We start from the raw sequence: 144,179 nt of genomic DNA on the forward strand, positions 1-144,179 counted from the left end.
GAACGGCGGCACGGCGTGTTTTTGCCGCTTCGAGTCGCTCGACGGGGTAGAAACGAGACTTCGTTTCCAAATGAGTAAGTTCCCTTAACGCTGATCGGCGTCGACTTTTTAATACGAGACTAAGAGGCTACAGATGCGTCGGCCGCTCTTGCGAGGTAGTACTCGGCCGGCAAAAAGCCTCCCGAGCTAAAATGCTAACACGCGCACGAAGACGATGTTGACGGGTTGATGTCTGAGGCTGGATGAACATGAAAAACATCCCGGCTGGAGTTCAAACGGGGGGCTGCTGGGACCGTCGGCTTTGCAGGCTTTTTGGTCAGAAACCAAACGGATTGGACGCGTTTTTTTTTTTTTTTTTTTTAAGTGTACAAACGACGCGTATTACAACATTTTTAAGATGAATCTTTTAGGGAGAGAAAACAAAAACGCTGTGATCTATCGTTGAAAATGTTGTCGACAACAGGAATACTGTATGTTAAATTAGTTTTTATAATTTTTCAAATTTCTATAAATTTACTGCAAAAAAAACAACCTTTTAAAAGCATTTTTTTTTTTAATTGCAAAAAATTTGAAAAATACTCCGCTATATCGTTGAGTCCGCTAGTTTGCATTTAATATTAGTAAACGTTTTCAAAAAAAAAAAATCCTTGTGCATTTGTACCAAAAAGCCTCAGATCTTGAAACGTGACTTTCATTTATCTTTCATGTTTACGTCCTCTGTAAATTACATCTTCATTCTCCTCAAATTCTAATGTGCTTCTTTTTCTTTTTCATTTTTTTGTTTTTCATCCAATGGTTTAGATGTTTTAAAATAAAGATTCCAGAGCGTGCCACCAACACGTATACGAAACATGAATTTGGGAATGTTTAAAGCACAGTCGCGACTAAACCTTTTTTTTATGATTCATAAAAATCATCGAGTCGGCAGCTTCCGGCCGAGCCGGCTCGGAAAGGAGCCGGAAGAGGAAGCGGGGGAGCTTCCTGCCCCGGTAATCGAGGAGACTCCCTCCGATCCGCCCCGCCGACGGATACCGCGACCGAAATGCATCGTTGAGCGGGGGCAGAAAAACGGATGCGACATCTCGCGTTATTGTCGCTGCGCCCACACGTGTCGCCGTCGGTTCGTGTCGCGGCTGCAAACCGACGGCGGACATTCGATATGAGCGGCGGCTCTGAATTGAGCACGAAGGGCGGCGACGGAAGGAAACGAATGAGGCCGTACGTCTCTTCATCCCGAGAATATTTTAACTGTCTGGTTGTCTTTATCTATTTACCCCCCCCTCTTTCTTTTTTTTTTTTTTTTTATCCGCCTGATATATTCCTGTGTCTCCGTTTCACTGTGTGATCTCCACTTGTTGCCACCATCTCTTTCTGTCATTACTTCTTTCTTTAAGTCTTTGAACTTGACTTTTTTTTTTTTTTTTTCATATCTCATCTTCTGGTTCTTCTTTTAAGTTTCTGTCATTTGCCCAATCTTTTTTTTTTTGTCATTTCTTAACCCTTTTCATTAGTCTTCTTCTTCTTGGTCCATTGAACCATCAGCTCTGATAAATCAAGCCTGTTAATGACACTTAAACACGTCAATGCCGATCCTCATTTCTCTTTCATTCCTTTCTCCCATCTGTCTTTTTTCCTTTCTGCATGTTGCGGTGTTTACATTTCCGCCTTAACAACTCCTGACTTTGTCTCCTTTGTGGAGAATCTCATAAAGTAGAATAACCTTTGTGTACCGACGTGACTTTTATTGCGATGCAGATATTTGTACCGAGAATATCAACAGGCTTTTCCCGCTGGACCACAATATGCTATTTTACAACAATGGCTTCTCGGTATTCAGTGCACATTTGAGGAAACCATTTGTTCGCACTATTTATCAACCGCGGTGCAATAAGCTGCAGCAAAGTAGTGATCCTGCAACCTGACTGAAATCTCTTTTTGTCATTCAGACAGACACGATTCACCAGGAGATGAGAATTACCATTACCGCTAAATGGATTGCATTTATGTGGTACTTTCACCCAAAGCACTTTCAAATATTCACACACACTGCGAGCTACAAGCAAAGGCAGCGGCCTATAAAGACATCTCGACATGATGACGGGATGAATCAGACCGCCGACTTTGTAATAAGTGGGCAGCCTGTTTTTCTAACTGAGCAACAGCTTACGCAACCGCATGCCAAACTCCGACCCCTGACCCTTGACCTTCTACCCTCCGCCTAACAGAAGTCGTCCTAACCCTGAAGTTTGACATTATTTGGGGAACTTCACCAAGAGACAAATTTGCCAACGAAAGTCCACGTTTCTGATCAATTCTAGTTATTCGGTTAAACTCGCTGAACCCGAAGCCGTCCGAGAGTTAATCTGCGTCCTCCCGCTTCCCAGCCACTATTTTAAACGTCAAACTACTTCCTACCTGTTCCCAGTCGTGTAATTCTTTCACGCTGGGGGGAAAGGATTGCTCACTTCTCAAGTCATTTAACATATCTAGACGTCGTGCTCATTTCCCGACACTTCACCAGACGGTAAACCGTAACCGTGGGAACGTGTTTCCAGTGAAGGGTGTGGTTGGGGATTGCCGCTGTGTGTGTGAACTGCGACAACACCCGTATGAGAAAGGTCGGTGTACACGATATATATGCTATAAAACACACTATATTTGTCTATTAAAAGGGAGAAAAAAAAATAATGATGCAAGAAAACATGCACAACATGTATAGGCTGGGCACTGGCTCGTCGGAAAAGCCAGATTTACACAATAAACAATGATACAACAGCTACCGCCTACACTGCTGTTTAGTCACAAAGCAGGCATACGCGAGTACACACGCATTATACAACAGCAGTTATGCACGGACTGTTATGAAAGCCAGGTTTTATCAAAATATCATGATGATGACGATGATGATGAACGCAGCGACCACCGACATACTTGGGTATTCGCCGGCAAACCGAGAGCATTGAAGCATCAAACTAACAGTTAGTAATGGGTGACCGTCTGCATATATCATACTCTGTTTATTGGGTTTGTTTTTTTCAGCCCTTAACACGTAAAAGAACCACCGCAGAGCAATATTTTGTCTTTTTTTTTTTTTTAGGGGTGCGGGGGGTTGATAGCAGCTCAACACTTTATACCACATATAAAAGTGTTGCGCAACATCTGGAAAGCTGGAACCTGAAGATTCATTTGAGATGCAGATGTGCGTCAGGTTATTTAGCCCCCCCTTCCGTCCCTTTGCTGCATTTTCAGAAAAAAAAAAAAAAATTGAGTGGGTTCTAGATCTAGCTAAGGCTTTTTTTTTCTTTTTTTTTTTTTTAAAAAGCATTTATATGGTGCAAAAAAAACAGATTTAACTGTAAAACAGTAACTTTCCCAATTTAAGTGACGAACGGGAAGCCAACTTCAGCTGCTTGTTTGTTTGCTACAAGAAAAAAAAACAAGTTGCTACAACTGCGCTGAACCGCGTATTTAACAAACAGTAAAACTTAACACACCAGTAACGTTATACAGAGGCAGTACAGTGTAAATAAAGATAAGTTAACCCTGAACCAGCTCCAATGCTCGCTTTGAATCCCAGACACACGGAGAGGACCGTCCTGCAAGATGCGGCTGTCAAACGCTGCTTACTCACCGGGAACACGAGGAGTTCAGGGCATTAAACGTCATCCCTTTTACTCTCCAACCAACTCCACACTCTTCGTCTGTCATGGTCACGACTTCCATTCGTCATAACCAGATGTTGGCATCTGCAGAAACGCACCTCCTCTTCTTCCCCACGTGTTGAGCTGACGGCGACTCACCGCACCATCTCGTGGTAGAAAGTGGTATTACGCGAACAAACGTTGGGCAAAACAACAACAAAAAAAAAAGTCCAAAAACGCCATTTTTCCACTTACTGCGGATAAGTTTAGCCAACTTGTGAATGTTTTAAAGTAGATATATTACAGATGGCCCATTAAAGAATTATAGTTAAAAAAAAAGAAAAGGTTTTATTTAATTTTCTAGTCGTGGACAGGCGGGTCCTACGCCATCCGCAGCATCCTTCCCACTTCTACTTCCGCACTCGGTCACTACAGCGCTTCCACCTCGAACTTTGTCCCGACTCTGTTGTTTTAAACAGCTCAGACGATGATGAATGTCGCTGTCAATTCTGCACATAGCTGCAGTTTCTAGCAGCAGAAAGAATCAATGTGAAATCAGTGGAGACTCCTCCCGCTCTTACTGCCACAGCACGGCCTCAATGACCACGGCATGAGAATCACAATGGGCCCCATTCATCAATCAGAACCAGCTGGAAAAAATAAAAAAAAATAAAAAAATCAATTGAGCATCAGTATTTCAGAGTGTCATGGTTCTATAAATAAATGTTTGACCTTTTTATTTAATCAATGCAAGGAGATTACAAACTCGCTTTTCTTGTTTTTATTACCTTGGAGCTCCTTCAAGCCCAGCGTCGGATCATTGGAGGAAACTTTGAGGGAACAAATGTTCACACGAAGAAGTCCAGGTGTTCATTATGTTCAGTTCATACTGAAGTGTTTGTTTACTTTATCTTAATGGATCCAATTAAAAGGATCCAAAGCCGTTTATCTCGCACCTGTTGAGGAACGCGCCTGAACCCACTTCTTTGATTTTTGTCAGAGGTTCATCTGACTTCCGGTGGAAATATTCTAGATTTATAAAACGCATCATGACACAACGTTTCATGGACACGGATTCAATTCAGTTTGGTTTCTGTAGGGGCCAAAATCACAACACGGGTTTATTTCACGGCGCTTAACATATTAAAGTCCTTACAGCCGAACTTTACAGCATTATACAGAGGAACCCGACAATTCCCACGTAAGGTAGGAGGGGAAAAAAACTCCCCTTTTTAAGGGAGAAAAGACGTCCAACAGAGGGAAGGAAAAACTCTTCTTTAACAGGGAGAAAACCTCGAACAGAACCGGGCTCGGATGTCAGTGGTTTTGAGGAAATAAGATAAACCTCGGCGTGGACTCATTCAGCATCATAATTCTGCTTTTGGTTTTAATTGGAGTGTGTGTGTGTGTGTGTGTGTGTGTGTGTGTGTGTGTACGGCAGAGAACTGGATCACAGACGGAGCGCCCATATTTGGCTGAAGTTCAAAAGAAAAAGGTTTTCCTTCTCGTCTCAAACAATGAAGTGGCGCCTCTACTTTCTCACGTCGGCTGCTCTCGCTAACAAGGAATCGACGGACGGACGGACGGACGGGTTTCTGCTTCGGCTCAGAAGCTCGGCGTCGTTTTGAATTTCATGGTCCGGACCAGTCGGCGTGTCGGTCTCGGAGCTTGTTAGTTTGTTTTGAAGCGAGGTTTGGTTGGAGACGTTTCATCGCTCCAGTCTGGGGTTGTATTATCTTTCGCCGATTCCCCCCCAAAAAACCAACAACATAACACTGCGGAACAAAGAGCCGACAAGCCGAGAGAGACGAACACAAATAATTGCAATAAAAAAACATGATTTAATCCAGAGTACACTTTTCATTTCTGTACTTCTCTTGTCTACTGCATTGTTTAAAAGGAGACCAAAAATAATGAATGCGTTGATGGAAAAGTTATGAAGACGGCTCAACAGTCGGGTTGACTGGAAGTCTACTTAATGCGGTAGAAAATAGCTCCACAGACTTTCTCGGAGGCCGTCTCCCTTTCAAGCGTGTTGCTGCAGGGAGAAGCCGTTACGATAGTCGGACACGACCAAAGCCGAGGCCAGTGAGACCAAACCTGACTGTCGAGCTGTCTTCAGAACTTTTTCCATCAACACATTCATTATTTCGGTCTCCTTTTTTAAACCGATTGTGTACTGTCAAGATACTGGAAGTCTGAATCTGGAGTTGGGTAGCTCCGTCGGCCGTAGCGGCAACCGACGGTGACGTCACCTGTTGGTTTCACAAGCCACGAGTTCGGATTTCTGGCCGTTGCCGTTTTGCTAGGTCGGAGCAGGAAGTGACCATATTTGGACGAGCCGGGGGGCGGGGGGGGCAAGCAGTGACTGGATCCGATTGGAAACCCGACGACGCTACGTCCCGCCCACAGATAACCGCAACCTGACTGCACCACAGGCCTGTCAATCAAACGGATACATCTTCCGATGGACCTCCAGAAAACTAATAAGGAGTGACTTTAGCTAAAAAAAAAACAACCCTGAAATAACAGGTGGTGAACTTTTCCTGACGTAGAGTTTTACGAGATTAGTCGAATGAGAGTCTCCGGAGCCGGAGGCTTTCTTAGAACCAACCTCTAGTGGCACCCTGTGGTACTGCAGCTGAAGACTCTTCCGCATCGGCCAGTAAGACTATCATTTTTGTTCTTCTGGTTTGCTTTACATGCAACTGACATTTAAGACTCGTGACCTTTCCTGCACATCACTCCTCCTCCTCCTCCTCCTCCCTAAACTTTCTTGTCTCTCATAATTTTGTTGTCTCCCACAAAGGCACTGAAGTCAAAAATAATCTGGAAAAAAAAAGCCTCGTGCAACCCCGCCGTTTTAAAAAGCCGCCAACCCTCGGAAGATGTGTGCAGCGAAAAAAACAGTGACACGCTGTCATTGAAACATCTTCCCATTTTTTTTTTTTGCTGCGTAATGGTGAGGGAGCTCTTGGCCGAGAGAGAGAGAGAGCGAGAGAGAGAGAGAGAGAGAAGGAGGGTATTAGTGAATTACTGAAGACAATTGGATTGGCTTTTTCCTTTTTTTTTTATAATGGTGCTGAGCCCAATAAAGAAACGTAATGGATATCTTTAGTGGGACACCGTGCTAATGTAATAACCTGATCTCTGTCCCGCTTAAACCTCTCGAGTCTGAGGGAACGCCGATTATTTGCTAATCGACTGGAAATAAATACAAATAGTAAAAAAAAAACAACACAAGCTATGAAGCTGATCGCATCAGTCTGGTTAGCACACACCGAGAAATGTTAAAACCAGGGTTCCAATAATAAAACAATACTTTTTATTTTTCAAATGCGACTCAATTAGCATTTTACTGCAAAACTGTTCGGTTTACTGTGATTTTTTTTTGTTGTTGTAATTACCTGATGGCACCAATAACATTGGACGCCATAAAGCGTTCTCACCACAGCGTACCGAACCCGAAGGTTCTCTCTCTCTCTCTCTCTTTTTCAGAACTGCCGTGACGAGTTGAGCGTTACGCGACGTCCCGGGAGACTCCCAGAAATGGGCCGACTCGCAAAAGCAATATCACTCCAGCCACCGACGAATCACCGAAACCTGAAAAAGCCGTAAGACGCCGGAGGAAATGATTATGGGATTAATGCTTGTGGGAAAAGTGTGTTTTTGCGCCATCGGTCACGGAGGCGATTAAAGTAACACAAAACCTACAACAAGAAGCGACAAAGGGGGGGGAGGAAATTAGAAAGCTCTGGGCCGCAGACGTCCCGCGCCGAAGCTATTTAGGGGAAACGATTGAGGCCGGAATGAGCCGCCTCTCTCCGTCCGCCTGGTGCTCCGTTATCGCCGCCGCCGCCTCCAAGGAGGAAAAAAAAAAAGGAAGAAACGCTGCGGAAAACCATTTTTGGTCAAATTTAATGAGATGCGAGAAGTTCGCCGAGACGGAAATGCGCTTTTCACGTGTTGATTTCCGTGCACCGTATTTGAGGCTGGCGAAATACAGCGCGGCCTCGACCGCAGTCCAATTTAAAACCGTTTAATATTCAATCAAATTATATTTTCCATGGGGGGGGGGGGGGTCAAATCACAACATTTTATTTCAAGGCACATAACGGAATACAAATTCAATAATTCCCACGTAAGCTAGGGAGAAAAAACAAACAAAATAACTCCCCCTTTTTAACTGGAAGAAGCCTCCAACAGAACCGGGCTCAGAGGGTGGGTATCAAGGAAGTCTTCAAAAAACAAAAAAACAAAAAAAACACGAGTGGGGTTGTTTGAACAATTTTCCAATTTCAAGTTTTACTTACCAGAAAAGTTGATCTGTCCGTCCGCCATCAGTTCTAAAACATTTTATTTGCTATTATCAAAGAACGTAAAGGGGGGGGGGGGGGGGATTTGGCCACGCCCACTCACGACTCCACTAAAATAAAAATAAGAAAATGTTGCCGGGGAGCGACGCATGTACCAACTTTTCGCGAGTTTTTGATAAAGCCGCCAAAAATACAGTTGTTTAAGGAGAATAATAATAATAATAATAATAATAACGGCTTGAATAACGGGAGGGCTTTTGCACCATCGGTGCTCGGGACCCTAAAAATGGTAAGATTTCTGGCAACAATTTTTTTTTTTTTGGAGGGGATCGATCACGCTGACCATTTTCTGAATAAATAAATACATGAAGCCAGAGTCGGGTGACATGAAGTCTGCGGGGGCGAGTGCTCAGAAAGAACGACCGACGAGGGTCTAACGTCAGAGGGTGTTACGCTACGCAGATGGAAAAGCCCCTTCAGGGCAAATTTGTGTCATTTGGCTATATAATGAATCAAATCAAAGCCCACATTTGTTAAGTCAATTTGCCATTTTTAGAGGACAAAAACCAGGAAATGCACACAAGCTTGTTTTTTTTTTTTTAAGGTATGGAATAGTATCGAGGTTACTTTTGTCCAACATGGCGGCTTGTGTTCATCAAGTTTAGTTTTTCATTTCTCACTGCAGACGCACAAGACAGATTTTCATCCAAATATAGAAACCTTTTTATTTTACAATTCAGCAAAAATATCATACAATTCCAGTTTTAATTGTACAGCTTGTTAAATACCTAAATACACTTTTACAGTTGCAATGTCAGTAGAAAAAAATATTGGATATTTTTTTTTTTTTGAGATACAAAATGTACACTTCCCTACACATCAAAACGCACACACGTACACAACATCGTGTGACGGGCCGACGCTGGCCGTTGACATTAAAAACCTTTGCTCTTATAAAATAAGATTGTGTTACATTGCTCTGCAAACTTTAGTTTGAACATGACAACACGGGGAGGAAAAAAATAAATCACCACTTATTTTGACATTACAATAAAACCAATTTAAATAATAATAAAAAAAAGTGGCAGCATATTTACAATGGCCCTATCCCACTAACTGTGGAAAAGTATTGTGTGTTTGTGAAAAGATGTTTGTGTACTTAAACTGTAATTTTTTTTTTTAATGCTGTGAGTATGAGTATTGAGGAGTGTTTCATGTCGTACTTGTAATATCTTTTAAATACTTGACCACAGTGGATTAAAACTGGAATAAAGCAAATGTAAACTGTCACCCAAAAGACTCGAAACTCCACCAAAGTTACACTTTCATGTAATAAAAACATACTTCACATGTGCAAAGGAAAGGTACAAAGTACTCTAAGGAAAAAAAAAACAACAACTTTCAAAAGCTTCATTTTAATAAACATTACTCCAAGGGATCGAGTTAGCGCTATTTTGGGCAATTACTCCCGAGAGATCAGTTCAGTATCTTCAGTGAAACCGGATTTTTTTGTTTTGTTTTTCTTTTATGAAGTTGAACTTCTGTCAGTGGCTACATGGGTTTTGTGTAGAACAGCAACGGGTACAGAGGTTCATAAACATACTGATGTCTAGTATTCTCAAAATCCCCTGGATCCTGTCCCACAGAACAGCTTGTGTACCATTATCATCATTATTCGCTCTTATTATGCTCCGTGGTCAGGAGAGCAAAAGTGAGAGTTTGGAAACAGACCGAGGGGGCGATGTTTAAAACAAAACGAGGCGCGAGACTGTTGTTTGTAGGCCAAATCACATTCATAGGGCTGATTATCATTCTGAATTTTTAATACCAGTTCCTGAATAGTAATTTTATGAAAATATTTTTTAAGAAAGAAAATCACGTTTTAATGGTAGAAATCTTTCATTTTTTTTAATGCAGTTTGGGGAGAGTGTAAACCGGATTATTTTCTGATGTCGGGGAAAAAAAAACGCTTCACACGCAAGACGACGCATTTTACCGACGTTTCCCCCAAAAAAGGCCCGTTGGTGCGTGTTCGGGCCGAGCGAATTATTCGCTGTGGAGCGACGACGGCGCGCAAAGTCAACGCCAAGACGATAACGTCCGCTGTCACTTCAGCCGTCACGCGACCCGTACGTCCGTGTTGCCAAAGTGAGCGAAATCAGACGCAGATCCACCTCGGCTGAAACGGGAGCGTTTTGATCCACGTGGGCGAGCCGAGCCGGCCGAGGACGGCCGGGGAGGCTGCGTACGGGGGAAGCTGTGACTCACTACCTCTGAGATTTGCTTCTGTGTAAAGGTAGAAAACGTTGTGCCTTTTTTTTTAATTTTTTTTTTTTTTATAACAAAACCATAAAAGTTTGAACCTAATGATGAGGCATTTAAAAATTTTTTTTTTTTTTTTTTTTTTTTATACTAGATAGTATTAAAGTTTGGGACCCAGCCCTATAGACACATACTGTATGATGAATTATTTAGAAAGCAGGAGAAACGTTGCATATAAATTGCCGATGGCCTAATGTGCGATTAAAAAATATACTTTTGCAGTAAGGTCTGTGAGAGGATATGACTTTTTTTTTCTTTTCTTTTGGTCTCCTGCCGACTGTTAGAATGGACGCGGAGCACAACACCGGGATGTGACGATTTAAAATGGCGAACGCTGTACATTTGTTCTGCCTCGCCAAATCGGATCAGAGGCCGGGTGCAGGCGACGGACCAGGACATCCCAGGACATCCCAGAACATCATGTCAAACGGGGGGGGGGGGGGGGGTTCCAACAAAAATCAATCAAAAAGTCAGCCTCCGAACAAAAGAAGAAACGACATTTCATTAAAACGCGGGAAGAAACAAACGAGAAGTCAGAGGGCTTTATAAAGGTGGGTGGCAACATTGGTAAACGGCAACGGTTAATTCCCTTTCCCCCATTAAAGTACTTTGGATTGAACAGGGTGGGGGGAGTGGGGGGGGGGGGGCAACACCGCAACATCGATGTCATGATTTAAAATACGACGCGGGTCCTCTGAGGGTTGGAGGTTAACCTTCGCAGGCGGGGAGCAACTGTGGTGGACAAAGACGTCTTCAGCTTTATTCACAGCGAGCGGTTTTTCACTGACTTTCGAACAAAACGGTGACTTCCTGAATTGAGTGAATTGTTCCCTCATGTTGCTCTGGACCTGTTGGACCCCCCCCTCCCTCCCCCCCCCCCACACACACAAAACAAACACACACCACACAACATCTAGTCCTCTTCCAACAAGGCACTAAGATTTCATTCAAGTTTATCATCCTGTAAGTGCTTTATGCTTTTTTTTCCCCCCCCGCCCCCCTCCCGCACCACCCCCCACGTTCGTCTCAATCCCAGATCTACCTTTGGCGAGCCCATCAGGAATAGTCCCCCCCCCCCCCCTCTGCCCGTCTCTCCTCCTGCTCACACTCTACGCTAAAGTCATGTGTCAGCGCTCGGCTGCCGGCCAATCGGGCGGCGGCACCCCACTGTGAATCAGCTGGCCTGCCAGTCACGCACAGCGAGTCGTCCGGGGCCGGGCGTCTGTTTTGTGGAGTGACTGGACTCCCCCCCCCCCTCCCACCCCCCACCCCTCGGCTCGGCCGCCTGTGACCAGGTCGTTCCGGTGACTGATTGGGAGGCGGCAAAAAAATGCGCACAGCAAGCAGAGAGGTGGGGGGTGGGGGTGGTGGAGGGGTGGGGAGTCAAAGAGGTGTAATGGCAGCTCCTGCCTGCACTATCACAACCATAACGGCAAACGGGTCCTCATGGTGCGGGGCGGGGGGGGGGGGGGGGGGGGGGGGCACGTGAGTCGACTCATCGGTAAATACGGCGAGGAGAGCACGAGAAGAAAAGGAAAAAAAGTAAGAAGCGGGGCGCGTGGTGGCAAAAGGTGGCGATAGCTTTTCCTTTCCGCTCTCTTCGTCATCTTCTACCAGCTACATTTCGAGGCAGCTCCGCCCGCAGACCGGTGGGGGTGGGTGGGTGGTAGGGGTGGGGGGGGGGGGTACAAGCCGAGGGAGGGGACAGACGGGTGGATAAGGGTTGCAAAGGAGAATCAATTCACCAGGTGATTTTCAGAGTGGTTCTGCCTGGCTTCACCCAGGTGTCAGGATGACTTTGGCTCAGCGGGAGCCCCCCCCCCCCCCCTCCCCCGTACCTCCCAACCCCCTCCCTCCCCTCCAGGGAGGTTGTCAGAGCTGGAGGAGACATAAGGGGATTTGAGAGGGAGAATGGAGGTGGGCAAAGGTGCAGTCATGCAGGCGAGATAGAGACGGACACGAAGGCAGAGGCAGAGCAGAAGAGACGAGAGAGACGGAGGATAAAAAAAAAAGACAAATAAAAGGTAGGTGGACGGAGGGAGGAACAAAACTACTGGAAAGAAAGACAACGGGTAAAGGCGGAGGAAATAAAAAAATAATAAAAATAATATAAAAAAAAAAAGGAACGAGGAGGAATGTCAGATAATCGCTGCCACGGCACCACTGTGACAGAACGACTCACACAAAGTCACTTTTCGACACGAACCCGTCCGTCAGAGCTCAACTCTTCAAGTCTTTTCCGCAAAGTGGTGCGTTTAACCACCACCTCACCCTCCACCCTCCACCCACCACCACGGTGTCCCGGCACCCACAAAGAGAAAAAGCTGTCACCTCAGCGTGAGGTAAAGGGGAGGAGGAGGAGGAGGGGAGGGGGGGGGGGGGGGGACACCCCAGCAGCTGCACGTCTGCGCGAGTCCTTTCCTCTCGGATGCGACGGGGGTCTCTCAGTTGGCGGCCCGGTTGAAGCGCTCCAGCACGGTGCCGTTGGTTCTCTCGAACAGCCACTGCTGGCCGGGGGAGGACGGGTCGCACGTGTTCATGAAGACCCGCCGCTCGCTCGGGTTGCTGTCGACGCAGCTGTTACTGACGTGGTGGTACAGACTCTTATCCTGGAGGGCGAAGAAAAGGGGAGAGGAGGAAGGAAATCGTAAACGCCGTGACGCCGAGCCGCAGACGTCACAGGCGGGATACCGCGTACCGAGTTTGATTCCAGTTTTGGCCCGTACTGGAACCAAGTACCGGTAATACAAGTTAGAAATTTGATCCTTATTTTGTAGATTGTGATCTCTTTTGAAAGAATTTACAAACCGCTCTTGGTTTAAAAAAAACAAACAAAACAACCACTATTATATTTCTGTTTTTTAAAGGGCCGAGGCTTTACGCCGATCGAGCGTTGTATTTGCAGCTTTGATTTCCAGAGGAAAGATATTTTTGTGGATTTGAGTCTCGGTGCAGTTTTACATCTGCGTTTTTAAGCTCATCTCTGGAGCTCTTCCAAGAAAATTTGGTTTTGTGTCTTTTGTCTTCAAGGCACGATTAATATCACCGGCCCTCTCTTCTGATTGGCTGACTCTTTTCTGAATAACCAATCACGGATTGAGAGCATTTACACTCTGACACCGTATGTATTACAGCACCAAGATCCGCTTTGTAATAAAAAAAAATGGAAATCTGAATTGATACAACATTGGGTCCATTAGATGAGCTTAAAGTGCAGGTTTTTTAGCTAACTCTGTTAACTTTGAAGCATTACGGCCCGGATCGAGGACAATCAAGCACTTACACCATTCAAGAGGAAACGCTTTGTTATGCTGAGGGACTTCGACATGCATTAAAAATCATTTTTTACAGAAATGAAGCTTTTCCATTTGGTTGTTTACTGCTGCGAACACGCTCGTTGGTGACCGCATTAAGTCCCACCAACGTGGCCTCCCGTATGACACGTAGTGTTACGACGGGAGCTTACAGCTGCATAACGAGGTCCTATTAATATTCAATCGGCTTCGGGGTAGATTCCGATTCCCTTCCAAAACGTGCAAAAACTTCGGCGGATGATAAATTGGCCTCGGAGTCATTCGTTTTGAAGCGATTTGCATTTTGACGTTTTGTAATGAAAGCGCAGGGAGAGAACAATATGTTCTGAAATGCGAAGGCGTAAAGACGACGCGTCTCTGACGCACCTTTCTGTAGCGCCACAGCTGGTTGCCCTTCATGCCGTGACAGTCGTACAGGGTGACGGGGCTGTTGTGGGAGATGGCGTCGAAGCAGACTTTTTTAGTGTGCATGGGGTCGCCCACCCGGATGTCCTCCCTCCAGCCGAAGGTGAACACCTGCGGGGGGAACACAGTCGTGTCGGGTTGTCACATTTGTTCTCGCGTGTGAAGCGAAAGGGGAAAAAAAAAAAAAAAAAGGGGACCGCTCAACGGCGACGTGAAGGAAACGGACCGGAGGGAGACATGAAAGTCTTTCAAAGTTAGAAACACAATGCGTGTAGTTCGAAGTTTTGTACCTGCAGTGAACCAATTGGACTTTAAAAAAAAAAAAATTATTCCTATTTTAATTATTTTTTAAGTAAGACATTTCAACTATGAAAAAGCAGCAACGAAAAAAAGGTCCCGAGGCTTTTTTTTTCTCCCCGTTTCAGGTCCGTGTTATAATTGCAAGTGCTCCATGCACCTGACTGCGGTGTACTCGGTCTGTGCCCAACAGAAACCTTCAACTTTTTTGATCCCGCCTTTTAGAGTAAAAATGTCAAAAATATTTTTTGCCACTATACATTAATATAATACTTTCTTCCTCCCCTGGCTTTAGCCCTCACACTTATTGGCTGAACCAAATTAAAGCTCCTTCGTACCGTGATGCTTTTCTAAATTTGTGGAGGAAATCTAAAAAAAAAAAAAAAAAAAAGGTGTCGAGGAGGTTCCCCCCGACTTGGCAAACTATTTGAGTATTATTGTGGCCTTCGCATTCATTATTCATCGGCATTTTGTTGATCATGTGTGGCATTATTTCTTTCATTAAACCTGTCGCCAGAAACTTGGGAGTAATGTTTGACTCCCGGTTAAGCTTTGAAACACGGATCCAAAAAAAATGGTCCAGTCCTGCTTCCTTCAATTAAGAACCATCTCCAGAATCAAACCCATGCCGTCACACTCTGACCTGGAAAAAGGAATTCATGCACTCATTTTCTCTCGACTCGACCGCTGCAACTCCCTCCTTTCTGGCATGAACCAAAAATCTCTCTCCCGCCTCCAACTAGTCCTTAGTTAGCTTCGGCTTCTTACTGGTCTTAACAGACGACATCACATCACTCCAGTTCTGGCCTCTCTCCACTGGCTCCCGGTTGGTTTTAGAATTGATTTTAAGATTTTGTTGATCACTTTTAAGGCCCGCCTGGGTCTGGCCCCGAGCTACATTACTGAAATGTTAGCCCCGTATGAGCCAACTCGCAGCCTTGGATCCTCCGGTGGGGCCCTTCTGGCCGTTCCAAAGTCGAGGTTTAAATCAAAGGGTGGCCGTGCTTTTGCCATTAGAGCCCCTCGACTTTGGAACGACCTACCTGAGGAGATAAGGCTCGCAGAATCACTGACTTATTTTAAATCACTTCTTAAAAACCATTTTTATAGAATTGCTATTAAGTGATGTCGTCCTTGTTTGGTTATGCAGTTTTTTTGTTCTCCTGTTTTTGTTTGTTTGTTTTATTCTTTTATTTATTTGTTTGTTTTCTATTCCATTTGCTCGTCTTGGTTATTTGTTTGGTTTCCTTGCATTCATTACCTTTATGGTTTGTTTTTTTTTGCCTCCTGTTTTCTTAAATGTTTACCGGTATTGACGTTATGTTACGACTATGCTTCGCTTCTCTGTAGAGCACTTTGTAAACTCTGTTTTTAAAGGTGCTATATAAATAAAGTTATTATTATTATTTCATTTTCCGTGATAGTGACGGACTGAAGCAGCTCCACAAACTTTCGTCATCATCATCTCCTCTTGTACGGAACCAAAAAGCCCTGACAAGGACAGCTGCCAGAGGCCTCCAGTGATTTGCAGCGAATCCATTTCTCGCTGGCTCCGAATGCAGATCGCAACTGTGACACAAATTAAACTACAATGCATCTTCAGATTAAAGCAATTAAACTGTCAGAGCTCTGAGGCGCAGTATTTCAGCTGTGGAAACAAAAGGGGACATTCAATCCATTAAGGTTGTATTATGAGCCCGGCTTAAAGGTCTTCAGTCTGACGTGCGAGTACAAACAGAGTCCTTCGGAACAATGCGAAGATAATAAAGCCTCTGTTGCGAGCGCTCTTTGTGCGTGACATTTATGTGTGTTTAGCCAAAGAAACACAATTACTAAAGAGACAATATGTAAACAACAGTCAAATCTCAGGAGAGAAACCGAAAGTCTTGGGATTCCTCTTCGGAAAGACACAGAAAATCTGTCTCACGACCCAAACGTTTCGACTGAGATTTAAAAAAAAAAAAAGTTTCCTTCGGACCCTTTTTATGTCCCGTGATCTCAGTATTGGACTGAAGGATGACTGCTGCAACAAATCAAATCAAAGAGAGTCTGGGCAGATCAACCCGTTTCCATTCTTAGGAGATTCTGAACTCCTGCCTCGCCTTCAGCAACGTGTGGGCCGCCCCAAACGATTCCCTCTCTCGGTGCGAGTGTCCGTGCGTCTCGCTATAAACGAAGGTAGACCGACAAAAAAAAAAAAAAAAAATGGGACAGTTCTGGCTCGTCGCTCCGGCCATCAAGCCAGAACCACTGCAGGTCGGCCCGCAAGAGCGGCGGAGGCCCGGACGCCGCCGCGCCGAATCTGCTCAAATACACTCGCAAATCAGCTCATGCATCCTAAAGGAAACGCCGGGGTTTAATTCGTGCGCTTTTATTCCAGTGAAGACGGGCGTTTTCTCATCGATACCCACAGTAGCAGTTTGTTAATTCTGCGGATTAGAGATTTTCTTTCGCGCCGCCCACGGAGGATCGGCGGGAAGCACGTCAAGCGTACTTCGCTGCCCACGAGGTTGTGCTCGTTTCCCCCTGCGCTGTTCTCCCTTTCGACAAATGAATTAATGATCAACGAGAAATACTTTAGATTGTTTAACGTGTGGTGATTACACAAGCCTCAGTCAGCCGCCTACAGAAAAGAGACGGATCGCGGTGAAGCTGCCCGTCCGGCCCACGGCTCTTCAAACACGGTGTCACATTAGCCAGCAGGAAATTAACGGGGCAGAGACCGAAGAATGCGTCATCTATACAAAAGCAGATTTAAAAATAAACCCAGTTTTACTTTATTCTCATTAGACCTCCATGTGAGCTTTTCAAAAAAAGATGCTCACAGCGACGTGTGCATCGACTTGATCCAGTGATTTCATAGTTATAATAAACTAGTCAAAATATTGAACATGCATTTACTTCTTTTGCAAACATTATAAATGAACACGTTTGCGTGTGTTTAGGAACTTCTCGGGCGTATTTTTGTGTTATTTTGCATGCTTTCTTTGATACCGCCCTGTCCGCGCGAACATGTTCCGTCAACTTCTGCCTGCCCGCCTTCTGCATTACTTTATGGTACCCGTTCAAGCTCCAAATGAAAACTGAGCTCTGAGGAGTTGGAACGAGGTTAACAAGTCATACTTTCAAATCAAAACACAAAGTTTTGGCTGCTCACCTGTCCGTGGCTCCAGCTCACGTCGCCCCGACCCTTCACGCAGCTCTCCATGCGGATGGGACTCCCGGACACAAAGTGTTTGCTCTCCATACACATGCCGCTGCCCACGTTACGGATCTACGAACACAAACACGCACAGAGAGTCACGTCAACACAAAAGGACACGGGTGTCGAGGGGTCAGTCAGCAGGAGCCATCCGTCATTCATCCAGGAACAGTTTGAAGTCCTTCAAGAATATGAAGAAAAAAAAATGCGTCAAACCGCCGAGGCAGATTTAAAGCAGTGTTACACCCCAAATTTGATGTATTTTGAGAAGCATGACGATCCCAATTAAGCTCCTGTTCTTGTTGAATAGGGTGCGATCCGAGTGCATTTCCCGGCAGCAGTCTGGTACGACAGACCAGTCGGGACTGTTGGAGTCAAATGGCATTCATTTTTTTTTTTTGACTGCTTCTCGAGTCATTTTTGAAGAAGCTGCTACTAATGATCGGAATCTTCCCGCCCGCCATGACACACCACTGGAGAAAAAAACAATGAGACGCTAATAACGAGAAAAAGGAAAAAAAATGATCTTCAGACTGAAGCGCTGGCTCACAAGCCAACATATCTAAAATACATTTAGAGAGAAAAAGCAGCTTAATGTGGGACCAAACAAATGAGCTCAAGCTGTTTTTATCTGATGTTCACGATGCTGTGTCTCGTTGATCTTGATCTACTTTTTCCATTGGCTTGTTATAAAGCATTTGTTAACAGGCTGTACCTCTCCCCATGCAGCAGCAGGAGGCTCCACCGGTGGGTAGTGTTTGGGCAGATCCCAGGCCACCTCGCTCATGAACCACTTGAAGCTCTTGCAGTTGAGTCGGTTCCTGAGCTCCTTCTGCAGCGTCATGTCTCCCGCCGACAGGTGGCGGTACTCGGGCCGCCGCTGGTAGATGTACTCGGCGTACTCGTCCATCCACACCTCGGCCACGCGCTTCAGGTTCTGGAATGACAATAAGTGCATATTTTACTCCAAATCTTAGGTGCTCTTTTTGCTCTGATGAGGCTCAGCGGTAACTCGGTTTGGTTCGGGAGCTTCATCCACGGACGCAGACCGGAATAACTTTGCTGTGATGGAGTTGATTCTTTAAATAAGAAGCAGATGATCGCAGTTTCTCCCAAAGGGGGAACTTTGCTAATTCAGTGTGAACGTGATGAACACGGCATCACTTTGGTTTTTGGAGCAGCGCGACAAACTGTCGACGCAACATTGACGTTGAGTATTATCACCTCATGATGGAGTTATGGCATTTTTATTTGACCTTTTTATTTGACCAAGGAAGTCCCATTGAGATCAAAATCTCTTTTACGAGGGAGATCTGGCCGAGATAGCAGCCGTACAATTTCACTAACATTAAACTGAAACATACACAACATAATATACAAAATCCACAATGAGCAGCGATTCAAACACAGCGACCTCTTCAGAAAAACACACACGACTCAGTCACCATATTCTTTTTTTTTTTTTTTTTTTTTACCAGAAAACAGCCTATTTACACACATGACACATACGTGTGTATGTAGTGGCCCGATGGGCAACATTTACTCTTTCAGTAATCAGCTTTCAGCTCTAATTTTGGTCCCGTTGAGGTAAAATCAGGGCTCTTTAGCGTTGGATGTTGCACGACGAGCAGGTGACGTACAGTGAATTAAAGCAGTGAAACGGCAGGTCGTGAAGTGAAAGCAACGAATTGAGATTGGGGACTCGGAGCTGCGGGACCGTGTGTGATGTGACGGGGCGTGCGTGCAACAGTAAACCCGCAGAGAATTTTCATTCGACTCTGCAAATTCGTGAAATCCACTGGTAATACCAACGCGTATTAAGTCCTCTTTCCTTGAGGATAAGGTGACAAGTTGGGGCTCAGTTTCACTTCAACATCGTTAATCCATTCAAACCCTCAGAGTCAAGTGATTCCCAGTAGATTTGTTCCTAACAACTTGTCGGACGATCCAGCTTTCGTTTCGTGGTGCTACAGTTTATATTTAACACACTTGATTTTTCAAGAACCCACGTTTGAGAGGAAGAGGAAAAGCAGGATGCAGAATAATACAAGTAAAGTGTTGGTGGACTTTATAATAGAGCACAGCCAAGGCTATCCGTTGTGTTTGTACCGGCTAACATTTACATCACGTGCAAAAAATATCAACAGCGATTGTCGATGCGAACGGAAATCTTCTGGGAGGGAATGAAATCCACTTCAACGGCTGAAACTCGAGTGGTCCGTTAGCGGATGTTTCTGGGCGTCGTGTCGCCACTGAAACGCAGACTGAGCCGCCATTTGTACTTCGTGCCATCCTTGATGTTTTGATTGATTTGACATGACAAAATGATCAAAGCCGCTCAGTGGAAAGGAGGCCAGTCATCATACAGGACCTGTCGCCGAGCGTCGGGAGGCGAGTGATGAGGGAAAAAAAAACAGAAGCGACTTGTCTCTAGTCATGAAAGCGGGATACAACACTGAACTGAATTATGTGCTAATTTACAAGGTGCCTTAATAAAAGACTGAAATGTTTCAGCGTTACCTCTTTTTATATATCTGGTCTGAGGAAGCTGTGATGTCTGATTATGTCTCGTCATTCTACGCGGTTCTGAAACATTATGTAGATCTGTGAAGCAACTGACTGAGAAATTTGCAATATTTAAAGTGGAGGGGAGACCATGTGACCACTTAGACATCTGGGAAAATGTATATAACTTAAGTCCCTTAATACAAGTGATATCAACAAGTTTGGAGACAACTTTTGTTGCTGATGAACTGAGTGCAGCACAACTCCAGATAATGTCGCCCCTCGGAAGAAGAGAGTCATGAACCAGAGGAGGCTGTCTCCATGGTACAACTCACCATTACGCTCTAAGCAGGCAACTCAAAAGCTGGAAAGGAAGTGGCGTTCCACTAATTAAGAAGAATTTCACCTGGCCTGGAAGGATCATTTCATATCATATAAACAAGCTCTTCGTGAGGCCAGAACTGCATATTATTCATCATTAATGGAGGAAAACAAAAACAACCCCAGGTTTCTTTTCAGCACTGTAGCCAGGCTGACGAAGAGTCACAGCTCTGCTGAGCCGTCTATCCCTTCAGCTCTCAGCAGTATCAACTTCTTCACCAATAAAATTGTTACCATGACGGAGAGAATCGGGCCGACCCTTCCTGCCACTGATGTGTTGCTAAAAGCACAGCAGCCCTGGAAGCGACCGTGGGACCAGATTTACACCTTGAACATTTCTCTCCTGTTGAGCTGTCTGAGCTAACTGCCAAGTATTTCCTCATCTGGATCCCATCCCAACGAAACTCCTCAAGGAAGTCTTCCCACCGGTACGTGAATATTCGTGATTTCTCCGTGGACCTGAAACTTGGAGCAGATGTTTTGGGGAACTAAAAAAAAAGAAAAGAAAAGTAGTAGGGAGCCAAATTCAGCGGCTATGTTGGCGGCGTAGGGGGAAGGTAACGATGATTGCGGTGTTGTGGGTGAGAAACTTGGAGAACCCAATTGTCACCGCGCCACAATTCAGGTCGTTCGCGGTGAATGTTTTTCCTTCAGACGCCTTTAGAACGTCACAGTAGAACTCAGTGTTGACAGTCTGACCCTGCGCAGATGAATTCTTGGTGCACAACCTCGTGAATGTCCAAGAAAAACCAACCTGGTTGAGCTCCTGACCTGATGCACCCTCTTCGGTTTTGGACAGTCTTAAAACGCAAATACCACTCGGAACAAATTCCACAGCACATTGCTCCATTGCTCCGTTGCTGAAGCATTTTGAGGATTTCCGCTGCCCGGAGTTGGACACAACATGTGATGTGCGCTCTCTGCTCAAGTCCATGCTGAAATTGCGAATGTGCACAAACCAGTGGTCACAAAAACACGTAGGTGCTGATGTTGATCAATTGACATAACTTGGAACACATAAAAAAAGTAATTGCTTCCCTTTGCTCTGTGCACATCCCTGTTCTGCGCTTGTCGGTTGGATGTAGCAGCGCAGTCATTAAGCATAGCGAATGGGAAACTGTGAGATTGGCAAGACTCATAGAAACCTGGAGCATAAAGAGAAGGAATTAAGAAGCAGAAAGCCTCATTGTTTCACTTCCCTTTAAACCTGCACCACCTGCAGATCTGGTGTAAATACTCTGACATCTTGAACATAAAGTGCCAAGAAACTGTTTCAGTGTTTAGGGTGGAAAAAGGAAAACTCCATCACTGCCCTTTTTTACATTGTATAATCTGCGTGTTGGTGTGGCCTACATATAAATGATACAAGCAAATGAAGAGCGCTGGGATTTGAGCTGATTTTGTGAAAAGAATTCCTAGAATTCCTTCTAGGTTTTGGATCTCGAGTGCTCTTTTTTTGCGTTCCTCTTTAATCTTTAAATGTATTTATATCGGAAGTGTTTTCACTTGACGACAACAAAGCTGTTGAGCGGACTCAAAATGTGCTGGTATGTGTCCTTGATTTGGCAAAAGATGTTTATGCAGAGACTTAATGGTGGAAGCTTGCAAAAAAAAAGCTTAAATATCGACATCCACTGGTTGAAGTGGATTATTCTGTGTACATGAAGCGGCAGCCAACAATGGTCACCCATTGGTTTACGAAAGGCTGTAATGAAGCCTCGAGTTTGGATTTTGGCCGGCGCATCTTGCTAGTTCGGAGCAGGAAGTGACCATATTTGGACGAGCTGGGGGAGGAGCAAGCGGTGTAACTAACTCGATCTGATTACCTACCCGACGATAACCACGTCCCGCCCAGCGATAGCCGTAACCTGACTGCAACAAAAGGCCTGTCAATCAAACAAACACGCCCCCAAATACACGGCTTTTTTAAGCTTATTTTCTAATTAAAAAAAGGACGATTTTCAGATGGACCAACAGTAAACTAATTAGATGGAGTGACTTTAGCTGACAAAACTGAAATAAATTGTGCAAAAAATGGGTTAGGGTTAGAATTGACTTAATTTTATAGGACTAGTTGAATGAGAGTCCATGGAGCTGGAGGCTTTTTGGAGCCAACCTCTAGTGGCACTTGGTGGTATTGCAGCTTAAGGCACTTCCGCATTGGCCTCATTTTTCAGATTCGGAAGCTTGGTCCACTTTTATATGCAGTCAATGGTTTACAATTAGGCAACTAAACTACCCATTTTTTTGATTTTATCACATACAGAAAGTACTACCCATTTGTTTCGGTCAACCTCCGTCTCAAGAAAACATCTATCTATAAAAGATACGCAGTTATACATTTTAATTTGATACACGGATAACTTCAACATGTTCTTTAAGTTTCCCTTCAATTGCAAACATGAAAGATTTGCACCCGAGCGTTGGGAAATCCATCTTTCTGAAGCCTTTGAGGTGTAAAAAGCACAAAGCCTCCCAGGTAGGTAGGTAGGCACGCATGTCTGGGAAAACAGATGGTAACGGTCTTGGAGGTACGGATGGGGAAATGAACGAGAATAGCGCTTTTAAGCAATCCTCCCTGGAAAGAATAAAAAGCAAAAATCCTGCAACCCTTGGAGGTGCAGGTGTAGTGGAACAAAGCCTCCAGCCAGATACTCACTCCCCGTGGAACAGCTTATTGCCTGCAGCGAAAACTCAGGCTCTGTGCTCTCAAGGTGAAGAGTAGTTCACTGGTTCTATTTCCCTGCATGTTGACTCGACTCAGAAGGGGGTTTGGAGGTGGGGGGGGGGTCCTCTGATGCACACACGGGATTGTCTGTGAATGTGTCTGCACAGACCTGCTGAGGGTTCTTTGGCCATTTGTACAACTACGGTAACTTTAAGAGTAGGTAATATCCTCTATGCACCTTCATTAAGAAAAATGTTTCGCTTACAATGATTGTATGGACGAGAAATGCACACACAACTAACACTAGTTTAGTATTGGAACAGCCTACAGAAAAGAAAGACTTTAATTCTCACCTGAGGCAAAGAACTTTGAGATCGTGACTGAAACGCCTTCTTGTGAACTGCGACTAAATCCTCTAAATAAACTCTTTATTGATTTCCCTTGTAGGAGTTCTCTGTGTCCATAACTGGCAAAAAAAAAAACTTCTGACTTTTAGGACGCTTGCAGATAAGGTACGACAGCTCTGTACAAGAGATGCGAATCCTCACTGGACTCGAGGTTCGATTTCGATTCACCTGTCAATGATTGTAATGCACGATACAGCTCGATGCAGTTTAGAGAGTGGGAGTGCAACTTCAACACACAGATGTCCCCTAAACGCCTCATTTGCAGCTTATCGGCAGCAGCCTCGCGTCGTCACTCAGTTATGGACGTCCAGCAATTCAGACAAATGTGTCGTTTAAAAAAAGTGAAATACGGTCATTCACTCTTTAATTTACAATTCTGATTAGGTAGATTGAAAAATGACAATTTCTTCTGGCCTTACTCTGGCCTGGTGATGGAGAAAAGGAGATTAATTGTATTTCAAAACTACCCCAAGTATCTTACAGAGGAGAGGTTTGTTCATTTTGGCCTCACAGTTTTGGAGCTGTTGCTGACTAAATTCCGGGATGGTTTTTCAGGTGGAAAAATTAAAAAAAAATTAACCGAGGGCTAAAGGGGTTAAAGCTCATTACATATTATGTAAACTCATTATTTAAATTACCATTACTAAAACCAGCCCTTCCTTGCATGCATTTCATCATCTAACTGGCGCAACACTCCCCCACCAACATCCCACACTATGCTTTTAAAAGAGCTGCTGCTTTTAGGTAGAATGAAGGGGTAATCTCAGTGTGATTTGCGGGAAAATGCCACATTTTGAAGTGGTTTTCATGACCTTTTTCATCCACACTTACACCGTGTCTGAAACTCTTTTACCTCCCTCTCCTCTTTCAGTCGGCCGACAACAAAAAGCTTTCCTGCGAAGAGCTCCCTCTCCGAACTCTTCATCTGCTCCCAAACTTTCAATAAAGCTTCTTTCTGATGCATCTCGAGTGTCCAGTCTGTGGCGATTCTCTTGTCCGACATTCTTTGAAAAACATTTTCAGAAGAAAATAGTTTCAATAGTTTTGTGTCTGAGTCTTTGTGAAAACCCATTTAAGTGAAGCATGCTCCCATTTAGGACAGCTCAGCTCGGTTCGGCTCTTTTTACTTTTTCGTAGTCCAAACTCTGGCTTCGCCAAGCTAAAACTCATATTTAACAACAGGTCAGTGAGTTCAGGCCACTTTGTGATAAATGAACAAGTTATAACATTACTATTTCCATTTTAAATCACTACATGTTCAGCTATTTAGACTACAGTCCCATCCAAGGCTCGTTTTTGGGTTTAAATCTTTTTAAATTGCTACACGGCGAAAGACACAAGGTATTAAACGGAGCTCATCACAGCCAGAGGTACAGTAAATATTTCAGTTTTGTTAAATCTGCTGCCTGTTTGATATCAGTATTCAATACAGCTCTCACGAAGGGCTAATGGTCAGATCAAGAAGGCAAAAACAGAGGCCAAGAGGTTTAATTACACATTCAGGTGCGCCAAACAGAGCCAGGTGTCAGACTGAAGCTGAGTCATGCATAATGAATAATGTTCAGCTACAGGCCAGATGACCTTTGTTTTTTGTTGTTTTTTTTAACACTCGTACTGTGTAAAAGCGTTACAGCTCCAGTGGAATACAGGAAGGTGAAATAATTTCTGGAAAACTGTGAAGGCTACAGATTTTGTCGACACATTTTACGACTGCGAAGCAACGAGCACAGAAGGTGTGAGAGGTGTGTTCTTGTCACTGTGGTGGCAAATTTAGTGGTCTCTCATTCAATGCTCCTCTTTGGTATTTTGTTTGCCGTTTTTGATGTTCTTAGCCAGCGTTTCTCAATTGGTGGGTTGCGACCCAAAAGTGGGTCGTGAATGTGTGCACGGGAGAAAGAAAGAAAGAGGGAAAAGAAAGTCAAACTTCAGTTGTTGCGCTTTTGTTTGCGTCTCTGATAATGCATCGTGCGCAGCAGCCATTTGCTGCCAGCGTTGTCTTGACGATAACGACTAAAACTAACATTGTCACATTAGTAGTTAGCCTTCGTAAGCAGGTGTAGGATTAGGTAAATCTGGCTTTTTATTTAGTCCAAGATAAGTCTGCTTTTTAAATTCATATTTAATGCAATTAAATTCAGATTTAAAAAAAAAACCTTGTTTGATTGTTAGTCTGCATTTAAATTTTAGTTTAGTTTTTTTTTGCCACATTTGCACTTCACATGCACTTTTTGCTGATATCTTGTTTCTAACAATGCATGAAGGAATTCTGTATTTCTGCACTATTTATATTTTTTTGTGAAATAAAATGAAAAAAAAACTATGGTCAAAATAATAAACATGAAATATGTAGGTCCTAAAACCAGTTGAGAACCATTGCTGTATGCAATAAGTATATTTTGGTTGGTGCTGAGGTTTGACAGTCAGGCGCTATCTTACACTAATGCTTCTGCCACCACCCGATTGCAATTAAAATATACAGAAATACTCCACGGCCGCATCTCCTTCCAAGAGAGAAAAAGGTTTGTTCTACCCTGCGTGATGCCCAAAACTCACTGTTGGCAGTTTGCATCCTTATCTACAGGCATTCTGCGCTACGGGCAGCAAGAGAGCTAAAAAACCTCTGCAAAAAACAACAACAACTGAACCTATCAGCAGGACAAGATACCACTCAGGTAATTTATACTCAAACCTCTATACATTCATTGTAAGACATTTAAGATCTAGATTTTGGCACAGAAACAGTGTTTTTTTTTCTTTTTTTCTCTCACAACACTGAAGACAGTTGTTCCATGTGTTCACGTTAACATGCTATAAAATGATGCGAGACTCACCCGGGCCAGGCTGACACCACCAGGGACTTTGTAGGGAACATACTTCCTGTAGATGTGTCCTACCCTGGAGCAAGGGATGTCCTCCATCCGACCACCACACATCCACACCTGCAGAGTCACAGAGGGAGCGATAAAGATTATATCACGGGGAGGAGGGGGGTTTGCGGCGTTTGTGTAACCGAACAGCGTGAATATCAGATGAACGGGGTCATCGGAATCCGAGAAGAAAAAACAAAGGCAATGTGAGAAAAAAGACAAAAGCGTGGGAAGACGCGATGAAGACAAAAGCGATGGAGAGCAGACGGGGTCAAAAATGTAAAGACAACGGAGGGAAGGATGGAGTGGGAGGATGAGTCCTAAACGCGCGGACATGTATGCACGGGGCTGCAGGGTCGCGACCCCGAGGACGGAGGAATAAAAAAGAAAAAAAAAGAGATTTCATGAAGCGGAGAGAATAGAGGAAAGAAATCATTCAGAGCAGACAGTCGGGAGTCATGTTGACGGCCTGAGAGATTAACATTATCTTAGATTAGGTTTAAGCCTCAGAAAATTGCAGATGATAATCCTATTCTATGAAGACCGCAGGGGTGATAGCATCGTTCAAAAAGTTCATGTGTTTCTAGATTGCGCCGAGACCAGACGGGCTAAATTACACCGAAGAGAACAAGTCGAGTCAATCACGCTTAGCTAAATGACAAAGACTGAAATTGGATTTGTTATGCTGCTTAATGAAAGCGCAGCCACCTTTCAAGTCTGCGGGGCGCGCGTGTTTGAGAATTTAAAGCCGCAGTTTGGTTGCTGTATTAATTTAAACTTAATGGGAAGAGTTTGAGGTCAAAAGGTCAGACAGTCAAAGTCAGCGCGAAAACTCTTATGGATGATTTTTTCTTTTCTTTTCTGCAAGTTTAGAATTTATTCTCCGCGTATCTAAAGCAGTGCTCCGTTGTTGACCCGGACTCATTTTCTCTCCAGCAAGAAGTCTTTAAAAGTGTGACAGAACTTCGGTGAGCAGGTGGACAGATGCTTTGAAGTTCCAACACTGAACCCTGTTTTTCCCCATCAAATACACACAAACAGTACATTACTGTTCACATCACGGTTCACCACTCTGCAAACACTGCCGCACAGTCTGAAAAAAAAAAAACGGACTCTTCCAGGAAGCCATTGGTTTCCGTTACTTCCCAAACAGTATAAACAAATGGACACGAATGAATTGGTTATTATCAACATTACGTTGTGATGAATTTACATCATCAGCCTGCATTGAATGTAGAATTAAACAACAATGATGTCACAAATTCAATGCACACTTAAGGAACAATTTTATTCAAACACATGTTAGTACTTTGTAAGTTGTATGGCTCCACCCACAAATTATTATTATCGATTACATCGCCTCCTCCAGTCAGAAGTATATTTTGTTTATTGTTTCTTCTCTCCTACCTTCAGAGTTTTACACTAAATGACTGTTGTCAGATTTATCTCCTGGAAGTCGAAAGTTTCAGAAAAGACTTCCAAGGTGATACTTGATGCTTGCATCACACATACAACATGAATGGAATTTCAATGAGGACAGTGAAGTAGAAGACATGTCCTGTGGTAAAAATGTTGAAATAAACAATCATTGTTAAATGATGGGAGGAGGCATAGATGCCATTTTAAGATTTTCTAACCGGGTACCTGAACAATTTCATGGAAACACGTGAAAACACACGTTCTTTTGGCTCCTTCACTCTGGCTCTTTTAGATGTACTCTCTTAGCTTTACTCTATTTACCGTATTCTTATTTTGTCCTCATTTAATGTCTAACTTTCTCTTATGTAAATAGTGTAGGTACTTGTGTGGTCTGTTTTATATGTTACATGTCAGATAGGCACGCACGCACCAAGACTCATTTACGGTACGTGTAACCTGCTTTGTCAAAATAAAAGAGATTCTAATTCTGGAGGGGATCTTTAATTCAATCTTCAATTTTCATCCCGTCAACTAATCCTTTCAAGACAAGCTAAATAATATTTACAGAAGCAGATAAGACTCCAATAGCAGCTTGACGTTTATAACAACAGACAGAAGAGGATACAGTTGGAAGTTATAGGCATGTAAATTATCGATCAGCCCGCTGGAATGCTCCTTTTTTTCATCTGAGTTGTTGGTGTATTTCCTGTCGTATAAATAAATCATATCCAAAACAATAATGTTCAACCTAACAGCAAAACATAAAACGGTGACTTCCAAACTTTCTTTGATTTCTCTTGGCAGCTCGCAGCACTGCGTCCTCCGCATCCTCCCAAATCCAGCGACCTACGCCTACTTCTGTCGTGACCACAACTTCTTTGACATAACCGACATTTTTCAAGTTACAGGTTACCGTTTTTCAAAACGAAACAAAAAGTTTTCCATTCAATTACCCTCGTCCAGAATAACCTGCACGTTTGGAGTTTTTCCGGGTCTTTCTCAAAGAAACCCGCCGGATGATGGACACAGACCGCCCACACAAAAAGCTCAGTCACTTAATACTGAGATGGAACATGGTAATTTTCCAGTCAGAATGTTGATATTCTGCATCACGCCCCCTTCCCTGATTCTCCAGAGTGGACATCAGCTGGCTGCTATTTCAATTCAATTACTCCTTGTCAAGTCTGTTGCCGCACTCCAGCTTGGACAAACAGAATCGGGGGAAATAACAGATTGAATCCACCCTCTCCACATCGCGCTGTGGGGAAGGTCTGACCTGCTGCTCCAATCCCCTTCCATCCCCTTCATCCCCACGCTGAAACACTTGAGCTTAATAACAGGGGGTGGAGGGAGAGAGTTCTAGCTGCAGGAGGGATCAACAGCTTGGAGTTCAGAGCGGGTCAAATTAAATTAAAAGTCTTATCACTCACCTCCAGCATGCAACCTCTACAATCTGCTCACCTCAGAACGAGAGCACGAAAAACCCCTCGGCACAGAACGGAGTTTCTATCTCCTTTTGAAAATGATAACTTTATTTATCGAATGCAGTTCCATCGATGCCATCAAAGCAACGCAATCCACCTAATCACACATGCATATTTAATCACACGCGAAGAATTAATCAGACTTTACCTGTCTTGTGCAATAATCTCATTTTTTTTGACACGTAGTTTCCTTTAGGAAGTTATGAGACTACTTAATGCGTGAATGTGCTGCCATGCATTCCCAGTGGAGCATTTCAACACTACCAGTGAGCTAGTAAACAAACATGGATGAAAGCTGCGCAGCACTTAAATCATTTTACCACCTCTGCATTGCAAATAAGCTTTGAAGTCTTTTCATTTAAAGGACAAAGACGGGGAAAGAAATCCGGCGGCGACAACACAGTAAGATTGGAGAAGGTTATGTTGGAGCAATAAAATGCCTCAATCTTTGTCACAAACGTAAACCTTTAGCTACTAAATAAGACCGTTTCCGATTAAGCAGAGTAGGTTTGCCCAATAATGCCAAACTGAATGAAGCATTTATACTAAAGATACTGAAGCCTGATACACAGAAGAGCAAACATCTCCCTGTATTTTTGAATTTAGAAGCGATTTTAACTCAAAACTCAAATCCCCCGAACTCAATCTTTTGAAAGTTCTTTCAATTAAGTTCATTCTGCTAAATGCACTTATAGGGCTATTAGTTTCTATTTAATCAGGCCGTCTCACTGAGATTGAGATCTGTTTTCCAAGAGAGACCTAAGAGCCAGAAACTTCCACAAAAAACACAAAAACACAACAAACAAGGAATTAAAACAAGAATTAGAAGAATCATAAAATAAAAAAAACAAAAAACAAACACCTGATAAAACTTTTAAATCCAAGTGGGGTACGTTTGCAGTTCCATTTAAAAGGCGCAACATATCTGAAACCAGTTGTGACGACTTTAGTGTGTCCATGACGGACATCTAAAAATGAGGAGTTACTGGATTGTGTACTGAAGTTACTGGATTTAAATGGGAGAAGAGATGTAGCAGCATGATTTTATACCATTTATACTTGACTGTGAGGGAAGTTCATCCAATCGTGTGATGCAGACAGTGATGAGTACAAAATCTGTCAACGGTGATAAAGCGTCTCGCACTATGATACACAGAGTTTAACTGCTGAAGGGTTGACGGGGCAGCATGACGGTACATAGTCGCTCCGTGTTCAAGGACACGCGTGAAGGTTGACTGTACAACAGTTTTACGGACAGAAGGAGAAAGGCATCCTTTGATTCTAAATAAGAGGACTAGTTTGATTTTTAGGTCTTGAATAGGAATTTCGAATCTCCAAGTATTTTGAACAACTCGGTAAGATTAACATGGGAGCGAGTCACTGGAGGAGGTTCGAGAATACCATGTAGTCTGGTCTGTGTTTAAGAAGTGTTAATTGAAAAACATTAAAGGCAAACTGAGGACCTTTTAGAGTGTGGGCTGGGGTGGAGCCTGCGGGATACAACATGGTATCATCTGCAAAATAATGGACACTGAGGAATTGACTTAGGGATTTTGTTATTTGCGTGTAAGGTAAACGACAACAGCCCGAGGATAGACCCCTGTGGAACACCTTTTCTGAAGGTAAGAACACTCCCTGTAACAAGTTATTAGATCAAGAAGTCGTTTGTCTAAACTTTGGATCGTCAACAACATAAAACATTTGGACTAAACTTGCTGAGTGTTTAAAGTGTTTTCTGTTGTCTTTTTAAATCATAGTTAAATTCAAAGGAGACTATTATTCATATAAAACCTATATCCTTCAAAAAAGAAAAAGAAAAAGGACTACAGCTCCTTTCTGTTCTGCTCTTTTATATTCCTACTGAGGCCTCAGCAAAGCGAGATGCTTCACAGTCAATTATTTCCTTTTGTTCAAAACATGTAAAAGAGCTCATGCGTTACATCTGTGTTGAATCACTGTTATTCAACTTGATTTAGCAGCAAGTAACAAACCGAGTATTAATACAAAGAAGCAGCTGAAAGTAAAATAACTGTGACGGTAAATTAGATTTATGTGTCCAATTTTAGTAAACAACAAAACCACCGTGCTGGAAATTTCACTCCGAGTAACAATCAGAGGAGTATTACATTGCGGCATATGTCCAGTCCAATCAAAGCACCCAGCAGCGGCCTCTGTGCTTAATTGAGTGAGACGACAAAAGTCCTTACTCATTCAAACCAGAATTCAATTACGGTGACGGGCTGTTTTGTCTGTCCGGAGCTCACTGACAGAGGGGGAGAGAAAAGATTACTCCTCAACCTACCGGCCAAGTCGCGAGCAGTTAAATCTACGCTGCGGAACAATTCATGCTGAAGCAGCAGACCAAAAAAAAAAAAAAAAAACATAATCCAATGTGGAGTCCTGAGCGTGATTAATGTGGCGAGTTGTCGATGCAAAAGATTACATTTAGCTAAACGGTTGAAACCATATCAAGGAATGTCTCCTGTTGTTAAACAAGACTTTTAGACAGATATTTTAAAAGCTGTGGATAAACAAAACATCGAAAGAAACATAGGGGACCAAATTCTTCAAAAGCGGTCGAATGCAAAAATATGATTGATGTCTATACTGTCAAGTCGGCAAATTCAAATTCTGCTCATGTCTTTGACCAGTTTTTGAAAAAAGTTTGGGGAAAATTACTCAAATCGCATCACAAGTCCACTGTGTGTATTTCACACTGGTTATTATGTAAAGAGTCCAATAACAGTGTAGTATACTCAGTAAAAAAATATACCAGAAGTTTGAACACCCTGATACACTAAATGGAAACTGTTGAAGGATACAACATTTTTTGGGGGGATTTGAGTCAACACTCTTCTCAGCGGTCTAACTGACACAGTTGATTATTGATTACAATAAAAAATTTGCTTCATTACCTTGAAGGAGATCTCGTACTGTTCTCCTCCCCAGATTTCTAGACCGGTGTCATATCCTCCCAGCTCCCAAAACCACTTCCTGTCCACGGCAAACAGTCCACCTGCCATCACCGGTGACCTGGAAGACACAGAAAATATACAGTCAGATAGAACTAACAAAAAAAAGAAAGAAAAAAGGAGCAAGAATGATTTGAAATGCGTCTTTTTCCTTTATCATCTCAGCGGTCATCACATTCTGTACCATGCACCTTTTTGAGGGACATCAGAGAATGTAATAACAGTGTGAGGTCTTTAAAACAAGGACAAGACAAGCGGGAGGCTGAAATCCTTCCACCATCCACCATCTACTTCTATCTCTATAACCGACACTTATTGGTTTATTTTATGGCGACAGGGTAGCTGAGAGCTCAGGCGCTTATGAATCATCCCTGACAGGTCTAGAGATTCCCCACTGTGATTTTCAGATATGTAAAATGCAACGTCTTGCAATGGAAATGGCGAAGAGTCGCTATGTGGGTCAAACAATGAAACGTACAGCTTGTCAGTCAAATCACGTTTGAACTTTCAGATTTTAATGCATATGGGTGGTTGTATGTATATACATATTGTATTTTTTGTTCACCAAATGTCAATAACTGTTGTTTATTATGTTAGGTAACAGTTATGTATATGTACTGCTTATTATAATGTACCATACAGGATGTACTTGGGCCTAAAGAGTCCTTCTGCTAGCAGAGCCATAGAAACATGAGTGCACAAAACCTTTTGTTCACACACACACACACACACACACACACACACACACACACACACACACACACACACACACACACACACACACACACACACGCGCTAAAAGGAAAAATGATTTAAGAAAATTGCTCGTACTTTTGCTTCACCTCCGCTGCTCCATGGCAAGGGGAACAATTTAATATGAATATTATTTTACATTTCTGTCAATAAAGCCTTCTAAATTCTACACTTCAGTCCTTCAACAGCCAGTTTTAAAGAACGCAAGTATTGAAAATATTTTTGATTAAGTGACACTTAACGGTACGCTCACCCAGTGGTCCCGTGATAATGGCGTTGATCTAACCAATATTAATGAAATTGAATAATGTTAGCATTTGGTTCCAGTCATTCTTTAAACCATGACAAGTCAAAGTTATGTATATAATGGGGAGGTTTGTGCTCAAGCATCTAAACCAGAGTTGTACATAACTCCGTTACATCCAATAGCCCAATAAATCAAAACAAGATTTTTTTTTTTTTTTTTTTTTATCACGCAGGATTAAGTCAAGATAAAAGCATACGAGATGCCTCGGGCTGTTTTGGTCAACAGAACTGTGTTGTTGTCTTTTTATGTTCCTCTGTGTGTTTAGGAACCCAGTGACACTCTGCACAGTGAAAAACCAATTAACCCATCTGAACCGCTGAGAATTCTGACTGGTATGACAAGCTCAGCGGTGCCAAACTACATAATGGTCCTCAGCTCGAGAGTGCAGTGGGAGCTCCTCCCTGCAGTGGAGGCGAATGGAAGTGTTATTGAACAGCTTCACATCAGGACACCAGTGTCAACACGGAGAAAAACCAAAGGAGCAGGCGTGGAGAGAAAGAAATTTTTTTTGTGTATTGAACTCTGAAGTCATACAAGACAGATGCGATCTTGGTGACCAACCATCCTTTCATGTGCCTACTGTGATCGACACAAAAGAAAGTAGTGTGAAAAAAAAAAAAGAAACTCCAACTTTAAAGAACATCTTATATCGGCGAGGCTCCAACCTCATTAAGCCGAGAAGGAAACAGACTCTCAATCACATAGAAAACAGGAGGTGAGAACATCAATTTCACATCCTTCCTTCCCCGCCTCCCTTTGTTCAGACAGTATGATGGACAGCATCGCTGAGACCAGAAGGCCACACTGCTTCTCTCTGCAGCTCTTTAAATATTTTTCGCACACAGACTTCCTTGACTCGCCTGACTGCCTAACAGTGTGTCTGAACGGTTCAGTGTCCATAACCGGTAACTGTTGTACGCTCGAGAAAGAAGCAAACAATACGCTGCCCCACACACACGCGCGCGCGCGCGCGCACACACACACACACACACACACACACACACACTCTGCCTTCCTGGAGTCGTGCTGAATGAAATGTCCTGGACAGACTTTCATCAGAAGGCAATGAATAAACACGAGTAGCTGCAGGGGGACGGAGGATCGGTGTGTGTGGTGATGGTGGGTATGGTCAGTGGAGTGTGTGAGAGCACAGACACTGTGTGGGCACTGATTTGTGGGGTGGAGATTGTTAGCTCTTGTTCACCGGAGGGAGAAAACACAAACACACTCCACCTCCCACGACTTCTGTGGAGCGAAACATACTGCGGCTCCAGGAGAGACGGCAGTGGTGCCTCACAAGCTGCTGAGCACGAGCAATCATTTAACCACAAGTTAAAGTTTAATTTAGACGGATAACAACCACAGGCATGTTCAGATACACTGATAAAAAAAAAAATAAAAAAAAAATCCCTGTTCAACAATTTTAGCTTTACCTCAAGAAACGATCGGGCTAATATCTCGGTTGCAACTCATTCCCTCTATCCTGGCATCCTGACACTGACGACCTGCTGAATGTGGGGTTATATAGGTAACTCCACTAACATCCTGACAAACACATTGCATTTCCTTCTACTCCTTCACAATAAAAGCTAGAGAGCTTTTTTTTTTTGTCTTTCCTTTTACACAACAGATCAAAACTATTTAATTACAGTAGCTATTACAATCTTAGTTACAATTGCTAACAGGGCTAGAAAACCACAGAATTTTTTTAATCATAATATTGATAAATAATTTGATATTTTTGTACCAGGAAGCTGATAACTGTTGATATTAAAAGATACCTGACCATGTGAATTTCTCCATTTCCTTAAATCACAAGTATATTTTATTTTAAATCATAAATAGTTTCAGGTTAATATTACAAATGTGTTCAAATGTGTAGTAGGCTTAAACCAAAGTAAAGTATTTATTATTTGGTCATCGTATACTACAAATAATTTAGGCAGCCGTTGTAAACATGGCAAATGTAAATACACATAAATAGTGGAATTGTTGAAATTTTACTAGTGGTGAGTTACAAGAACTTTACTTGTTAACATGAAATGCAGGCGCACTAAAACAACATTGAGGAAGGCATTATAGAGACTAGACTTTTTATTTTGAAAATACAATTCTATGTAATTCTGAATAAATTTGCCATATGATGAATTATGGATTTCCTGAAAAATCTTCTTATTAATATATTGGGAATGCTAGTTGTTGACAAACAGTAAAAACACTCATCCATGTCTGACTCCGGGACTCTGCAGTGATTTGCCAAAAAAAAGTAATTTCAACTTGTAACCATTAGTCAGACTTTTTAGGTGTTTCTTTCCCCCCCCCGCAAATACTCAAGCGTATGTATTAACATTCGAAATAACTCCATAAAGAAACGGCAGATTATCAAACAATGAGCCACGACTCAAAACCAGACAAAAACACCTGTAACACCGAATTTAAAATGATAATGAGTTAACCCCGAGTCACCACTCACACTGCTGGCTCTTGTGTTGCTTGGCAACTACTTTTGTTTTGCAGCAGTACAGAAACGACTTTTTGATGAAAGACCATTGTAAAGGAAAGGAAGGCATTTCTTAAAAAGAATATTTCTAAACAAAGAAATGAACGTGTACGAATTATCCAAAGAGAAGCGTGAACATGTGTAGTTTAGTGCTTAAATTAGTGGCAATTTAAACCGTTATTAGCAGTCAGTCACTCCAGCACTTCGGTCCAGACAAATTATTTCCACAACTAGATTTGTTGCCAGGAAATATAGTGCTGACATTCATTTTGCCAGACTTTAATGATCCCTTTCCTCCAGCAACAGCACTGCGTATCGGTGAAAAATCCCCAAATACACAGGATAGATTTGCATTCAATTTTGCGCATGCAATTGTGATTCCGAGTCAACGTATAATCACGATGGTAAAACCCCCGAGTTCTCTTTCAGTACCAACAAAAGGCTGACATACAGTTTTGAGTTAAGTGTCTAATCTATCGGTTATAAAAAAGTTACATGAATTCTTTCAAATATTTTGGTTTATAATTAAATACCACCTTCTTTCCTATCAAACGCAGATGTACGTGGTTATTCAATGCAAATATTAACATGACGCGATACGATGCTAAGGTGAGAACATGGTAAACATTACAATGGAAGCACTGCCATCATGAGCATGTCAGCATTGCTACCATTAGTATTTACCTCCACGCCTCACAGAGACTCTGACCTGGCTGTAGACTTGCTGTTGTTTTTAAGCTGCCATTACTTTTCTATTGGACAAACATCACACATGTACACAAGAGAGTCTGCAAAGGGAGACCATCTGTTAGTACCAGCACTTCTTTTGATTACCTGCTCACACACACACCGTGAGGTACAAGCTGAACATCGACCTGAACGACGGTTCACAAGTATGTCAGGCAAAGTTTCTGGAATATTTATTCCTGTGGTCTCTCAAGAAAAAGTGCAGCTCTGAATGGCTGTAATAACCTTCTTATGGCTTTTGGTGTCATATTTCTTTTCAAAAAAGGGAAATCACATTGCAAGTACAGTGGCCAAGTGGATTTCACATCACGACTACGGACTTTCAGTCAGTCTGCAGCTTCACTGAATTAATGTTGACCAGCATTGACTAAAGTGATCTCAACAACTAGAAGAACGCAATATTATAAGTAAAATACTGGGTCCAACATTTGTTTACGGCTGGATTATCAAAGCTTAATAGATTGATGTCAGAAATATGCAATGATTCAGAGTATTAATTATTCATTGATCGGCTTTTTATAAAATAGCCGATTTCAAAAAAATACTTTTGAAGGATTTGAAGTTTTTTATTTATTTATTCCAAACACTGTGCAGTTAAGATTCCTAATTTCCATCCCAAACTAAATCCGAAGCAAACACTAAAAACTGACATTTAAGCCCAATGTCAATTCTCCCCCTTGGTCCTACCCCTCTGTTTTCTGCGTGTCCACATACTTTTCTGGACTTTTTTTTTTTACTTTTCTTTAGTTATTCTGTTATTAATAATTCCTGTTGACAATGGTAATTTTACACTCTTTTCTGGGAGAAGGTATCGGTTCCTTCACCGACAAAATCTCTGCTGGTGTTCCCAAATCACTGACGAGAGGCAGTCTGCTGGAGGGGAAAAACGAAAAAAGATCTAACTCAATGGGCCATGAATATTCCAACCCAGAATTTAGATTTAATTAGAAATGCTCAAGTTGATATTTTCCATTTCAGTCCACTAACCTTGAGGAAAGAGAGTCAAAGCCGGTGAACCCCCGAAGGAGGAAGAGAGAGAGACGGAAAGACAGACAGGAACGGAGAGAGGTGGTGGCATTGACGTAAGAGACACTGACAGAGGCATGAAAACAGGGATAAACTCATACTCCACTGCACGCAAACACACAGACACGCACACCTCCAAGATGGATTTTGCCATCCCACCGTGCCTCATCCTCCGCTGCGGCAATGTCAATCAGAATGAAAATGAAAATCTTTGCGACTCAAATTGGATTTGCACTGATGAAGGTCATTTCATTGGGCAAGAAGAGCAGACTAATTCACCAAATGAGGATTGATTCGGATTGTTCTGCAGCTCATTTCTTCTTCTTTAGTTTCTTATCTGCCCGCACCGCCGCCCCGCCTGATAAAAACCTACTGTATTTTTCCCAGGACGGCCAAATAGTCTTCGGCATCCAAACATAGACAAATGTTGACTAACTAATCCCTCAAGACTCACAAATGGAGCGTCTGGCATCACATGCAGAGTTATTTTGGTGTTACAAATAGCAAAAGTGTATCTTATTTACTCTGGCTTCCATTACTGAAAGGTTACCTGCTGTATGCATCTTTGTGCTGACGAAGGGCACCGTAATGAAAAACCATCAGGTAATATCACCTTGGGATCAGATGTCATGTGGTAGCATATCCATTTATCTTTGATTTGCTTTTGCTCAAGATACATTTTAAGGTAATTCTCCAATGAATAAGTGTGTTATGCAATTGAAACAAGCATCAAAAGTTGCAACCTGTCATAATCTTCCTTATAACATTTTTGTGATTCATCGTTTAACCCATAAAAGTGTCAAACTGTAAAAAAAATGCAGACTCCTCAAACACCCAAGGTGAGGAAATCAAATAGCTCATTCTGTTGAAGTAACAGAACCCCCGAACTGTTCAATTTAAAATAGTATAAAACAGAAAAAGCAGCAAATTCTTACATCCGAGAAGCTGCGACCAGCTGCTTGTTAAATGACTCGTTTATCATTTTTCTGGAAATCTACAAATTGTTTTAATTCCGGGTGCAAATTTAATTATGTGCTGTTAATAATGTTAACCAGCTACGGCCCGCTGAGCAATATAAATATGTGAAAATCAACATCATATTATATTAAAAAGACTATATTTTCTTGGACTACCAAACTGTGGTGACTAATAATTTCATGATGTGATCTCTGCATATGAAGAAATATGGTGAGTAATTTGTGGGTGAATTTTTTACATAAGGGAGTTTCACAGGAACTGATTTATGGAGCTAATGTTGCAGAAAATGAATGACTGCTGACTGTTAAATTGAAGCCACACTATTTCGAAAAACTGCATTTCAATTGGTGTTTCTGGGTAACTTCTTCAAGATCTCCGTCCATAAATGCAGGTTAATGACTCGTTGTTTGTTGCCTGTAAAGGCGTTAAAAAGCATCAATCAAAGTCTGAGACAGACTTTCCTGCCACACAAGTTCACTGACGTGAAGAAGCTTCCTTGGGAGGCCAGAATTTTGGCATTTTATCCACTTAAAAAAAAAAAAAAAAAATTTAAGCTCAATTTTGAATGCTTAAAGTGCACAGAATACCATAGAGTAAATGTGAAGGATTCATTTTCAGATTTATCAGTTTAAAACGGGTGTAAATGTGTGTACAAGCAGAGCAGTTCTGACAAATACCTCCAGTGAATAATCAGTATTACAAAGTCTTGCGTAACTAGCGCGCCCAGATTAAAGGTTTCGGCTCCCGCTGGGACCACTCGTGCCACAGATGTACGCACTCACGGCACAATCAGATAATCAGGACAAAAATGTCCCTTGTGTCAAAAGTATCTCCCACTCACTCGAAGGGTTCACTCGGGTCGTCCTTCTGCAGCTCTGTGGGGATGGGGATCCGTTTGTAGTACATCTCCCAGTCGAAGGCCCCCCGCATGGCGTCGCCCGCCTGAGTTTCGTAGCCGAAGTTGTCGTGGTCGATGACGTCGATCATTGGACACACGATGGTCTTCCTGTTCTGGGCGATTCGGTCTGAGAGACGGAGGGCAGACAGGTTTGGTTTAGACAGTTAATGACAACAGATGGTGCGGAGAAATAGTTCCATAGCCAAGCGGTGCCTACTCGCACACTCCTCCTTCGCAGACTGCAGATGTCTGCGAGCTGTGAACTTATCAAACGAGCCCAGGAGGTATTTCAAATGAAGGGAAGAGGACGGAAATATTTTTTCCTCTGATAATCATCTCACAAACAAAATGGATCATCCTGACTGTGCTATAGAAAGTGATTATATTGTTTTAAGTTTTCCTTAAAGATATTTATCTGTTGACCCCGAGACCTGCACGCTAATAATCCAAATTTATCCAGTTGACAATTTTATTAACGATCAATTCTTTAGGTAAAAAAATGTGGGTTGAAAATGTGTGTTTTACTTGCTTGACTGGTTGCGTTCTCTGTCTTCGTCAGCTGCACCCAGCCTCCACCTTGATTTCTAAACGTTTTATTTATTGCTTTTAATGAGTCACTGACAGAGATGACTCAATTCCTTGATGATTGATGATGGAGATGTGCGCGGCATTGTGTTGTCACAACCCAATCCAAAATGTCTTACATGTTCAATGTGATGTTTATTGGCAATTGTCTGATGGACCAGATGGCAGGCACATATTTCCCAACGGTCTGAACCAAGTGGCAACCCACCGTGACGTCACCCACTGGTTTGTGAACCGTCATTTTTTAAAACCCTTCAGTCTGGCATTTTGACTTCCGCCATCTTGGTTTTTTGGAGCCAGAAGTGACCATATTTGGGCGAGCCGAAGAAGAGCCCCGCCTACCTATACTGGAATCCTGACTGCACCCGAGACGTGTCACTCAAACCAAGTACGCCTCAAAACAAACCTCTCTTCGATGTACTGACTTTGCATTTCATGAGAGAATTTGATGCTTTTTGAATGGAAGTATATTTGAAGCCAAAGTTTTTTTTGGAGCCAGCCCCTAGTGGCCCTCGGTGGCCTTGCACTTCCGCACTTCACTCAAAGATTATGTCCATTTTTATATACAGCATATGGTCGAAACACACTTTACCTCGACTATTTACATATGTGAGATTTGCTGGCGTCTAATTCTCCCTTAATGAGCTTCAAGACTGTTTTGGCAAAATAAAGTAAATCTGACATTTGCTGTCACGTGTAGAGACAGACTTGCCATCATTAAGCTTATAACCTGGGTCTGAGGGTGATGTTAGAACAATGATTGGGCGTAAAGATTCAGCGGAGGCATCTTATAGTGAAGAAGACTCTGTTCCTCACCCAGCAGTGGAGGCAGCCAGTTGACGTTGGCCTCACAGTGGGAGTCCAGGTAGGTGATGACTTCTCCCTTGGCGGCGGCGGCTCCGAGCAAGCGAGTCCTTATCAGACCCTCCCTCTTCTTGGTCCGGAGGATGCGAACCTTCGGCAGCCGCACCATGTACTCCTCCAGCGCCACCTTCAGGTGTTCTGGAAAGACATCGACGGAGAGACGGCAGAAAACATCAGAACAATAATGTGTACATGTCCGGTAAATCATCGCAGGAACTCGGCGCTGCTTCAAAACGTTGACCACAAATGGCAAATACTCTCTTGCAAAGAGAGAAGACCATCAAACAAGACATCTGCCGCTGCCACATGCTCCAGACTGAAATGTTCCCCTTTAGGCCTTCACATCATAACACACTCTCACCCATACTGTGGCAAAAAAAAAAATCAAATATTTTCACTTACTAGTCTGCAATCACTGATTTCTTTTTTTTTTTATGTCTTTACTGCAGTCATTAGACAGAATGCTACTACCCTCAAGAGGAGCAATCCAACTGTGGGAAATGAAAAGGAATTAAACCAGCTCCCCTCCCAACATGTGCAGCCATAAAGCCTTTTGGGACAAAAACAGTGCTTCCTCGGAAATTATGACGACGCTCATCATTTTACCAAAATGTCATAACTGCCTAGAAGGGATACCGTGTCCTCCAATTATTGGTTCAGTTTGTCTGCGAGCTTTTAAAAAGTTTATTGAAAAAGTGTGAGCTACATCTCAACCCAGGGGGGAGATTTCAGCCAAAACGGCCAGTTCCTACGGCTAAAACAGCAAAAATACTGGAATATGGTACAGACATGCATAAAAGGCAGGTCGACTTTGTAAGAAAGCATCAATCAATAAAAAAAAAAAAAAAAAAAGGGCAATACCTACATATATTTCTCTTCAATGTTTCATCACAGCTGCCTTTGAGAGAAATCAATCCTGCCTTAAATGGAGCCATTAAATCTTTTTCTACTCGCATGTCAAGTCGGATCTGACAGGTCAATGAAAAACAATAAAAAAATTGGAGTCATACTTCATGTCATGTTTCATTGGTCGTCTGTCTGCAGTTGCTTTGTTTTACAAAGCAGTCAACCATCAGAGAAACACCATGAAAGGCCAATATCTATAAGGCAAATATACAGTCAAATCTAATGCAATCTATTCATCCATCCATCCATCTATTGTGTGAAGACATCTGAGACCCTCCATCATCTGGTTTACGGTCCCTGATTCAATCCTCAACATCTCATTCAAATTCCTTTCCATTTAATGTCATCTGGAGTGGAGAATGTCTTCATAAAATACCCTAAAGTGCAAAAAGAACCACCCAAGAATGGTTGCAATGTGCGATGATGTACACCTTAAGTAGACACAAAAAAACCTTTAAAAAGCAAAACAAACAAAATGTTATGCCTAAACGCTCGTCTCCACCAGACAGACATGACTCAGCAGTGTCTTTTATAATCCATCTGTCTCCTGGAATGCAAAAAATGTTTAATTGCATCCAAAGCTGCCGTCTACAGTGACTCTGCCGAGGCTTCGCGTTCCAGCTCCATAACACATTAAAACTGCCTCGAGAAATGTCTCACGATGAGTGCAGTTATTATTGTCGGTTTAGCAAATCTACTTTCTGGACTGAGAGGGTGTTGTGTCATCTTTACATCATCGATAATGGCCCCTGTCACCAAAAAACAATGTCAAAAAGCCGCATTTATTGACGTGTTCCTGTTTTGTTATCGACACCACAAGTGGATTTTACTCCCTCCAGCTTATCAGCAGTACGGCATGTGCTATTTCACCCGACCACCTTTATGACCCGGTGTTGAACTTTAATCCTTTTTCAGTCTATATCACCACACACAGAAAGTGTTGGCGTTGGCGGATTTGGCACTTTTACAATGGACTTCAGCATTCCTTGCATTATTTTGTCAAACTCTGTAAATTGGTCACCGAGACTGTAGAAATGCTTCCGAAAGTCTGCAGCAGTTAAGCAATGAGCCGTTTTCAGTGTCACTTGCGTTTCAAGTAGAGACGGACATTTCAAACCAAATTACTATTTGATTAAAAATCGCTAACCGCCACCTTCTGACGTTCTTAAGGGGGTTTGACAGGAAACATTCGGTACAAACAACCTGAACTATCGTACGATGGCAAATGGGTTCTCCAACACAACAACATGTCCGCTCACGGTGCGTTGAAAATGTGCAAGTTTCTCGCCGTCTCTCGCCACTCCCACTCGCCGGTTTGGCAACAAGTCAAATTCCAACAATAAGACTACTGAACGGTTTTCACCTTTCCGTTAACAGTTTTGTTTCGTCATCTTCTCTGCACCACGAAGCTTAAACAAGAAAAGTTTGAAGGCCTGAAAACCGGGTCCATTATTTGCAGAATACAGGCAGACAGCACAAGCATTAATAAAATATTACCTATGTCCGTGTTCCTCATTGATAGCGGTTGTTACAAATGGCCCACTGTCACAAAGGAGCCCTCCTCAAACACCAGCGCTAATTGGATTCTGAATATCAGAGGAGAGGATGGAGGACAGGCAGCAGTCCTTTCACACCTTTACAGCACAAACTGAAGCGGCTACACTGACAGACAGGATGTCTTTATCCCCAGCACTCTGTTGTTTCCTTCCTGCTTTGGTCTTTCTTTTACTTATCTGTTTCCTCCCTTTGTCGCTTCGCTTCGTCTTTCCTCGCTCATTCATCTCGCCCTTCGGTCTTTGATGCCGCTTGGCAGCCGTTGCCTCTCGGGGAAGCTGCTCCTGATCCCGACGGACAGCTGACGCACCGAAGACGCCCCGGACCGGCCAAAAACCGACAAAAGCTGGAGCCGGCCAGGCCCTGCGATCTGCCTCTCCGCCTTCGCCCTCCCTCCTCCGCCCCTCTTTCCACGTCAATCCGCCTGTGATGTATTCTTTACGAGCCCCGAGTAAATGACAGTCGATCTCATCAAGTCAAACAGCAACAAAACCCACCATCACTCCTCCTTCCCCTGACAGCTCAGTCTGAACCAGACTGTTTGGACAAGACCAAATCCAATCAGACATTATTGAAGGCGAGCAAAGCAAATTAGAAAAAGAGCAGTAATCAACACCTGAGTGAGGAGCGCTGTCTATCAAACTGTCAGAGGTCTCTGCTGGTTAAGCCTGAAGGCCCCCGTTCGGGATGCAGCTCGCCTGAAGTGGTCTGCCTCAAATTAGCCCCCCGTTATGTGTGGTAGAGCTTTGAGCTGAGGGTGGCCGAAAACACCACAAATTTCTCGAGCAATAAAATTCGGTTGGATCAGCTGTGTCACATGAGATGACATATGAGCCGACTTTGTGATGCTCGAACTATAGCAATTTAAATTTCTTCAGTCTGATCGACACGAGGGAAACGCATCATCGGTAGGATCGGGGTCAGGTGACTGGCTTTTTTCATACTTTTTGAAAGCACTGTACATCACGCAATTTATAACACAATCCACTGCTACTCAAGCTATAGAGCAGTACTTTTACACGTACATGAATGTCTGTTCCGTTCAAAGCCTTGCCAACAAGTTCACACAATGCTGATTAAAGCCCATCACCGCCAGATAAATCGCTCCGTATTTCACAGTATACAGTATACATATGTTTCCCGGGGTGACACTCCTGCACTTGTTAAATTAATTCAATCTGGCCGTGCTGAAAAGTGAGAGCGTGAGAGACTTCTGCCGTCCGAGCTGGCGAACTTCTGGTTAAGGCCTACAATTAAATTATGGAGTTTTTCTAGACCTTTCTCAAGTTATCGGAGCGAATGGATCGAATTCCGATTCCTTTTTCAGGGGTTGGGACGCCTTTTATTTCATTTATCCACCATTTACAGCCACAACAGCAGCGATGGGAAAAAAAAGCTACGGTGGAGCCTATGATGTAATCACGTGCCGGAAGGGTTTTGGTAATTACTCTTCCTGGCAGAAGGGGGAGACAAAATCAACTGCTTGCTATATGTGATTGTGGCATGTATGGTTCTCTATCCTTCTATGGCTTTGTGTATCTTTTTATGTTATATTCTGATGTTCTTTGAATGATTAATCTAATTCATGATCATAAATAATGATCAAGAGCATTACTTCATGTCTGCTAAATTTGTGATTGTGTGAAATGATTGAGTGATAAAGCTGCACCATCGGTCACCTGACTGCTATGACTTCCTGTATTATTTTCAAATTAAAAGCCCTCATTTTAAATTAAAAGCCTGGCGTCTCATACACAGTTTAGCCTTGTTGGATTTGACCTAGCCTTCTTAATATCCATTTTTAATAGAGAGAAACCACCAGATTTCATGTTACACAGCTCGTTTTAGACTTCGTACCAATTTTGCACTCACAACCCACTCAGATAATCCCTCACAGCTGAGTCTAGCAAAATAAAGTTATATCACCTATAAATTACAATGACTTATGGCAGTATTAAAATATGCTGCAGGGTTTTGACATTTGGAATAATAGCTGAGGAGCTCAGTAGGGTCAAAGTCACCCTCTGAGAAAAAGGCGGGACTTCACCTTCGTTACATGGCAATAAATCAGCCCATTAGTTATTAACCGTCCGGAGATTGATTCAGGCTAAACTTTTGCCCTGCACGGGGTGATTCTTACATAACCTTCCTAATGGCAGGCAGAGAGATTAAACAATGAACATTTGCATCGCATGTACAGCGCACTCAGAGCAGGAGCAGGGAGCGGGGAAAGGTTACCGCGTCTAATTACGAATGGTTAATTTGACCCGAATAAATTGGAATGCGGCTTCTCTTGGTTTACTGAAAAAATTGGCGAGGCTATAAATCACCCTAATGAGAGTGGGCCGACGTCGGCAAACACATTAGTCATTATTAGGAGTGTGAAATCCGGGACATGATGAGGCGTCAAGACATCATCAACGCCCGGGTCGCTTTCCGAGGACCCCGCTTAGCAAACAAGCAAACGTTCGCTGCCCTCCCATCTGTTTCTGTTGCAGAAACACGCCGTTTGTGACAACTCAATCACAAACACGGACTCCTAGCTAAAGAAGAGGTCACGGTGAAGTATTCAACTAGGTCAGTGTCACGCATTTGTTGACAATTTCGCTATTTTGGTTCGCAAAGCGGCGCAAAACCTCCGAGGCGTGCTACGTTTTCATCCATAAATATGCACTTCCTCGTTCCCTCCTTTCGCTCGATGCAAGAGGGATTTTCAATTCAATTAACCTCAAATTACTGTGGATCCAATATGGCATCCAAATCTTGTCTTTCCAAGGTGCTGGATTACTTCCCAGAAGTTTTGGCGTGGCACCAAAGAGCCAAGCTGCTAATTTATTCCTCCAAAATATTCGACTCCTGCTCCTGTGAACTCCGTCACGCAGCCTCCCTCTTTAGCCGAGCGCCAGGCTGGGGAACATCTGAAGCTGCTTTTTTTTTTTTTTTTTTTTTTTTGCAACCGTCATTAAAAACAAGAAAAGGATGCTGAGGGAGCGTCTGTGATGATATAAGCCAGTTTTAGTTTGATATTTTGATTTTTTTTCTTTTTCCCTCCACCCCCGAGTCACACAAAATACACACAGCTTAAATAGCTACTGAGCCGGCAATAAGAGATGTATTACAGATGTGCACTTTGCCGTCACATCATAAAAATGATGAAGGCGGCATTTTGATAAGCAAGAAGAAAAGGACGGAGAATTTCATGTCTCTGCCTTCAAGCACTGTCACACATTTACAGCTTCGCAGCAAACACTCACATCTCTACTGGTTTCTCAATTCTAGGCCCTATTTTTTTATTTTACGCTTTTCTTCTATTTCCCTTAATAGGAAATTCGATGTTTTTCTATGTTTCTACGTTCTTTTCTGTATTTTTTTTTTTTATTGATGAACCTGCACATGAAAAATATTTATTGTTAAATGAGGTTTGTTGAATATCTGCTGCTTAATCTCAACCACTGAATAATCTAAAGAGGAGCACGTTTGGGTTTTCACAAGAAGTCCCACTGAGTAAACAAGACCCGATCCGCCGCCGTCGTACCGCCGCAAAAACATCCCCGCGGGGACCGTTCGTCCTGGAGAGCCAGCGTCAGGCGGCTCGGACCGGAGAGTTTACTCACAGACGCTGCCGTCCAGCTGACGAATACTGGAGGGAGATGAGGGAACAAGAGGAAGAGCTTTAAACAACCTTCGCGGCGCATCGTCACATCTTTAAGTCTTCAAAAAAAAAAAACACGGCAACAGAAAAATAAGAGCTGCCCAACAATCCAAACATATGAAGAAGAACAGGATGTTCTTCAGTACTCAACATTGCTCTAAATGGATCACAGAAATGACAAAACATTTTCTGTGCTCAAATGTTGAGGAATCACAGAGAGAGAAAATGACATTTTTTCACGATAAGCTATTAATGCTGCAGGTCTAAAAACCGTCCTTTAACTGTCCGTTGAGTGTTTGCAGCTGGTATCAAAACCACACACGCAGAACAACACTGGACGTTTGGATCAACAAGTATTTTTTTGAATTCGATTTTTGCTTGAATCCCTCGTGTTTTATGACCTTTAGGCCAACTCGTACACTTCTTACAGAGAATTCAAATTGCTGATAGCGCTTGACCGCTACTCGCCTCAGCGTCTCAGGACAAGATAGGACATTTTGAATAAGAGGAAGCACAGATTTCAACTTGTGTCCGGAGTTCTCATCAATTCTGCACCCCAAAAACCTGCTCAGACAACCAAACCCTTGATATCTTTTTTTTTTTTTTTCTACGTTCATATAAAAGATGCATGAGCCGTGAATAAAGGTAAGAAGATGGAACAAAGAAAGCAAGTGAAAAGGGAGAAGAGAACTGGCCACGGAGGGAGAGAGAGAGGGGGATAAGAAGGCTGGGTGTGCATTAAAGCTAATCTTCATTTATCATGGCGGCCTTCTTTGTGCAGATCACAGCACATGCAGCATATGTGACACCGGCATGTATCCCGATGAATAAAACACCGCTCTCCATGAGCTTAAAATCTGGACATCCTGCCAACATGAAGGCATTTTTCTAATCTCTCCTTGAGAGCTTTTTTTTTTTTTTTCAATTTGCTGAACAGCCCAAAAAAAAAAAAAAAAAAGTCCTCTCATGCTCTCCAGGGAGAACTATTAAAACACAATAAGAGAATAAGTCTCCGGCTCAAACAGCACCCTATCTATTATTGGCCCTTTCTCTTATCATTCCTCATATCCTTTCCCTTTGCTCTCTTCTTGCCTTGTGCTTAATGGTTAACTGGCATTTTATGACTGTTTTGGTATTAAGATTGCCCTCATTAAGCTGGCACAATGCCAGTTCAGTTACTTCCACTATTATGGACGCTAATGAAACTCATCGGGGAGCAGCTCCACTTCTCAATTTAAACTTCAATTAACAAGAAATAATACAAAATGATAAGCACTTTATGGAAACAAGACAAAACAACAACAAAACATGTCTGGTGTTCATCCTAAAACGGAAAAGAAACGGAATACATTAACAGAGGCAGACAAATTTCATCCGAGAGCAAGAGGTGGAACATTTTTGACCAGGTTTTGTAATATCACATCCAAATGCTGCCCCCCCCCCGCCCCCTCCCACCCCATCCCACCCCATCCCACCCCACCCCCCCCATCGCTCCCTTTCCCGCTAACTTGTCTGGACACTTACAGGTGCTAATGAAGTCAGCCTCCCCGGAGAGCAGCTCTCGTCTCCAAAGTACACTCCAATTAAAATGGAGGGGGGAAAAAAAATAAAAATAAACACTTGCTAAAACATGATAACATGCGCCACTGCTTCGAGCTGCCTCTCGTGTAAAAAAAAAAAAAAAAATGAAAATAAAAAAAACCGCCTTTTACCCCGCGGCCCTCAAAACACAGCTTTATTAGAGAAACAAAATTAGCTAACAAAATTAAGCTAGAGTGTGACTGCAGAGGAGAAGAAGGAAAACGAGGACCTTCCCAGTTGCATGTACGATATGCCACGTGGGCCACCGCTTTTGTATAGATAGGTCGGTAGCGGCTGTTCAGCGTGAAGCAAAAAAAAAAATCAATAAATAGCGAAGGTGAAAAAGCTACGAGGGTCCAGGTTGATTCTCTCGTGGGTGAATATTTTGAGTATTTACCCTTCAGATGGAGACTTCTGGTGAACTCAGGGGAAACAAATGGACAAATCGAGACTTAAAAATGTTGAGACGGACCTTCAGTCGCCTTCGCTGGTTAAGTCAGGTTGAGTTGGCCTCGCCCCGTATTTATGGGTCTCCTTTGAAGTTCGTTTCCGCTGCTTTCTCCTGTACAACTCTGGTTAAAGAGCTCCTCCGACAGTTTCAACACGAATCCGTTCGGATTGACCCCTTCAAGTGCAGGCACTCGACTTCAACGTCTATTTACCAAACCGCCTCCCCTGGCTGCTGGTCGGTCCCGTTTCGCCGCTCATTCCGCACTGAAAACAAGGCGAGCGGCGTAAAAGCCGGTCCGCCTCTGTGATACCCGACGGCGTGCGCCCGGAAAAGCTCGAACGGGCGACGAGAATGAAACGGCCTCGTCGGTCCGCGCGGTCACTGACGGCAACGGCTGCGGGCCCCTCGTCGACTCCCTGCCTCGGCCGTCGCCGGGTCCGGAGGCGGCCTCCCGAGCGGCGTCTCCCGAGCGCCCCGTTTCGGTTTCGGGCCCGCGGCGCGTGGCGGAGCGTGGGCCCGCAGCCGGCCTACGCGGTCGGACGTGCAGGCGACAGACGGCGAGCGGAGGAAGTGGCCCGTTAGCTGAGCTAACCTTGAAAGTATCGGGGAGGTTGGGGAGCCGCGGCGAGCCAACACTCCCCTGCAGGGAGAGCGAGAGCTGAACATCCTCCCTGCGCGGGCTGCGGAAATTCAATTACAGCCTAATGAAGAGTGAGCTGACCTCCCCCGCGCTGTCGCCTGCTCCCCCCCCTTCCCTCCTTCTCCTCCTCCTCCTCCCCCGTCCCTCCCTCCTCTCACCCAGCCGAAGCTCATCATTTACTGCGGCCGGGCAGGTCTAACTGGTTTCTCCGAGACTGGCGGCGCCTCGTTACTCGAACCTCTTTCGTTGTGACACGGCGTTCATCCCCCGTTGTTTTAATCCAGTCCCTCCTCGATGGCTCTTTCTGCTGTCCTTTAATGAGCCCCGCCACCGGTTTAACCCGGGAAGCCGAGCGCTAACAAACTAGTCAAGTCCGCCACGGTCACAGCGGCCCCTTCAGAAGTACAGCTCGCTAACGGTCAATTACCTCGTCAGCTCGGTTTAATAACTGGGACGATAAAAGATGGATCTGTGCCTCATTACGGTCTGGAAGCCACGTCCGTTGTTGTTGTTTTTTTGTTGTGGTTTTTTTTTTGTGGAGCGGTTGACATGACAGATCTCTCAAAGGTCAACAGCGCAAAATCTGCATGTCAGCGTTTAACGAAGCCGAACGTGATACTAAAATATGTTTGCACATTTACAACCGATAATTTGATTTCAGCACAAAATATCTTCTTTTTTTTTTTTTTTTTTAACAAATAAAGGCGGAGGAAGGGAATGATGCGGCATAATACTGCTGTATTTTACATGCAAGTATTGATCACAAATGCATTTGTCATGTGTGCAACGCGTAGCGGTTTTGTGCCCGTGTTTGTCATTTTGTTTAGATTAAAGTGAGACGAACAGACTTAAAACTGTTTATTTCACTAGATACAACAGATGTTGACGAAGTTTTACTTTGCAGTTAATAAAGGTATAAGTCACTACATATTGCAATATGTTCTATCAAATTTCTGCATCGCAAAAAGTGTTGTGATAATATTCCCAGCCTTATTTCTTTACGTATGTTGTTATGACCAAACTAAATAAAAAGATTTAAAAAAAAAAAATCATCTTATTAGGTTTTTTGTTTTGTTTGTTCCAGAATTGTTAACAATTAATTCATTAATTCTTCTAATAATACTAAATTATAAAACTCATCAGAAAAAGAAAGAGTTATTTAGCAATAAAAACAGATGTTTCGGTTCATCATAGCCTGAAGAAAGTCCAAGGATGGACAAACTAGCGGCATCGACCGGTGCTGGTTGTGCTTCAGGTGGAATCACGAGTGTTGGAGTCTACAACGGGCCACAATCAGCTCCGAAGGCTGCGTCGCAGTTGGGTTCAGCTGGAATTCAGCCTTAACCCTGGCGTACAAGCCGATCCCTTCAAAAGAAGGAGCAAGCAACACATCGTTCAGAGCCAACCTTCAAAACTACAAGTGGTCAGCGTTTAATACTTATCCTCCAACACAGAAACGGGTTTTTATGAGAACAAATCGCTCACAACGGCAGAATTAAAGTGGTTGGCTGCAACCGGATTTTCGTGATGAATTACTTCGATACTCGAGCTGGTGTCAAACGATTGTGTGGTTGTCGTGAGGAAAGAGGAATGTAAATCAGGACTATACCATCAAAAATGAGAGTGTTTGTTTTCATTTTGCCAATTTTTTTTAAATTTCATTTCTCGCCCCGTCTCGCTGCCAAAAGCTCCAGTCCGGCACTTAAACCTACCGAGGCCGCAGAGGGGGGAAACTAATCCGGTTTAAGTTCTGTTTGTTTGCCAGGGAGTCTCGTTCGATGGCACGCTTTCAGGTCTGTACGCTGCATCGACATTTTATGGTCCAGCATATGTGATCTCAACACTTTGATCTCAAGCTAAAACGCCAGAAACGACGATTCAGAGGCTTCCTCGTTACATATTTCTCCCGGACCTCAAATTAACTATTATATTCCTCCCATCGTGAAGGTGCCTTTTACATTGCGGTCAAATACAGGTCAGCATCAGACGTGCCGGGGATCTGTCGATGTCATCTTTGTTCACTAATAGGTTGATAAAAGTGCTGAATGTCTTCATTCCACTTGAAAGCATCCAGCTCACATCTCCGTCACTGTCATTAGAGTTATCTCTCATCCTCCTTCCCCCTCTCTGAATGTAGTTTCATGCCTCTTGAGTGCTCCATTTCGCCGCCCCCCCCCTCCCCCCTGAGTACATTTTATTTCTCATGCTAGTTTATCACCTGCCTGCACTTTCATTCTCCATGCCAAAACACGATAACCGCCATTAAAGGCGTGTCATACCGTCTCAAATTGCGAGCGACAAATTGGCAACTGAGTATAAAGAACTAATTACATGTTGGAAAAAAATAACAAAATAACCATTCAGTCACAAATATTTGAGAATCGAATCAGTGTGTTAAAAATTCGGTGTTCCCAAATGAAATATTCCTCCTTCTCTTGTTTCCCTGACAGTTGTGGAATTGATCCCGTCAGGGTCTGGAGGGAATAATCGAACAATCAATCTTAAGTAGGTGACAGGTTTCCATTGCATCTCGCAGCGTGGACCAGGCGGTCCTGCTGAGAAGGCCCGTCTCTGGCGCACAACACGGTTAACCATGATGGATTCATCCGGACTCGCACTGTCCCCCGTTTTAATGAAACTCCGCTATGAAGACGTCTGAGCGCAATAACAGGCCAGAGATGAGATATGGAAGGAAAATGTGAAGCTCCTGTTCGGCTGATGAAAATACCGCCCCACCCAAAAAAAAAAAAAAAAAAAAAAAATCCTTTTGCTGGCTTTTTATTTTTGGAAATCTTTAATAACGCAGAGAGCATTAATAATACACGTTTCTAATCGAGGGGATACTCTGCCGACTACGAGAAAAAGACGAGGAGCGTGATAACCGATGACAAAGCTGACGGTCGACGGCTCATTCTGAGCAGCTGTGTGACCCATGTAAATGCACGAACGTCATCCTCACGGCACGAGCTCAGCCATGACCGAAAGCCCTCGGAAAACAATTCTTTCAGGTCTTTGCATTGCCGAGGTCCTCTCGCCTAGCCCGCTTCCTGCAGAGTAAATCATCCAAACTTGCTGTCGTTTTTGTGTGTGTCAGAAACAGGAAAAACGACACCTGGCAGGAGTATAAAGTTCCAAAATCGAACTCCAACACAGCAGAAGAGGCTCCAAATCCTTTCTATCTAAACTTCAGCAGGACGTGTTGCTTCTCCCTCCTCGGCTACCGCAGTCTCGTGGTATTTCCTTTAAAGCAGACTGTAGCAGATGACCTGGATCGCCCCCTTGTGGACGAATTAAATCAATATTAAATAACAAAATAAAAAAACATCCTCATCCGCGTTTAATATCTACGCTAACCATTTAGGTACGCTTTTTTCACTTATGTCTAGAATAATTACTTTGTTTCATTTCCAGGATTGAAATGAGGAATATAATTGTGTTCTTTCTAAAAAAAAAAAAAAAAAAAAAAAAAATCCTCGGCCTGCAGAGGAAAAAGACGTCTCAGACTATAATAGATTATTTTAACATCTTTAGGTGAAGACAGGTGTCTTGATGTAATATTTAAATCCATATGGACACTTTTGTTTGTCAATCGTGACAGACGGTGTGCGACTTTTTCATTTTTATATTGAAGTTTTTGCCACCTGTCAAAAAAAAAATAAAGAATCCAGAAAAAACGCTGAACACAACACGGTTCGAAGATAATGTTCTTTGAACTTTTCTCTTTAATCAAATCATTTATTGTTCTGAATTGTTCTTTCTGAGCTCCGAGCATCCTCCTCTCTGAGGGTGATAAAGATTTAGGTCAATAAAATGCTTTGTGTGTTATTTTACCACATAACCAACAAAGCGTGCACGGCACTCTACTTAGTAATCAACCTCGGGCGTGCCATGACAGCTCATCTGATGATATTGCCTTTCATCCGGAGAAGAAAGGTTTCATTTTGGGCCGGGAGCAACATATTTGAGCAACAGAAATCATAGTAAAAAGCGGTATTTTTCGGGTTTTTTTCAAGTACCTGCCTGTAATGAAAACCCAGCAGGTGCTGTGGCTACATCGTATTATTTTCTATTGAGGCTATTGGGAGGAGGAAAAATGGCTCCATCTGCTTTTTCCGTGATGGATTTCTTCCTGTATGATTGCTGAATGTCAGAAGGAATAAGGGGGGAAAAATAAAAATAAAAAAATAAAAAAGAGAAGGAGAAAGAAGCAACACTTGCTGTTTGATTGAGAGACAGACACCGAAACCCGACATTCACTGTTGCCAACCGTCTTCAGCCGAGTAAAGTCGTCCAAGTCAACAGCGGCAGAGATTAGCGGGGACAGCAGTGAGGGTCAGTAACAAGACAGCCAACAGTCACCCAGCAGCTCACTGAGGCCGACGGATTCTACCGGAGTCAGATTTAGGGAGCTTTGTTGATCTTATCCTGGGAGGAGATGGACATCCTCACACCCACGGATAACGCATATGGCAGTCCGAGTGGGACGAGAGGAGAGGAGACGGAAAGCAGAGAGAGAAGACGGAAGGAGGAACAAATAAATAGAAGACAACCAAGTCAAACCAAGATATGAGCATGGCCAATATTGTCAGACCAATTTAGCTTATCACAGAAAAAGAGACAAAAGAGACAAGAGTAAATGGTGGCTGATAGTTTTGGTAATTTAGAAATGTTGTCTCCAGCAGCGATGCACTGATCCATTGTGTTAGATCAATGTTACTGCTTAACAAACAGATGCCTCGTTCTGCATCAAACGCAGCTTTGCTGCTCTGTTGAAGTCATTTGTTGCAGTGACGTGAAGCTGATACACGAATCCGCTGTTAACCACGCTGCAGGTTCCTGCATGCGCTTCATAAACGCCTTTTAAAAGGTGCCCGGTGCAATTTTTGACCACTAGAACTTTTTTTTTTACTTTTACATATAGATTATTGTTTTGTTTGTCTTCACACTTGCCTTATGAATTCCTAATATACACACCAACAAATACAGCAATAGAACAAGAAAAGGAAGCAAAGGAGAAAACGGGTCTCATGTACAAGCGGATGTAGACGACTTATGTTTCAAATTTGAAGGAAAAAAAAAATCACTTTTGAAAATGTTCTATCAGCTCATGAATAATACCGAACCCATCTTGGACGCCTGTTGACTTTAAAAAAAGGGTCCTACTCAGACGTTCAGATATGGACCTCGTCTCGGACGTCCAGCAGACGTACAAAAGTGGGTCTGGAATGACGGACGTCATACGGACATGATCTGAACGTCTCCCTGATGTTGCCTGTTTGCTTGGTACGCACAATATGTTTTGGTAAAAAATAAATATTAACTTAATTTGTTTGGAAGGAAATTCCAGAGGAATCCTTTTTACTGTCCACGTAGGGGGCTTGAAAGTGCCACTTGCAGCCATAAATGTGACTGGATTTAGTCCATATAGTGATAAAAACAAGAGCCACTTCCTGCTTTCTTTTGGTCAAGAAATCCCTTTGAAACATTACAGTGAAGACATAAATTTCTTTGCACTTGAAGGCTTGCTAAATGAGAAAGGTTCAGAATTGCTGATGTTACATCTTGTTTAGTAATTACAGAGGCGCTACGATGTTTAACAGGTCAGTGTTGGTTTGGGGGAATAACGATGGTACCACTTTGTGTTTAGTGTATATCTAGTATTTATAATATAGTTTGCCCTCCAGAGAGCACATGCAAGTTTTTTTTTTTTTAATTTTCCTGACAAGTCACAAAACACGTTTTTTTTTCTTGTTTAATGACCGCAAGAAAACTCCTTTTAAAAAAAAAAAAAAAAACTTGGAAAGACAAAAGGACAAAAACGCATTAAGGGAAGATAACACATGAAACCAGGTGGAAGGTTTTGGAGTGGTGAGATGTCAAGAAGAAGACGACGTGCCAAAACAAAAGCAGAAAATTTAGGGATACGGATGGTAGATAATTGAGAAGTAAAATGTGACAAATCATGAAGAACTGAAGATTAAAAAAAAAAAAAAAAACACTACACAAAATGAAGACTTTAAAAGGTGAGAACAGAGCAACATAAACAAGAAATGAACCCGAGTAGAGAGACCAAGAAAACAGATGTGCTAAAGAGAAGAGGAAAAGACGAGGGACGCTGAGGAAGACGAGGGGAAGACAGCAGATAAAAACAGCAGGTTGCAGTGTTTGCATGTTATCTGTGAGTCAGCGTTCTGCCTGAGTGAACGGCGCCGGCGACACGGAGGTGAGTGTGGGCGAGCGGCAGTGAGAAAGGTAGCGCGAGGGACCGAGATCATTTTACCCCGACGAGGTGATACGTACTGAAAAACAGACGAATACGGATGTAAATATTGCCTCGATGTAATTCTATGTTGTCTCTTAGTTGTTTTTTTTTTTTGTTTTTTTTCCGTCGCCCCTTCACACTCGTGGGTGGAACGGGAAATTATAATCATCACTTTGAAATCACAGGTGACATCTTATCCAAACATTATTGTGCAGGGAAAAGCTTGAACGGAAAAGCGTGGAGATCTTTCCTTCCTGCACAAATCACACGCGCCGCCGCTGTTCAAAATGACAGCTTTCTGGAAGTCGCCTTTTAACGTGCTGCAGGGTTACACGTGGCTGTTCTGAGGACATCTGGCTGCACAACCCAAGAGGATGTTTTCGTTTGATGTATTTTTTTTTTTTTTATGTTTATTGGCTTATGAGGGTCAATCAAAATGTTCAGAGACTTTTACTGCGCTCAAACAGAGTAAACATGTACAACACAGACGCTGATGTTGATCAAGCTTTGTAACTTGGCATACTTTCTCGTGCTCCGTGCTCAACGGGAAGTCTCCGAGATGTTTGACTGCACCTGACTGTCGCAAGAGTTGTTAAGAAACTTGTGCCGCGTTTCAAACGGCGTACTCGAGTGCTAACGCGCCCTGCTTTGAGTGCGTTCACGCTGTCGGGTTCAGAAACGTGCGGTGCGCTGCAAAGCACCGGGATGATGCTCTCGAGCGTGACGCGCCGTGATGCTTTCCACCCAAAACGGTCGCCGGCTTGGCAACGTACAGGAAGGGGGCGGGGCCAGCGACGTAAAGAATTTTCAAATGAAGGCGTCTGAGGAAGCTGCAGCTGTTCCCGGACACCGCAGAAAAGTGTTTCTCTTTCACTGTTGCTGCTGGACAGAAGAATCAAGCGTGTTTATTGAGTGTGTTAAACAGAGGACACGAAAACACGTTGATTTCTGGGTAAAATAATTAAAGCTGCAGATATGTTGGCGGGTGACTTCTAACTCGTTCTTTTTTTTTTTTTTTAATCAATTTTTCTACCTACAGGACAACTCTGGATGGATGTTCATTTCTGCTCATTATAAAAAACCCATGACAATTCGCGCTCTTGCGTGCTTTTGCCTGTTGCCTGAGGACACGACCCTAACGCACGTCCAATCTACCTCAGTGTGCCGTCTCCACATTCATTCAGTCATTCAGCTCGTGTTCCCCAATGTGGCTGACATATCTGTGAGTGTTACACTGTTTATTACAGCGTCTGGTCTTCACAGGTTTTGGCAAACTTAGCAACGTTAGCTCCCAGCTCTACAGACCTGTGTATGCCAATTTTAAATAAACCATGTTACCACAGTGCGTTGTAATATGTGCGAGTAGGCATCGTGTGATTCTGTCCAACAGGAAAATAAACACTGCCGGACCAATTAACTTGCAAACAGCATATCATTTACATTACTACTCCATTAAAATGTTGCTGTGCCTTCATTTTGTGTCGCAGGGAGATAAAGACGAGACGAAAAGCAGGAAATAGTACAGAATGAGCTGGTATTGTATTGCGCCTTCTATTGAATTCACAATTTGTTGCAGGCACAATAACATTTGTATTATTATTCTTATCCATTTCATGCTGCTGCAGCTGGAGGGCAGCGTCTCAGCCGGTGTGAGTGAGAGAAGGCCAGTTTAGCTCGAAGCCTTGAATTTGTTACAGAGAGGAGAGAGAAGAGGAGGTAAAACTTTTCAACACTGTTCAAGGTACTTGAAGCTGGAGTTTAATAAAAAATGTAAAAAAAGTTTCAAATATTAAAGGTCAATTTCAAGGTTTAATTGTTCGGTTTCTTGAGAGTGACAGCTTCTCTGTTAACTTGTTTTTGTACAAACACTGAACGATAACCTCGGGAAACCGATTTCCCGTCCTCGATTGACAGCAACAATTGCTTACTTCATGTATGTAACGGTATAAACCCGACAACTGTTTGCTGCCACGATTGCCGAGCTGCCTACATGTTTTCAGCGACCAAGCTTCACTCAACCTGCTCCTGGGCTCCATCAGCACATCTCTGAATTATCCGGTATGCACGGCGGAGTCAGGCGCCGTTAAGACGGCGACGGCCAGAAAACTTGGGAGCGAGCAGCGAACAAGAACAGCCAAACAACTTTTAAAAAGACACACGCAGCGGGGGAATAAACAAACAGAGATTCCTCATGAAAGCCATCTGACCTCCGCCTTGAATCGGATGATCCTGGATTCATGAACCATCCAGCGCTTCTCGGCTCCTCTCATCTCTGTTTTCTGAGTGAGGTCACACTTCAATACACACACACACACACACTTATAATGATATCAGGAGAAGGTAAATTTAAAAAAAAAAAAAAAAAGTCTGAAATAAAAGGGATCTGCCAAAGACTTTCCCTGAACCCAAAAAAAAACAAGCTTCAGTGCAACAGCAGCAGAGCGGAACACAAAACAAAACTCGCAAATATAATATAAATCATCAGGTAGCTTCTGAGTCAAATATGAATAGTTGCATTAATTATGATAAAAAAAAAAAAGAAGACACGGCTCTGCAGCGAGGCTATAATTACACAACATAGAAAGCGGGAACTAATTAGCACCTCAGAAAAATAAAAACGAAAAACATCTCATCAATTGTTAATCTTCCTTATGTCAGCGGTGGGTACCAAAACAAAACAAGCGCCAGTTAATACAGCAGGGCGACTGTTACTGAGGGCTACAACGCTCATCCTTTAACATCGTGTGTACCTCTGCAATGCTGCGCAAACAAGTCGCAAAAACACACAGCAATTCTCGCCTGAACGCCCGATAAAAACGCTCCGAAGCTCCTTCTTTCATTTTCTCTCTCTCCATATAACTTTAGTGCATTATTCAATATCTAAGGAAATGGAAAAGTGAACAGGAAATTATGCATCGCCCGGCGCCTGTGAACCAGCCTTTGTGATGGATATCTTGTTCTCGCCTCCACTCGGGCCCCGACGATAACGCCCGCGATTTATTATGTAAAGGTTCAAAGCTGCACATTAGCTCCGGAGTTCAAACTGATTAAGCCGCTCGTGCGAGGACACTGGTTCGCACCAGGACCTGGATTATTCTGCCCGCTAACCGCGCTAAATGCAGGGTCACAGAACACCCTCGTCATCGCCACTTTAATCAGAGGTTTAAACGACAAACAGGAATATTATCATGTTCATGTAGCTCGAGGAAGCTGGAGACCTCGGCATTGAAAACCTACAATCTTAGTTTGGGGGTAAAGAATACAAACCGAAAAAGTAAAAAAAAAAAAAAAAAAAAAGTGGTAGTCACTACTAGTTGTCGGGGGGGTTTGACAGAAAAATGCATTACTGACTCACACTGAGCAGCAATGAAACGGGTGCACGGGAGCTAAGTAAATAAATAGTAGTTACTGGACGTAACTACAGTTCTGTGATTACGGTCCCGTTGGCGGGCCAAGCCAATGGCAGGGGAAACACTGTACTGATAAGAGTTATAATATGAGCGCGGTGGACTTTACTGCCTTGCATGCTGGCTTTCAACATACTCCAGATAATAATGTAACATTAATGTATTTAGCAGGTTTGCAGATTTTAATGTGGACCGTCACGGATCATTTTACCCATCAGCGGTCAGGTATGAACTTCCGTTGCATCAAGAATTGGAGCGGCAGTGACCGTCGGTGTGACCTGGTTCACTGGTGAAACGATGGTGCACGTGGCCGAGCAGCAGCACACTCATACGAGAGCATCGAGATCAGGAATGCTAGCTGCTCTCTGGTCTTGTTCATAAATAGCCGACTGGGCCGATATGATACTGACTCACCTGTGTGTGTGTGTGTGTGTGTGTGTGTGTGTGTGTGTGTGTGTGTGTGTGTGTGTGCGCGCGTTTATTCCTCTCTCAGTCTGTTTAAGATTTATGTACACACACGAATGTCTGGAGATCACATTTGGGCCTCTGCAGAAGCTGGCTAATGGTTTTGTTTCTTAGTGGCTCATTATTTGTGCAACAGTCTACAGTACTTGTAAACAAATGACTCAGTGGTTTCTCTGGGCGTGTGTGTGTGTGTGTGTGTGTGTGTGTGTGTGTGTGTGTGTGTGTGTGTGTGTGTGTGTGAGAAAGCGCAAATGAAGCATAGGGAGAAAAAAACAAAAAAAGACAAATTCTACTTAAAGTTCCATTTTTTTTGTAGCAGACCCCGCTGACAGCAGCTGTGCTCATCAACGTCTGTGTGTGTGTGTGTGTGTGTGTGTGTGTGTGTGTGTGTGTGTGTGTGTGTGTGTCTGTACACTGCCGCAGGTGTGTTTTCTCATCAGTGACGAACGCGCCGCCCTCCGTACCTTTGTCGCTGAAGTCGTCGACCAGGATGACCTCGGCGATGAGCTGTGGAGGAGAGCGGTTGAGCACGCTGTGGACCGTCCTCAGCAGCGATGACCAGCCCTCGTTATGGAACGGGATGATGATGCTGGTGTTGGGCAGCTTGTCTTCATACAGCTTCTGTTTACAGCTACACACACACACACACATAAAACAAAAGAAAGAAATGAGAGAGGGAAACAGACGAGAGCGATACATCCCTGCTAACCATGAAAGGTGAATGTCGGCCCAGAGTGGAACACCTCAACAAGTATTGGGCATATTTCATAATTCGTCTTTATGCCGCTAAAACCCGCGAGTTGTCGCATCCTAATGGGCGTAAAACTTGTTGGAGTTCATTTTGAAACCACTGCAGCAGCTTTTAAACCACTTAGCACAGACCACAATTATGTGAAACCAAACTCTACCACCGCGGTTGGGATTATTCGACGTCATTGCGCTTTAGCCTTCCGCCGCCTGCTCTGCCCTTCAGAGCGGCTCAACAAACCTTTATGCAAACAGGGTTTCCAGACTGTAATCACAGCGAAGACTTAAGCTGAGTAATAACTGAATGGTTTCATCTTGCGCCATGATAATTTGTTTTTACACACACACACACACACACGTAATGCTAAGGTTGGGCTGCCGAAGCAGCGAGGTAATACGATCCACAATAGTGTACTAGTTCCTTAGATCAGGTGTCTCCAACCTTTTCCCCTCTGAGAGCTACTTGGACAAAATAAAAGTGTCCGAGAGCTGCTCATGTTTAGTAACAATTTATTTTTTACACAGCAAAAATATTGTATTGATGTTATTTACCTAATTTGTGAGTACTCAGAAACGAGTGGAGAGCTACTGGCTGTTTGCGAGCAACTTGTTGGAGACCCCTGATCCAGATACATCGCAGATGAAGTTTCCTTTATTGGTCTGGTTTCGGCTGCAGTCTTCTTCACAACAATAACCAGAAAGGCTCACAGAGTCTCACACAAATTTGACCAAAGGCTCAGAAAAAAAAAGTTGAAACCTTTACTATATGCTACCGTACAGTTCTCGTACTTTTCACTGTGTTTCTGTTTTGGGGTTATTGTTTTCTTTTTATATTTTCAAAATGCTAATTGCCAGCAGGGAAGAAAATCTTCCGGAACCTGCGACGCTGCCCTTTACCTCATTGTGCCGAGGCGCTGTGTAGCAGCCCAACCTGAACAATGTGTCGCTCTTTTAATAAGATGTAATGAAGCATACCTGCTGGCTTGCCCTTCCATCTCTTTCTCTTTTCTTTCCCTCCGTCTCTCTGAGTGATCAGGAGGGGAATCTGTAGAGACGGTAATTATCTCGGAGTCTCTCGGGCCTGCCTTGGCTGCCTGAAACTCCCTGTCTCTGTGTCTCTCCGTCATGTCAGTCAGTTCGTGACTGAGGGTGAAATGAATGAATGACTGAATGAATGAACGAATGCTGCCGGGAGGTCCGGGCCTGCTGAGAGCCGATGTGGCGCACGGTTGCCAGACACCTGTCACTCTCCTGTCACTTTGACCAGCCACACGGACACACCGGCTTCCCACACTGCAGCACACGGTGCACCGCTTCCCACCGCGTCTGGGTCCTAGTACCGGTCCCGCTGAGCCCGTGGGACGACTAACATCTGGGATTCTGCTGAGAATATTTAAGTCTGGCACATAACAAAGCCCCTGTGCTTAGCTATTTTAGACATTGCATGTCGTTTGCCCGTGCCTGGTTTTCGACTCAAGCCCGTCAAATATTAGCAAAGAGGAGCTATAAATGTTTCCTTCCCATGAACCAGAGAGTCTGCTAATCAAGGACTATCATTACACAGAACAGATGAGGTTGCAAAGATACCAATTCAGACCGAAGATTTGCGAGGTGATGATTTGAAACTACTCGCAATATGCCGCCTGCAACACTCGGAAACCTGCCAGTTTACAACGAAGCAACGAGACGATGCAACGAACTCCGTAGCAACGACTTTCTGAAATTCCGTTTTCAGCTGCCAGCTTTTCAGGCTTTGGATAAAATGTGGCATATGTTACAACCCGTTTCCATAAAAAGCTGGGATGCTGTGCAAAATGTAAATAAATATAGAATGTGATTATTTGCAAATCGTGTAAAACCATATTTGACTGAAAATAAACCAAAGACAACATATCAGACATTGAAACTAAGAAACTGTATTGTTTTTTTTTTGGACTATTTAAGCCCATTTTGAATTTGATGTCAGCAACACGTTTAAAAAAAAAAAAAAGTTGGGACGCGGTCATGTTTACCGCTGTGTTGCATCACTTATTTTTACAACACTCTGTAAACGTTTGAGGACTGAGGAGACCAGAGTTTTGACAGTGAAATGTTGTCCCGTTCTTGCCTGAAATAGGATTTCAGCTACTCAACAGTTCAGAGTCTCCTTTGTCATATTTTTGATTTCATGATGCTCCTAATGTTTTCAATGGTTGGCAGGATTTAGCATTAATTTGCTTAAATAAGCAGGAGGATATTGGATAAGAGGATATTAATAGTGAGTTACTTACAACAGTTGCATTTTTAGACATTAATTGACATGGTGATCCTTTTTTCTTTTCCCCATCCACGTTCTGCCACTTTAATTAGATGAAAGTTTGTAATTGATGCGACCCGGTGAATTTGCAACAAGCTGATTAGCTGATGAAAGAAGTGACCTGCTTTCTTAAACTGCCCTCCGGTGACTTGACAAGCTGAGTCGGCTGCAACACCATCAGCTGGTTTGAGTCGAGCTGAGATGGGCCACGCTCCACACCGCTGCAACTTTTCCCTTTCCCTGTATCGTCTTGTCACAAATCTTTGCTCTGAACCGGGCTTTAGACACGTCCGAAAATGTTACACAAAACGAGAAAATATTGTAATTGTTTGGTATTGACTCGATAATTGTGACAGTGACGTTACCATCATTTTGGGATTCCAAAATTGATAGTTTGTTGTTGCTATCAGTAAAAAAAAAAATACCAACACAAAGCTGAAAATTCCAAAATCAAACCTAGATTGATCCATATTTCTCTGGGAACTTGTACACACAATAGTTCAAGCTCTAAAATCACCCTGCCATTAGCAGCACATTTTAAGATCTTGACTTAATATTTCTCATCTATTTCTTGCCAACATTTGATTCCACATTGGCTTCGCAACGTTGCCGCTTCTACTGTTTAGTTTACAAAGTTGAACTCCTGACAGCTTTCAGAACGTGCAACTCTTTTTCTGTCAGGTTTTAATTTGATAAGACTGTTCCACAATACAGATGGAGTCTGGCTGCTGGACGTAAGACGGACAACATGCTTGATGGCGAATTCCTCATAAGGTCACGGTATGTACGTAGATGGAGATTTATAAATTTGAAGGGAGGGAAAAAAAACAAAAAAAACAGGAGGAACAAAATGAATCGCTGTCCCGAGGACACCTTGAGAAATAAAGCCTTTAAAACGTTCTTTCCACATGAAAGTGAGGGCAGGGTCGGAAAAAGAAAGGCTCGTCAGGTAGCGGGGAAAGTGCTAAAGGATTGGTCTGTGACGAATCGGGGTCAGCAGGACCGAAGCTGTTTAGCGGACGGTATTTATAGTGTTGCCGGTGTGTATATTTTCAGTATGTTCTTCTTTAACGAGCCAGAGTAGAGCTGGAAGGAGTCCAGCAGTCTGAACGACAACCGCAGATCCATATGGCTCGACATGTTTCGACAGCATCTGCCTTTTTCATATTTTATTCTGCTAAGAAAATGCTGCTCTGAATGTATACACCGCTTAAATGCCTCAAGTCAATGACATAAGGGGAGAAAACAAAGAAGCATATTGTGGCACCTTATTTACAGATGATCAAGCTACTAATGAGCCAATTTGTTCTTAATGTAAGAGTGTTAACTTGAACCCTCGAGACTGTGTGGTGTTTATTTTTCATTTGACAGTTATGATTTACTCTACGTTCGTTTACTGCACCAGGTCTGTCCATTAGGAACTACATTTTGTGTCCCTGAACTTCAACTGAAATATCCATGAAGTTTCGTTTTGGTTCTCTTTCAGATGTATCTGGCTCAGCGCTACCGTGCCAAACTTAGCCGGAGTCTGAGCTGCATTTTATTAGCATGTTGACACATTACCATTTATCTCTCACATCCTTCAGCTTCTTCTTGGCAATGCCAAGGCCAGATGGAGCATGCGATCCTTTTTCTTTTTTTTTTCTTTTCTTTGCGTGTTATGGTCTACTCCTATTAGGTGTGCCAAAAAAGAAAAAAGGGAGACATCCAAGAGGCATCCAGATCAGACCCCTGAACCAACCTCAGCTGACTCCTCTACAAGACAGGAGGTGAGCGCTGAAATGTAAATCGGCTAATAAATAAAGAGGATTGCCTTCAGGCTCTGCTTCCGCTTCACTGTTAAGAGTGCAATCCAGTAGAATACCTTCTATATCGCTTATAAATCTATTAGCGGTAATTTAAACGCATGACCGGTGGGGATTAAGTCATTAGTTTTAGAGATGTCCTCTTGAGTCCTACTGAAGAGGAAAATTGGAACTTTAAGTGGTGATCGAAAACAAGTCAAAGATTCATGAGCAATAATTAGGATTCATTGTAGTATTTCACTCTGGACCAAAGTATTGGATTGACAGGCCGTCCTTCGAGAAAGATATCTCAACAATCACTGGGCCTCTCGCCAAGAACTTTACTGGAAGTGATGTCGGCCCCTGAAGCTCTGCAGCGTTTTGCAGGCCCGTTGCAGGTCGCGCTTGTTAAAAGTCCTCTGACCTCTGCGTGTCAGTCAGAACTCACTCGTTCTCCTCCAACTGTGAGTGCAGGTGGAGGTTATATTATCCGCCTCTTAATTGATCGCGTTGACAACGTCGTTCTTTCGGACTGGCTCAAGCTTTGCCGGATCCACAAAGATACTTACATGAACAGGGTCACGGACAGACACAGACAGACGGACACATACGCTCTCGTTCACACCTGCGGACAATTTAGGACCACCGATTAAACCTTAGACGCATGTTTTTTGGACGGTGGGAGGAAGCCGGAGTAACCGGAGAACATGCAAACGTTACACGGAACGTCCCCAGTTAAGGATCGAACCTCGAACCTTCTCGCTGTGTTTGCCATGAAATTCACTGAACATGTTCAAACTGTCTCCACACCCTTTCAACACTCCCATGAGCTTTCTGCGGGCACCAACTTTGAGGCCAGGCGTTGCAACAGAGATACAACCGACCATAATTACACAAGCGCTCCAGAGGAGACGAACCCTTTAGATTTGAATGACCCCACGGCCACATATTAGCAAAACCATCAATATGTCATTCAGCCAATCCAACTGCTTGATATTGGGGAGTTTAATAACCACGGTGGAAAAAAGGGAGTCACTGGCAGGGCTTTTGACTTTGTCTCGCTTAGCAGACTTCCTTTTCTGCCTCACTGTGACATATGAGAAAAAAAAATAAAGCTAGACTTCCTGCTTCCTTTATTCTCTGAACTGTTCTTCTTCCTGAGGAAACTGTGGTGGGGAAACAACCCCGCCGCAGTCAAAATAAAAAATCGGATCCAGTGCAACACAGCACACATCAACACTCACTTGTTCACACCTTGAGCACACGGGAGGACATCAATGACACTGGTAATTGCTGTCAAGAACATGGTTTATAAGTACACAGGTGCTGCAAGCGGTGCGCTATCAACCCCTGTCAGCGTAAAGCTCCGGCTCTCCCGCGAATAAGCCGGGCCGGTTGATAATTGGAACAATTGTTCCGAACAGTGCTCGCTGTAATGAGTTGGGACAGAACCAGCCTGGGAAATAAAGGTGTAAACAATGCTATGAGTGGGGTTGGTTAAGACAGGATAGTTGGACACCATCATGGGTTCACAGCTGTTTTACAGCTAAGTCATTTTTTGTTTCACGTATTTGATGCTTCGCTGCCTTTTCAAAGAAACTCCAAAGTCGGAGAGACCAGGTCTTTAACCTTAAAAAAATCACACAATATACATTATCATCAAAGGTATGTTAATACCATACTGTATTATCATATTGCTGAGTCAGAGTCCTTTGAAGATTAATAGTTAAACATTCACACGGTGTGGCAGCATAAGATCCGCCTGCCTGCTGTTGTCTCCATTTAAAAAATTTCTGTGGGATTTCATCAGGTCAAAATTTAAGACTTTAATGTTTTTGTTATCAAGTATCACAACGGTCAAGATATCACGACCGCACATGCTAAGTCCCTGGTTTTGCAGTAAGCCAAAAGAAGTACTATTAGTCTAAAAGGTGTTCAGGCAGTTCATTTTTCGGACGAATTTGACCTCACAACCACTACTGTGTATCCAGTGCAAACAGGTAATGGACCAAAAATACGCGAGCTGAGATACTTAGAAACAGACCGACTGTGTCCGTTAGGGACGTCCCTTGGCAAATATTTGGCAATACGAAACGGATCATAATTCGATGAAAGTTTACATTTTCTAAAGTCTAATTTAAGGAAAGGAAAACTGCCATCCTATACGCTACTTCCTGTCTCAGTTTACGTTCTTGCGTTGGAGTGGAAGAGTCAAAGTGGTGAAGATAAATAACAACACTGCTGTCTGCCGGTCAAGGGTTTAAACACGACATAAAATGTACCATTGTCCACCACAAATCTTTGCATGCAAACAAGTAAAAATCAATGCATATGCATATGATATTTTCTTACACCTCTACTGTCCGTAGGAGGTGTGCCTGTGTGACTTGTAAAAAAGCACTTTTTATCCACTGATTTTTCAAAGTCTCCTTCCCGTAGCATCAGATTTGCCATGTTCGTCCTGCTGGCCACCCTCACATCCAACAGTCCACCCTTTTTTCTTTTTTTTTTTCGGAGAGGGACGACAACCATCTGCCACGAAGGACCGAGAGAGTCTGCAGGTTTTCAATCCAACTAAAGACTGCAGCAGGTGATTCATTTTTCCTCTCCGGTTGATGGAGTGCCAATCTGTGAAATAACCTTCTGCGGTCTTTGGCTGGAATGAAAAACCTGCAGACTCCTGGCCCCGCTGAGGTCCCGATTCTGCTCCCCCACCCACTCCCCCCTCCCCGCTACCCTCTATTTTATAGAAAAATGTCAGTTTTTTAGGAAGGGAAGAGGTTTTTTTCATGGAGTCACCATTTCACAGTCCATAAAGATGACTGAGACGGCAAATTGAGATGGGATGGAAATTACCAACATAACCCTGCAGAAACACCTCAATCGTCAATTAATCTAGTTGAGCCGCTAAATCTGTGTATTGCTGTCAATTGTGACGCACAGTAGCTCAGTTGTACAGCAATATATACTGTGTGCATTAACTCTGAAGGAACATCCATCCTTATGATCCACAGTGATGTTAGAGCCTTTGAGCTGCTTATATCTCCATAAACATAAAAACGTGTTGGAGAATAAGTTCAGTTCTGCTCTTTGAGTCTCACACACACACGCACGCGCGCACACACACACACACACACACACACACACACACACACACGTGAGGACTCACTTTGGATGGCGGATGTCGGGGACAGAGCGGTTGAGGGAGATCCGGTCGCTGACATAAATATTGAAGCCGTTCTCCCGGTAGGCCTGGTCGACCCGGTCAGCGTCGGTCAGAGGGAACGGCTTCCCCTGTTCGCCGTTACCTACGTGAGACCCATTTAAAAAAAAAAAAACATTATACAATGAAGACACGTGCAAAAACTGAATTGCGCCACACCGTAATGCTTCTACAAACGGTCTGGAAAAATAGTTTGACTCGAGACTGGGTGTGTTTCTGCTCTAAGACTCGACAAACATCAGGAACTCAACAGGAATCTCATCATTTACCGTCAGTGCTGCCACACCAAAGCTGTGGCGTGGAGGTCAGACATGTTTCAAGATGTTTTAAAGTCAATATCCCTGTAAAATTGGGCAAATTTCATTATGAAAAAAAAAAAAAGAATAAGAAGGTGGGCTGAATGATTTTTCTTTCTTTTTCATAGCTATATAACAAACCCATTGTATCTTCTAGTTCCTGTTTATATGTTTTAATCAGCTTTTTATACACTAAAAAAAAGGACTAAAACCAAACACGGTGTCCACTAAAGTAAAAAATAACTAAATTAAATATATTTGTTTGCTACCTTTGTCTGCATAAATCAAAGCTTGGCCTTTCGGAGTAAAAAAAAAAAAAATCCCCTCATGATTGAACTGTAATGGCTGAACTTTTCACATTTTTATAGCATCACATTGTGAAGTTTCATTAAAGAAGACTTGGCTGTGGATTCACAGAGAACAAAAACAACCCACATCATCAACAAAAATACACGTTTCATTAGGCAGAAATTATCCACATTTCCTCCTAAAGGTAACAAGTGTGGAAAATATCTCGTAGCATTTAACGGCTCATTTCGGGGATATTTATAGTGTGTATGAAAGCTGATTTTCCTGAACAGAAAATTAAACCCAGTTGGTGATTATAGTCGAATATAAACTGTATTTACGACGCCAGAAGTGCATTGAAAAGCACAGATTTACAGCACTGCCTGCAGATCTGGAGAGCGGTGCTGTGAGACCTTTCAGAACAGGGCGGTGTGTGTGTGTGTGTGTGTGTGTGTGTGTGTGTGTGTGTGTGTGTGTGTGTGTGTGTGAGAACATAAAGTGTGTATACCGTAAATCAGTGTTTCTTTAGTAAATTATATTTTTGCACAAGTGAACACTGAGTACACGATGAATATGTCGCGCAGGTCTCGTCTACATTTGGGAGAATATTTATGAGGAGGGACGAAGAGGAGGTTTTTGGACCTACCGGCTCGAGACGCGTCTCTTTTGATCGCATCATAGTCGTGCCAGTCTTTCCTCCGCACGCCATCGCGTCCCACCTGAGAGTCCTTCCCCATCCGGTTCACCTGAGCAAAAACACAAACACAGACTGAGACGGTCATACACATGGACATACTTCTGCCTTTGTTCTGCTCTGAAAGCTGGTCTAAAATGATCATTTATCGATGCCGTAATGCCAATAACCTGCAAACTAAATACATATTACGTTTCCCTCCGTTATAACCTCGGATAGACCAAAAGTTTTCAGGCTGATTTAACGGATCTTCACATGTTGGGGTTCAAGCTGCGTTATGACCGAATGGTAAAGCAGAGCAAATGTTTAGAAAAGACAAAAAAAAAAAAAAAAACGTCTGTCCTGGTGCGTTCAATGACATCCAAACATCTGACACTTAAGAGCTCGTTATCAGCAGTGAATGAAAAATGAATGAGCTGTGTTGTGAAAACAAACGCAATGAGTACAAAACCCAGCACACATGAACACTGTGAAACAGTTAATCTATTTTTCGCCATCTCTTGAATGGAGAAAAGTCACGTTTGGCAGCCGATTATACGCTCGGATGTCAGCGCGTCTATAAATGCACCTCAGGAATTTTTTTTTTACAAAAGTTCTTGTTTGCCATTTCTAATGATGACATGGCGATAGCGACATTAAGTAAATACATACATCATAATGGAAAGGTGAGGGCGATTGATTACAAGTGTCTCTGATATCCCTCAAATAGATCTCAGCGATCTGTCTGGAAGTAAAAAGTTAAAACTGTAGATTCGTTGAAGTGCATGAATGCATTTTTTTTATTTTTTATTTACATTTTCTTTTCAATAGAAACAAATTTTTTTTTTTTTTTTTAAGTAAATGCATGAATGCTGTTTTTAAACAATCATCGACAATTGTTTGGAAAATTGTCTACAGCTGAATTTCAAGTGCAGCATCTGTTAGCACACAACCAGCCGTGTGCACCTTTAAAACCTTCTCCATGGTTATACGACGGTGCGCCACCTACAATATGAATTTTTTTTTTTTTTTTTTTCGCGCTCTGCCGGTATCCGTGTCGGCTAACAGATTTCTCCAGAGAATCAGCTCTCGCTATCTAACAGCGCTCTGCCGAGAGTTTATCCACAGAAAGTGTACTCTTCTATTTCATGCTTGACAACCCTGTGAGGAGAATATCAATAGATTGACGCACGCGCACACGCACACACGCGCACACACGCACACACGCACACACACACACACACACACACACACACACACACACACAACTCTATGGAGGCTTTATATACACAACCGCACGGACAGATATACTGCAGCATACAAAGGTGGAGGCTGTTTTCTTGTACTTAGTCATTCTACACACTCGGTGACTTTCAGTGACTCCTGCATCGTGAATTACAGGATCACAGCACAATGGAGAAATAATTAGCTCGATGGGAGGGGGCAATTAGTGAAACACTTTAAATACAAATGGCACCACTGACTGCATGAAATACCATGAATTATTAATCAGACTGCTGCCTTAGAGGAATATGACCCTGAATAACAAACTAACGTACAGTATATCACCAGAGAGGTTGGGTTTGAGGGCTGTTGGTACAGGCGGGGGTGTCGTGGGTCTTAATGTGGATCAAGTTTTTAGACGCTGACTGTGAAAATTCTTTTGGAAAGTGAGGCCATTTTGTAGTGGTTCTCACTTCATCAATCTGATAATTAAAGTTGAGGTTTTATGGGTTAAAGGTTTACAGTATCACTCGGTAGGTACAAATATCTGTTAAAAAAAAAAAGCTTCACAAGATTAACAAAATATTTTCAGAAATTACAGAGGGTTTGATATCAACTATACTAAAAACAAACAAACAAAATGTATGAAAGGTAAAATCAACTAAATATTACAAACAAATTTAGCGCATGGACTGTATGTAAAGTTGGACGTAGTTTCAAGGTCCTAAAAGTGAAGCATATGCAGAAGTGCAATACCACTGAGGGCCAGTAGGGGCTGGCTCCAAAAAACCTTCGGCTCCAGCAAAGTCCCTTTCAAAAAGATTAAACTTCTCCTCTAATGAAATAATAAATCAATACATTTTTTCCACGAGTCAATATGGTGTCATATGGTGACTGGTGCAGTCAGGTTTCCAGTACAGGTGGGCGGGTGTCGTGTCCTCGTATTCCCAATAAGTGCACCCCCCTTACTCCTCCCAAACCAGTCCAAGTATGGCCACTTCTGGTAGCAAAAAAAAACAAGATGGCGACAACCAAAAATGCCATGCAAACGGCAGTTAACCAGCCAGTGGGTGGTTGCTGCTTAAATGCTGTATGTTTCAGTTTTGGAGGCAAAAAGCAGCTCAAGAAGTACATGATGTTGGCCTTTATTCTCAGGATTGATGGTTGAACCCTGGACTGTCAAACTGTCTTCGAGTGGGAGTACCAAATTACTCCTCATGTCTACGTGGGGAAAGAAGTGATATTTTCCCCCAAAGTTTTCTACTGTAGCAAGTAAGCAACTTTGGGAGAAAAAAAAAACAACCTTTGCCAGATGGATGTAATAGTATCCCTCTAACATCTGGTAATAAAATGGCAAAGACAATATCACAAGTGGCAGATTTAGCCTTCCATTTTATTATGCTAATCCTGAATGTCGCTCCTCGCCACCACATGCTGTGGAGTATTCACATTTCCAACTCTAAGGGGCAATTTGCATAGATGGTCTGCTCTAGTGGAATAAATATGAAAAAAAATATACCTTTATGATGATGCTTCCTGCTGTTTCACATCAGTTTAAAGGAAGCGTTTAATCATTCACGACTCAATGTTTACGTCTGACTCTGTGAGCTTTCATAGCATGTGCGTCTCGACATCATCCCCCCATACAGCATCCAGCTGTGCATTTCAAATAGAAAACCTTCATCCTCCTTTTGTGACGAATGACTGGCCTCCACTTGGACAGAGAATTGGTGTGTAAGGAGCCCAATAATAATAATAAAAAAAAATCCCTTCAGCTCTCTCTGCTCCTTCTTTCCTCCTCCTCCTCGAACCCTTCGACGCCACCTCCCCTCTCCCTATCACCGGCAGACAGCCTCAGCGCATCACACGAGGACCTGACAAGCAGCGAGAGTCCATCTGTGCAAATTTATACGAAAAAAAAAAAGTTGGGAGATTGTGCCGCCCCATTTCCTCCCGATTAAAATTTCAGCGCACGTCACCGCGATATTCCTCTGGGGCTTTTTTTCTCTCGCCGCTCGACGAGACCTTGAAAAACAAGCCAAGGAGAGAGGAAAACTTTTTTTCTTTTTTTTTTCCAGCTAATGTGTGCACATGTTTAGTTTTGTGGAAGCAGACCGTGGGCGGGTGCTGAAATAAAAGAAAGGCAATTGAGACAGACAGCGGAGAGAGGATGAGTACAGAGAAGACAGAATAATCATGAGGACCAGATGGAGGATGCGATCGCACGTGTGTGATGAAAGTAGGATGAGACAAGTAGAAGGACTCTGAATCTGAAGCCTCGTAGGCTTTTTTTTTTTTTTTTTTTTTTTTCTCTCTCGCACCGAGTCACGCTGTGTGTAGCGTCAAGCAGCTCTGGCTTCAATTCACTATCATAATAAAACCTCATCAGAGTTTAATAAGACACATACAACTCATAAAGAGGAGACATTATTTGCAGCTAAGTCCGTGATGTTAATGTCAATATGTGCCAATATTAGAAGTTAAGCATCCCGAGATAAACAGTTGGTGGCGCTACTTCTCCCAGTCACGTGCCATCAAAAACAATAGCAGAAAAAAACGGGGCGCACCAAGATGACATCATTAAATGAACACCAGTAAAACATCAAGTGATGTAAATATGACTATCTGTGAGTTTCATCCAGCTGTTTTTATACAAATGAATAGAAATGATTACAGCGGTTATCTAATAATAGTAACAGGCCTTTTGATTGATGTCAAAATGCGCCGAATCTTTATAATGCATTTGGAGCCAAATCGGTATCAATAAACATTACGCATTGTGATATACAATCATGGGATATGCTGTATGTTTGCGTTTCATTCTCACAGGATGTCGGCTGAGTCTCATTTCCTATCAGGAAGCAGAACTTTATAGTGAGGTAAGTTGAATGTAAAAAGAAAAAAAAGAAGAAAAAAAAGAAAAAGTAATTTGTTTCTAATAAAACCCCACCGAGTACCTTTCAATATATTTAATACAAGTGTGGTAAATGTGATGCAAAAAAGTAATTGCAAGCAGGCTTTAGTTTCATCTCAGACTAGCTCATAAGAATGCACTTTCAGTGTCGACACACACACACACACACACACACACACACACACACACACACCGTGAAAAGGGAGCTGAAAATACGGCAGCGCCACACTGCTGTACTACACAGCGGCGTATTGCCTTCCTCTACTCCACTAATCACCGCCATCAGAAGGCTCAGCTCCATGCTGCCAATCCACTCTGGGCACTTTTCTGCTCTATTAATATTCAAGACGGAGTTAGCAGAAACACGCCTGATAGGACATCGAAGGAGGGGGGACGATTCGATCCACACGCGGGTGTATTGTCTCCATTGAGCCTTCTGCCATTAAACTGACGGGCCCCCAAAATGTATTTTTTTATTTTGAGGGGGGGGGGGGGGGGGGTAGAAAAAGGAGCACATGTTCTGCTAAAGATCGAGGGGGAAAGCACAGTGAGAGAAAGGACAGCGCTGTAGCTCCTGTCACCTGGCAGCAGGATCCCTCTTTAAATTTAATGTAGCCTTTTAGTGGTCTATTCAGCTGATGACAAAAGGCCACACGTCAGTCAGTGTTTGCACTCAGATTTATAAAAGACACACAGAGAGCGTCGGTTCGCAAATGTGTGTCCATGTTCGCGGAACACACGAGGGCGTCACTTAATCTGAGTAAAAATGACTCATCAGCTCTGTCCAAACTTCAGGACCTATCTCTTTAAGGGGACACGAGTCTATTGAGGCGTGTCCTTTTAAATACTGAGCATATCACAGCTGCAACTCCCCCCCACCCCCCAAAATCAGACTTGCAGAACATTCAACAGCTTCGCGGCAAGTTCACACAGGCAGGGGCAGATGGTGCGTTCAGGTGGTCCCATACAGCTTGTAAAAAACTAATATTTGCAGATCTACCCATCAGGTGGCTGCCTCGAAAAAGCCAACAACGTATTCTAAATATCTTGGGTACGTTCTGGCTGAGTTTAACACTACAAATTGTCAAATTTCACGAACACACAAAGCACCAGGTTGGTTTTCATCGTAGTGCGGTGATGAACATGTTCACACGGTTAACAAGCAACAACAAAAAACAGAAAGTGTGTGCTGGCTTCCGTTTTTCACATCCTGGACAGGTTCATTAGTTTCTGTCTCACAACACGTCCGAGTGTATTATCATGTTTAAACGCTGGTCAAAACAGCAGCTGTGTTCAAAGCATCAAGTTCTTGAAAGTTGTTTTTTTTTCCATCGCTTTAACTAAGACCATGAAGTGCACTTCGGCACGTGGGGTACGTAAGGACAGGCGGGAAAGAAAGGGACCAATTGCGTGAGCTGAGAAGGGACAGGTGCGTCAAAACTGTTTCCTCAGAGACTCAGCTCCGTCCAATGATGCTGTAGATTTAGATTCGGTGTGATACACACTTCCCAAGGAATATAAATAAACCATAAACCCACCAAGGAATCACAGACAAAAGGAGGATCCTTATCACGCCAGAACGTTCCACAGATCATCGCAGGTTTTCAGAGCTAGTTTGGGAGACTTTTATGAACACCAATTTGCCAAAATGTCAGCAAACATATGCTTAAAATAGAGTTCAATTGGAGCCAAAATGGAGAGGTGAGGAGTCCTCTTAAAGGACTTCATCTTCCAGCCAATCAGAAACAAGTATTTTTCCATGGCCGTGGGTGTAATTTAATGTAGCAGTGGTCTCTCGTGACCTACATCCAAAATCGCAGAGATCAAGGAAGACGCTGATTCTTCTGCCTCTTGCAATCAGGCAAAATCATTTGTCATCATTTCTCTGTAAATACCAGGAAATGGAACGGGACAGAATTGCAGTCATGATGACATACACGGCCTTACACTGTGGGCACCACCTGAATTTGGACATCACGGACATCATTTCGACTGAAATCGAAGTCATTGGTCCGTCCGTACTTTTTCCTCCGGCTGACCTCGATGGAGGGATTTGCAGATTACGGCGAGCCTCTTGGAAACGATGGCTGCATAACCTCATTTCCATGCTGCTGTGGTCTTCTGCTAATCTGCTCAACAGCAGATTATGTTTGCTATTCGGTCAGATAGAGTGGGATTGATGCTGCTGCTGGGAGTTTAGGCCGTCAGCAGCTGATGCGGGACATTACACAGTAATGCAGCATCGTCATGCCAGAGAGACGCTGTCGAAAGTCGCAATTTTTTTTTTTTTTTTTTTTTTTTTTTTCTTCTTCTTCTTCTTTCGATTCGCTCAGGAGTTTAGGTCGTGTTCGGCAGACATTCCTTTCTCCCCCGACTTCACCACGTTCACCATCCGTCCTCGGCTGGAAAACCTGCCTGGGGGTAGTCTTTAATGTCAGGGAAGGACTATTGATGTTTTTATTTATTGCAGCCATGTCACTGAAGTTGAGATTTTGTATTATCGTCCTTATTTGATGTATCTGTCTGGAACGTTGGACAAAACCCTGTCCTTGGCTTTACTTTCCCTGCATTCAGGCCCCCTGCTCTGAGGTCACGGCACCATCGAAGGCAGAAAACCGCTGCGAATAGAAGGCCGGCTGCCAGAATGTTTTCAGAGTGGTCTTTCATTTTTAGAGGTACAGTGGCCAGGTAATACTGCCGTCACCCATGAATGATCACCTTAAAGGTGCTGCTGAAAGGAAGGAGAAAAAAAATAAGAACTCCGGAGAGTAATACAAAGCTTCATTTTTTATTTTTTTTTCCTTCTTCTTCTCTTCTCATTTACAAATTCATTTTCTCGCCGGTTGCCTGACACCTTCAGCCTTTAGACTTGACTGAAGACCTGAGGTGTGAAGTCGACACCAGCAACACACAACTGTGGTTTTCTGCCGGTATCGGTTCTGTTCGTGGCACCACATAGCGTTCATAATACTTTTAAACATGTCTTTAATTAGTCTTAAACTATTGATTATCATGCAGAACCAAACAAACAAACAAGCAAACACCATATCATATAACTGATTTGAGTTGATATTAAGTTATTGTTGGATGGTAGCACTACAAATCCCATTTAAATGACATGCGTGTATTTTTGCATGTGGTGATACAGCAACACTAAGTTAACGTGTTGAGTAAGTTAAATGAAAATGTCAGAAAAGCTGGAAGCTTCTTGCCGAGTTCACAACAATTGGTTACATGTTTTCTGGTATTAAAACCACAGTGAAGCATAAAAACAAACAAAAAAACAAAAAACATTCCTCAGTTCGGCTATTACAACAACAAATGCTCAGTCACAGTCAAATGAATGTGAATAAAGTCTCCAGGCTTGTGCTCAGACAGTCAGTGATGATCAATGCGGTTCTTATACTTAGTACTTCAGGAGCAAGAAGGAAATATCCAAACCTGCAGCTGGAAAAACAGTCGCTTCAGGAAGTATTCAGACTTGTGATTTAATTTTAGATGAAAACATTTGCCCGACAGTCTACATACAGTACCTAATAATGACAAAGTGAGGGCAGCTAGACCCGTCGATGTGGAAATAATCGTGTCTAGAACGGGATATCTGTGCAAACTGTACCGATTGGAGATCGTTTAGAAAGGCTCACACCTTTGTACATGTACATAAATGATTCACACTGCATGGCAGGCCAAACCCCAAGACCACAGAACCTCTAGACCGCCAGGATAAAACTGAGGCCCCGTTATAAAACCATTTCCAAAGCTTCGAATGTTCCCCAGAGCTCCGTGGCCTCGCTGACTGTGAAATGGACCAGCAGGACGGTTCCTACCATCTGGCCAAACTGAGGAACAGAGCAAGAATAGCTTCGGTTTAGGAAGGTGACCAGGAGACGAACCGTCACTCCAACAGAGAATTCAGAAACACGACTAGTTCAGCATCTCAGCACTTCATCAATCGGGCCTTTATCGTAATGACCATCAACACTAAGTCCTCGGTTCGAATCCCGGCTGGCTGGACCATTACGACATTTCCTTTTGGTTTCTACTGCAAAATACCCAAAAAATAATCTTAAAAAAAAAAAGAAAAAAGGAAGCCACTCTTGAGTAAAAGCTATGACAGCCTGCTTGGAGTTGCCACCAAGGTTGTTTTTTTTTTCTACAAAGTACCGATTTAGGGATCGGAATACTTTTGTAAGTTTGATTTATTTGTTTACGGTAATAAATTTGCCAAAATTTCTAAAACTATGTTTTTACTTCATCATTATGGACTCCCAAGTGTAAATTGAGGGGGTAAAATGGCAATTCTATCAATTTAAAACAGTAATGTATCCCAAAATAAAGTGGGCAGAAAGTGAAGGAGTGTGACTACCTTCTGAGGCCAACGCAGGATCCCACAGTAGAAAGGCAGAAAGATATCCTCAGTTTGTAAAGAGCTCTTCAGGGTTTCGTGGAAAAAGAAATTAAAAACCCATATTCTTGTTTTTGGGGTAATGTTGGACTACCTTTGAAGTAGAAGGAAGACTTACCGGCAGTGCGGTGTGTCTGATAAGAACAGAGCTGCCCCTTCATTCTCTGAGGACGGCGAATCAGACCACCTTGGATCAATACTTCCCTTTTCCGTTCCCTCTCCTCCCGCTGTGAGCTGACAGAAGCTGGGAGTGAGGAGAAGAAACTTGCCTGTTCTTTTCCTCCTACCCCTTCCTGTTTTGTGAGATCACAGGCAGACCCACCTCAACCCCCGAGAGACACAATTACCTGTCTCTCCTGTTTCAGCTCACCCTCTGCTCCTCCTCCTCCCTCCTCCACCTCTTCCTCAACCACTTCACAGGCGAGTCAATTTGCCCCTCGCTGTCCTACCTCATCACACTGGAACATAAGCAGCTACCAAACCACACTTTCTAAAAATAGGACACCGTACCACTGTACCCAGCAGCAGCCTACACGTCCTCCAGTTACAAATCCAACGAGCTGTTGCTACAGCTGTAAAACAGAGGTGAATCACATCATCTGGTTGGCTGGCAAACGGTCTCCTTATGTGCCGTAAACTATTGTAGTTTGGAAAATGCCAAAATGCGGTGGAATTCATCATTATCCCTGATAACATCCCTTCGACAAAGATGTTCAACGAATCCATGTAAAAAAAGGAAAATAAAATCTTGTTTCCAGACAAATAGCGTCCTACAGGTGTTGAGACTCAGGCGATGAAGAGTGGGAGTACCGAGAAAAAAAACAAGACAAGCAGTAAAATCTTAGACAAATGGCAAAGAAAACGAAAAGGAAAAAAAAGTCCTTCCTTCCACACCCCCCCCCCCCCCCCCCCCCCAAAAAAAACAAAAAAAAAAAAACATTGACAACATTAAGGAGAGCAGTGAGAGCATCTCTTAACTAATTCTCATTTGCAGTTTTCTCAATCATCAGGAAAATAGTGAGCTACAGAGAAGCCAGTCGGGAGTTTTGACTGGGGACCTTCTCCAAATCTCCGCTTGTCCCTTGGCATCCGTCTTCCACTGCTCTTTGCTGCTGAAGCTTAATACCTCTGGGCGAAGATCGAGGCACTGAGAGCTCCCTGGAAGAGGAACCCAGCAGCGCTGCCACACAAACTCGTCTACCAACGGGAGTCATTATCCACAGCTCTGCTGCAACCGGAGATACCGAGCAGAGCACTGGACAAAGGCCATGGCAGATGGCGGCGTCTCTGGCTTCTGCAGGCGCGGGGCTGTGCTTAATTCTTGGATGTATGACACAAATAAACGGTAATTTGGAGACTTTCATGCCGTGTGAACGGTTTCACCCCCTTTTGCCGGGTGTTTATTCTGCAGCACAACCGGCGAGTCAGTGATTATCCGAGTGCTCGCCGTATCTAAACCAATCTGCTGCCAAACAAAAGGAAAGCAGTCCATCAACTGTTCTTGCAGGATTTATGAGACTTTGTTCAGCAGCACAACATTTGTCCTAGACCAATTCATCACCACGCAAACAAACGTTAAGCACTGGAGAATAAATAACGTGGGGAAATCAATCAAAAGAGCAGAAAGAAAAATCATAACGTCCCTTAATTAAGAGGCTATGAGAAGGATAAAAGCAATAGAGTAGAATCAAAACTGGAGCCAACAATGTGCAAGAGATTCCCTCACGCCACTTAGTACGAAATTTAATTTTAAGAGGAGACGTGGTCTGATGGATGTTTAAGGGGTTTCACTGGTAACTTGTTGGCGTGGCCGTGATCGCGGCCTCACCTGGCTCTAGTCCAAACCGATCTGAGCAAACTGTCAGTCAGACAAGCTCCTTATTATCACATCTGAGGGAGAGGAAGCAGGGAAATAATGTACGGTGGCCATTAAGTGCTGAGCCATGAAGCTGCCAGCTCAAAGAGCATCTTTTGGAGCCGCTTGATGTCGTCGTTTCGTGATCCTCGTAGCTAGAGTAGAGTAGCGGAGTCGAGGTAGAGAGGTAGAAACCATGTGCACCGATGGATCCTTGGCTCTGTCCATTGATGCCTCTCACGGACACCTCTGTATGACGCTACATGTCATTCACCCCCCAAGAAGTCCAACAGAGACGAGGGCTGTCACGTTTTAGGCGAAATTCGAACATTTGTTCGAACGCAGTTAACGTTATTATTACTACATTATATAAAAATTTCAGTTCTGACTATTCAATACCAGACAGAATGCAATTGAATGGAATTTTCACAGAAAAAAATAATAGCTTTTCTTGTGTTTGAGAAGAAAGAACATCGTTTTGTGTGATGGAAATGAACCTATTACCTGAACACCACTCCAGACAGCCCAGAAATGAAATAAAAATGAACTATTACAACACTGTGGAGAATACATTGTGTTGAAAGAGCAAAAATTCAGACACAAGGTAATAGTACAATAACATGAAATGTGAGTCATGTATCAAGCTAAATTGCAAAATTTCCCAGGACCGACACTTTTCAAATGTGAGCCTCGGATTCTGGGAAAACTGCAAATTCCAGAATAAATGATAAACAAAACAGACTAATCCCTGCAGAAAACAACTGTCTTGCATCACTATATCCAGAAAAAAGTGAATTACTGTATCTGTCTGTGGGCTTCTTTACTGGAATTGAAGGCAATTGGCTGGTCCCGCTTTCTGTCATTACATGAACATCATTTTTCTGGTTACCATTTTTCTGGTTACCCTCATCATCTGCTTCATGTTTTCACGACCTGCAGCCAAGAGTATGTTCAGCCCCTCCTTCTCCTCCTCCTCCTCCCCCCAACGCCATCCCATAGCTTCCACTCTGTAAGCAGAACCTCGGCACCTCGTCTCCTCGTGTTGCTGCTGGGTTTTTGGCTGCGTTCAGCGTGGGAGGCCGGGTGCCACCGAGGGGACGGAGGACAGATGTGGTTTACATAATGATCAGCAAATCAGTCGCGTCGGCGGCCCTAATCCTGCTAGCATCCCTCCGCACATCTCCCCGCGGCTGCCTCGTCACGCTGCGCCAAGCTTTACTGTGCCGTGCCGACCCGGAGAGCCCGAAGCGCATTGCTCCTTCCCACCACTGGTTAGGAAGAGCGAATCAATGGGCTCAGGGGGAGAGGGGGCAGTTACAGCTCCACTGGAAGGCAATTATCAACATTTGTCAGTAAGGGGCCAATCAGGCCACCGGATGACGGCTCGGGGTTCAACAGTCCAATAAGAGAGTGTAACGTGAAACAAAGCAAGGAGAGGCGACGCTTTGTGAGCTTTTAGAAAGACCCACATTCATTAGCTGGTTCATAATACAATAACAAGCTGTACATCTGCCCACTCGTTTCAGCCCGCTGCACACATCGGCGCTGGGAACAAAGACTCATGACAAGCACCGGTTCACCTGAGCAATAAAGGAAACAGTGGAAGCAGAAATGGTGAATCAGACGCAAAAGATACAAAAAGAAGCCACGATGCTTCAAGAAAATCTGTTCATAGTTTCACTCTCGCTGTAACTCCGGTGGCCTGTAGCTACAGAACACAGTATATTTGTCCAGGTTTTTTGGTGTTTGTCTTTTGACGGGTGTCCTGCTACCTCAGGTCAATGCAGGAAGTGGACATGTGTTTGCGTTGCTTAACGTCAGTAAAAGTCTGTTAAGTCAGTTCTCTTTACAAGAGACTTATCAAATCTCAATCGTCACGCTTTCCTGATATGTGAACTGCTTCTCATAGGCTTCCAAAGCAAATTATGTAACTTGGGACAAAATATCCATTAGAAAACGTCGCCTTTGTCTTTCAGTACTTGGTGAACATTTGTCCTTATTTTTCAGGCATTTCAGTAAATACAAAAATATATATATATACACAACAGATTAATCTGCAATCCACAACAACTCTTAGAGATTAAAGATCAGACCTTTTATCTACGACTATGTAACAAACCAAATGTCCCAGGGGCCATTTCCCACGAAAGATATTTTCAACTATGTCAAGCCAACATTATGTCGGACATGATGTGATGTCAGCCTATGTGGCCTAGCACGGGCACATTTTATTTCTAAAATATTTAAATGATCAACAATTAATGTAACGTCAGGTGTTTCTTTTGTTTTTATTGACCAGGGCAAAGTTGTGGTTTTGAGCTGCACAGTTGAAACCCAATTCACTTCCTGATGTTTCAGAGGTTGATTCTTTAAGACTTGAACACAAATCAGAAACTCTCCGCATGGCACATCATTAGAGCCAAATTAATGTTGTTTTAAATACATACGAGACTTATCAAATCTCAATCGTCACACTTCCCTGATATGTGAACTGCTTCTCATAGGCTTCCAAAGCAAATTATGTAACTTGAACTTGAGACAAAATATCCATTAGAAAACGTCGCCTTTGTCTTTCAGTACTTGGTGAACATTTGTCCTTATTTTTCAGGCATTTCAGGAAATAAAAAAAAAATATATATATACACAACGGATTAATCTGCAATCCACAACAACTCTTAGAGATTAAAGATCAGACCTTTTATCTACGACTATGTAACAAACCAAATGTCCCAGGGGCCATTTCCCACGAAAGATATTTTCAACTATGTCAAGCCAACATTATGTCGAACATGATGTGATGTCAGCCTATGTGGCCTAGCACGGGCACATTTTATTTCTAAAATATTTAAATGATCAACAATTAATGTAACGTCAGGTGTTTCTTTTGTTTTTATTGACCAGGACAAAGTTGTGGTTTTGAGCTACACAGTTGAAACCCAATTCACTTCCTGATGTTTTAGAGGTTGATTCTTTAAGACTTGAACACAAATCAGAAACTCTCCACATCATTAGAGCCAAATTAATGTTTTGTTTTAAATACATACGAGACTTATCAAATCTCAATCGTCACGCTTCCCTGATATGTGAACTGCTTCTCATAGGCTTCCAAAGCAAATTATGTAACTTGAACTTGAGACAAAATATCCATTAGAAAACGTCGCCTTTGTCTTTCAGTACTTGCAGTGAACATTTGTCCTTATTTTTCAGGCATTTCAATAAATAAAAAAATATATATATACATACACAACGGATTAATCTGCAATCCACAATAACTCTTAGAGATTAAAGATCAGACCTTTTGTCTACGACTATGTAACAAACCAAATTTCCCAGGGGCCATTTCCCACGAAAGATATTTTCAACTATGTCAAGCCAACATTATGTCGGACATGATGTGATGTCAGCCTATGTGGCCTAGCACGGGCACATTTTATTTCTAAAATATTTAAATGATCAACAATTAATGTAACGTCAGGTGTTTCTTTTGTTTTTATTGACCAGGGCAAAGTTGTGGTTTTGAGCTGCACAGTTGAAACCCAATTCACTTCCTGATGTTTCAGAGGTTGATTCTTTAAGACTTGAACACAAATCAGAAACTCTCCGCATGGCACATCATTAGAGCCAAATTAATGTTTTGTTTTAAATAAAAAAAATAAAAAAGTTTGACGTTGTCGTTTCGTTGTTTTAATAAAAAGAAAAAGAAATAGGACATGTATTGCTATCAGCTTGTAAGGTTTCTCCAACATCTACCAGATTAATGACCCTGTTTGACCCTCTTCCCACAGGGAATAGACTTTATACCTTTACAGTGGGTACAGAAAGTATTCAGACCCCTTTAAATTTTTCACTCTTTGTTTCATTGCAGCCATTTGCTAAAATCAAAAAAGTTCATTTTATTTCTCATTAATGTACACTCAGCACCCCATCTTGACAGAAAAAAACAGAAATGTAGAAATTTGTGCAAATTTATTAAAAAAGAAAAACTGAAATATCACATGGTCATAAGTATTCAGACCCTTTGCTCAGTATTGAGTAGAAGCACCCTTTTGAGCGAGTACAGCCATGAGTCTTCTTGGGAATGATGCAACAAGCTTTTCACACCTGGATTTGGGCATCCTCTGCCATTCTTCCTTGCAGAGCCTCTCCAGTTCTGTCAGGTTGGATGGTGAACTTTGGTGGACAGCCATTTTCAGGTCTCTCCAGAGATGCTCAATTGGGTTTAGGTCAGGGCTCTGGCTGGGCCAGTCAAGAATGGTCACAGAGTTGTTCCGAAGCCACTCCTTTGTTATTTTAGCTGTGTGCTTAAGGTCATTGTCTTGTTGGAAGGTGAACCTTCGGCCCAGTCTGAGGTCCAGAGCACTCTGGAAGAGGTTTTCTTCCAGGATATCGCTGTACTTGGCCGCATTCATCTTTCCTTCAATTGCAACCAGTCGTCCTGTCCCTGCAGCTGAAAAACACCCCCGTAGCATGATGCTGCCACCACCATGTTTCACTGTTGGGATTGTATTGGGCAGGTGATGAGCAGTGCCTGGTTTTCTCCACACATACCGCTTAGAATTAACGCCAAAAAGTTCAATCTTGGTCTCATCAGACCAGAGAATCTTATTTCTCATAGTCTGGGAGTCCTTCATGTGTTTTTTGGCAAACTCTATGCGGGCTTTCATATGTCTTGCACTGAGGAGAGGCTTCCGTCGGGCCACTCTGCCATAAAGCCCCGACTGGTGGAGGGCTGCAGTGATAGTTGACTTTGTGGAACTTTCTCCCATCTCCCTACTGCATCTCTGGAGCTCAGCCACAGTGATCTTTGGGTTCTTCTTTATCTCTCTCACCAAGGCTCTTCTCCCACGATTGCTCAGTTTGGCTGGACGGCCAGGTCTAGGAAGAGTTCTGGTCGTCCCAAACTTCTTCCATTTAAGGATTATGGAGGCCACTGTGCTCTTAGGAACCTTGAGTGCTGCAGAAATTATTTTGTAACCTTGGCCAGATCTGTGCCTTGCCACAATTCTGTCTCTGAGCTCCTTGGACAGTTCCTTCGACCTCATGATTCTCATTTGCTCTGACATGCACTGTGAGCTGTAAGGTCTTATATAGACAGGTGTGTGCCTTTCCTAATCAAGTCCAATCAGTTTAATTAAACACAGCTGGACTCCAATGAAGGAGTAGAACCATCTCAAGGAGGATCAGAAGAAATGGACAGCATGTGAGTTAAATATGAGTGTCACAGCAAAGGGTCTGAATACTTATGACCATGTGATATTTCAGTTTGTCTTTTTTAATAAATTTGCACAAATTTCTACATTTCTGTTTTTTTCTGTCAAGATGGGGTGCTGAGTGTACATTAATGAGAAATAAAATGAACTTTTTTGATTTTAGCAAATGGCTGCAATGAAACAAAGAGTGAAAAATGTAAAGGGGTCTGAATACTTTCCGTACCCACTGTATATCAGCGAACCCCTTTTAGTCCCCACAATTAGAAACTTGTTGATATTGGTGACATCTGAAGTCTCCCAAGAGGAAGTATGATAGAATTTGATGACAGTTAAGGAGGCGAGTTATTTTTCTCACGGCCTGACATATTCGTCATGATCTTAATTCACCTGTCAGTCACACATTGGCAGTTACAATTTATGGCTGTAAAAAGACACCAAATAATCTGAAGCATCACCTAAACATAATTTGCAAACAGTATGTATGGTTGCAGTGAAAATACATGTAATGTTATACAGGAACGGGAAAAGTCTACAAGCTAACTAACAATTTGACAAACTAAAGCTCCAAAAATGGACAAAGAGTTGAATCAACACCTGACTTGACTTAAAAATCCTTTTTCTTTTCTCTGTACGGGACAAAGAATTAACGTCAAAACAACATTAAAACCTTAATACGAATAGTGCTGATGACAGAATATAACTTTCTTTACGCTTCAAAACAATAATAAGCCTGTCACCTCTCTTCAGAAATCCATGCAGTTTCTACTTCAGTGAACAGTGACACGAGAATTTGTGCAGTCGACCAACAGCAAACTGTCCTGACCTTGTTGACCTTGAATGTGCAGAGAGACACACTGGAAAGTTGGTGTTTCCCGCAGGGTTTTCCACACATAGGCTCTACTCTGGCAGCCCGCCAAGGTGTATAACGTCCTTTGATTTCAAAATGTGTAAACCTTCCATTAAAGCGGCCTATTTCAGATGAGGAATGGGAATTTTAAGCAAAAATACTACTCGATGTTCACTGGAAACAATCAAACGATTTGTAGATAAGATTTGTTTCTGAAAGTGCAATAAAACCCTCGAGCACAAAAAGCCAATAAGAACTTTAAAAATCACGAATTCAAAAAAGCCGAAACATGTAGAAAAAGTGATTTTCATCAGTTTTGCTTGCAGGGTCTGACCTAACACCAGTTAAACTAATAGTTATGAACAAACTAAAACAGAAGCTGTGCGTGTATATAATCTGTTTATCTTTGTTTGCCCGGTACCGTATCTTAATATTTGTACTTTGTACTTCTAACTTCTGGCTTGATTTTATGTTCTATGTTCTTTCCCAACATAATTCAACAGTTGGTGTCGGACATTTTATCCACTTCAGTTTTATTGACTTTAAATGGTGAAAGTGCAGCTGTATACTTGACTGGTGTTGCTCTCTCTAAATAATATTTACCTGCTTCGAGTTGTCACACAAAAGTGAATGTTTCAACTATCAGAAAACCTTGCAACCCTGAAAACTAGCTTTAAAATAAAAAGAAAAAAATATCCATTTAAGCAACTAAACTAACATAATGCAGAGTAAATAAAAGGAGGACCTTTCTCCATTCAGGTTTGCTATCAATAAGCTGAACTTTTCAGTCATAGAAAAGCACCGAAAACCATGACGACATTAGCCTCTGCACACCCCAAACATTATCAACTCATCACCACGGTTACAGAGCCATTTCTAACAGCGATGGTTGGATCAATTTGACCCCGCTGAATTAAAGGGGGGTCGGCGTGTTATCCAGTGCAACTCTGCACAAATCCATCTGGTGTATTCAGCAAACCAGCTGTTGAGTGACAGAAGTGCTGACATTAAATTGGACTTTTCCTACATTTCATCAGCTGCCACCTCAACCATTTCCTGAGCTTAGAAAAAAATAAAATTAATCCCAGCATTCACAATAGCTTTTTTTTCCTTCTGCTCATGCACACGGCTTGAATTTTTGGACACATAATTTTGTGTCCCCGATCGATGCCAATGAAAATATTTTACAAGCCAAGAAAAAAAAAAATAATTAGAGATTTCCCTTGACAATGATCCAAAGTGAAGTCAGGCAGGGGGGGAGGGGGTTTACGATCCAAGCCTCATAAATATATGTGACGGTGACATCACCTGCTGTTCCTTCGAGTAGGTCGGCAAGGAAGGCCACGGTCTAGCAGAGCAAAAAAAAAAAAAAATGCAGCAATTTCTTGTGGAGACAGCGCGTCAATCTTCAAACAGCTGTTCAAGAAGCGGCAGCGTGGCGCCGGTCTTTGTGCCGAAAAGTACTTTAAGCCCAGAAAACGAGGCCGACTGCCTCGGTTCACACCTTTCCCCCTGAAGCCCGTCTGCGCCAAAGGAAACATCTATCGCACCCCGTGAACTGTCAGAGATGAAACAAAGTCGTCGCACACTTCACAGCAAAACAGGACGGCGGGAGCATAATGGTGCGAGAAGAAAGGTTTCATTCCGGGGAAACTTGGGTCAGTTTTGAATCGCGACGGTGGGTGCGTGGGCGAAGAGGGGAGGTCGAACAAAGCTCGCGCTGCCGAGGGGCGAGCCGATGCCTTCATCGCCGCGTTTACACTCACTCAGACGTGAAAGGAGGAGGAGATTATTCTGGGTAATCAGCGGGGAACACCAAAATAAAAGTCGACCAAGTTTTTACCGAGTCTTTTTATTGCAGGAAGAAAGACAAAACCCTCAAACTCCACCTTATCGGAGACCTTACAATAAACGTGCAGAAACATTTGCTGCAGTTCGAGGCTTCGCCTTTCGGAAGGTGGTCTCGTGGGTAACCTGGGGGTGATGCAGGCCTCGTGCCTGAGACGTTACATTAGGAGCACGTATCTGCAGCCACTTTAAAGTGCGTGCGTAACGCCAGATGTTTTGTTTTTTTTTACTGAATACTTGAACCTGCAAAAAGTGATGTTGTTCCAAACGGCGTACTTGAGTAGCAACACTCACTATTTTTGAGTGCGTAAGTACGTTCACACTGTCGAAGTACAGAAACATGCGGTACGGGGGATGATGCATTCAAAATGGTCCAGAAGAAGGGGCGGGGCCACCGGCGTAAATAATTTTCAAATGTAGGTGTAATTAAGGGTTATTAATTTTTTTTTTATTATTTTTTTTTTTTTACTAAGTATCACCATACTGCTTTGCTGAGTGTGTTAAACGTGTCCATTTCTGGGTAAAATAATTCAAGGTGCAGATATGCTGGGGAGGTGATGCATTCAAATGGTACGGCTATTTTCTGTAAGAGCAGTGTGCGGTTCGAGACAACACTACCCTGTCAAAAATGAATTTACTACACGAGTAAGAGTCCTAACGCGTAAGAGCAGTGTAGAGGGAAGCATGTCGTTTTTGAACACAGCACAGATTTCCCTGACAGAGGTGCTGCTCGGTTGTTAATGCACACAGTTCAGCGAGAAGAACAGGACGTAGCAACAACCTGCCTCTGGGTAAATACTTCATCTGCTGTGGACACTCAAACCAGTCCTCATTTCCCATGATGCTCGGCTGGTTTAACTCCCATGACTGCGGTTCGCCTTATCAGCTGATCTTTAGTGCTGTTCAGCCATGCAGGTGATGTGAAAAAGATACTGCTTTGTCTTTTGTACGCGCACGCGCACACGCGCACACACACACACGCGCGCACACACACACACACACACACACACACACACACACACACACACACACACACACACGAAGCGCTTTCATCTCGTATGCACAAAGCCCACAGCGGAGTGCCTTTAAACGCCGCAGACTTCGAGAGTACGAGCTCCAGAAAAGAAACACGCGTCACGCATCAAAGCAAAGAACATGAACACAATAATCTCGCTGGAAAAAAACGACACTGGTGCGTTTCCCTCGAGAAAGATCAACTCGTCGTGGGCCAGGGGAGGAGACACAATTCTCCGAGCACGTACATCATCAGCGAAGGACGAGCTGACGCCAACAGGAGCAGCTCCGGTCCATTTACCAGCAGTTAATAACGTATTGTCAATGCTACGAGTTAATCAGGGACATTTCACAGTTCAGCTGACGGGTAATAGCGATGGCCAACGCAGTTACCAGTAGGTGACCTTTAATTCCTATTTCATCATTACAATTACTAGCAGCTGGTAATGAGGAGGACAAAGGGCCCCGATTGGTGCACAGATAGTAAATATAATAAACGGGGAGAGCTGCAAGAGAAACAGAAAATCCACAGCACAAGATTTGTATAAATAGAAGAAATAATCTGCAGTGTGAAGAAAAAAAAAAAAAAAACTGCAACAACAAAAAAAGCTGCCAGGGGGCCTGAAAAAAAACCTTTTCCCCATTGACCACCATTATAAAGACATCTGTGAAAGGAACTGCAAACAAACTAGATTGTTACCAGTTGTTATGTTTCTTATAATCATAAATTTGTTATGCTATTGGCACGATGAATCAGATTTAGATGCTTGGTTAGTTTACACTGATGTATCTCATTTGCTACAATAGCATCTTTCATTTTGGACATTCCCTAGTCTCTACTGATACTTTTTTTTTGTAAAAAAAAACAAAAAAAACCTGCCATTGGTCAACCGTTATATTTTCAAAATCGCCGTAGCAACAGGAAGCGACAGCACGAGTGTGCGAGCTCGCAGCCTAGACCCCGAAAACAGGAAGTTTTGACAAACATTTGGTTAATGCGGTAAGGCCGGCCCGCTCGGTTCTTTTCAGTCTTTTGCAGGGTCGTTCCCCTCTAACACTATTCTGCACGGCACCATCACTGCATCCTGGACTCAGCTCGGCCCGAGGCGATTGTGATCGATTTAAAGAAACACAAACAAGTCAGAAGCCCTTTTTCCCCTGTGATTTATAAGGGTGCAGTCAGAGCGTTTTCCAGCACAGCGGAGAATGGTCTTCTGGCTATGCGAGACTTCACCTGTTGAATGCTCACATCTTTCAAACTTAGTAACACAGGCGTCCTGCTTAAAATTGACATACAACTTTGGCATTTGAAGTTATCAAGGACACTCTGGTGTTTTTATGTCACGTCATAATGAGGACATCGTTTCTGTGAGCTACTCCGTAAATCTGCTGAACAACGCACACGCGGGGCTTCATGAAGAGTCAATCGGGAGGCCGGAAAAGTTCACATCTGAACCCGGGTTGGTGTGACTGTGTGTATATTTCAAGCAGATCTACGCCGAAAATAGCCCCCGCTCAAAACAGACAGACTCCACAATCCCGCGACTGCGCCGTACGAAAACAAAATCGAAACTGCATAAAACATCAGAGCGCATCTTATTCTCTGCGAGGCTCGGCACAGCGAAGTACGGAGCGGGGCCTTAAATTAGCATCCAGGGATTAACTTAATCATCCGAACATTAAAAAAAATAAATAAATAAAAAAAAAAGCGGCTTCATAACCCACGTGGCTGTAATTAAAAGCCCGACTCGTCGCTCTGTATCCACGGGCTGTCTGCTGCACCTGTCCCTCAATTGGCTCCTCGCTCTGATCTGGGGCAGCGGATCCCCGACAGGCATACAGAGCAGCTCCTGCACGCGCTCAGTCTGTGCCGCAGCCAGCAGCGAGTCAACGTCTGCCTTGTGTGGTGAACCTGGGGAGGAAACGCTCTCCAACAAAGTCGGCCCCGTGAACAAACACCTCTTTTTTACCCGCTCGCTCTGCCTTTTTTTTTTTTTTTTTTCTCCTCCCGAGGTGTTTTCACCCCCCCTCGCTCTCTCTCTCTCTCTCTCTCTCTCTCTCACTCTCTCTCTCTCTCTCTCGCTCTCTCTTTCTCTCTGTCTCTCTCAGCACGGAGTGATAAAGTGCAACGACTTAAGTCTGCAGCGAGTAACTCCACTTGTCTTTGCAAATGACTTTCACCCCTCAGTCTCCCTCGTTTCCAGAGGCTTAGCACATTAAAGATAAAATCTCATTTCCCAGTCCTGCAGCACAGCCAGCCCACAGCTCGGCGAGACGCCATCAGGTACGGAGGTTCACTTTGAAGGGATAAAGCCGACTCCGGTAGAACACACTGTTGGAGCCACGACGGCGGACGACGCTTCGAATGCGGGTTGTTGCAGCGAAGGAGCTACAAATGCTTCGCGCGCATCTTCAACCCGACGGTGCGCAACGTCGACGTAATAATAATCATTTTCAAAATTAGCGTCACCGATTCAGTATCGGACCGATTGTGAAATACAGTCACAGCTTCGCCTTTCTGTTCCCGCGTTATGGCATCGAATAATGTTCAGAAAAGTGGATGTGCAAATCGTCAGCGTGTCACAGTGACCTTTGACCTTTTAGATATACCACAACATTATCCTGTCAGACATTAGTACGATATGTTGTCACAACGGGCGAATTCATTCCCGAGTTATGGACACAAACGTGTTTTGGAAGGTCACGGTGACCTTTGACCTTAGCCGATTGATCTTCCAGTTAACTTCTCTATTGATCAATTCAAAAACCCAAAAGAAGAAATGGGCTCCACGCGTCTTTATGTTAAATCTTCCAGGGTACTTCAAATCTAAATCCAGCTTGTGTGCGTTGGGAGTTCAAAGATAAATCCAACGCTACAACTTCCGGCCAACAAAATGGAAACACGGTGCTCACCGAAGGTGCTCAAAATGTTCCGGCACACCGACATTTCCAAAGCAAATCCTGACGAACGCAGCCGGGCGACGAGTCGGGTCGCGAAGGAGCCGACAGTTTAGTCGGGTTCGTGTAAAACCTTTTCGTTTGAGAGAAAGTCGGTATAAAATCCCTAACCGCAAAGGAAACGGGCGTCCACGGACGACAACCACAAGGACCGTCCTCGAAGCTGAAGTTGGCGCGTGCAACGTTGAGGCCGTGATAAAACGATTATCGTTCACTAAAACACAACAAGCAGACGTGTGCGGAGTAAAGAACCCACAACAGTTTTCAGAAACCACGTTAAACTGTCTTAATCCGGCTCTCACAGCCTCTCTAATTGCAACCCACCTCGCTGGATCCACAGCGCTGATGTGATTCCCTTAATTGCAGAGAAGCCTCCATGTCCTTGTTTGCTGTCACACGAGGAAATTCATTGCAGCCTGAAATTACTCCCAATTTAAAAAAAAAAAAAAAATGTGCCTCAAGGAAGCCGATCTGCGCGCAATCTGCGAGTGTTGTTTTGCGAGAGCAACTTCAATCCACTCAATTTACCTTTTTTTTTTTTTTTCCCCCTCAGGCACTTTGGATTCATATTTCCTGCCGGCTCAGCCTCGAGGTTCCCGAGCGCTCTGAAAACGCCGCTCGCTATTGGCATGAAGCATCCTTCCCGCTCTCCCACGTTATGTCAATAGAGCGGCGAGGAGAGTTTTTTCACAGGACCACGGGCTAAACTCTTATTCCACTTCAACGTTTATCAGAATAGCAACAGAAAAGGAAACAGAAGAGCCGCGGGTCAAACGGTTCGATGCCGCCGCAGGGACGAAGAAAAAAAAAAAAAAAAAAAAAAAAGGAAAGGAAGGAAGGCGACCGGGCTTTAAAGACGATCGTACCGACGCATCAGAATCTGGGGCATTTTGATGACTCTATACGTCGAGCTGGCCCAGTTCCTGGAATTTAGTTTTAGAAATGAGAAAAATGTCAACTCCTTCTTGCAACACCACACACGCTTTCGCGGGTCCAGCTGCCGAAGGAGAAATCTTTAATTTGACAGGTCGTACTGTTTGTCAAGTGGCGGCATAATTAACACCAACATTATGTTAATACGTACAGACCGAGTTCTTTTTCTTTACGATATCCCGCTACGAAAATATCAGCTTGTCTTCTTATAACGATGTGGAATGAAAACTAAATTGCGATTAACCGACGTTGGGTTCGATCACGCCTCCACGCAGCTGCAGCCAACGCGAGTTCTTCAAAAGGTTTTGAATACATAACAAGTAAATGAATAAAGCATTAAAGGTTTGTTTATTTTCCTCAATAGGACAAATGTCAGACTTTCAATGTTTTTTAAGGCCCCGGGGAGGCCTGGCGGACAGAGGGGTCAAACAAATAGCTGATTTGCATTCTGACTGTGGGCAAGGAATACATCACGAGCAGACAGCGGGGGAATTCAAAATCACACTGGAGCACTGGGGGGGTTTTATTCGTAAAACCAGATTGTTCTCGAATAATTTGTCCGGTAGGATCTGGTTCAAAAATCCGCAGCTTCGTAGGAAGAAATTTTTAAAAAATCTGGTTCTCGCAGTATTTTTCTTCAGCGCTGTTATTTTTTTTTTTCCTTTTTCCTGAGATGTTCTTCATGAACGTCCTTGTTTACTTTGAGTTGTGCTCATTAATAAGACCAGACTGTCGCAGACTGACCTTCTGCAGGCTATAAAAGCAGTATATGCAAGAGTGTGTGTGTGTGTGTGTGTCTCTCAGATGTCTGACTCACTGTACTGTACATGTCAGAAGCAGAAACACACAAGGTCCCGCAGTGATGAATGAACAGTAATTCAGCCTATACTGTGTGTGTGTGTGTGTGTGTGTGTGTGTGTGTGTGTGTGTGTGTGTGTGTGTGCGCGGTTCATAAGTGCAGCCTCCAGTGTACAGAAGCCGGTGCGATTCTCATTTCTCTGCGACGGAGGCCGCGAGTCTCGGCCAACTTTCTTTTGGAGAGCGCAGTTTATCTTCTGGACTTTTATCAGAACTGATTACATCCAGTTAGCGGGAGGAAAATCCACCGGAGGGAGACGGCACAGAAATGGAACCTGACCTGTGGATACGTAAAGAAAAATAAAAGTATGCGGATATAAAAACGTATAGAAGTCTGATCTAGTTTTTTTTCAAGAGCACCAACAATTTTTTTTTTTTATCACAAATATGTGGTATTGGCATCAGCGTTTCGCCTACTGTTGTCCTGGGAAAGAAACCAAATGCGGACGTACTCATAGAACTGCAGTTACATCCAGTGACGACGCGCCTCGCCCCCTCAAGGCTTTCTGCTTCGGGCACTGGCCACATACTTTGTGAAAACTTTATACATTATGTATTTATGTAGAATATAATGCAGAAAAAAATAATAATTGGGGGGGTACTATTTACAGTAAAGTTATGTGTAATTATTACATAATTAAATTACATAATCGTTTCAGTGACCTGGTGTTAAAGGAATATCATTAAAGCTGTAAAATAACCTGTCTCCTCTCTCTTTGTCACCAGTGTTTGATAAACACATCCTGGTCGATATATCAACATGTGCTTCCTTCTAATATTGGTATTGGCATCAACCCAGGATCCAGTATCAGTCATGTTCTAGCTTTGTTTCCCACGGGACTTGAACAGGGCAGGCTGAAGTAGTTATCACAATTTTAACCTACAGATCATTTAAAAAAAAGAATTGATTACCGTTTCGTTGTAACCGCATAAACGCGGTAACAAACAACTATCGAGTAAATCAAAGCCAAAACTAATGCTTGTTTCCTGGCTTCGAATTGGTTTTAATTAGCATAGAATTGCACCTTCTCACGTCCGAGACGGTGGGGAGATGAAAACAGTAGATGCTAATAATGTTTTCGAGTTAATCAATCCACAATTCATGCAGTTTCATCAGCCAGTGCTTGATGCCAAAAGACGTCGGTTTCCTTTCGGAGACCGCCGTCTTGTTTCAGAGACTCTGCCAGTGAAGCAGCTTCAGGAAATGTTGAGTTACAGTCACAGGAGGCTGCTTAGTAACACCAGCTTTATTTAGTTACACTCAAGTGCTGCACAATGTACATCACATTTGCAAAATGAACTTGAGGAAGAGAGGCTCCGACCTCCACTGACGTAATGACATCAGTGACGGCACAGGCTGGATAATACCCAGATTTATGCCGCGAGCGTCAAATTGGGCCTCAACTTTGGCGGACCAGTTTCAAACCTCGAAGCTCTCCCATCCATCGCGGCGGATCATTTTGAATAAGTTTGAACAATAAATAAATAAATAATTTCATTTGCTACGTCGGTTCCACTAAAATCGGGCAGGCGGGTTTAGCATGAATGCCTTTTTTTTTTTTTTTTTGCCGGCCTGTCCAGTCAGTCGGACACGTAGCCGGGGCGGCAGCCTCTTTTTTTTAATTCCAGCCGCCGCTCTCATCTTCTCTAACCTGCACTTAACCTGAGCTGCTGGAGCAGGCGGGAGGACGCCGAGCCACCTCTGCTTCGACAGGCACCCCCTAATAAAAGACAGGAAATGTGCAAATTACCTTTCTGTCACTGTCACTGCGGGGAAGCGCCGAGCCGGCTTTGTCTTTGCCAGAGCAGGTATGAAATTCTCACCGAGGCGCCGTGTGCACGGGCACGCGATCGCAGCTTACGCTGCTCGTACCACCATGTTACCACGGGGGGGGGGGGGGAATCAACGCCTTTGAGAAACATCACGCCGTTTTTTTTTTTTTTTTGGTTTCTTTTTTTTTAAATCAGCGAGCTGTGGGAAAAAAAAAGTTGGCCTCTTTATTGGAGACACACCTTAATGGACTTTCTGGTCCCTTTAAAAGCTGCTCTGTTCTCGAGGAAAGTTGGCCTCGACGTTATCAAACCCGCTCCGGACGTTGACAGCTGTTATCGCCCAGTTTGCTCCCACGTTCCCACGTGTTTCCCTTCCTCACGGATATTCTTTAAATCTCCCATTCATAAACATCTCGTTGTCATTTAAGATATAGAAATACACACCGAGAGTGAGGAAACGTAATCCTTGGAGGAGATCGGTGCAAAATAAGATGGCATTATTTGGTGTAATTCCATGATAACGACGGGACACAGAGGAAACCTCTGCGGATTCGTCAACATTCACGGACCGAACAATGAACCGACAAAGACAATAATTGTTGAAGGAGCTATCTGATGCGGTCTTATTCTTCTTTGAAGAAAAACAACATGCAAACCAGCTCCAGCAAATGCATCAAAAAGTGAACTCTGCCGTCAGTTGCCCCCCCCCCCCCATCTCACCCCCCCCCTCCTGTCTAACTCGGGCCAAGCAAGTTTGCTGGATTTGGACAAACACCACCATCACCCAAAAACTCACACTAACACACACACACACACACACACACACACACACACACACACACACACACACACATCCATGAAAGCCTCCATTCAGCAGATTTTGCCTCATTTGAATTAGAGAAGCTGCTATTGTCTGCCAAATGGGGTCTGTTTGTGGTGGGGTCTTTCAATTTCCTCAAAAAAAAAAAAAAAAATATAGGGTTTTGTGTGGGCCAACATTACAACAACACACCCAGCACCAGCTTGGGCCTCTCATTTTTTTTTTTTAATTTTTCCCGAAGACTTTTGCATTGATTTTAGCTCGAGCCACAAACAAGCTTCCCTCCAAAGATAAACAGCCGTCGGAGCGTGAAAATCCGACCTTATTTCCGAAATCTTTTTCCTAAATCTATCCCTTCAAATAAACAAAAGATAGCAACCGGTAATGGTCTATCTCCTTTTCAAGATCAAAACGTGACTCCAGGACATCGCTGTCCCGCGATCGCAAAGAATTTAACGCAAATTCTTCCAGTTTCCACAAATTTTGCTGAATTGTCGGGATTTCTCCACGTTAAAGTACTCAACGCAGGCTCTGTGGAAGAAACTAGGGCACGAGGGAAACCTTTCCGAACAAAAAAAAACAGCTTTATTAACCAAAAGAACTCCTCATTTACAGTCTTCGAGGCTCTTCAACCTCTCCATTCACCCTCAAAACAAACCACATGCCAAACAAAAACTGCGAAACAGGAAGTGACAAAACAAGACAGCGCTGCGAAATCCTGATGAATGCCGTAAGAAAAAGCATTTATGCGCATTAATGAACCTGAAAGTCAAACTTTGAAGCATCAGATCAGCAAATACATGAAATGCTTCGGATGCCGATTCAGTTCGAGATCAAATCACAACTCGTGACACAATTTTAAACTTCTCATCGACTCTATAAACTACGGTGTAGTTTTTGTGCCGGCGGTAAACGTGTTACAAGATCTTAAGACGTTTCTTATTTCTCGATAACCAAAGTAAAAACTTGCAGGAGCTTACGTCTTAGTGGGATTTCAAAATTTGGGACTTCGGTACCACGATGACGGCAACATTTCAAACCAGGCTTCTTTCATTTCTCAACACACGATAACATGTGTGGCCAGAATCATTTGAAGGTTATATAACGAGGTAGCTACTAGTTATAGTTTACGATGGAAAAATGCCAAGAATCCATTGGTTTTCCAGCATCTGAAATGCAAAACATTGCTGCTGCTTTTATGTTTTAGCTGACTGTAATTGAAGTACCTTCGGGGCTCACAAGCAATTTAAAGTTGCCACCTTGTGCTGTGCTAAATTTCATTTTCTTATTGGCAGATATTTTTTAAAAATTCAAAGAAAGTCACCTTGCCGTAATGCTTACACAACACAGTGGCTTTTTTTTTTTTTTTTTTGGTAAAACTTTTTTAGTAATTTCCAAAAACAAAGATGATTTCAAGACGGACCCTAATCCTGCACATTATTTTCTTTAAAAAAAAAATTAAAAAAAAAAAAAAGCATATGTCTCTTTAACGTGAGCGTGCGGCCATGTGAACACATAACCGAGACCGCGTGACCTTTAACTGCGCGCTGTCAACCTGTGAACGCACCACCGCCCGCTTCACACTTTTCGGACAACTTCCTGAAGTGCGTGTGGTTGTAACTTTGCTGCGACGCTTAGCTCCGGGTTAGCAGAGCTACGTGGCTCCCCTGTTCATCCCGGTGGCGGCAAAAGGCAGTTGACCTGCCACGCTTGAGGCAGAGCTTGAAACACCCCGTGAATCTCTCTCGCTCTCTCTTACGCACACACAATACGCAGCGCAGTATGGGAATGTAGCACAAGGTTGACGCGCCGGCGGGTTAAACGGAGACGCCGAGGAGTCGGCCGGCGCTTCAGCCGAATAACAACGACCGCGACCAAACTAACGCGTGAAGTGTTCCCGACCGCATGTCGTCTCCGCCGTTTCACCACCGAGACAGCCGTCTGAAAACCCAGCAAAACGGCCGCGACGCTGAGGAGACACCCCCCTCCTCCTCCTCCTCCTCCTCCCTTTACCTGTATCGGGGGGATACCGCCCGGTCCGTCCACTGTGTCGGGCGAGTTGTCGAACACTCGGTCCCTGTACAAAGACCACAGTCCGACGTTGGGGAGGAAAAGAAGAGCCGCTATGAGCAGCCCGGCGAACTGCAGCAGCCTCTTCTCCTTCCGCCTCATCTCTCCGGCAGGAAAGCGAGCGAAGCAGCGGCGGTGCTAAACTGGCGAGTCCCGAACCCCCGCTTCGCCAAGCGGAGACAACTTTCACTCTGACTGGGCACCGGCGCTGTGACGCTCCGCGGCGGCGAGCTCTGCCGCTAGAGGGAGCGGAGCAGTAAAAACCGGAGGAGGAGGAGGAGGACAACAGACATTAGAGGACTTTTTTTTTTTTTTTTTTTTTTTTTTTTTTTTTTTGTGGAGGATTATTTTGTTTTTGTTTTTTTTTAATGGGATGTCAAGACTCTGAGATACATTGAGTTCCCCTTGTGTAATCACAGCCCCGCCGAGCGTAACTAAATCACCACGTAAAGTTATTTGACCAGCTGACGACTTGTGCTGCCTTCAAATGCGCCTCGGAAATTAGAAAAACGCTGTTTGCTATTGAAAATTCACTTTGGGAAAGAACTTGTATTAAAAAAATGTGCTACCATACAAATGAAACCAGTTGATTTGATTTGGTTAGACTCAGTTGACGGTATTGCCTGACTAATATAAAATGGCACGTACTGACTTTTTCCTGACTTTATAATAAGGTCTTATAATAACCTCGGTTTCTGCCATGAGGTAAAACATCTTGGTCGTTTTTATAACAGAACAATGAACACGTGATGATGGTATTCATAGGCATGCCCATATGATGTTTGCACAAGCAAACATGTTCTCACACAAATGTGGTTTGTGCCCAGATGGAGTGAAGACTTCTCTGTTCAGAGCATATTGTAGACCGCTTTACACTGCACTTTTGTGGGCAAACTACAGTGACGCAAGCTTTCACAGATTTCAAATAGCGTATATTGATGCCATGAGAGTATTACTTGTTTATTTGTCGGCTAAATGACTCAAAAAATGAAATCACACACATGGTTTAGTACTACCAATCTCAGCTGTGAAGACACTGACGAGGACAGCTGTATCTTATTAAGATACTTTTATATATTTTGGTTTATGTGATGTTTTTGTCTTTTATCTGGAGTCTGTAATAAAGTTTTTTTAATTGAGGTACAAACCTTAACATCCTGTTGTCAGATCTTTTTGAATGTGCTTCCCTGTCACTACTAAATTTGCACTGACACCGAATCTGTTCACTAATTTCCATGTAGGGTCTGAAAACTACAGAAGTAAAAAAGGGATTTCCAGTTTTGTGAGAGGAAACTAGAAAAAGTAATGGCCAATAAAGTTTGGCAATGATCTCTGCATTGGACATCAGTCACTCGTCTGTGGAAGCTGAAATGTGACCAGAAAAATATGGATAAATGGGCTGTCTAAACACAGTTAATATTGTCCAGATGCTATCGTACAGGACCGAGAGAGTAAAAAAAAAAAAAAAAAAAAAGGATGTGAATCATGAGTTACGACCTCGTGAGTCACCAGATCTCCTCCTCAGCTGACCGCCACCGGGAGATTTTTGAAGCAACATTAAATGAGGTATCCTTTGGAAGAAAAAAGTGTCCGTCCTTCAAGTAACGTTTCAGATTGGACAATTAATGCCAAACAGTGCCGAAGCAGTTCTAAAGATCCATGGTGGAACGACACTTCATGTTGTTTCTTTTTCATTTCATTTGTCACCCATTAGCACACAGACGATGTGTGGCTTGGCGCCCATGAACTTATGACATATGCACCTACCTGGGATTTATCAGCTAGATCAAAACTGCAGAGAATTTAAAGCATTTCGTGGTTGTCTGCAGAGGGATTGGAAAAATGTTTAGATATCGCTTCATTACGCAACACTTCAGTGCAGCACTCAAGCGTTTTTCACAACACCCAAACCACTACAGCTTCACTATAAGCTTTGTTTTACCAGTGTTTGGTGATGATAATAGTCCAAAGTCCACAGCACTTAACCCCTCCAGAAACCACGGGGAAAACCCTGCAGTAGTTTGCCAATGAGTTCAAATTGGATCTTTCTGAATATGTTTGTGCTGTTGCACTGCACAGGCAGCTCTTATCTTTTTATGCAGCATTTGGGAATCCACAATGGCAGACGCTCGCTGTTTTGTGTTTGCCACTCAGCAGGGAATAACTGTGGTGACTTCTTTATTCAGCGATGTCACGGCAGAACACTGCGCGCAAGATATATATATATATATATATATATACACACACACTGTACAAAATCTGACAAACAGTAGTTCAGCGCTCGGGATGGTTAGCTGATACCTCCCAGAATTTGTGTCTCCATCTTGGTGGATTTGAGATGCACATAATGCTTTCACTTTGTGGTGTACAAGATAAATGCAGCTGAGAAACTGCTCTTAAAAAAGTTTGGCGAATGTTACAATAAATAGTAAAAATCTGTAAGTATTGATTCATCTAATCTGCTTTAAAATGTTTGACACTTCAGTGGATATAAACCCAACTTTGTAATGACAAACTATTGAAAATATCTCACTCATTCATGACAAATTCTCACTGCTGTTGGAAATGCTATCAAAAGAAAGCCGTTGTACTGCACGCTGAAGAAGGTATTTACCGCTTCAACATGGTCCAAAATAACAAGCATCTGTTCATCAGGTTTGTCCTGCAGTTGAGCCGGAGCCAGCGGTTGGAAGAAATGAAGCTAATTTTGTCTCTGATGGAAATCCAAGCAGCCGCAACACTTCAGGCACAGAACAAAGCCTGTATTTGTTGTGAGCTGAATGAAAGCACGTGTTAGTGTAGATTTTCCAAAATTCGCCTTGTTAGTGGGGAAAAGTTTTGTATTCAAAGGAGGATAGCAGAGCTGAATGATTAACTATTTTCCATCAAAGTCTCTAGCAAAGTGCAGTTTTTCAAATAACAAAGCCTTGCGTGCAGCCTCACAGTAATTAAAAGTGTATTCATAAGCATCCGACGTGAAATTTTTCAGCTACCATTGATTTAGCCAGCTTTAATGACAGCTAATTCAGCTACAGCTAATTAACATTGATTCTATGAGTTGGCCAAGTTGGACGTTCGGGCGTAAAATTAACACCATACAATAATGATCTTCTCCTCAATGGCTATGTATCCGCAGGAAGTAATGAATGAACTTCCTGACCCACCACTGCATCACTGTTGTCAGTTTTTTGGTCCAAAAGAAAAAGTTGACAAAGTTCGCACTGAAATAAAATATTTCTCGTCTTCTAGCATCCAAATCTTCCCTTTTTTGGGGGATAGGTGGTCTAAATCTGGAATCCCAAAATGCCTTGCAAGTCAATCTTTTCCTCTTGGCTCCATGCAAAGGTTCAAGGTTGCATGCTGGATGTCTTTACATGGGCTTTTACTGGTAGGTGACTGGGGGGTAGTTAGCCCACACACTACTAAGTACCACTCTTAGATACTGTATAAGTAGACGTCCAGGAAATAAATGAGGATTTTGATGTTGGTTTTACTAAAGAAAACCAGCACAGAAAGAGGGGAGAAGAAGAGCATTTCATTCTGTATGGTGATGTTCTTCTCCACGCCTACTGACTCGCTTTTCTTCGTTGTTCGTTGCATCAGTGTTATACCTGGTGCCTGCGAGCACCACACCGCCGCTGCCTCTGTGTCTCTGTATGCAAGCTGCAGAGTTATGGATTTAAAAAGTACTTGGCAAAAATCAATGGGAGTCGAGACAGAGGAGTGTGGCTGACACAACAAAAGGCATCAAATGCAGGAGCAGGAACGAAAACGTGAAAAAGAACCTTCTCTGAGAGCATTTTTAGAAAATCACACGGCAGCGAGCGTGCTGGCATGCGAACCTGAGCACAAAATCTCAAACGGAGGTTCATTACTGTATTATGCGAAGATTACATTGCTCTACCAGAATTGGATTACGGGAGAGTAGCATGAAATGGGCAAGCCATTATTCCCTGTTTGCATATGGAAATGTTAGATAATGATGATTTAATAAATAAGCCATTTTGGTTTGAAAATGTAGACAAAGCTACTCGAAGACGAGCGAAGAATTTTTTTAATGGGTGGAATCACATGAAGGATTCATGTGGGTAAGAGTAAGCTCACACTGAAGTGCAAACTGAACAAAATCACCAGAACCACATGAATTTCACATGTGCAAAAACCCGTGATCACATGTGCCCACGTACGCGTCTGTACGTGTACACGTGTGAAATGTGTATTTGGCCCATGGAAAACATCTGGCTTTGGAACATTTTCATTTTCCACGTGAAACCTTTTCCATATATTTTCCCCATGTTACCATATGTTGCAACATGTGGTAAACATGTGTCATTCATGTGATCACATGTACCCCACATGTTTTTTTTTCTTTCTGTAAGAGCAGGTCTTGTAACACACAGTGACAATACTGAAAAAATAAAATAAAAACCCCAATAAATACTTGTTAATGTTTGATCCTGTGATTATTGTGTCGTTTAACGCCTGCTCCCTCCACTGCACCTGAGAACCAACACGGTATCGTGGCAAAGCGTGAAATAGACACAGCCGATCACTACAGCAGGTTTGGTGTAGGGGGGGCGGGGGGGGCGGGGGGGGGGGGCGGGGGGAGCCATGGTTAGGGTTTAAAAAAAAAAAAAAAAAAAGAACATAGTTGGGGTAAGACAAAAAAAAAAAAAAAACAAGTAAAGAAAAAGTATGTCACCTCCCACATGGCAGTCAGTGACTAATTCCACCAAGCCACCCCTCCTCCCACGTTATACTGGGTTGTCAGAATAGACTGTGAACTTGTAAGACATCCCTTTCTTTTGTCTAAAACAGATCGATGAAGCCCCTGAACTACAATGCAAAAATGTATTTTGGCACACAATAAAGATTCCTTACACTAGAAGTGTGTCAGAATCGCATCACAGCCAACATGAACAATCACAGCGGCAAAAACTTGCACTACATATGGTCACGGGAGTGTTGTATTTCACAAAGGCATGACAAAATTTGAACTTATCCTTTAATCAACCTGTCAGCTCATGCTCTTCATCACTCTAAGCCCCGAACATAAAGTTAAGCCCCAGTGACATATTTGTCAAGATGAATAGTGTCCTAAAGGCCCTGGTCAACCTACATGACAAACTGCACGGTGATGTCACTTGTCTCCAGTGTCAGTCTAATGAAGACCTGGCATTGGATCGTCGGTAATGACTCACAGACTGACCTCTTTCTGTACTTCCCTGCATCACAATAGTGAAATCATTTCAGTGCGATCATCACACATGGGCTATTTACAGGTGGGTCGAGTTAACTATCAAACGGTAGTTTATTCTGCACATGGGTGCAGATTTATGCTGCTGTTTCAGTGAATTTATTAGGCATAAATGTCGCTGCTTCTACAGGTGTCTGACTGTGTGGTGTTTTTGTCTGGCAAACTCATTGATTTGTTTTACTGCTAGTGTTTTGTTGCCCTTCTGTACATATAATTGTGGATGTGTTGGTCTTTTGTCTGTGTGTGTACATTTATTCTGGATTTACACTCTCCGTGGCTTCTCCAGTGCAAGTCGTTCTTTTCTAGATTGTTTGCATAAAGATGGGTTCACTGGATTTCCTCTGTGTCCACCTACTCTATTTCTGGCTACGCTACCACGATAAACAGTAGCTGCTGCCTTAACACAACAGTTTGGAAATTTTCTGTAAGCTGCTATGTGTAAAATAAATTTAGATTTATGTTGCTGGTCTGCAGGAAAATGTTATCAACTGATAATAATATGGACATTTATTTTCTGAAGTTGACTGAGTTCTCAGTCAGTGAACTCCGAGAACGTATTTATTTTGTACACGAGAAAAGTGCATATGAACGGCGCCCTCTTGTGGTATTCACGATGAAGGAACTCAATTTCTTCCAAAAGCCTTCGAGTTCACGAGTTGCGACGTATTTGTTGGCGTTTACAGAAAGGCCATTGAAGTGTGAATGTAACTGCTGAATTTCATGGCAATCTATCCAATAGGCTTAATGGTTGAACTTTGTGGTGGTGCTATAAAAGGAAAAGTTAGGGGATCACCAAAGTCATGAGGAGACATCCGCTAGGAAGCATTAATTTTTTGCGCCACATTTTGTGCCAACCTGTGAAGTAGACGCAGAAATATTTTTTGAATCACTGAAAACTATCACCAGCTGGTGGTAAAACAGGAAAGGACAGGTATCACCATAGCTTTCAGCCACTGGTCTTCATCGTCTGTACTTCCAGTCAAACATTTTCATGTTGCAAAGCAGAGTGGTGGGCCGACTGACTAACCAACAGATCAACATTTCCATCTCCGGAGAACATTGCACAAGCAAGGCTGAAACACAGAAGCCATGAAAGGCTTGCTGTTCTGGAAACAAGCACTCCCTTACAACTTTTTGCTTTGATGTCTTTGAGTGTCGTTATAACCGCGGTTTCCACTTTCAAAATGTTTTGTAATTGCACTCGACTAGATTAAAATGTAAAAGCATCTCTTTACAAATCAGTGGCTTTTATTTACCTGACCAGGGCAGCACCATCACAGCATTGTCTGCTTAAGTGGACTGACACTTACTAATTGTTTATCAGAGGGGGCTTGATGCCAGGATGAACACAATTAATGGGTTTCAGCTCACTATAGTCAATTGTTGCTCAGCCACCTGGGGAATGACTGCATGCTAACACGATGCTGTGCTTTGATGCTGCGCAAATTACCTTAATTTTTCTTTTTTTTTCTGACCCTTTTCAAATCCACACTGAGCCCCGTGACACGAACAGGAGGAGTCATAAAACGAAGGGCTGCTCGATCCACGTAAATCCCCACCACACTCAGAGGTTGCAGCGTTCATCCATAATTCATGCTGGAAGAAGCCGAACAGATTGAATTGTCACAACTCAGGCTGGTAGAGACGAGGAAGAACGAGGGAGGAATGAGCCATTATCTCTCTACGAGTCCTGAGCAGGAATACAGAGAACGGGATTAGTGCGGAGAGTGATTCCAAGACATCTGGACTTCGTGGCCACTCTCTTAATGTGGCTAATCTTTGCCCACGGACAACCCGATACATGTCTGCATGTAAAACAGGAGTATTGATACAGGCCAAGAGATACAGCTGGCTTTTTTGTAATGCCAAAATCAGGGAGGGAATTTTGTCATAGGATGAATTCAACAGTTGGGTTATTTGGCTGGACATCTCTGGGCTGGTTTGGACATCAGGATTAATTAAATAATAGGACACTTATTTCTGGCCCCAAAAACTGTCTCCAAAAATCTGTGAAACTCAAAATATCAGCTATTTAGAGTAGTTTTTTTTATTATTATTATTTATTAGTTTATTATATTGATTTATTCTCTGTTTTCCAGGTTGCTTATGTGGTTCTGAAGATGGTGCTGATTTGTCGTAAGTCTGGTTTACAGTTGTAAAAAAATTGTTCAATGTAATAAAAAAAGCAGAAAGGCTCAGGTTTAAGGTATGTTTACATGTGCTCAAAGCATCATTAATCTGCTGTGTAATATAATGTATTCAAAAGGACGCTAGCAGTTCACGGTCTCCGAGGCCTGATCAGAATAATGAGCCCGAAACACATTTTATTTTTCTCTTGTACTTTGGTTCTTTTTTATAAGGAAATTATGAAAAATTTAAAATAGAACAAAAGTAATCTTCACAAAATATAATTTAATGAAATTCTTGACCTTCTTTCAGCTTTACAGGTTTCATATGACTTTTACAGACTGCAGCATCTGCTTATAATCCCATTAAACTCCTACAGCTATCCCTCAAGGCTTAAAGTGTTTGACTGCGTGTGTGTGTGTGTGTGTGTGTGTGTGTGTGTGTGTGTGTGTGTGTGTGTGCGTGTACACGGACCTTCATTACCCAGACTCCCAGATGTTGTTGCCACTGTCCCCATTAAACCCATATGAAGACCGATACGTGCTAAAGCGTCAATCCCATACGATACGCTGGTCTGTATGAGTGACTGAACGTGTGTGTTACATCTGTCATTTTGATTCCCCGGTGAGGAGCGGGGATTCTGCTTTCTCCCGCCATGAAACCAATCAATGAGAACTCCATGATTGACACTGCACTGCAGTATAATGCAAAGCGTGTTACTGACCCAGCATGTAAAGGAAAGCGATGTCCTGCATGTGGAGCATGCAGCCGCTGCACCCGAACGCTGCAAGAAAGGCTGACTGCGTTGAGTAACATGGGAAAAAAAAGTCAAAGTTAGAACTCTTAACCTGTAAAAAATACAAGGTCAAAGAAAAGTAGATTATTTACCGCACAGGAAAAGAACAAGTGAAAGATGTCAGGTACTGTGTGTACTATTGAGGGGTGTTTGGGAAATGGGAAACAGGTGTGGTGGGTGTAGTAGTCACGTGACTTGGAGCATCTGATGGGTTGATGGAGAGTGACATGAGACTGAAATGTGTTATCTCAAGTTAACACATTTAAAAAGGATAAAGAAACTGTAGACTGACACTAGCCGTCCAAAGACCGTTTCTTCTTTCTTCATGAACCGTTCCAAATAACGCCCGTGGCCCGGAGCCAGGCATTTTAAACCTCCCACATGTGCTACCCTGTGGCCACCTGCTCATTAAACCCATATAATCTGCTTGGTATTGATGTAATAAAAAGGCCTCAGTAGAAGCGCCTGATTAGATTGAAACATCTGCTCCGTGTGCCCCGGCTTGGCATGTACGCCATCCTGCGCCTTCACAGTCTGAATGTAACACAGCAGTCGCCACTGAAGCTAGCGACTCAGGTTTACAGTTGGCATCTGGACTACCTGTTTTTTGATGGCATGATGCAGGGAAATGCGTGTTGGGGTTTACGTGGCTGGACAAACCCAGAGTGATTCTGATGGATTTATCGCCATAGCAGCAAAAATTAATTTACCGTTTAATCATGTTGTCTGGATTTATTGAACACGTTGTTGATGTTTTAGTCAAACAGGAATCCTGGCGAGGAAAATATGGGGAATTATGATTTTTTTTTTTTTACGCTCCTACACATAGTCAGGTGGGAAGGCTAGTTCTGCACTTCAAATTGTGATATAACATGTTTCAGTAAATGAAGCACATTGATTGATATTGATCTCGTCATCTAATGCTCAGTTTGATGACAAGCAAGAACAGAATATTTTAAAAAACACCCAACTAAATAAAAATAAAAAAAACAGTGTGTGGAAGTTGTCCTTCTGTACTTAATGAAGTTGCATTGATATTTGTGACCATTTGGTGGCAGATTAACTTCACAACAAGCTGCAGACTGACAACCTTGACTATATAACTTTTTGCAATCTGTCATGGTTAACAGGTTGAAAAGCATTTTATGTATTTGCACATCCTTCTGCTGTTTTATTCACTATGCCTCTCTGATATTTATCTCTTTAGCGGCTGGATGCTCCACTTTTTACAAGTCACTAACTTTGTCCGTCTGCAGAATCTAAATGGGATTCAAGGGTTTCTACATTATACCTTATCAATGCACCTTCTCACGATACAGTATGGGTTTCCAGATGGTAATGCTTCAAAACAGAAAACATTACAATCCTTGAAGCAGACTGAGAAATATCATGCCAGCAGTGTCTGTATGTATATAGGATGAGCGAGCACTTAAAACAAATACCGAAATACAAATTGATCTTAAATGAAATGCAAACACAGACATGTGCAGCTTCCTGCCAGTGGCTGAACTGTTTGATTTAACAGTCAGTGCACTTTGGCTCCCTCGTGACACTTTAGGGCACAGATTTTTGAGCTGCAGTGGCTCGGCGGCTTTCGGACAGTTTGAAGGTATAATATCGATGTTTTGCCATTTTAGTTTTTTATATATTGATCGATAAAGGGCCCATTTGAATCCTTAAATGGTGAAGTCCTGTGGAGACGGGCTACAGTCGCTTTCTGGTGACTCACTACAACTCAAACTACAGATATCTGCAGTTTAATCATTTAATCATTGAAGCCAAAGGATGATGTCAGAGGTCACATTTGTTTTGGATGAATTTAGTTTTGGATAAACTGCTTTGCTTTGTTCCGAGAACGTTTGCAACTCGAAAATCACTTCAGGCATTTCCAAGAATATGTCTCTCAGAATTCAATGAAATGCATTAATCAAAAAAATTCTGCTGACTTTGATTTTATTTCTCTACTGAGCAGAGTAAAAGGTGAAAGATGCAGAGCTTGTTGGCAGAGAGTGAACAAGTAGAGCTGTGACGCTGGTCTCGTGGGTACTTATCTCCTCCTCGGGGAAACTGTCTCAGTGATCAATACTTAAATTCTGCCAGGGTCAGTCAGCGCTCTCTCCTCAGCAAAATGCAGAATTCACAGATACCGATGTTTGTCTGTTGCTCTTCGTTTATAAAAAAATATTCCTGGTACGAGTATCAATTAAGAAACAAAAAAAATATAATTTTCACCATTTCTACATGACGATGAATTCAAAAGTCTAACATAATGTTCTACATTTCATAGTCAGATGTGTGTTTACTTTGTTGTTGTTGGGTTTTGTTTTTACAATCCTTTTTCATTTTTCATCACACAATTCTAATTAATTCAATTACAGTAAGTTAGTTAGTTAAAATTTTCAAAAACTTTGATTTCCTGATTGCTTTCTGTTTTGGTCTTTTCTCCATTTTTGTGATAATATGTATCTGTGAATCTCGATGTATTTGAACTACAACTAAGAACTACATTTCCACAGTTGACTGCAAAATAAAGTACATGTATACTCTGGGATTCCCATTATAATTGAATGAATAATTCAATTAAATATCTGCATTGGATCTGGTAGTAATGCAGAGCCTTTCTCTCTCATCATAAAAAAAACAACCTATAAGGCTAGATTTAGACATAATTAATTTCCCATGAGATAAATATATCATACAACAATACAAACATATGTAAAAGCTGAATATTGGATCAGAACTGCTTCTAACATCCGCTCCTCTATTGTCCTTTTTGAATTTGCTCTCTCACAGGCAAATATTTATCGTCTTTCTCTCCTCCTTCCGCTCTCTTCCATCACTCCAGACGTGATTGTTGTTTTTAAATAAATTCTCTGGGAACGTTTACTGCCCACAGCTTTTCTAATTTCCTTCCCTTGTCACTCCTTGTTGTTGGTTTTATATTACTTTAATCGTCTCCCTCACTGATGAAGCTCAGGCACAGTTTCTCTAAATGTTAATCCCATAATCATTTCCCTTGGCGTGCTATAAACTCTGATAGTCCATAGCTATCAGTGATGTCTTCATAGCTGGAGTGATATTGCGTTTTTTTGCAGCGTGGCCCATTTCCCGGAGTCTCGTGGGATGTCATATAATGCTCAACTTGTCACACCAGCTCTAAGGAGCGGGAGAAGGACTGTGGATATATTAAGGAGACCACATTATATTCCAGATGATTTTGGAGCCTGGACATGCGTCCTGGAGGATATAAAACTCTGAAGTGCAAAAAAACCCAACACATTTTCAGGCAGTAAAAAGAACCAAGTGCCCATTTTATTCCCTCTGCTGTTAGGATATCTAATTTGCCAGTGCAGTGTAATGTCTACGGCCTGGTAAGATCTTTACATTGCTACTGAAAGTAGAAATGGCACTCCATCCACCCAAAACGTAACAATAAGATGAGGAAAACCACTGGTCAGGATGGAATTAAATTACTATGGATTGTCACAATAGAGGCTGTTTATTAAGTTATTAAGTTGGGTGACCCGCTGACTTTTCTCTGATGCCACCAAAAGGTTCTTTCTGACCAAAATCAATGACAACTGATCTCCTAAACTACTGAATCCGTTATCTATGAAGCTTTATCTGGCAAAAAAATTAAAAAAAATGGAACTTGATTGGTCCTCGATGGTGAAGAATTTAACAACCTTAGCAGCACGTCGTTGGGATAAAACACTATAGAGTTGTATACGAACTCATGTCTGCACTACATGCACCACATGAACCTCTTTACACGAGGAACTGTGTGTGTGTGTTTACTCTATTATCTATTCATCTTGTAGCACTTACTTTTAATACCTATAGCATATGTCATAGCTCAGGGACATGCTTTGCAGTTTTGCTACGATAACAAGTAAGATACTTATTTACTTATCAGCAGTAATCATGTGTTAAGGCACATGATTACTGCCCCCCCACCCCTTCTCCTCCACACACACTGACACAACAGGCAATATGGTCGCCCTGAGGATGTCTGATGTCAGTCTACAGAAAAGTGAATAACAGTCTCGTTATCATCCATATAAACCAACACAAGTTCAAAATGGAGTTCAAAAGGAGGTCCATATTATCTGTAAAATATATTTCTACACGTTTTGACACAGCTAGCAAACTTTGTAGGTTCCTACCACCACAAAAAAAAAAAAAAAAACGTTTCAATGTCAAGTGACATCGAATCTACTTCTCAAAACTCTCAAAAGCTCCCACTTTCCTAGTTATTTCCAAGCAACTGGGATAGTCCGAGTTCGACAGACGTTTCCGGTGTATTTTCCCACTCGAAGGTTAGAACGTTCCCTTTTCCCAATTGCTCATGAGCGCACCATAACAGCACTGTGAAAGCTGCACTAAACAAAATAAAATCTTTCCCTTCCCTTTGTCTCTGCTATAAAGCAGCACAGAGGGTGCGATAGTAAACAGAAGTTAGCTCAGTGCCCTTTATAACGAGACACTGCAGGAATCCTGAGCAAGATTTTCCGGCAAAAAAAAAAATCTCGGTGCAATTCGGATCTGCAATAATGTGAAGCAACTGTAAAGAGGATTCTCCAGCTGCAGTGTGTTTGCGTTTCGGCTGTTTCCTCCGGTTTGGGGAAAGTGTTTGTCTCTGAGGGCGTGGAACGGCAGGCAGGTGACTCCTCTGACTCTTACGTCTTGTTTCTTTGGTCAGTGAATGACGATACAAGGCTCAGTCAGAAAAGATAACAGACCGCCTGCCGACAATCCCTCACCACAAAACAAACAGGCTACGCCGTCAGATGTCAATAAAACTCCAGACCACGTCTCGCTCACAGCGTGGGAAAATAAAAAACAGCAGCATCACAGGAGAATCGTCTTTAATGAGATCAAAGGTGAGAACTGAACCGCAGGTCTCACATTTCAGAGAATATTACTGTTACGATAAAAGAGGAATCATGTCGCGTTGCCTGATATCACACTGATTTCTGCCAGCCGCCATGAGCTCAGGGTGCTTCTGTGCCGAGGAAAAGTTGTTTTCTTTTATTCATCTGAGGTGTTTCTGTTCTTTTATGAAGTCTGAACAGGACACCGTAAAGGGGGGGAGACACCAGAGAAAAAGATCCCACAGTGTGGAAGACAAGACAAAATTGTACATTTAGTCACAAGCTTGGCAGCGACAGTGCGGAGACTTCCAGCTGACCTTCAGAAGAATACCACAAGAATTTTCTTCGCTTGAAAATATACTTTCATGCTGATGTCTGCATATATTAAAAGCCCCTGCACACGTGTAGTCCACTCAGGCAGGCATTGTCACTTATTCCCTGATAAGGCCTCGACTGTTCGCTTCACAAGAAGAAGAAGGAGGACTCACATGCACAAAGCTGAGCCAGTCATGAAAAGGGGAAAGCAAGCTTTACTCACAAAAAGGCTGGTCTACTAGAAAGAAGGCAGGATTATGAAAACAGGATGCAGGCTGGAGCAGAATCCCAAAAAAACCCACAAAAACACAAACAAACAGGCAGATAAAGAAGTGAAGTCAGGAAGACTCAAGCTGGGAAGTGAAACAGGCGGGGCTCGACACAACTACCTGATACCCGACTGCTAAAATAAAACAGTCCAAACAGGGTGTGACATCTCCTCTGTGCTTTGTGGGTGTGGCTTCTTGTACTTGTCGCACCTGTTTAGAATTGGCATTTTTATTGTTCTTAGCAGTCCAAGGAGTGACGTGTTATTCCTAAAATAGCTTCTTCTACCCTCAACCAGAGATCTAATTTACCAGAATAAATACATAATGGGGTAGAGCCTATAAAGGAACAGCTTGACACAATGCAGAGAGAGTTAAGCCAGAGATATACTTGCTTTAAACTAATCCTTCCTGCCTCCATCCAGTCTTAGTGGTAGGTGAACCTGGTTGCTGTAGCTACACATTTAGCACAATGGCATGAGATCTGTATCGACTTTTTCATCTAACTCTTGAAAAGAAAGCGAACAAGGATATTCAAACAAATCCTTTAGATTCGACACTAATAATAAAACAGGCAACTTGAAATCAAAATGAGGAAAATCTGGAGAAAGTAAGTTGAACCAAGAGTTAAAAGTTAGAGGAGAGTATTCAAGCAGTCGGTTGGAAGTCAACGGTGACGACAAAGCCCTGTAATGTGTAATGTAAAGTAATGTAGAGCCACAATGCAAGCAGACAAGGCAAACACAAAGAGAACAGGAATTATGTTGGACATCACGACGCTTGGGGAAGAACTGAACAGTAAGCCAAAGTATAATTGTGCAGTTTTGTTTCTGCACAATTAGAGCAGAAAGTATTACAGAAGATTAATTGTTTGTTTTTTTATAGTAGCCAAAGATGAGAAGTTGACCAACTTCCATCTGTCTGCTTCAGCCAACATCATATGAAATAAAAGGAGACTTTTTGTTTTTCTTGTGATAACGAGTCATTAATGGAGAGATAACAAAGCTGGTTTTCTTTCAAGATAATATAATTAGCCTGTGATTTTGATGTACTGCAGATCTTGGCTTCCGTAGTAAACTATCAAAAGACCATTAAGTGTTTCTAATACAGTTTTGAGACATCATAATCAGGCAGCAGTAACCACAGTGTCATTTTACTGCCCGACCGTGAGCGCAGGTCATGCTTTCAAACTTACAAGACAGAACTAAGCACATGAGTCGCACACGTGTAATTCAAGGTGAAAAATGTCCGATCATTGTCTTTCACACAGGCTTGACACCGAAAGACTGAATGATGAATGAGCTGCTGTTGGGACTGTCACGCTGTGTGTGTGTGTGTGTGTGTGTGTGTGTGTGTGTGTGTGTGTGTGTGTGTGTGTGTGTGTGTGTGTGTGTGTGTTGTGGCAGGGATATAGAGAGCTGGATTGGTCCCTGGGGTTGGGGGGGGGGGGGGTTCACATTGATTCCTCCTCTCGCCAGAACTGCAGCGTTGTGGAGAAATGACAACAACATTCATCATCTCACTGGTCTTTTGTATAGACAGGGCAAGACTACAGTACGAGGTGTCAGTGCGGAAGCAGCGAGTGTCTGTGGGCGGAGGGAACTGTGTATGTTTGATGGTAAGGGTCATCTAATATGTTTACAAAATAGCTGGAATACAGACAAACTATAAAAGTGGATATAACGCGGGACGTGTCTGTGGAAATTCTATCACCAATCTCTATGAACAGCATTATTAGAAATGCTGGGAATTTGAGGTGCTTAGAGCTTTCGTCCTCCACGAAGGAGCAGGCAATTAAAAACGTTTCCTTTGTACAAGATGGATTATGTCATGGGGTTTGTCATTAAGTTATTCAGTCAGTTAAGTATTTCCAGCTGAATTGCAAGCTGCAAAATAACAATTCATCCCCTCAAAAAGTAGCAAATCTGTGCATAATTTCAAAGTCATTTTGGGGCTGAAATAAGGTGCAAACTTGAATTACACCTGTCGGCTGTATGCCTGCACTAACATCTCAAGTTTTAGCGTCCATGCAGTTTATGTCTTTGACCTTTGAGCAGCAAAATCTTATCAGTTCATCCTTGAGTAAAAGTGAAAATTTGAGTCAAATTTCAAGAAATTCCCTGCGGACGTTCCTGAAATATTGCATTCACGAGCATGAGCCAATGTTATGGGATAGTGACCTTGACCTTTGACCTTTGACCACAAAAACTGAATCACTTCATCGTTGGTACCAAACACATGCTTTTGCCAAGTTTAAAGAAATTCCCTCAAAGCATTCTTGAGATACTGCGTTCACGAGAACAGGACAGACGGATGAGAGGGACAAGAGGTCATGAGGACCTTGAACTTTGACCTTTGACCACCAAACTCTAATCGATTTACTCTTGAGGCCAAGTGAACGATTGTGTCAGATTTGAATGAATTCCATTCAGGCATTCCTGAGATATCACGTTCACGAGGACGGCACCACGATGACAACACTGAGAGGAAGCCCCCCTGGGAGGAAGTCCAGCAGATCAACAGGAACGCGGCAGTCCAATGAGAATCAATGAGTTTTATGTCGATGGAAACAATGCTTCACTCAAAATTTTAAACCCGGGGCTTTGTCAGATGCCAAAAGGCTGCTGAGGCAGGAAAAAAGAGCTGACAGCCGACTGCATAAGCAATAATCAAAACGTTGAAGCCCACAGCATCCTCCTCGGCGTCATTATCATCACCCTCACAAGCTGCCGATCCTGCAACTTTTACAACTTATTTATTGGCTCATCACTTCAAAGCTGCCACAAAATGGTTTCATTTCCTGTCACCAACTGGATGATTCAAGATTGAAATCAGAGTTTTTGACGAATTAAAGTCAAAGAAATCTCAATCCATCTGAATGTGATCCTGTACTTCCAGCTGGTTAACGATAAGAATCTGAAGCCAATAAGCTCGTCTACAGGTGCAAAGTCAGTCATTTTTATTGTCAGGTTTTAACAGGTAAGAAGTTGACGTGTCAAAACAAAGACAATTGCGAACAAAGAACTGTTGCGCACCTGAAGTTAGGTTCATTTATACAATGGAAAAAAAACACAACATTGCCTTACAGTTCTGATGTTTCATGTTCAGAAATACAAATAAATCAAAACCTGCAAATTTGAAGTTATGACCTGTAGTGACCTATATGGACTCAAATTTTTACCTTATATGTTGCAACACCCCAAAAATCAAATCCAGCCAGGGATCTACATATATGTGATCCCGCCTTTTTACTGTCCACCTCTCGATCGTACAAAAATATGCTTTAAAACACTTCAAATGGCAAAAAAAAAAAAAAAACGTAAGTGCTCCGACCAGTTTTGACTCATTTATTGGGCAGTAAAGTGACTGTAAACCTGCATTATCAACAGCAAATGGATGCACGAAGAGAAATCTAACTTTAGAGTACTGTATTTTTTTGTATCTCTTCCTGGTGTTCTCAAAGAGCTCAGAGAAACAAAAACCTATGATGATATACGAGATAAGAATTAATAACTAGACGTCATACGTCGTAAATACTAACAACAAAGATAAATGTGTCCCATGACATCACAGTTGCTGTCTGATCACTTTGTTTACAAAATATCTAGAATGAGACAGAAGGACCATGACGCTCTACTTTAACTCTTTATCTCTGACGGATGAGAGAAAAGACCTGCACTCACATGCTAATCCACGTTACCATGGCTACTAGATGATGCACAAATACATACAGGGTTTATAGAAATTGCCTTGTTGACAAATTAGATGATAAAGAGAAGCACCAGAATTCGCCTAAATCGCACCAAACAGATTCTGTGTGGAAATCTACAAATAGACACTCGCAAACTGGACTAGGACATCATCCCTGTGATATTATAGTACACATTTATCTGCAATCAGTATTATCTGACGTAACATGTTCTTGAAAGAAGATAACATTTTTCAATCAAACTGCATCGCAATTGGACTTAGTTAATTATGTATGTGTCCGTTTTGGGAGAATATTTCAAACACTTCTAAATCAAAAATCAAATTTTATAGTAAACAGACTGACTTTTAAATGTAAAACTTTGAGACACAAAAATGACTATCGACTTCAAATATGTCAATAACTCACCCGGACACTCCTTAAAACCATCAATATTTTTAGCTCTTATTTCTGGGCAAAAATAAATCCAGCTTCTGTACAGTTGCTGTTTACAAATTACTACAAAGACGAGAGGATGTCATTCCGTTCGGGATGTGTGGAGTTTTTGTTTTTTTTCCCTGTTTGAAGGGTATTCCTTCTCCTCCTCCCACACGTAGAAGCAATACACCGAGGAGACCACATCCTCGACTCGTAAGCTGCACCAAGAGCCCGTGATGAATCAGTTAATGTACAACAGTGGGACGCAGCAAGAGAAACGAGTATCTGATTAATAATTCCCTCTCATGCAGCGAGATTTCGAGATCGAGTCGGCGAGAGAGCATAAACATATAAACACTTGGCATATTAATGCAGTTGTTGGTGGTTGAGTAAAAAGGGAATTACATGAAGGAAATCATACACTATTGATCGGCGTAAAAACCACTAACAGAGATCAAAGATGGCGTTTAAAATTGTTGTTTGAACGTCTTGAATCTCCAACAGTTTTTTTTTTATTTCGTATCATTAGGTGATTATAACCGTCTCTATCTCTCAGAAAGAATTAGGTGGAACCAGGAGAATATTGTTCACATTTTACTGAAAACATAATTGAACATCAACTTGTACAAAAAAAAAAGGAGCAAAAAGAAACGTGTTGCCTTTCCATTTTGATCAAGTGTAATATAATCTGAAACAGTTCGGATTTATGCGGAATACGCCGTTTAGCTTTTCTGGAGTTAACTATATGAATAATAGCAAGGAAACACCCACGCAACCACATTAAAGCATCATTATTTTAGAGACAACAGCGATATCATTGGTAAAAATGATTGAATTCATTTCAGGGGAAAATTGCAGGATTAATACAGACAAACAATTTCAGGCATTTGATTTGGTATGAAACATTTCTAATGGCTTTTCATTCACTCGCATAGACCACACACCGTGCACCATGATGGCATCAAATCCCTTCTAGTTGAGTGTCAGCATCCATTGTCAGATTTAAGTGATGAACTGAGCGTTACACAAGTGAAAAAGTAGGGGACCTCTGTGACAATAACTGCTGCTGATGTACGATGATAATGAGGGATAACGGACAGTTCGGCTCCTCCAGCCAGCTGTGGTCTGACCTGACCGGCAGTTATGAGGGACGAAGACCAAAAACCATGATGGAAAACACAGAATCCTTCGTGACCGAGGCAAGTCCAGGCATAAATAGAAGAGTCAGACACTGGAATCCAAGTGTGCAAACCAACAACAGGTGTAACACGCCGCTTCATCATTTAGCGACGGTGTGCGTTAGTGGCGTGTGATACCAAACACATCGGCCTTCATGCAAGAACGTTTACGTACTCTCAACCTGAACCGATGAAACTGAGTCTCGAGGCTTCTTCTTCCCGTCGGGTTCACCGAACCATCTCAGCTGAACACACTTGTCGTAAATTGCTTTTTTACACTTCATTAATGCAACCTGTGCATGAGTAAACGTGCGTTGAAGAGCGTCAGTAAATGTGACCCTTGATCATTAGCATAAAGAAATACCTTGTTGCTGCTCCATTAACGGGTCATCTTTATTTTCATACGATCAGAACCTTATAAGAAGCCAGGTGAGCCAAATATTTCCCCTCAGGATGTATAAATAAGCAACTGCTTGCTCAGTTTTTTTGTATATCACCTTGTTGACATGTTGATACAGTCTCTTGCTGCCTTCAAGTTCACGAGAAGAGTCCATATGAATGCAAACCTCTTGTGGTATTCACAGATGTGTTTTCTGACATTTTTTCAGAAAAGGCTGTAGTCGTGGGAGTTCATTTTTCATTGGATAGTAAATTGATGTGTTGTAATTTTAGGCACAACGGATTTTTCTGTGTAATTTAAAATGATGTCCCCAACAGCCTCATCTTTTCCACATTATGTTACCTGCCTGCTGGCTCACAAAATGTTTGGCCTCGGTGGCTTCTGGATGGCGACAACAAGGAGTTTTTTGTTGTCCATGTTGTCGTCGCCATTGGTGACACACAATACAAATAAACTTTATAGAATACGCAAAATTATTTGAATTTGAATAATCTTTGGATTTTTCAAATGTATATAAATACTGTTTTTTTTTTTTTAGACTAGTCCAAAAGTCAGCTACATGTCTATTGTTTAAACACTAATTCCCTAAAAAAAAAAACCCTCCTATCTGTTATCCAAATATCAACCAGTACTGCTTTTACACTTCCAAAGCATGCTAAAAGTTGAGCAAAGGGCTGAAAGAATTCCTCCCAACAGCTCCTCTGCAATTTTAAAAGGTCTTCTGCTGTGGAAAGTCTGCAATAAAATGAAGATTCACAAAGAGAGGTTGTTTTTCTGGCTGTTATTAATGCACATATGTTGGACTAACAGCTTGTGAGAATAAATGGACCCCGAGCAAGGTTAAGCATTTTCTTATAAGCAAGCATTCACACCATACTGGGAAATATTGCCTCTCAAATCTTGCCATGGCCTACAACAGTGCATCTCATGAGATGTTGAAACTAGTCACGGCCAGTTTTTTCATCTCGCACAAGGCGCACATTTCTGCTTCCAGTCTGCCAATCAAAATATCTATATTTCACAGAACGATACCCAAAGAACCAGGACATGAGCTTTTTTTCCTTTTTAAAACTGCAGATAACTTTTCCCAAAAGTTCCTCAAACACCGTTCCTTGAACGGTTCCTGTGATGGCAGAAGGACAACACGGCAACATAAAGCAAAACCAAAACTGGTGATTATATTTTTCGATGTCTTTCTCAAACATACATCACAACAGCGAGAAGCCTCCCGCCGTATACTTCCCCTAATCACCCGAACCTTCCAGCGGAGGTACGGATAACCACAGTCATGAATAACTCATGGGTTCACCACAAAACGCTGCACTTCAATTTAAGGGGAGAAATGCGCTGCTCAAGACTCAATAGTCCAGCGCAGCAGTGGATTGTGTCTTTGAAAATGCTACTACTTTGTGACTAAAGCGTCCCACTTTGCAAATCACTTCAATACCCCCCGCCACAGACAGTTCCACTTTCATGCCAAAAAAATGATTTTGTTGGAAAAGGCAGCTCATTTTCAGATGGTGAATATGTCACTGTGAAATGGAGCGTTTCAGAGGCACAATTCGCTGTTTGCTGTGATTACACTTGAATGTCAAACACTCGAAGCAGCTATCTGATTACTGCGCACCGAGTACCAAAAGAAAAGCAAGAAAAAAATAAAGAGGTACATGAAATATGTCTTATTCATGAATTAATTTGTATTTATGATTCATGTGTTCTGGTTAACACATGTTTATATGCAAAAGACATAAATCCTGAGGACAACGGATTTGAGTAAAATTCACGAAACCCCAGACTTGAGATCAAACATTTTTAAGCTCATTTATCAGGATGTTCTGCTTCAAGATAAAAAGCAGAGGAATTTGAGGGCTCATAACAGGACTCCCCTAAAATTTGCTTATTTTACTTTTGCAGAAAGTGTGTCTTTTTCTCTTAGAACTTCCTAATATTTTGGAAGTAACACCAACTATTAAGAGCTTTATTTCTTCATTCATTTGTCCTGAAATTTGTTTAGTTGCAGCTTGTTCGATAGGATATCAGAGGAATTTAATATCCTGATCTTAACACATTTGTATTACTTTTATTGAATAGATAAAAAATAGTACCTCGATTTGAAACACTTAATATTTTACTTTTAAATATTTTGATTATTTCGTACTAATTGGAAAGACAAGCAGGTGGTGCTCAGAGGACACAAACCTGTTCAAATGTTATCTTCTCCTCACACTCCGTCTTCTTCATCTGCTATCAAACACATTTGCACATTATTTTTATTTATACCCCAGAATACTCTTCTCTCCATCTTGGGCCCCTTTTCCATTCATCTGTGCGTTGCCCCACCAGGCATAATTAATCGCCCACAGACTGTTGTTTACACAGTCTGATGGTTTGAACAGGAGGAAACGTCTGAGGCGAAACTCAAACTCCCTGCTTCAGCAGAATCAAAACACGACTCTCGTAAGAAGAGATGAGAAGGAAGAGTTTAACTCCTGGAGTGTCCTGCATTGGGGAAATGCATGAGATTTATTTTCCATGAAGTCAGTGGTTAACAAGCTTGTGTCACTTAAAAAAAAACCTATATTATTTCACAAAATACTGTAGTTAATAAAGCACTTTTTTTTTTCTGTGACTTATTTTCATTAGATTTGTGTTCACTGGGGTGAAAAGAAGCCAATCAAAAAAAAAAAAAAAAAAAAAAAATTATATTTCAATATGTTGGATGGCATCCAAATTATAGACTGATTGAAAGCACAAATTCTCATCATTCAAACGGTATTTATAAACCATTTTAAAACAAAGTTATATTTCATGATGAAAATTTTAGGCTCAAAGCAGTAAAGACTTTTCTTGCTTTCTTCAAAGGACTTTCTGGAAGACTTGACTGCAAGGTGTGTCAAGACAACGGTAAGTTGAGCTATATGTGCACACTATAATTGATAGGATAACACGGCACATGGAAGCACAGAAATTGGCGGGAAACTGAACAATGGCAGGAAGTAAAAGTCCAAATAACACCAGAGATAGAGGACTTACAAAATAAAATAAAACAAAAGAGATGTTCCATTTAAAGTAACATCTTCACCCAAATATGTACAATAATAATGTTTTAAAATAAGATTGTTGTTTTTCATAATTTAAGGACATTTGTCCAAATTTGGAGATTTTCTCATGAGCTATGCTAAAAATGGTCTGAATGTTTAGTATCAGTCAGTGGTTACGGCGTTACAAAGGATACTGACATATAGGGTACCATTTCATACAGGTTATAGTTAACATATCTGCAGAATTCAGCAGAAACAAGGACAACAGTGACCTAAAGACACGTTAGTCAAACTCTTTAGGTTGTAACAGGATTTACACGATGATAGATTGGACTTTGGGATACTTTAAACAGCCCTTTCTGGGTTCACACGTGTCCTCAGCAGACTCAACATTGCTTATTACAAAATGCTAACTGCATCAAAAATTTGTTACACAGTGATGTGTATAAATCTACTGCAAGCTTACTGTATGCTGATCTTTCGCTGTATGTTACAGCAGGTGTGTAACCTGACTGTTCTCTGTGCTGTGATAAAAAGGACCAGCTCACATACCAAGGCTGCTCCTGGACGTAGAGATTAGAGCCTTTATGATAACTGGGAGCCAGAGGGTCTCTGAGAGCCGAGAGCCACATCCCATCCGACTGTATCTGTAGAGAGAGAAGGAAAATAGAAAGGTAGAGGTAGAGAGCAACAGCGGGAGTCCACACAGATCTCCAGGGATGAGCAGTCTCAGAGTATTGAGAAAAGTTTGTTGTTGTTGTTGTGGCAACAATGTGAAAATAAGGGCTGCATTGAGCTGCTGTCTCTCGTCTGTGAGATGATTATATTCCTGTGAAGGTGATGGTACTGCTTGTGCCTGATTTGAAGTTTAAACCCGAAGGGAATTAAAGCTTACTTTCATTCCAAAAATCAATAGCAAGACAATTTAAGGAAAAACAGATTGGAAGACTCGACTCCCTCTCATTAAACACGTTTTCTGCGACTTAATATGAAGAGCTTTGAGGTAATAAAACACCCTGCGACCGCAGCACCAGCACAATTACAGGGAAAACAACGTTTTAACCATAGACCGTTTATATAAATGGATTTAGGCCTCAGGTCGGAAAAATGAAACCAATGCAGAAGTGCCATAGAGTGCAATATGACCGAGGGCAGCTGAGTCCAATGGACTCCCATTCAAAAAGCGTCTAATTCTCCGATGGAATTCAAAGGCATTAAATTATACATTTTCAAATGCCTGGGGTGCTGTCAGGCTGACAGTATAGGTGGTTGGGCATTGTGTCCTTGAATTCTCAGTCAAATTCACTCCTGGTTTTCCCCAGCTTGTCCAAATATGGTCAATACTGGCTTTAAAACAACCAAGATGGCGAGTCAAGACAAAACAATACACACTAACAGATGACGACACAGTGAGTTGCCGATTGATTTGAACTCTTTAACACACAATTCTCACTTTCCTTTTGCAAATTTGTCAGCAGCTTCTACTGAAATCAACTATGGGCGTCATCACTGAGCTAAATTGTTTAGTGCATGTTGAGGTCACTTGTTATAAATTGAGTTATATCAAAGTGTTTTCATTTTTTCAACGTGTCAAGTAATTAACACAAAACCTTGGGAAAGCTGGTACTACTTGATCCTAGACCTGCTGTGCGGCTGCAACCAGCAATTATTTTAATTATGAATAAATCTTGCAGCTACTTTCTTGAATAATTAGTTGATTTGGTGTTTAAAATGTCAAAAAATACTAAAATAATCCTGCCATTACTGTTTAAATTCAGCTAAACATGCAAGTTGTTTAAGTTTTTTCTGGTCAACAGACACAAACCCCTTCAAATTGTGGGTTTACTATGATCGGAAATCAGGAAAGACGCAAATTAAGACAGACAAACAAATATTTCTACTTCAAAGACAACAAACACTTAATCGCAGTATGAATTTTCTGTCAGTCAACTAACTGATTAATCAACAAATCATTTCAGCTCCACTCAGAGAACTGGTTGGTTTCTGGGAGTCTGGAAGAAATAATCAAACTGACATGTTTACTGGGGGTCAGTATGGGCCTAATATCCAATTGTTACCGTGGGGCCCCCTAGGAGGTTCATTTGGCCCTGAAAACCAAACAGGATTTGAGTGACATGACTGATCCATTGAAATTGAACGAAATATAATTACGACCGAGGGATACTTTTTGAATGGAGGTTTTTAATCCATGTCGTCCAGTTGAACTCGACCGACCTCCGACTGGAGCGGACGTCAGATGCCTCCGCCGTCATGTAGGCGGTCGGGGCCCAGAGTGCGGGCGACGCAGCCGGGAGACGAGATGAACAACGGTGTTGACCGCGGGTTCATTTTGGCTGCAGTAGCACGGCTTGAAGGCCGATCCCAATTATTTACCAGGGGGAGAAAGCAATTTGAGGGCGAGAGCGACTGTGGCGACGTTTCAATCGCAGCTGAATGTCGATTACATTTCCCTTCTACCGCTGACAACCACCACTGTCCGGGTGGAGCAGGGAAGCGGAGTACAACGGGGGGGTTGCCTGATTACAACTGACAGGCCGGGGAGTTGGCTCCTCCTGACGTCGGACAGCAGAGTTGTTTAATATAAAGGGTTGGACGATGTTTCGGTTACCCAACTGAGAAGTGGAGTTTAGGCTTTAGATGGTTTACCTCAGACCTAAACAGCTGCTACCTCACTTCAAGCAGCTGCAGGGGCTCTCTGGTACCACCAATGGTACCAGATGTTGCTTCAGAGCACTCATGCACATGATGCAATACAGTCTTGTTGATGGTTAAAAGGGATTTCAGTGATCAAGTCTTTGAGGGTCTGACGTGATAGGAAATTGTAACAAATGAAATGGAACAAAAAGGGAAAGAAAAATACGAGTGAGGAAACCTGGTTGTATCGCTAAGTGGGAGCAGTACCCTTCTCTTTCTCTCCTCCCTCCCATGTCTCCTGTGTAGGAGGCATGGGATAACTATCAAATAAATATCCAACCCCCAAAAAGTAATAATACCAGCTGGGAAAACCCATAAGGTCTGTACTCAGACCTACAGGCCCAAATAATGCACTATTTAAAGGGATACTCGACACAAAAACTTTAGAATATAAAACACCTTTTGCAGGGTTTAAAGGTGTCCTAATGACACCTTAATTGAGCAATAGACATTTCAGTGTGGTCATCTCAAACTTTAACTGTAATTTAAATATCTGGGGGACTTGTCGGTATTTTCCTTTTTGAGACGGCATCTTGTCTCTTGGCAGAAGGCCAAGTATTTTGTAGATGAATCAAGGACAATGCAGGTTATGTAAATTACTCTAACCATCATTTACATTTGGTCATCTTTACATTTTTATGACCTCACTCATGATTCATCAATATTTACGATTTTCTCTTGGGTGCTGTCAACTGTGGTTTACTGCGATGCACCTTTCCGAGCTATTACATCCATCCTTAAGCTTTGTAGCAGACTATTAGCTTTGAATGGCTTTGTATATCCTTAAGCTTTGTAACAGACTATTAGCTTTGAATGGCTTTGTATATCGGGAAAGACAATTTTTTTTTTTAACTTTCATCACACAAGGTGAAACAGTCACCAAATCTTTTCAGCTTTTCAGAAGCTTTTTAGCCTCTTTTAGCTTTTACTTGTGGTTTTATTGCAATTTTAGCAATCGGTTCAATATCAAAACTTTTTTCAGTTCCATTCCAGCAGAAGGGTGCAGCTGTTTTCAACAATCAAGTTGCTGCTTGTCCAGAACCAAATGACCAAGTTAATGATGTGTAGCATTGTGACGTGCACAGAGCACAGGGAGGCTATAACCTTCGTGACTAAGTGTTCCAAGTTTCATCGCTTGATCAAAATCAGCACTTTAGTTACAGATGATTTTGAGAGGAATGCTACGAGTGGTGTCTGTGATTTACCCACATCAAATTTTGTGTCAACTTCTTGCAATCGGCAACGGAGACCCTTGAAAAGCTTCAGAAAGCCAACGGCTATGAAGCAATGAGCCTGGAGGAGTGTTCTGAGTGACATTCGTGTTTCCAAGAGGCGGAAGGTCACTGTCCAAAAGGCACATTAGGTCAGGCGCACATCCAGTTGAGTTTTCTTTGACATTCGTGAGGTGGTGCACCATAGATTTTTCCCTCTGGGTCAGACTGTCAACACCGAGTTCTACTGTTACACTCTGAGGCATCTGAGGGGAAACATTCCACCTCGCGATGGCACAACAAGGCAACTCGCCCGCTTGAAAACTCACAAGTTTCTTGCCCACAACAACACAGTCGTTGCCGACACCCCTACTCAATTTGACTCTCTGAAAGTTCTTTCTGTTCTCCAATAATTTGTCACACTTTGACGTGCGCTCTCTGTTTCGAGTTTCGGGTGCCTAAAAAAAAATAAAAAAAATCACAGATGCACCAGAGCAGCTCTCACGAAAATGTGTGTAACTCCGGTGCTGGTGTTGGTCAAGTGATTAAACTTGGAATGCTCACTCATGAATATCATCGCTTATCTGTTCTCCGTGCACGTCACAGTGCTGCGTACCGTTCACGCGCAACAGGAGCAATCTCTGAACTCTCTGATTCTCCCTCGTATTGGACTTACATTCACCAGGTGGCCACAAACACGACTTCAAAATACTGACGATGTTGCTCCACGGTTACTCTACGTGTGAGTAAGCAAATGTCAGCAGAAACAGCGCTCTAAGCTGCTGATTTATGATATCCTGTTTTGACGTTTTGTACTTCAGAGTGCAAAAAGGAATTAAAGCAGTTCAGCATTCAACATTTAATAGATCTAGTCTGTAAAAGCTGTTTACTGCAACCCTGTGGCACTGAAGACATTGTTTTAAAAGATTGGACTGTATAAACATGTATGGATCGCTTCCTCTCGCAGCCTTAATGGAATTAACCTTTAAGCTGATGGATCAGAAAATTGACTTCACACTATTTTCCGAGTGACATTAACTGATGTATAAAACGGTGCATTTGGATGATGGACATATAAAAGCACGGCGGGGCTGACCTTCAGTTCCCTGACAGCTACAACTCACTGCTGTTTACGTCCTGTCCATAACCTCCCGAGGAGCTGAAGCTGCCTCATCGTGCCGACACATGTTGTGTTTCATTGTGAGACAGCGCCTATTTTAAAAATAAACTAGTCCCTTTTTCGCCCAGATTACACAGCTTTCTGCTTACGAGAGAAGAGCTGCAGCTTCGCCAGACACACAGCTTTAACTAAAGTGGGACGTCTATTCCCCCTCGTTGTTTCATCCATTTGTCCAATCCCTTTGTTTGTCCCAGTCCCTCTGGGAACGCAGGTGTTGCATGTTTCATCGAGAGTGTGTTCACAGCCGAGTGTCGGTGCATCAGATTGGATGCTGTGAGGATTTAAAAGCCAAGTTTCAGCCCCGTACTTCTCCTCAGAGGACAGCAGTGGTGCCCTCACCTTGAGTGTCTTCACACCCCGTGATTTATCATCATCTTGATAACCCCCGCCTGACCCATCTATGTGCATAAACCAGCCATAATGCAGCATGTATAACTAATTCATTAAAATTTCAATTTTCCCTTACCTTGAATATCATCATAAAGCTGCAGTGTCACAGAAAAAAAATATTTACCACGAGCTTGATAACCTTCTCTCCTTTTTCAAAGATAAACACGTGTCTTGCTAAGTAGAGCAGACAGACATCGTAATGAATGAAACTAATCCATTAAAGTTTCAAGGTGTATCAGTTCAAAACCGTTACGTATCCTGATAAACCTTAAGCTGTTTTTGTAAATGAAAAAGTCGCTCTGTCGAGTCACTTCAGCCTCATTGCAGAATAAGAGTCACAACAACTCTGCTAAATATTTAATTTATTTCCTGTACTTAAAATTGAAATTAAAACTTTATAGGATTCAATTTGCAGATAATGATCGACTTTGCCTGATTTTTTTTTTTTTTTTTTTTTTTTTTTTTTTAGCATGAAAGCTTTTTATTTTAATTTTAACTTAAAAGGTTTAACTTGCAGCACACAATTATCTCTTTGGTCTCTGACACAATCACTTATCTTGTCTGATTGTGGGGTTATAGAGTTACAGAGCCACCTGAGAGTTAAGCAGAGTTTAGAGGTCAGGACAAGGCATACAGGTGGTTATTACTTTAGCTAATTAACTGCATATCGTGCTTTTTTTTTCCCGTTTTGCTAATAATAGAATGAGTTTTCAGACTAAGCTTTGGAGTTCCAAGCATCTGGTATGTTAGGACTTAAAAACTTGGAACTTGCCGAACAAAAATCATCTAGCTTGTCGCCATTACATTTTTGTCCCATGGTAGCGCAGCAGGATGACTGTTCAAGCTCTGATATATACGATTTAATACACAGTTTAAATGATCTGTTTCTTTTGTCAGCCAGTTTATCTGGCAGTAAAACCAAACTTTCCGCCTCTCTTTCCACCTGGTCGTTACATATAAATATAAAAAAATTCTATTGAGTCTGAAAATGTGTCAAATATGTACAGAAAGTCAGCGTTAAGATCATACATTTACAACCTCTTGAGATCTCAAATACAGTATAGTAACTAGCTGAATAATTTTGTGAAGCCTAGTTCAGAACCAAAGAGTCATAGCGAGACAAAGAAGTTGCAGCATTTTGAAACGGCCCGTCTCAGGTCGTCTCAGGTCAGATTACTATCGGCTGCGATTTATCTTTTTTTTTACGTTTTAGACTGTGAGGCTGGGTAGTGTTTGTTTTCTGCTTATTAGAGGAGACAACAACTCCTCAAAACGACGGAATTGCTCCAGGAAAAAGATGAGAGAGATCTCCCGTCTTAAGGTCATGACAGACATTTGCATAAACCCCTGGGTGTTCTATTGAAGCTCCAATGGATGGCTCAACATTTTCGACCTTGTCTTTTTTTTTATTGTTGAACAGCCGGCAGTTAAAATGTAAGGAAAGGGAGTCATTGCTATGGGGATGTTGAATTGTTTTATCTAGTTGCTTTGGTGGAAACTGGCACATTTCAGAATCTTGCAGACTGGCGAACTGCGAGTAAAATCATCTCATTGCAAATCTTTGGCCTGAACCGGCTTTAAAATGTCTTCTATTCCAGAGTATAATCCACCAAGTGCACGACCAAGGTCAGTTAAAAAATGGTTCCTGCTGTCAACTGCAGTTCCAACATCACAAAACAAACAAATCATTCTGTGTCATGATTTAGGTTAGGCACCGAATGTTGATACTTTTATGGCACTGACTGAATTGGTTCGGTTGTATCAAGCATTAAAAAAAATGCCTTGTCATTTGATAAAACATTTTAATACCTACGCTACATCCACACCAACATATTTTTGCTTTAAAACGTAAAACTTTTGCTCCATTCATGCAGGGATAAATCTTATTGTGTCAATGAGCAACAGCAGTAAATAAACTCTTTTTGCAGTTTTCGAGCACGGGCCTAAAAAAATAGGTGTGTTTTTAAAGGGTTAATTCTGGAATTTATGGTATTGCCAACTTTTAAACAAACACCCAACCCCAGCGATGACGCCTCTGCAAGTTGATTTTCCTTGTATGTTTTATAGCTTAAATTTTAAAATGTAATTCTAAAAGTATACTTTGTGTTTTAGTCTTTGTCTTTATCTCAGATGATGAACAACTTTGTGTGTTTATCCATCCCCAATGGGATCTGGTATTAAGGAAGACAAACTCAGTGAAGTTTAAGGCGAGCTGAATTTGAAAGCAGTGCTCCACTGCACACTAAGTGACACAATCTAGCCTCTTGGACGTCCTCTCTCTCGCTTTTGTTTCTCTTTTTTTTCCGCTGCCAAACAGCTCATGTGGTCGGTGCAGCTGGTGGTGCTGGGAAAGCAGTTGGCTGGATTTCACTAAAGATTAGATTAGGCAGAGACGAGGCTTCCTGCATCCCAGCATCGCCGGGGCAGATTCAAGTCGCCCCGAGCGGTCGACATTTTAACCTCAGCTGCAGTGACATTATGACCAGCCCTCCACCCAGGCAGCCTTATCGAAGACAGATGTGACCGTGTGGGCTATTTATCTGTGCCTGTGGCTGTCTGCGTGCACTCTGAATGTACAGTAAAGTAATTGGGCTCCGTAATGACGTTATTTTGGTCAGTGCCTGATTGAATGTCTTTGTTGGTTTAAACCACAAAACAACAGAAAAGCCATTTCTGTTTCATTAGTGTCCTTTTGTTATCGATAGCTGAATAAAAGCTGTTCGAGGTCATGAGAAACACAGGCTAAAGACTTCAATAGGTGCAACAACCTTTGATTTTTAAAGCCGCTGATTATCATTATGACATGTATTATTCTTTTCAATGGCTTCGAGCAAACAGCATGATTCCTGCGAGGACGGAGGCCCGGTGATGGGTGAAACACTCATTGTCAGCTCATTTGCTAAACTATTCTGCCTCCAATTTGCCTACTCAGTCAGTCTTTGTTTATGCTCTCTGCCTCTCCCCTTTATCTCTTTCCTAGCCGCATGAAGTGAATGCTAATGAGTGTTACAGAAGCCATTTTCAAATAGGGCTCCGTGAGTGGGCAACGTTGCTTCCATTAGTGGCATTAGCAGTAAAAAGAAATAAAGAAACAATATTATTTGACTAAATATTTTCACAGCCCCATAAAATCACTAAAATCAGGGCAGATACAGGAGGTCGTTCCTGCCCACTGCAATAAGACTATACAATAACTCACCTCTGGCAAAATCCATCACACCGTTGGTTATGTTTCCTTTTTAGTTTAAATCCTTGCACTATTGTTTAGTTAGTTTTAATTTAATTTAATTATTCTATTTTATTTTATTCTATTTATTGTATATACTGTGCATTTTTATATTTAATATTTTACTGTTGTTTTATTGCTGTCCTGTACCTATAATGCTGCTGTAGCGAAAAATGTTTCCCCTTGTGGGATTAATAAAGTAATTATCTATCTATCTATCTATCTATCTATCTATCTATCTATCTATCTATCTATCTATCTATCTATCTATCTATCTAATGCAACATACATTTTTTTTTTTAACTTTGTCATATGCTTGTGTTTTCTGCTTTTTTGTATACACATTGCCTCAGATTGTGAAATAGTCTACATTATTCCAAGTGTGTAAATGAAATTAAATAACTAGAATTAATATATCTTGGTTGGATGCCTCCACCAACCAGTCAAGTTTAAGATTACATCCAGGAAGACTTTCAAGTAATCCTCACATGTGTTCTAATGCTTGGTCAATAAAGCTGATTGACAGTAAACAATGCTTCAAGTAGATGCTGCAAATAAGCTACAAATTATGATTATGATATGGCCATGAACCTGTTTTATAAGGTCACTGACCTCTTGACATGTTGTCACCAAAGTCTAATAAGTTCATCCTTGAGTCTAAATGCATGTTTCTGCCAAATTTGAAGAAATTCTCAGGCGTTCATGGAATATCACATTCACAAGATTGGGAGGGATAGTTGGGTTGGATCTGAGGTGACAGTGATCATGACCTTTGACCCCCAAAATCAAATAATTCATCCTTGGGACCAGGTGAACATTTGTACCAAGTTAGAGGAAAATTCCTCGTAACGTGTGCATCCTAGACACTGTTCAGAAGTAAAGTCTAAACACACTACCGAAGCGTGTGGCTGGCGAACACGGCTGCTAGCAGTGCCATCAGCCAAAGTGGTGATTTTACTGGACGGCAGTACAGGCAGCAGTGCCAGTGTTTGATTTGCACATAGTTTAGCTGCACGAGAACATCAGACGAGGGAGCAGGAAAAGGGTGAAGACACAGAGCGAGTACAGTTAGCATTTAGTAGCTTTGAGACAAGACTTGGTTTGGAAGATTTACAGGCTGTCATGTTGTTACTCTGTCAGTTATGCAGCGATAAAACAAGGTTCCAATGCTTGTTTGTAGGGTGTTCCTGTCTTTGGTTGAAGTGTCTGTATATGCAGCATGTTTTCTTACCACTGCATATAAGTTGTCGCTTGGAGAAGGGAGCTTTGTTTATTTTATCGTGTCATTTCTTACCGTTTCTGACAGCTCACACTTGAGAATCTTCCATTTTTGTCTATTTATGCATTGGAGCCATAAGTTCAAACTCAACTCATTGCTTGCACTGACATTATATGCAATCGCCCACAAGGTCCCTCTTTGCCTGTCAACTTTATAAGACTTATAAGGAGAAACAATGGAGAGGCCATTTGTCAGGGGTACATTAACATACAGGAAGTTCTTTCTCGCAGTCACTCAGGCTGATATTTTTCTGTTCCAAAACAGAGTCCAATATTTAAGGTTACCCTCTGTAACATCGGCTGCCACGAGATTAGTTTTCATACTGTGCAGGTTTTGGCCTTGAATTGAGGTTTTCTGGCCTGAAACATGCTCTCAGTCATCTGTCAAAGAATCATTTTGCAGGGCCCAACAGTGTCTGAAACCTCACCTCCAGGCCGGAGCAGAGGGGTGTCTGAGGTGCAGCAGAGCATGATGTGGACCGTCTCTGAAGACTGTGGGGGTTTTGTTGTTGCAGTAGATTGATGAGGTTTATTTAGAGGGGAGCAGAGTGAAAGCTGGGAAACACAGACAGAAACAGTAAGACAGAGGAAAAGGGTAGAGAGTGGAGGGAGGTAATGGATTTTCCAATCTGAAGGGAATTAGTTTGCTACGTACAAGATGTTCTCAGCGGAGGAAGAACAAGAGGGAATCCAAGAGGTAACATGGAGAGATGAGCACCTCTCCGCCTTTATTTCAAGAAACCTGCACCGAAAAAAAGCCCTTGCCGCGTTGTTTTATTGTTGCTAGGAAACCGATCTAATCACATCAGTTACCACCAGTAACTGGCTAAAAGCAAACAGTGAGCAACAGTTTTAGATGAAACACTCAAAGCCACACATGACTGATATTCTTTTTTTGTGAAAGAGCAAAGCAGGGATGTTTACTAGTTTTCTTGTTCACAACAAACCAACAGAAGAACGACTGAGCTGGTTTCAAACAGTTTCACAGAACAGATAGTTTTGTCCTAAACTCCCATAACAACAAGATGAAAGTCTTCGTGGAAGTTAAAACAGTCATACGAAGTAGGAGCATATGGCATATATTTTATTCTCTTCATTGCTACTTCCTGTCATTCCTTTCTGTTTGTCTCAAGCATAACCAATGCAGAACATCCTTAAAATGCAATACCACTGAGGGCCACAAAGGCCTGACTCCAAAAAAAGAGAGCTATGTTTGGGGGAGCATGCTTTTCCAAATATGGTGATATCTGGCTCCAAAAATTAAGATATAATGCCATACTGAAGGTTTCAAAATGGCATTCGACCTCAGGGACAATTAACTTAAAACCAGGACGAATAAAACAAAAAAAAAAACAGGCAAACAGATGCAATATAAGAAAAGAGATGACATAAAACATAATTTGGTATGGTTTCAGTGAGCAGGTGATTTGGGTAATCCAACCTTTTAAATGTCCTGAAGTGGGTCAGGAACCGTGCATGTTTGACTTAATTCATATTCAACTTAAATGCCCCTGTAGATAGGTCTTAATTTCTGACAGACTTTGTGTCTGAAATAACTGTGCTGGAGTTTGTGCGGCTGAAAAGCACAGAGCCGGCTGATGTATCCCCGTTTAACCTTGCGTATGCTAATGTCGGTGTGGAGCTGTGACACAAAAGACCAATTACGCTGTGGATTCAAACCAGAGCGTGGCTTGGAAAACTCTTTCTAACCAAACTCAACGGATGAACAAAACAAACATTTGACATTGCAGAAGTTAAAATTTCATGTGTTCCCGCGTCTTCCACCACATCAGTGACTCAGATCTTTTATCGGTAATCGAATCTTTAATCTTCAGCGAAGCCAAAAATAAACCCCCAAAAACCCATCTCTTTTTTCGATATGGTGTCCTTTACTTTGTGTATGTTTTCGCCGATAACACCATTGCGCTGTGTTCACCATGACTTGTGCCTTTAATCAGATGTACCTTCCAGCAAATGCAACTCCCTCATTAGCATTCAGCGCGCTCACCTCGGTGCACCGCCGGCCGCTCTCATTCCCACTCGCGGTGCTGTCTGCTTCACTGTAGGATATGATACATAATGCATGTACTCCAATGACTCCCCTATTGCTCCCTCTTCTTCCTATTCTATCTTCCCATCCTGAAGTCCAATGAGAATAATGGGGTAAAGGATGCAATACTAACAGGAAGAAAGAGAGATTCATTATCTGCAAATCCAGACTGCACAACTGACCTCAAGCACTATATGAACAGCAAAAAGGGCCTTTATGCAAATATTGTTTATGTCAATATAGCTTGCACTGTGATACAACTGTAGATAATGAAGGGATAAAACATAATGATGGGGAAGCAAAACATCAGGTTTGTCCAAAACTAACAATGTTGAGACTATTGACTGTGTATAAAAGTGGACATAGCTTCCAGGTCAGAAAAATGCACAATTGCTGCAATACCACCGAGTGCCACTAGAGGTTGGTTCCAAAGAGTCTCCGGCTCCATAGACTCCCATTCAACTAGTCGCATAAAATTCTAAGCCAATACATTTCTAATTGTGATGATTGATTCTGTTTGATTGACAGGCCTGTGGTGCAGTCAGGTTACGGCTATCGGTGGGCGGAACGTAGTATCGTCAGGTTCCCAATCAGATTGAGGTAGATCCACAGCTCGCTCCGCCCCCAGCTCGTCCGAATATGGTCACTTCTGGCGCCAAACTGCTCGGGACTAGCAAGATGGCGCCGCCCAAAATCCAAACTCGAAGTTTCATAATGGCTGTTCACAAACCAACAGGTGGCGTCACTGTTGGTTGCCACTTGGTTGAGACCAGGCGGCAACCCACCCATTGGTTTACACATGGCTGTTTCAAAGCCTCGAGTCTGGCATTTCGGGTGTCGCCATCTTAGTTTTTGGAGTAAGAGGTGACCATATTTGGACTAGTTGGGGGAGGACCAAGTGGTTGATCTGACAGAACGTGAGGACACTATGCTCCGCCCACCTACGGTGGAAGCCTGACAAGGCAAGTCCATCAAACCAGGCATGCCTCCAAACATACCTTTATGGAAGTATTTTCAAAATCCCCAATGATCAGGATAATTGAATATAGTTGATGACATCATAATTACTTCTTGAAAAATGTACGGACTCGTGACGCTTTTTATAATTGGAGTCTATTGGAGGGACAGATTTTGTTGGAACCAGTACGTTGCGGCGCTCGCTGGAATTACACTTTAAACAACTTCGGCATCGGCTTCAGTTTCAAGCTGCGGTTGCAGCCGCTCGACTTTGACAGAATTTCTACAACCGAGCTGATAAAAAATAAACTGTATGTACCTGTAGCCACTGTACGAGCCGGACCATTCTGCTCTATCGACTCCACTTCCTGTTGAATTCTTAGTGTTAATCCCTGCAGACAGGAGAGTGTCTGAGGGAGCAGATCTCGGTGTGATTACTGAGCAGTCGAGCAGCCCGGCTGCTGTGCGGCTTTCGATGGTTTGCCTGACAGCAAAACGATGATGGTGATGAAGATAATGATGGTGAAATGGTAGATATGAGCAGAATGTTAATGGTTATCGCCGTCATCTGGCCTTCTTTATTTGAAGTGAGGGGCTGAATCATCTATGATAATAATGATAATGATAATAAACATACAGTATAATATGCAATATGAATTTTCAAATAAGACACTGTGATACACTCTACAAATTTAGATCACTTAATGATAACTTTTAGTGTGCTCTTAAGGACATTTTTTACTTTTTTATGAATATAATTTTTTTTTATCATTATGCCATCAGCTTCCATTATAATTCAAGGAGTTTGTGACTATGCTCATCATAGCCAGGTGGGACTGGAATTGATCAGCATAAATACTTTTTTTTTTCTAATTAATGTCATCTAGTGTCACCTGTGGTTTTTAAATTTTTTTTTTTATAGGTTTTGTTTTAAATTGCAGGAGTTAAGATTCATTAAAATTTGAGTTTAATTAACTATTACCCAATTTGAATTTAAATTATTTGGGTTACTTTCAATTTCTTCATTGTCAAACATAATGAAAACTTAAACTTCCATACTGGGTTTAATCCATTCAGTGCAAATTGTTTGACATTCACATTCGTAAAATCTGTCAGCACACATGCATAATTTGGAAGTAAGGTGCTCTTTAAATGAAGTCAGCTGAGCACATTCATGCAGGTGAAAAAAAACAATAAACAAGAAAAGCTGTGATTCTTAAAAACCATGTCAGGGTGGTGAAGCGGAAGGAGAGGTGACAGCTTAAAGTGGGTTTTCAGTCTCTTCACCCATAAAGACGAGCAGACGTGACCTTTGAACAACAGAGTGAAACTTACCAGCAGGAACATGCTCCTGATATTTTATTCCCAGTGTATATTACCGCTAAAAGCCTCTTACGACGGTTCTAATGGATCCGTAACACACTGCAGTGTCTTATGGATTTTTCTAATGTCACTCTTATGTAACTGTAATATTCTATTATTTATTTGTATTTTATTTGATTTAATGTTATGTAAAAAACTTTAAAGGCAAAGGACATATTCTCATGTCTTTTGAATAAATAATATCGGCCAAAAGAAATCCTGATTTAAAGATCCAACTGTTAACTTTTTTTCAAGCGCTTTCAACAGCATTCGATATACAGCGGGGTCTGGGAAAAAAAAAACCGGGTAAAGATATTTTTCATTGCAAATTACAGTATAATTTCAGCGATAAACAATTTTTCGTGAAAACTTAAAAATCATGAATTTCAGAATATATCGTCTTGGTCTGCTCCACTTTTGTCTTAATAAAAGCAGCACTTAAGCAACATGGATTCCCAGCACATTCTGACAATGTCCCAAAGAGCTTCTTGTCACCTCAGGTGTGTTTGTATTTGTCTTCAACTGCCCCATAAATATTCAGTCAGGGTTGAGGTCATGTGTGCACTTCTTGGTCTTCTTTGGTCTTCCAATAGTTCTTCAAAGCTTCAAGATGTGTTTGGTCTCATTATCGTCCTGCAGAATGAATCCTTTTCCACAAAGAGGCAAACCAGAGAGTGGATTGTGTCTCTGAAGGATCTCATTGCGTCTCTTTACATCCACCCTTCTGTTACCGACACAATTCTCTTCAGTAAATAGATTTTTTTTTTTTCCATCCTCCAAGTGTTTGGCCCCTGAAGGGGTTTAGAGTCGCTCCTCAGACAGCCTTCTTCTGACAGGACTTTTGCTGACTGGAGTCCTGTGCTCTTTATTCACTAAACTCTGTTCCGTGATAGAGTTGCTCTTCTATCTCGCAGTGAACAAAGCTCGACATATTGCTCGTCTGATGGCGTTCTCACTTTTGGCCTGCCAAATCGTGCTTTGTACACAACAGATCCAGTTTCCACAAAGTGCTTTGGAGCTACATGTGCTGCTCCCTGAGAAACCTTCGGTCTGCGGGGGACCGGATGACCAAGCGTTTGGGGAGAAGACCACGCGGGGCGCCAATGCCTTCAAAGCAGGGATTTCCCAATTCAATTCCTGCCTGATTGGACCTTTAGCGCATGTCTTTACCCTGCTTTGTTTCTCCACCTTTCCCGTCTATCTCTACTGCTCCTATCCCTCAAGGAGAAACACAGCTTTTGTTAGAAATCCCAGAACAAGACGACAGCAAGGCTGGTCTGTCTGTTAATATTTCACCTGTTCCCCATAGCCTCTTTTCTAAATTTCAATTCAGCTCCCTGGTTTCAGAGCTACCTTTCTCCACGTGAGTATCGAAGGAAATAGGATGTGTTTTTAATTTACGCAGTTGGAAGAAACTCATTTTAAGACACACGCTGGTCTGATCATCTAACCACACTGTACTGTATGCTCTCACTAGTGCCTCAGAAAATGACACTCCAGCTCGTTACAGTGGAAAACTAATTTTCATGCTTTCATGCTTTTTTCTATTATCATGCTTCATTGTGTTGGAAACTTTTTTTTTATGCTGTCAGCATGCATCTTGCTTTGTCCCAACTCTCTGCCTGCTGTAGTTTGTTCCTTTTTTCTTTTCTTTTTCTTTTACCAGCAGCTGTGACACAAAGAAACAGTGAAAGGTTATTACTTGTTGTGTCTCAGTAGAACAGCTAAAAACAGAGTTTTTTTTCTCAGCAGGGCCGACTGAAAACTTGCCTGAAAGCCAAAGCGGAGGCACTTTGTCGAAGGCTGAGCCCCGCGCTCAATGAAAGTGAGCGTCTCCCTGCTGGTACACAAAAACATTATCTGGTAATCTTTGCCCGTTGGCGCCGACAGTTATTCATGAGCACTTAATACTCTTGGATCACCCTGCTGCCGGCTTGTTCTTTATTTTTTTTGTACTGTTCTTAGTGTAAAAATGGGAAAGGACTGCTGGGGTGACTGAAGCTTGTGTGGCTGCTATTAAACAGATAAACAGCGTGGCTCGTGTACGGTGTCACATTCAAAGTTACAAAGTGCTTCATATATAAAAAAAAAATGACACGATAAAACTATAAAACCAGGTCACAAAAAGTTTAGAGAACAAATGAACAGTCAAGAAGAAATAAATAGAATTTAGATAAAAGGCGTGAAATAGTCAATTAGTAGGGATAGAAGCCAAAAATAGTGTTTTGAGAAGATATTACAGATTTTGCAGGTCTAAGGATTTAATAAATTTTAGAAACTCATTGAGTAAAGTAATTAATTAAAATCCAAGAAGAACTATTAAACACTGGAGGGGAATATGTTAGAAACCTTGTTGCTACATTTTTAAATAAGTGCAGGTGGGAAATATTTTGGTATAATTTACTGGCTGAACCCTGGTTTCAGTGAATTACACTAGTAAAGATGCAGTGGTATTCGTTAAATGCATTTAAGGCCTTCTCAATGTTTCTGGTAACTGATTTGAGATTTGTAGAACAGTTGGTTAGCATGTTTGGTTGTTATCGTTCATACAGTGCTGATTTTTGCATACGACCGTCGCACTAAAAAGTTCAAAGGATCTTCTTAAGATAACATGGGTAAATTAGAAAAAAAAGGCTTCTTTAAGAATCATGAAAAAATAAAAGTATTAGTACATTAATACAGTCTTCCCAGAGCGACACTAACAGACATAAATCCATCATCCCCATCCTTGTTTCACATGGACGCTGGGTGCTGCTGTAAATGTCCATTTTTTAAATTTTTTTTATCTCAAGAGCCGTTGGAGGCGTGTTGTTTCCACAGCAACCTCTAACATAAATACCAATTCATCTGTGTGCTTTTTTAAAAAATAGCTCTGTTAAAGCGCATCAGGATGAAGAGTTTGACTCATCTTTGACATGTCGCTCCCCTAAGAGTGAACATCCCCTTCATCTTTCACCAGCAGTGCTCCACAGATCACACTCCTGTATGCTAATGCCAAGAAAACAAAAGTTGAAGCAGCTGATTGATTACCGCCCGATCTCACGAAACAAAAAACAAACAAAAAAAGGATGTATTTTTATCAAGTCATTGCAGATGATTCTTTTGAAAACTGAGCTAAAACAGCATTAAGCTAGTATGAGTAAATCCTTGCGCAGTAAATTATTTGCATGTAGTTAAGATTTGCCAAGCGATGCATTTGCTATGCTGCGATGCAGCAGTAATGGATTCCCTCATTTTGAAACAAATGAACTTTGATGGCAGGACAGCACATTGGACTCATTACTTTTGGTGGGTGTTAGGCAGTTTCTTTACGTCGGCGTCATTATGCTGAGCCATTAGGCTGCAGGGGAACGGAGCACACCAGCCGAGCCATTACGTTTTCCTTTATGTTTGCAGATTCTTGCAGAGCGAGCTGTTGCTTTTCCTCCAGCAGGCAGGCCTCCGCTGTCACTTCCTTTTTTCCAGATATGGCACTTAAACAAGCAGGGGGGAGCTGAACCATCGCCTTCGCTGGAATGACATTTCCAACCAGCCCTTCTCCTCCTCCTCCTCCCACTGCCTCACTGTTATCTGTCCTGTCATATGTTTACTTCTGCATGTGATTTACATTCTGTTGTTCTGGAAGAGCGCTGGCTGCACGGGCTCTCGGAGGGCTCCGATTCAACAAGCCTCTCTCCTTTGCCGCCTCTCCTTCCACAGTAATTCATTTACTGTCTAATATTTACTCCATCAGAGGCAGGTGCTGCCAGAGAGGACGATTTCCCGTAGATTTAAAGTCCCTCTCTGCAAGCATTTCTCAGGCCAACGCTCTCTAATGACAAACACGCTGCCCTCAGCAAATCAACTTATTTACAGGCCAACATGGAGGCCCATCACTCTTAAGTTATGGGCACTTATTGTCCCGCCCCCTCTCCTAGCCAGCCTCTGTTCCACTGGCTTCTAATGTGCTTCAACCTTAATGGAAAGTTGAGACAGGTTTGTGGTATTTTCTCTCAATATTTTAAGAGTTACAAAACTGTAAAAGTAAAGTGCGCTGGAGGAAAATCACCATAAAGATAAAGCTGCCAACCCTAATGCATGTACAGTATGTCTGTCAGATTATAGACATAATATATGTAGATTTTCTAGCTGTTTGATTTGTTAAAAAAAAGTCCAGATATGTATCAATAAGAATTGGTGAGTTCTCCTCTCAAAATACTTCATCAAAGTATCGACGCAAGTATTTTCTTACTGCTTTTTAAAATGGCACACATTATGTGATTTTCTCTAGAATTCTGTAAATAAATAAATACTTTAAAAAAAAGGTTATGGGATCTTTCATCCAGGAGACCACTGTTCGTGTCCGGTGCTAAAACAAAAGTCAGCATCGACTTTTTTTTTTTTAAAACCAACATAAGAACATAACGTTTTTAACTAACATGATGAACACAATGACGGAGTAGTTTTTCTGCCTAAACCTAACCAGACTGAGACCGTGGCACATCGTTAACCACATGTTTAATATTGTTTCCATAACAACGAAGGTCCGGTACGCCTGTCATTGGCACTGTCCAGTGGTCATATATCTCAACTATATAGCAGCCTCCCGAACCTACATATATCATGCAAGAATGGGACAATAATCCACTTTCAAAACTCCAGCAACTGATTTTCTCAGTTCCAAAATGTTTACAGAGTGTTGTTAAAACAACAGGTGATGCAACACAGCGGTAAACATGCCGCTGTCCCACCTTTTTTTTTTAGACGTGTTGCTGGCATCAAATTCAAAACGAGCATATATTTTCCATCATCATAAATTTCCTCAGTTTCACCATTTCATATGTTGTCTTTAGTCTATTTTCGATCATATATGGGTTGATATGATTTTCAAATGATCGCAATCTGTTTTTACTTACATTTTACACAGCGTCCCAACTTCTTTGAAAACGGGGTTGTCCAGGGAATGCCCAGTGTTAGAGGTATTTTGGGTTCAAAATGTCAACCCTCTTGACACTCAACATCTATAAGGCAAATCAGTCACATATACTACAATCCAGCTGAACCGGCTTATTACAGTTAATAGGTTTAAAACAGACATCGAACAGAATACAAAGCAGCACAGCAATTTAAAAATGTAGAAATTTGACCTTCTCTCTTTATCACAGTCTACATTTCCAGCTTTTTCTCTTTGTCTTTTAGCCAGCATGCTGCTAATCACTTCATCAAAGCCTTAATCGCATTAAACGGCTGCCTGAAGAGAGGGCAGCAAAAATATCTCGTTGGGGTGTTGAAAGCAGACACAGAATCCTTTACCAGCCAAAGCACAACCTCTCATTAAGAGATCAAGCTGACGCAATCGCATCAAGTGCCTAAAAGTGTTTTAATTTACTGATTAATTGCAGAATAAAAGTCCTGCTCCAACTTTTCAACATTTAATTTATGCCTTTTCTTCCCAAAAGAACCTTCAGCCGGCCTAAATTTACCAGTTATTTTCCAAACATCAACCTTGTTTCACTAATGAGAGCAAATGCCATATGCCGTTCCACTCCTGTGAACTCTGCATAAGCACAGGACTCGCAAAATCATCCGCAGTTTGGGACCTCTGTCTTCATCTTGCAGTATCACGTACTAATATTCATTCCTTCTCTACTTGATGCCAGTCGACTGGAGGTAACAGCACGGCGCTAATCACTTCATCAAAGTCAGACATGCACATTAACAGCTGCCCGAAGAGTGGGCAATCGTGAAATCATATTTATTCAGTAAATTAAAAAAAAGGTGAAGGCACCTGCTGCTAAAGTTGGAGGCAGTGAGACAAAGGAATTCATTTATTTGCCTCTGCTCCCTGTTCCCATTAATGCAAATTGTGTAGTTTACCACTTGCTGTACGTAATGTTTAGACGTTTCACATTTGCTCTTTTGTTCTCGTCCAGTTCAAAACACGCTATTATCATAAAGTGCTGAATGTACTGTCTGTCTGCACTCCTGGTTGTATTCTGCAGTAACAACAATCAACATTTTAGGGAATAAATTCAACCAACTCAGCAGCCCAAAAGAGCCATTTAGCCTATTATTTACTACATTGGTTTGCTTTATTGGCTCATTTACTTTGGTTCAGTCTCAGATCTCTCAGCAGCTCGATTTTAAGCAGCAGCTTGTCTCAAACAACCCAACGTACAACACAACAACCAAAACGTTGACAGGCAAAGTGTGCCTATATCTGGCAATAAAAGTTAAATACTGAACTAAAAAGTAATTTGGTCAAAAGAGACAAAGAAAAGGAGCATAATTATGACATAATTATCAGGTGGACAGGAACACAAATTGAGACGATATTTTGCTCCATTTGTACAAGCAAGCTTCACCAAACACAAAATAACCGCTAACAAAAAAGCTGTCTCTAAAATAACAGAAAAGTGCTTCTTAACGCTGCAGCTAAATAGATAGGCGTAGGTGAAAGGCTCATTTCTATATTCCGTGGCTGCACAACAATTTAACACCACTATTCAGTTTGAACGAACATTAAAAAAAATGCTTTTGTTGTCGGGGAAAATGTTGAAAAAAAAGAAATCAAATCCCTGAACAGCCATGCATTTTGCAGGCAAACGGAGGAGCACTTGAGCTCATGATCTCGACAACTCGCAACCACCGTCTCCCACCACACAGCCACACACACACACACACACACACACACACACACACACACACTTCTACATACACACCCCTCTTGCCTGCAAAAAGGTCACTTCTGTTATTAAAGGTTTTTCACGTCACTTCTACTTTATTAGATAAGAAGGCCGAGCGCGACAAGAGAGAGAGATGGAAAGAAGTGCTGCAACAAAGTTCACTTCTGTCTGCCTGCTGGAGGTTCTTGGTGGGAGTCCAACCCTCGGCCGCCCTGACATCTCCATAATAAATGTCCACTAAATGGCAAACAGGAAACAGCGGGCCAACCTTTACCTCGCCTTGGGTGTGAAGATAGAGAGACGGAGGGAGAAAGAGAACGAGAAAGGTGGTGGGGGAGTTTGGGGGGTTTCGGGGGATGGATGCAATGTGGCTTATTGTTTTCATAGTCCGTCTGCAGAGAATAATTTGGGACACTTGTGGCATATTTTTATGATTGATGGCAGAGCCGAGGCCAGCAGGTGCCTATCCTGCTGGTATTGTGCTCGTTAATTAAATGACAAATTGTCACCCGGAGAAATATTTGTGTATTTGTCCCTGGAGTTTTTTTGTTTTTTTTTTCTTCCAGTTTTGTCACCGTTGGGTTATTGTCTGTGAGTGTTATACAAACACGGAGGGGTAAACAACGCTTGTGTGCTTTTACCCTCATGGACATGTTTTCCATCCTGTCTTAATTTAAGTTTCAGTCCCTTCCGGAAATCTTGCTATCTCAATAATTAACGCAAATTCAAACAAACTCTGCAATATTTGTGGGAGCTCGCAATATTTTATAAAAGTTCGGCGACTTTTTGACAAAACAGCTGTGCTGAAAGTATCACATCACAAAACGAAACTGTGCACTAGGAGAAACCGGAACGAGCGTGAGAAACCAAAGTGACTGGGTTTGTGTTAAATATAGTCCACAAATGAAAGTGTTTTAATTAAATGCTAATTATCAATAAACGTGATTGCACATTTCTGTATTCTAAATTTTTTTTTGATACAGGTCAAGCTGTAAGATACTGCACTTTGTTTTTGTGCATACAATATGTGTTGAATTAATTAAACAGCATCTAAAGCTCTTATTTTGAAAGCTGCTTTAGTCGTTGTTTCTATATTACAGTCACAGACTGTCTGTCCTGTGAAGCTACGTCACTTTTATGATTCGTTTTGTAACTTTTAGCCCCATGGCTTTCTAAGTTCAATAAATAAATTAAAAAAAAGATTAGAACTAAAATATTTATATGATGTGCAGTATGTTTATTATCTATGAAAGTGATTAAATATTTATTCCTTTTTCAGGTAGTGCTTAAAACAAAATCAAATTTTTCTTTATCGATTTGCAATTTTTTCTAATTCCCGCAATTTTTTGCAGAAAACTCAATTAAATATCCGCAAACTGCATCGCAATTTTTTTTATGAAAACAAATCCCCAGCCAACTTCTGCATTTTTTAGCATAAAAATCACAAAAAAAACCAACCTGCAAAATCCTGAAAGGACTGATTTATTAAAAATAACTTCACAAAGGTGCATCACATATAATCAGGGTCAGTTATGATATGGGATGATAATTTCCTAAAGGAAATGTGCACATAATCATCCATCCGTCCATCATCTTCCGCTTATCTGGGGTCGGCCACATAATCATACAAAAATGAATTCTATCTTCTCGTGATTTGTCTGAAAAAAATGGCGTGTTTATGTTTCATTACATTTTATTAAAGTCGATGAAACTCTGCCTTAATAACACATGAGCCCATTAACAGAAATAGCTGTGGATTACTTTCTATAGCAATGTGTTGGATTGCAATCTTGAGAGCTCTGCTATTATTGTCCAATCAATTGCCTCACGCTGTCATCAACAGCACTTTGAAAGCAAACTATAATGTATAATGCTTTCATTACACGGAGATTCATCTCAGTGCTTGTACAAAAGAAATCCCTTTAAATCGCACTGCCATCCATCTCTAATGTGTGGCTGAGCTGCATGAAATAACCACAATAAAGGCCTTTTTCACACTAAGTTTGTGACCAACGTGTGGTCTGCAAAACAGAAACAAAGAAAGAAAAACAAAAGCATGGGTTTTAATGTACGCAACACCCACGTGGTGCCACTTGTGGTGCTGAACTGTAGCATGTAGAAAGTGACTCTTCACATAATGCTGAATGCATTACAGCAGAGCGTCTCTGTCCGTGGTGCTGAAGTTAAGCAAAGTGCTCTTTTGAAAGGCTGACCAATGTCACCCCGTACTGTTGGCAAGATCTATATTCATAAATGCTTTTTTTTTTTTTTAATCAAAAATAAAGGGCCTTTGATACCTCTTTTTTTTTTTTTTGTATTATGTTAAGTTTTGGGGGCGTCAGTATATCTAAAACATGTTACATATGTAATTTGCAGGTATTTTGATCAAGTGGCCCCCAAACCTGCATGTAAAAGTTCTTAAGATTTTGCAAAATAATCTTATATTATGGAATTGTATTACATTCTTATCCATCAGCGATACCATCTAGTCCGACTCCAACTGCCTGATTGCCTCAGAGCTTCGGTTGTCGGTGTGATTATGAAGTAAAAACCGTGTTTATATAAAGGTTTGCACAGTCACTCTGAAAGGCTGACCAATCAGCGACCAGTGGGAGCGGCTGAGTGCAATGACATCGAAGTTAAGCACTTGCTTAAAAATGTAGATCCAACAATTGCGGTGGTGGAGGAGGTCGATGAAGCCATACGAACAATAGCAGCAATGCAAGAAAATATCGAAGAATCGCCGCCGGAGCAAAAACAACACCTAAAATTTACATGAGAAAAATAAATTCAAATGGTGGTCAATGCCGATTGGCTGATGAAGAGGTGTGATGAGGCTCAGCTGTAACTGAAATGATCAGGAGTCAGATAGATTGGGAGCCACGTCGATCATTTTCTTACAAAGGTCAAAGTGAACGTTGTACAAAGAAGGTGAGTATTTCTTCTCTCGCTG

General features: G+C 42.3%; 1 protein-coding gene across 1 annotated transcript; it reads right to left on the reverse strand.

Annotated features, from left to right (window-relative positions):
* Positions 1–11,162: 11,162 nt before the first annotated feature.
* LOC138196162 (polypeptide N-acetylgalactosaminyltransferase 10-like) lies at positions 11,163–98,089 on the reverse strand. Its single transcript, XM_069145956.1, has 12 exons — positions 97,756–98,089; positions 69,057–69,156; positions 67,773–67,911; positions 60,241–60,407; positions 40,811–40,996; positions 39,353–39,536; positions 32,144–32,261; positions 26,290–26,397; positions 18,213–18,434; positions 17,453–17,569; positions 13,960–14,109; positions 11,163–12,888 (listed from the first exon to the last, which is right to left on the reverse strand). Exons 1-12 carry the CDS (start codon positions 97,912–97,914, stop codon positions 12,724–12,726), a joined length of 1,815 nt encoding a protein of 604 aa, XP_069002057.1. The 5' UTR covers positions 97,915–98,089; the 3' UTR covers positions 11,163–12,723.
* Positions 98,090–144,179: the final 46,090 nt, after the last annotated feature.

The sequence above is a fragment of the Embiotoca jacksoni genome, unplaced genomic scaffold, assembly GCF_022577435.1.
Source record: "Embiotoca jacksoni isolate LCO1_2020_lvr unplaced genomic scaffold, fEmbJac1.0.p SCAF_13, whole genome shotgun sequence".
Lineage (NCBI taxonomy): Eukaryota > Metazoa > Chordata > Actinopteri > Embiotocidae > Embiotoca > Embiotoca jacksoni.

Excerpts from the sequence above, each read along its gene's own strand:
- LOC138196162 (XM_069145956.1), bottom strand. The coding sequence starts at position 97,914 with ATGAGGCGGAAGGAGAAGAGGCTGCTGCAGTTCGCCGGGCTGCTCATA. Across the intron at positions 18,435-26,289 it reads GTGGTGTCAGCCTGGCCCGG|AACCTGAAGCGCGTGGCCGA; the intron begins GTGAGTCTCGCA and ends TTGTCATTCCAG. Across the intron at positions 12,889-13,959 it reads AGCTGTGGCGCTACAGAAAG|GATAAGAGTCTGTACCACCA; the intron begins GTGCGTCAGAGA and ends TTCGCCCTCCAG.